At 37.9% G+C, this 140,770-nt stretch overlaps 2 protein-coding genes and 1 long non-coding RNA gene across 3 annotated transcripts; 2 read left to right on the top strand and 1 right to left on the bottom strand.

Annotated features, from left to right (window-relative positions):
- Positions 1 to 38,142: 38,142 nt before the first annotated feature.
- LOC105440679 lies at positions 38,143 to 96,112 on the top strand. The gene is made up of 18 exons (XM_030994024.1): positions 38,143 to 38,171; positions 41,347 to 42,938; positions 43,762 to 44,303; positions 49,907 to 50,329; positions 54,313 to 54,352; positions 54,619 to 55,130; positions 55,650 to 55,689; positions 56,544 to 57,085; positions 61,153 to 61,192; positions 61,460 to 61,971; positions 63,357 to 63,396; positions 63,675 to 64,186; positions 64,936 to 64,984; positions 72,370 to 72,878; positions 73,623 to 73,671; positions 80,696 to 81,198; positions 87,217 to 87,313; positions 95,848 to 96,112. The coding sequence occupies exons 2-18, from the start codon at positions 41,442 to 41,444 to the stop codon at positions 95,890 to 95,892; spliced, it is 5,952 nt and encodes a 1,983-aa protein (XP_030849884.1). The 5' UTR covers positions 38,143 to 38,171; positions 41,347 to 41,441; the 3' UTR covers positions 95,893 to 96,112.
- On the top strand, positions 82,613 to 85,822 carry LOC105436482. The gene is made up of 3 exons (XR_971073.2): positions 82,613 to 83,350; positions 84,118 to 84,215; positions 84,622 to 85,822. It is a non-coding gene; the product is annotated as an uncharacterized LOC105436482 (long non-coding RNA).
- A 20,218-nt stretch (positions 96,113 to 116,330) lies between the features above and the next one.
- LOC584387 (transmembrane emp24 domain-containing protein 1) lies at positions 116,331 to 127,436 on the bottom strand. The gene is made up of 5 exons (XM_030993540.1): positions 127,206 to 127,436; positions 126,235 to 126,332; positions 124,142 to 124,211; positions 122,021 to 122,140; positions 116,331 to 119,781 (listed from the first exon to the last, which is right to left on the bottom strand). Exons 1-5 carry the CDS (start codon positions 127,410 to 127,412, stop codon positions 119,563 to 119,565), a joined length of 714 nt encoding a protein of 237 aa, XP_030849400.1. The 5' UTR covers positions 127,413 to 127,436; the 3' UTR covers positions 116,331 to 119,562.
- Between the last annotated feature and the right edge of the window lie 13,334 nt (positions 127,437 to 140,770).

Here is a 140,770-nt window from a genome sequence, read left to right as displayed (position 1 = left end):
AAGCAATGGCCTCGTAACTGAGAGGCCCAAAGGATCCAAACCGTGTAGATGTTCTATATTAGTGCCCTTTTGTGGGGCATTAATCCTCATTACTGTCATTTATGACTTAAGGGCGTAGGTCCCCTAGTTGATAAGCATAGTAGCATACACATGCTTTAGCAGTCACGCAAAACACACATTGTCAAATTAATATTCAATAACATCCAAGAAATTGTTTACTATTATCTAGATCTATAATTTTTAAATTATTTTAAAAACAATTCCATAAATTGGGGTAAAACAAAAATATTCAAACTTTATGAGCGACATGTTATTTATATGTATAAATGTATATACATACAAACATTGTATATTTATTATTTCGACATCTACACCTTGGATCGTTACTACTATTTTTTGTATTGTTAATAGGTTTTTGTGACGAAAGAATAAACGAAGCTCATACAAAAGATGCATATATATTCGAAGATTAAATAATTGCGTGTAATAGTAATTGCTTTTGTAAGTGATAATTGTGTGAATCTTTACAGCTGCATACGAAACTCAAGTAACCTTATTACTTTTCATTATTTCATTCTTTATTGATATGCATTTTACACGAAATATGTGGTTGATATTATTAGGAGTGTATACGAGTTGTTTCTATCATTAATTTATGATGGCACCTGTATCATGTATGGGCATTGCCCTATAGATGAAGTAGAATGCTTCACTTGTTATTCACACAAATACAGTACACATCTTACTCATTTAATGATTTGAATATTATATGAAGTTAATTTGTTTGCGGCGTAACAACAATACAAAGAGCGGAAGAAAAAAAGGTAAGACTGGAAACAAATAGTTCTTTAATAGTGGTGGTTTAAGGAAAAATTGTTATAAATACAAATGTGTATGTGTTCTTAAAAAAAAGGAAATAGAAAACAAAATAGCAATGGCATAAAGATAGAATGCAAATAGTAAAAATTGGTTTTATTACAACTCTGCGACAAAATTGGTATACTATGTAAATTAAGTTATGTCCGACCGAGCATTGTATTTATGCTATATAATTCTCTTATTTTGCCATTTATCTCGTATTGTATTATGCTCTGGGCAAGTTCAAAGAGTAATGTCGATAGTATTTTATTATTGTGAAAGAAAGCAGTACGTCTTTGTACCAATTCTTCTTATCGTGAAATTGAAAATCCGTTAGGTACCTCACTTAAGAAATCCAGCCATCTGATTGGTCGAAATTACAGTCATGGTTTTAACCATTCCCGTAAATAAACGAAAAATGCCACGCCCATGTAATAGTTCGAGGGTAAAATCCAAGTTACCGGGAATAGTTCAGTCTTGCTTAAAAACTGGTTTGAGCGATCGCGGATACCATACATTGTGTGTTTGCGAAGAATACACAATTTTTACGGTTACATCAGTGCGCATACGCAGACATGGTCGCCATTTTAATTGGCGAGTAAACAAAGCCAATGACCTAGAGGTCATTTGGTTTGTGCGTAAATTAAGATTGCGCCCATGCAAATTATGATGTGAGCGCACAGCGCAGCGCGCAGGCAGTGATGTTATCATAATTTACATGGTCGCAATCTTAATTACGCACAAACCACTGACCTCTAGAGGTCATTGGATTTGTTTACTCGTCAATTAAAATGGCGCACACAACCGTAAACTGGTGTATTGGTCGCTAGACAGGAAGAACACCAAAAGGGTAGGCCCTACGTTTTATTATTAGCCGTAGATCTAGGTCTAGATATAGATTGTGAATTTATTGCATGCGATAACGGTGATAAAGGTTTTGAAGATTGTGTAATGCAGGTGTTTGAATTCATTTGGTGGATGAAAAGTTGAATTCTACGCCGTTTTGTGCGTCATTGCAGCGCTGAATTTGGTGTGTTTGTCGCTAATTTCTGACAAAAAATAGATAGCTTTCCTGATGGTATTTCATGCAAAATGTATGTTATATTGATAAGCACTGATTCTTGTCCTTACCTTTGACTTGTTTCTTGTCTGTTATAGTCATTTAATATATGAATTACTTGACTTCTGAGCACATTTCAGTAACACAAAAAATCCAGCCCGTTCATAGTCCCACACACGTATTTGTATGTACCTTGTGCCCTTACACTGTCTGCTGTCTCGATAGCGTACCCAAATTTGATTACCATGATTGAAAAAGTCGCACATGTATTATACGACCCTTTTCGGTATATACATTTTAATTTTCGAAACATAGTTGTTTTTATACGCTCTCGGGAAGGTTACAATCGAGCTATTGCCATTAATACTATACTATTTTTTTAAACTGAAAAAAGTTGATAATATTTATATCCTGCAAACCGCACTTGTTATGTTCCGCTTACAAAACGAGCAACTTCCCTTCTACCCCCCCCCCCCATTATTTGATATGAATAAACATGTACACTCGTATCCCACAGGACAAGCTCACAAATTCCATATACAAAAACAGTTTCTAATCCATTCGACATGCTGGTCCACTTGGAATTCACTCCCTGCTGAAATTCGAAATCTGAAGTCGACATACTCTTTCAAATTAGCTGTAAAGACTATGTGCTCCTAACCCATTACCAATGATGTGTGCTTGTATCTTCATTTTATGTTATTCATTCAACAACTATTGTCCATGACCTGGCGTCATAAACATGACTTCTAATGTCAACGGGTGTCTGGTATTTTGGTATTCTACAGTCTTAATTCTATCTCTCTATCTTTTCTCTCTCTATTGCAAGTCATTCTCTCTCTTCATTTATGTTTCATATGTACAATAAGGCTGTTAGTTTATTTTGGATTAGCTTAGTTTAGTTCAAATAATAATAGTTTAGTTTAATCGAGGGCTGCAAGCATTTCAAGCTTCATGCTTAATACGCTGTATCCCTCCTATATCATGTAAATTGTAAAAATGAGTACCGGTAATGTTCTCCTATGAATTGTCTATGTTCTATACAGTATGAGTGTCATGCATTGTACTTTGAAACGTAAATTATATCACACTGATGGACATTATGTATGTTTAAATATGATATATAAATCAATAAATCAAATCAAATGACGGAAAACTTACATACACACTTGTAACTAGTGCATTTCTTCTTAAGGTATCACAGCTATAACATTTTGAGAGTTGTAATCATTACACTTCAGAGAAATTCAAATTGGCCACACCGGTAATTTCACTGTGATGAAGTGGTGATACATTTTCTCATTTGTACCAACAACAAAAAAATACGATTTTTTTTTTAAATGGATGACTCCGAGGAATCTTTTATTTTCAGAGAACTTGTAATAATAGGCTACGATGCATTTTTAGTAGTGGCCCAAGGGAGAGGACATATGGAAGAAAAATAGAAGAGATAAACATTGTGTACACGACAAACGGGACAGCTGTTGTCCTTAGCTACGTCACAATCCACTGGCAAAAATGCCGACTTGAGAAACGCATATATCATATTACAAATTTCATAAATCTTTCATTATGGGTTAGATTTATTTCAAACTTTTGCCATTCAGATTGGCTTATTTTTCTCATACAAATGAGGAATGGATCCCCCCCCCCCTCCCCTTGCCCATATTGGAGGAATGACATAATATTTACAGTGTATCCAGTGTGATGGGGGAATTTGCATTTGCAATCTGTAGATACTATCTGCGCATGGGTAGAAAATGTTTTTAGTACCAAACGTGTAGAGATGACAACTGATATGTGGTCATGAAAGTTATGTAATCATTATTCATTGAGGTCAGGAGTAGATATAGAACAATACATATATTGGGCGGGGGGGGGGGGGGGAGTGAAGAAACCGATTGTTCGAAAAATGCACACAAAGGGAGACTAATCCATGTTTAAAGATATTTTGAAAGGATGAAAAACATCCATACACAGAGTTTGGCCAATTTGGTTTTAGTAAGTCACGACATGGCGTATATTCTTGTATTTTGTGCTAGCCCAACAAAACAGTATTCATCGTATTCGGCCCAACTCAATCCGGGTCGGCTAAACTGTCCTACAGTCAAGGGCACTAACAAGGGATCGTTGTCGAGCGCCCTCTTGCTATGTTCCCCGCTATAGAAAGATTAGGCTACGATTAGGTTTTCGAAAAGAAAAGACATTTGACCAGGCACCACATGACCCTGAAAATAACACATGGTAAGATTTTAAGCTAGAGCTCATTAAAGATATTTGTTGTGAGCATGTATACTCTGTTAATGTAAAGGAGATGCTCAAGTTTCAGTTTTGGGCTCTTCTTGAAACGGTATACTTTTAATCTGACAGCTAAGAAAGCATATGTGTTCTTGCACGTACACAACCAGGGGATCGACAGGGGATCTCAGACGGACTTGTCAAGTAAAGAGGATTAATGCTTACCATTGGGGACTAGCGCGTGGACTTGGATTTGAACCTTAGACCTCCTGGTTACTAGACCACTGCTTTACTATAGCATTGTTAACACCGGGCTTTTACTAAACAGTCGGGAGAACAAGAACTCGGAAAGGAACATTGTGTGTGAGATGTAAAATTGACATCCTTCCAATTCGACGCAACTTTATATTTGAGGAACTTCAGAAGGGAAAGTTTATCCCGATATGATTTTTCTCAAGCGTTCCCGTGATGGAATAACATATTTGTAGACACCATACAAAAACACGCGCATATTTCGGTCAATGAACTCTACACTACGCAGTGCGTAATGTTCAGTGATTTCGGCTCACGAGATCCGAACTTAAAGGAAACCTCACCCCAAGAAATATTCAGAGAGATTCATTGCATTATTATCCTTTAATCTACAATTTCCCCCACCAAAGTGTATGAGAGAGATATAAAGCAAGGTATTCTTATTCCTAGTGAACAGTTAACCAACACGACATGGGCATTGCCATTTTCTTGATTACGTGACGTACTAATACGAACTCGTTTAATAAGTAAATGTATTGACATTTATGGATGTTTCTTTCCTGTGTGTGTGGCGATGTAGCATTTCATTAACCTGTTATTATCTTTTGAACTAAAATTGTACAAATTGCATAAATACATTGATGCTCTTCTTCGGTAAATATTTCGCATAAATAAAATAGATTTGTCAAGTGCTATAATTAATTTTTTGAATTAATTATTCCCCTGTTATTTAAGCCATGATTTGTCCTTATTGAAAAGTAAATGGTTTGCAATTGAATTGAAAAGTCTTTCCCATTAGAGCCTGGTACAAGTTCGCCCGTTATGTTACATTATCAAGAATATGGCTGCGCCCAAGTTTTTTGGTGCTATTTTGAACCCCGGTAATAAATGATGTTTTCCTGGCATGTATATGTACTAACACAATAAAGACTATAACAAGCAGTGCATGATAACTTATTTTTAAATCAAGTAACAGTTTAATACACAGTTATCATTGTGTTTGGTTAAGTTAAGGGGGGAGGGGGTTCGACCCACTGACGATACGAATACTATGTGGATCTGGACACATGATGGCGTTTTTCTATGCACATCACATTTTCACTTGGCCTACCCCCACCCCCCCCCCCCCCCCCCCCCCCCCCCCCCCCCCACCCCCGTAGATCCGCCACTGCAATGTTTCTTGAAATACACCATCTTATTGTCAAAGTGTCGGGTGCAAGTTACCATTAATTTCTATTAAAAAAAAGCTACAGCAAATCTACAAAAACTCGCGTCTCGACACGACAATTTCTAATACGGGATACATATCACAAGAGTTCGTAAAGAGGCCAGCGATCGACACTTCCTTATTGTCTGATTGTGTGGATGGGCATGTTTTCACAAATATACGTGCAACCTTTGAGAGAGAGAGAGAGAGAGAGAGAGAGAGTGCGTGTGAATGTGAGGCATGTTTTTACTCAACATCGTGTAACCTTTGAGAGACAGAGACAGAGACAGAGAGAGAGAGAGAGAGAGAAAGAGAAATAGTGCGTGTGAGAGACAGGTCTGATTTCCTACGAAATAAAGCCATATGGGTAGTGCACAATTTAAGGGATGAATTCGAGGTTATATCACTCAAGACAGCTATTTTGACAATTATGAATTGCTAAAATGCGGGGGTTCCGATCCTGGACCCTTACAGTGTAACATTGAAACCCGTCCGGAATACATATCTATTCACATTTAATCCATACGAGCGAGGCATTGTTGAATTATTTTAATATTTTGTCCTCAAGTTGATCGCATTTAAATATACTTGTCGACGCTGTAGGTTATTACTTCTTCGTAGGATGGTGGCTGTAGGTCTCTTCGGAACAAGGAATCGAATTTTGAGAACTTTAATTCTTTCTTACCTCAAGCGAGTTACAAGGCATTCGGCGAATAAGGATATTTAAATGCAAGCGAAATCCGGACACACCAGAACAAGGCTGGAATTGTGATTCGATATACTCTTGTTTCAGTTCTCTTTATTCTCACAGTTTACACAAGCGGGAATTTAGTACACGGAATATTATTATGGACAGCATCCTAACCAGTCGTTCATTTATTACTCAAGTATCTTTACATTGAACAAGTCATCGTGCACCTAAATTAAAGGCGGTGAATGACGTCATTAACCTACACTTAAAGGCCTACTGATTGATTAGTTCAGTGAGTAGTGAGTAGTTCATACTGTTTTATATTATATTGTTTTAGGTATGAGAGGTGCCGCTTTTCACCTCTGATATAACTGCCTCTTATATTTTGACAATAAAAAAATTGCCCCGTTTCCTTTGTAATAAATGCCCGTTTCCCCTTCTTATTAGATATGCCCTTTTCGCACTAAACGTTTGCCTCTTGAAACTACGATCACAGTCACCTGCTAATCTTGCAACATCTCATCCTGTTAACCCCATTTCATAGAGTACCAAGGTAACCAATTGCCCTTCGTTCATGAATATATAGATTTGAAAAATATGAAGGGTTTTTAAACTCAAGGCATCTGCATTGACATTACCAATGTAATTCATGTTAAAACGAGACATAATTTGATCGAAAGGTTTTCTGCACTGTGTTTAATCGTCAGACAATCCCAAACATCTGCAAAGTATGGTGCTCAAACAATAAAGAACAAATGTTGAAGGTCATCCTTGATACAAGGCAGGGGTTGTACACAAATGTCTAACGCTTGTTTTCGTTCCGCTTCACGGTTACCCTTTGTAGGTGCTCCCTTCTCTTTGCACTCGGTGCCCTTTCTCTTTTAAAGACTCCGACGCCCCTGCCGTGCAACATTGAAACCAGTCAAGAATGCACATATCTATAATGTTAATCCATGTGAGTAAGGCATTTTTACATTTATTTTGTTGTTATTTTGATCACGTTCAACTAGACTTGCTGACGCTATGTGCTATTACTTCGGATGCGGCACTTCGAGGGGGGGGGGGGGGTACTAAAAAAGGTACCGCAAAGGGCATACATTTGTGCATATGAAAAGTGTCCCTTTTCCCTTGTAATATATGCACGTTCCACATTTGTATAAATGCCACTTACCATCTCTGATAAGTGCCGTTTTTACCTCTGATAATTGCCTCTATTCAATTCTCAAGGTTTCCCCTTTTATTTGTAAGAAGTACACCATCCTCTACTATTACGTGCCCCTTTTTACCTCTGAAAAGTGCCCCTTTTATGTTGACAAGTACCCTCTTTTTCCATTGATAAGCGCCCTAATTTTTTTCTAAATAAGGTCCCTTTCCCCTTCTCATAAATGCCCCTTTTCACCTCCGATAAAATAATGCCCTCATTGAAATCTGATAGGTGCTCCTTTTCTTTCACCAAGTGTCACCTTTCTTTCATAATAAGTACCCCTTTCCCATTCCGATAAGTGCCCCTTTTCACGTTGACACGCACCCATTTTCCTTTATTATGGCCCGGTCACACTATGACGTTTTAAAAAAACTTATAGCTAGCGTATGAACAATCATGAAATAATGTCAAAACGTCGGTATACGCCCCAAAAATATCGACAATTGTGCAGCATGAATAATTTGGGCGTTGGCAAAGCGTATTGAAAAGGTATACATATCGTATGTCTTAAGGCCCGGTCCCACTGCAATTACGGATGCAAAGAGGATGTAAAACGTAAACAAATCTTGCCATCCGTTGTGTATTCATTGCATACGTGTTTCATACGCTCTATCCATCGAGCATCCGTCCACTGTGATTTCATCCGCGCAAAAAGTTTTGAGCTGCACAAAACTTTTAGAACGGATGAACTTCCGCCGTGTACGATGTAAATCCGCGACAAATACGAGTAACAAACGTTCTATGTCCGTTATCATCCGTTAAACGTCCGCTGTATCCTCTCTGCATCCTCTGGGCATCCTCGCAACTCACATCCGCTGCAGCTGAAGACGGAAAGAGGGAGGAAAGATAAGGTACATGAAACGTCTATACATCGTTAGTAGCCCGGAAATAGAAAGGATGTAAGCGTATGCATCTCGTATATAATGTATTCAAAGCTGTCATCCACTTCCATCCGCTTTCACCCGCTAGGCTTCCGAGGAACATCCGTTTAACATCCCCGCTACATACTACCCACGTCCGTTATTTTCCGTTCTGTTTTCGCAAACTTTCGCAAATTTTGTCCATTTCTGGAGCGGATGAAAACGGATGGAGCCACCCCCGAAATTTCGCTCGTCCGCTGCGTCCTTTATGCATACGTTGTGTGTCCATTGGCCAGTGGGACCGGGCCATATCAATAGTAACCTATCACTAACTTTTGACAGCGTATGACAGCGAATCTCAGCGTATGGCCAGCGCATGTCCAGCGTTCTCGACCTATGCCCAACGTATGAGTAGCTTATGAGAAAACTATGCTCAGCGCGCTCGGCGTGTTGCCGAAGATCACGTGACGTTACTTCTAAATAACTTCAATATTACTTTGCATGCTTACAACTTAAAAAAAAACACAACTATACTACGCCAGTTGTACGGTAGAAACACGTTCAATAAGTTACCCCGTCGTCAGACATACGTTGAATACGTCTGAATATGTCTATATGCGTTGCAGATACGTCAGATATAGGTTAGATATAGGCTAGAAGTAAATTACTCATAGGTTATCAATAAGTTAGCTGTACGGTATACCTTCACGCCAACGTATTTTGACGTATGAGTTACCTACCTCTAACGTATTTAACGTGTGTCTAGCTTATGTGTAACGTATGTTTAACGTATGCCTAACCTGTGGAGAGGACGTCGGCAAACGCCCAACATTTTTGAGCATGCACACAAATAATTTCGGCCTCTGCGTACAACAACGTATGCCAGCTTATACCAGCGTGCTTTTAACGTATACAATTTATACCAAACCTACCCCTAATCATGTCAACGTGCACTAGCGTGTTGGTAAATATTCACATACGTCGGCATACGTTACTGCTATACGTCCCCTTCTTAATAATAGCTCAACCCCTTTCACTTTAATATCCTTTTACACCTCTGATAAGAGGTCCTTTCTTTTTGCAACATGCCCCATTTATATTTCTAATATAATTATACCCTTTTGCCTTCTGACAAGTGCCATTTCTATAAATGCCTCCTTTCAGCCCTGCTAAATGCCCCTATCACAATCTGATAAGTGCTCCCTTTTTTTAAAAAAATGCCCTCTTTTCATTATCATAACTTCCCTTTTTGCATCGTTGATGTACTATATGTAATCATAGAATAATAATTATTGACGTTTAATAGCGCAATTAGTAATACCAGCTATAATTACAACTACGACTCCGTAGAATCGCCTTTTTTCTGGTAGGTGAATTCTTGTGGCATGCACTTGATCAAAGGAAAGCAAATCACAACAACAAGAATCTGGTCTATTTGTTATAGGTTATGTAAAATCGAATTCTTGTTTCTCGTCCGTTTTTTGGTCGAAAATGAGGCGTGGGTGTTTGCATATTTTGTTCATAGTTGATATTTTGATGGTATTAGGCATTGCTCCATATTAACTTGTGCAATATAGAAGTCTACGGCAAAGTATTTGGGGTAAAAACAATAAATAAGAAAACCAAAGTTTATTGAATATTTGTTCAATTAAGTAGATCTATATAGCGTACAAACAAATAATTGATTTTTTAAATAACATATCTAGTCGAGTAGTTCATAGATAGTCTTTAAAATTTTACAAAAAGTACACAAATCATAATAACAACACCACAATGGAGTATTTGTATAAAAGAGTAGCTATGATAGATAAATCAATCTTATTAGTAGTACATTGTTATTATTAATTATTTTGAGTGTATGTTTGTACATTTGGTTTAGGGAGGCAGTTACGTTTTAATGAATCAAGGCCTCCTCGAAGTTTAGTCTGTAATGCCGTAAGATTTGTAATATTCTACCACTTTTTAATAATAATTATAGAGGAAATTTAGGCTAATTAGATCCACATACCTAGTTTGTATAATTTGTTTGTTTTAGATAATGACACTCTAGATGACCCCCAGGCCGAATAACTATATAATAATGATAATCATGGACACGGTTCAGTATGGAAAGTATAGTGATTTCAGGAGATCTACTTGACACTACACCATTTGACACAGATGGGACTGACCTACTTGACACTACACCATTTGAAACAGATGGGACTGATCTACCTGACACTACACCATTTTAAACGGATGGAACTGATCTACTTGACACTACACCATTTGACACAGAATGGACTGATCTACTTGACACTACACCATTGGACACAGATGGGACTGATCTACTTGATACTACACCATTAGACACAGATGGGACTGATCTACTTGACACTACACCATTTAACACAGATGGGACTGATCTACTTGACACTACACCATTTGACACAGATGGGACTGATCTTCTTGACACTACATCATACGACTCAGATGGGACTGATCTACCTGACACTACACCATTCGACTCAGATGGGACTGATCTACCTGACACTACACCATTCGACACAGATGGGACTGATCTACCTGACACTACACCATTTGACACAGATTGAACTGATCTACTTGACACTAAACCATTTGACACAGATGGCACTGATCTACTTGACACTACACCATTTGACACGGATGGGACTGATCTACTTCACACTACACCATTTGACACGGATGGGACTGATCTACCTCACACTACACCATTTGACCCAGATGGGACTGATCTACTTCACACTACACCATTTGACACAGATGGGACTGATCTACTTGACATTTCACCATTTGATACAGATGGGACTGATCTACTTGACACTACACCATTTGATACAGATTGGACTGATCTACTTGACACTACACCATTTGACACGGATCGAACTGATCTACTTGACACTACACCATTTGACACAGATGGGACTGATCACTCATGATACCCTGATAAACTTTCATGCATATTGTGAGACCTTAATGAAGTTCCCCTTTAACTACAAATGTACTTTAGATCTACATCTAAGATATCACCGAATTAAATTCGTATCTGAAGCTACAAATATCACATAACCAGAGAAAAGACCAAAAAAGGAGGCGGGCGCCAAAAGAATGCTTGCGGGAAAGAGAAACTAGGAATCATTTTTACTTGGCCTTAGTGTGGAAGAATACAAAAGCAGCAATGTCCCCTGAAAAGAATATCTCTTTGAATGGTTCACGCATAATGGATTCCTTGTTTAGTGTAGAGAGGTACTGATACAATCTTTATATTGAAACTCGTTTTCATAACTATTCCAGACATGACATATTGCAATTTATACAACACCTACGTGGATCCTTGTCATTTGATTGGAGGATTATTGGTCACATGATATTCAATAGATGTTATTTTGCACGGGCGTGCATTTTTGGTTATGTGCGCCGTGCATTTTTGGTTATATGCAGACTACGTACTTCTCTGCCTGCGTGTATCTGACGCGAAGGTAATCTGAATGTAATCGAGAAGGCTTGACTCCAACTTTAGTTTACCTTTAATATAAGGAGTAAAGCATAATTTGTTGATTGACGTTCTATTAGATCTTCTTCGATGTTGCTTAAAACAAATAATGAATGTTTTTTTATTAGAACTCATAACCATTCATTTTGTGTATAAAATTTCGCTTTTGGCATACAGAATAACTGGTACCCAATGACAATTATCCTATCTCTCTCTCCCTTCTTCAGCCATCCAATCAGATTTGTTGTTTTTTCTCTCTCTCTCTCTCTCTGTCTCCCACTCCCAGTCGTTCCCTCTCTCTATCTCTCACCCCCTCCTTCAGCCAGCCAATCAGTCATGTTTCTCTCTCTCTCTCTCTCTCTCTTTTTTTGTCTCCTACTCCCAGCCCTTCTCTCTCTCTACTTCTCTCTCTCCCTCCTTCAGCCATCCAATCAGTCATGTTTCTCTCTCTCTCTCTTTCTCCCGACCCTTCTCTCTCTCTCTCTCTCTCTACCTCTCTTTTCTTCTCCTCTAGCCATCCAATCAGTCGTGCTTCTCTCTCTCTCTCTCTCTCTACCTCTCTCTCCCTCCTTCAGCCATCCAATCAGTCATGTTTTTTTTTTCTCTCTCTCTCTCTCTCTCTACCTCTCTCTCCCTCCTTCAGCCATCCAATCAGTCATGTTTTTTTTCTCTCTCTCTCTCTCTACCTCTCTCTCCCTCCTTCAGCCATCCAATCAGTCATGTTTTTCTCTCTGTCTGTGTCTCCCGACCTTCCTCTCCCTCCTTCAGCCATCCAACCAGTCATGTTTTTCTCTCTGTCTGTTTCATTGCCTTTGTCTCTCTTTCTCTCTCTCTCTCTCTCTCTACCTCTCTCTCCCTCCTTAAGCCATCCAATCAGTCATGTTTTTTCTCATTGTCTGTCTCCTTGCCCTTGTCTCTCTTTCTCTCTCACTTAATATTTCAATTTCCCTCTTAGTATCTCCCCCCCCCCTCCCCTCCTCTTACATTCTTTGAAATACTATATCACGTAAAATCACTCTCTCGCTCTCACCCACTGACTTTTTTTTCGCTCTCCCATTCCCTCATTATTTTTTTTCTTCACTCTCTGTCTCTCAATTTATCTCTGCTGTTATTTATACCCAATAATTGAGAGGACAACAAATAACTCCCGGTTTGTTCTCTCTTTCTCCTTCTTTCTCCCTCTGTCTCTTTTCTATTGACTCACACACTCAGTTAATCTCCCTCTCCTTTCGCCCCTATCGAGCTTATCGTGCGTGGTGCTGGTGTATTACCCACGATGTGTTATTATTCGTATTTGTTCATCGTCATTTCAATGCTATTTGAAATATTTTGATGACAATAAACGCCATTGTGGTGCTATTTTTACGTACCGTCCCATGGCAGTCGCATGACGGATAAATTTATACCATACCCTTTCTCTCCCTCCTCTCCCTCCCCCTCTCCCTCTCTCTCTATCTCTCTCTCTCTCTCTCTCTCCCTCTCTCTCTCTCTCTCTGGCAATACGATTGAAGAAATGCACGTGCACCCCCTTTGGAACTACATTTGTACGCCACTGACTTCCAATTTTATCTAGTTTATTCCAGAAAATGGGTCTTACCATTATAAAATAAATAAACTAGAAACAAGAATGATTAGGTAATTACTTTCATGGCTACTTTTTTCTCAGGTTTGTGATTGCAAGGGCGAAGTGCATGATTTATAAGAGCCATGATTAAAAAAGATATTTTCAATATGGATGTTTTTATCGTTCGTTTGCATATTGACAAAGAAACAATGTTAGGTTTACACTCTAAAAACTGAAATGTTAAATCCCAACTTAAAAGGGCCGAGGGGTGCCCACTCTTTCAAAATGTCAGATTGTAACTTTTAAAATGCTGGATTCAACTTTTATAGTGTATTTTTCTCTATATTTCCCACTGTCACTTACAAAACGTGTGCTTTGGAGCTCATATATACAAAGAGCCATATCTAGTTTCAAAGAATTGGAGTAGCTTTGTGTGGTAAAATGTACTCTTTTTCTACAGCCACGAAGATAGCCAAGGAGGCAGAAGGCACAACGCCCTTAAAGTACGAACTGAGCCCGTTTGTATAATATAATCGTGCTCGTCTTCAACACTATCAAATTTCATTTCTCTGTTTAAGTCGTTTTCTTATAAGAGGTGTGTCTTGTTTACATTAAATATTTACCCTTTAAATTTAAACTACGTTGAGCGTATCCGAGCACCTACACCCGGACAACTACCCCTAGACATATACCCCCTAAGATAGTTGTCCGAGGGTAGTTGTCCTAAAGGATGGTTGTCAAAGCGGGTAGTTACCTGCGGGTAGTTGTTCTGGGGTAGTTGTCCTAGAGGGTCGTTGTCCTAAGGGTCGTTGTCTGGGGGGTGGTTGTCCGGAAGGTACACTAAAAAAAAAAAGTGCTAAATTTAGCACTTAAAGATTCAATTTTAGCACTTTTTAGGAGCTCGCATAGTGACTGCACTCGAAGTGCTGAGTTAGCACTTGCACCGGGGCTACTTTGCTAGCACCCAAAGGAGCTGACTGTTGTGCTAAATTTAGCACTTAAAGATTCAATTTTAGCACTTTTTAGGAGCTCGCATAGTGACTGCACTCGAAGTGCTGAGTTAGCACTTGCACCCGGGCTACTTTGCTAGCACCCAAAGGAGCTGACTGTTGTGCACTTAAAGTGCCAAGTTTTGCTCTCTTTCGGGTGCTAGCAGAATAGCCCTTGTGCAAGTGCTAACTCATGCGTTGTTTGACATGCCCCATCTACATTTGGTACGTGGTCAAGGTGGATGTCCTTCGTCATTTACCACATTCAACTCTTACAGGAAACATTTGTTAAACCAACATCCACAAGAAGAACCTGAACCTGAAGTTGTACAGGGTATGGAGGGTCTAGTTGATGCTGATTTGGGTGTTGCTGTTGGTGAAGTGCATAATCCTGCAGCAGATGATGCATTTGATGATGATGATGATGATGATAGGATAGGCCTACTACAAGAACAAGATGGAGCAAGGCATAATGACAGTACAAGATCCAGCTGCATTTTTCATTGGTTCTCTTTTATCAAACACCAACATGACCCATGCTATGACAAACAGAGTGTTATCTGCTGCAACAGCTTTGAATACTGATGTTGTTGACAGTTTAAGGAGCAAAGTTATTCAGACTTTTGAGGCCTTGGGTATTGACCTGGAGAATGAAGAATGTAAGAATCTCTTAGCTGAATTTGATTCAAAAACAAATATTCACAAGGTAACAGCTATTATACTAACCGACCAATCAGATCAGGTTATGCAGTCAGCACTCGATGTTAAGTGCTGCATATTGTTATAGCACTCGTTTTCTGCACTCAAATATTCAGCACGTTTCGGTTTCCTTGTTAAAGTTAACCCGTCAAGTGCTGATTTTGGCACTTCAAGTGCAGAATCTCACTCAGCACCCAACATTTGGCACCTCAGTTTTGTTCGTGTAGTTTTCCTGGAGGGTGGTTGACCTAGGGTGTAGTCGACCTAGACGGTGGTTATCCTAGGGGCGGTTATCCGGAGGGTGGTTGTCCATGGGGTAGGTGTCCTAGAACCTACGTTGAGATATGTTGAGGTTACCATTTGTAGGTTCCCTCTTTTTTTTTAAGTGCTCTTTTGTTGGTGCACCCATAATCTGAAAGACTCTCCGCCACCCCTGCAGTGCAACATCGAAACCCGATACGAATAATTATCTTTATAATGTTTATTCATTCGAGCGAGGTATTGTCAAAATTGATATTTATTTTCCTCAACCTGATCGCATTCCACTAGACTTGTTGACGCTGTATGTTAGTACTTCCTCGTGGGCTGCTTTATGTCGGTCTCTTCGAAACAGGGAGTCGACTTTTGATAACTGTCATACTTACTTAACTAAAGCAGGTTACATCGCATTTGGAATGAAGAGATTTTAATGCAATCGAAATCGTGCACTTCAACATTTGGCTTTAATTGTGATTCGAAAGACTCTTGCCTAAGTTCTCTTCGTTTTCATATACGTGCACTTCTTCGAGCCGTAAAAAAAACGTCGTACGCGTTGGGCGGGGTTTCAGTACATGGATTATTACCACGGACATCACCCTTAGAAGTCCTAACCAATTGTGTATAGTTCATTTATTACTCAACTAACTTTACATCTCATCCTGTACCTAAAGTAGGCAGTGAATGACGTCATTGACCTGCACTTAAAGGCCTACTGATTGATTATACAAATAGAGTGAGTATTTCAAACTGTTTTTAATGTGATATATTTTGGGGTAAAAGAAGTGCCCTTTTTCACCTCAATTTAGAGGGATTTGTTATTGTTAGTCAATGTGTGTGTGTTGCGAGTGTTGGTTTGTACATGTGGTTTGGGGTAGGCGGTTGTGTTTTAATGAATGTCAGAAAACCAAAACTGAGGTGCTAAATGTTGGGTGCTGAGTGAGATTCTGCACTTGAAGTGCCAAAATCAGCACTTGACGGGTTAACTTTAACAAGGAAACCGAAACGTGCTGAATATTTGAGTGCAGAAAACGAGTGCTATAACAATATGCAGCACTTAACATCGAGTGCTGACTGCATAACCTGATCTGATTGGTCGGTTAGTATAATAGCTGTTACCTTGTGAATATTTGTTTTTGAATCAAATTCAGCTAAGAGATTCTTACATTCTTCATTCTCCAGGTCAATACCCAAGGCCTCAAAAGTCTGAATAACTTTGCTCCTTAAACTGTCAACAACATCAGTATTCAAAGCTGTTGCAGCAGATAACACTCTGTTTGTCATAGCATGGGTCATGTTGGTGTTTGATAAAAGAGAACCAATGAAAAATGCAGCTGGTCTCACTATGAACATGACAGACAATGAAAGCGGACAAAATATACAGTTCCTCAGGTAGACAAAGGAACATCCCTTGACTGCTATTATGTAAAATGTGTAGAACAGGTGAATATGCATGTGACACCTGTTCTACACATTTTTACATAATAGCAGTGAAGGGATGTTCCTTTGTCTACCTAAGGAACTGTATATTTTGTCCGCTTTCATTGTCTGTCATATTCATAGTGTCTTGTACTGTCATTATGCATTGCTCCATCTTGTTCTTGTAGTAGGCCTATCCTATCATCATCATCATCAAATGCATCATCTGCTGCAGGATTATGCACTTCACCAACAGCAACACCCAAATCAGCATCAACTAGACCCTCCATACCCTGTACAACTTCAGGTTCAGGTTCTTCTTGTGGATGTTGGTTTAATAAATGTTTCCTGTAAGAGTTGAAAGTGGTAAATGACGAAGGACATCCACCTTGACCACATACCAAATGTAGATGGGGCATGTCAAACAACGCATGAGTTAGCACATGCACAAGGGCTATTCTGCTAGCACCCAAAAGAGAGCAAAACTTGGCACTTTAAGTGCACAACAGTCAGCTCCTTTGGGTGCTAGCAAAGTAGCCCGGGTGCAAGTGCTAACTCAGCACTTCGAGTGCAGTCACTATGCGAGCTCCTAAAAAGTGCTAAAATTGAATCTTTAAGTGCTAAATTTAGCACTTTTTTTTTTGGAGTGTACATGTAAAGTGGTCAAGTTTTATATGTTTGGTGGAGTTATTGTTGCAATTCATGCTGTCTGAACATATTTATCTGCGAAAAAGTAACAAATTATCTTGACTAAATATGCACTCTATACCATTCGGCGCCTAACGGTAGGCCTACATATGCAGTAACTCTTCACATTTAATAGCACTTGCCATATAGTTTCTATACCCTCACAAAAAAGCACTTGACTTGAAAAAGGAGAACTACCCCAAATTTGCATCTCAACTTGAACTTTTAATTGTCAGTTATCTCACCCCCAAAAAATGTTATGATGAGTTCATAACCATGTATTAAATGTAGTACGCCCCGAAAATATGAAAAAAATAAGTTGTTAATTATTACGATTGGTTTGTCAGATTCACACATAATGAAGATGCATCGTGTTCAGAATGCCTCTGCAAGACTTGTGTCCTTTGCATTTCTTGAAAATGTTCCCAGATTACACCCGTTTCCATTAAGTTACATTTAGAGGCGGCGATGCCCTACTTTTGTTTAAGTACCCGGAAATTGCCCCTTAAACTTTGTAAGAAGTGCCCCTATTAATTTGTAAAGGTGCGCCTTCCCCCTTTTCACCTCTGATAAGTGCCCCTTTTCATACCTGCTCATAGCCACTTTTCAGGTGAGATATTTGCCCCTTTTTACTTCTGATAATTCCCTTTTAACAATGATACATGCCCCTTTTCCTTTCGAATAAGAGACCTATCCCCTTTTGATAAGTGCCCCTTTTCACCTCTTATAAATGCCCCTATCAAAATTTGATGGGGCCCCCTTTTCCGTAGACAAATGCCATTTCCTATTCTCATAAGTGACTTTTTTAATCCCTGGTGAGCGCCTCTTTTTGAAGGTGGAAGAAGTGCCCAATTTTCACCTCTGATATATATATTTATATATACATATATTTTTTTACTTTGACACGTGCTCCTTTTCTTTTCTGATAAGTGTCCCCTTTTCCTCTCATCAGTAAATGCGCCCCTAACTTCAAGCGACTAAGAGCAATTTCCCCCAAAAGCTCGATCGCTACGCTCCCTCGCATTTATAGATGATATAATTATGTTACTTATCAAAGATCTTTTCAGTCTTCTTTTTATGAGAATATGCGTACAACCCAATCAGGATTGGGTTATTCCTCTTTATAAGATGGAATTTTTCACACTGCGACCTCACAAATATTTCTTCAGACCATTCCACTCGACTGCAAAGTGTGGTGCTTAAGCAATATCTTGTATGGTGTATGAAGTGAAACACATATTGAAATCATCCCTGATGATGTTATCACCATGTAGGGGTATACACCAATGTCTAAACAAATTGTTAATTTTCGCTTTAATAGAGATTTCCCTTTGTAGGTGCCCTTTTTTTCTCCAGAAATTGGCCTTTTTTTCTTGGTGCTCCCCTCCCCCACTTTGTAAGTCACTAGGCCACCCCCGGTTACATTGGTTGCCCGTAAAGCATGATATTGTTTTTAGAAAAGTTTTGCTCGTTTAGTTAGTTGTCTGAAATGTTATCTAAATAAACACATTCATATTGAAATAACTTATGACGTGCGCTTCTCAAGCTATACCTCGGAACAAGTTAACTGTTGGATAATGCGCTTTCAGTTGTGCTGCCCCAAAGCTTCGGAACCACCTAAAACATGATATAATAAAAACCTCATCTAAAGCCGTCTTAACAACTTTGTTGATAACCCAACTTGTTTAGAAGCTTTTGAGCAATATATAATTATAGGTCCGTAAATGGCAAAATTATCGATATTATACGTTTTTTCTTAAATTGTTTTACATCTAATCCTACAATATCACAGAATTAATTTGTTACCAAATAACAATACAAAAAAAGGAGGTGGGCGCCCAAAAAATGCTTGCGGGGGCGAGAAACAAGGAGTTATACGAATACGAAAGCTGAAATGTCCCCTGAAAAGAATAGCTCTTCAAAATTGTCACGCATAATTGATTTCCTTGTTCAGTGTAGTGAGGTTAGCGACAATATCGTTATATTGACACTAATTTCATAACTATTCGAGACATGACATATGTAGATTTTTTTCGCTTTTGGCATACAAAAAATGGAACCCAATGACAGTTTAACTATCTCTTTATCCCTCCTTCAGCCATCCAATCATTCATTATTTGTCTTTCTGTCTGTCTCTCTCTCTCTCTCTCCCTCTCTTTCAGTTAATATTTTTAATTTCCCTCATAGTAACTAACTCTCTTTCTCCCCCTCTCTCTAACTCACATTCGCTCAAAAACTTATATCACTTAATCACTCTTTCGCTCTCACCCACTCTTTTATTCATTTTATTTTTGCTCTCCCACTCGCTCATGTAATTTATATCTCACTCTAGTATTATCTCTCTGTTTCAATTGATCTCTTACTTATATTGATACCTACTAATTCGACAAACTTGCTCCCGTTTTGGATGCAGCAGAAAAGATCTATGGAAAATGACGTCATGGCAGTGGTTGAGAATATCAGTTTTTGTCGGTTAGTTTTTAAAACTAGCTTTATGTATAATGGTGCATTTTAGGGGAAAGCATTAGTAACATTTGTTGCTGAATTTAAGCAGCTATTGTTAGCCATTTGATACAACAATCAACCATGACGTGGCAATTTCCTGTTTGAAGTATGACTCACAATTCGTTTTACAGCTGATTCCGCTTGGTTGACTCCACTGTTCAGAGGATGTAGCAGAGAGGGGGGATAGAGGTGAATGACGATGTGTTATTTCTTGTTTTTGTTCATCGTCTCTTTAATGCTATTTGAATACTTTGATGACAATAAACATGGCGGTACTATTTATATGGAACGGTCACCTGGCAGATAAATTAATAAGTACCTGGCTTGATAATATGAAAGAAAATTGAATTTGAACTCCAGGTCAAACACCCCCCCCCCCTCCTCTCTCTATCTATCTATCTCTCCTTCTCCCTCTCTTTTTCTCTCGCAGTACGATCGGAGAAATGGACTTGCCCTCTTAATTCTCCCCCTAAAGCTACGCCAGTAATTTACAACATAATCTAGCTTATTCCAGACAGTAAGTCTTACAATAAACAAAATAATAATACAAAACCCTGGATACAATGATAAAGAAGGAAACGCTATTTATATATATATCTAATAATAATAGCTCACATTTATAATGCGCCTAATACTTTGTTTCTAGGCGCGGCACATATATGAAGCGAATGTATAATTATATTGATTACTTGGGGCAGAATATAGAGCAAACTCTATTTTGGTAACCAATAACTGCAGTTAAAACTAGATCCTAAGTTTTGCTACTTGATTTAAAAAAGGATTGTAGTCACGATAACCTTCCGGTGTAATTCATTAAAGATAGTGCGATTTCACATTCACTTGTAAATATATCTAACTGGTCATTAGAAACAAGGCAAGGTTGCTGAATATTAGCAACAGTCGGTCACAATCGCTACTCTTTAATACAACCATGATGTGGCAATTTACTCTTTTAGCTATGACTCACAGTGATTCGGGTCACAGTTGATTCTACTCTGTTGATTCTACTGTTCGGGTGATTTAGCAGAGAGGGAGAGAGATGGAAGAATATTGTGACGATTACCCACGATGTATTATTATCCTTATTTGTTTATCGTCATTTCAATGCTATTTGAAAATATTTTGATGACAATAACCGACATTGGGGAACTATTTGTACGTACCGTCACATAGCAATCACATGACGAATAAGTTCATCAGAACCAGGTTGAATAATTTGAAAGAAAATAGAATATGAACCCCGGGCCAACCCGTCCATTCCTCCTCCTCCTATCTCTCTCTCTCTCTCTCTCTCTCTCTCACTACAATTGGAGAAATAATCGTGCCCTTTACCATCTCTCCCTTTATCTAGTTTATTCCAGAAAGTAGGTCTTACAATACCAAAAATGGAACCAAGAATGATGAAGTACAATGTAAATACCTTTTACTGCTACCTTTTCCAAGGTGTGTAATTGGCCGGACGTTTGAAGTGAATGATTTACCCCTGGCCAGTCAAGATGAAAATGAGATATTTCTAATAGGGATGTTTGTATCATTAGTTTGCATAATGATGATGATATAAAGTTCGATTTACACGCGATGGGGTCAACATTATTAACGTTGTTTTCTCCGTGAGGGCGCCCTGCAATCCTATTAGTCCTGGCATTATTTGATATGACCTCCCACAAATTGCAACAGAACGTCTGTCAACTGTTATATACACAAAAATATGTCCTCAAAACTCTTAAAGATTAAGACCAGTTATGGTCATGCGATTGCATTGTGAAAGAAACGTGGAATCGATCAGAAAAGGTTGATCATCTAGCATATAAGTATTGATGTGTACTGCAAGATTCTGGAATCATCAAAATGATAACAAAATTGCCCAGTCTTGGTAAAGTTTCAATTTACCAAATATATCAATTAGTAGGCGGTTTATCGGCAAAATTTGTACACCCACGTATTAGTCAAAACATATTCTTTCACATGATTAGTAATAAGAACTTCCACTTCATTTTTTGAGAGGGGGGCGTTTCCAAAACTGGTATTTACCTTTAAAGGTAATATGTCCCTTTTGCAGCCAACCTCAAATTCTGTAGAACTTTGCAGGAATTATGAATATTTCATGTATGTCCAATCTGAGAAATTTAAACGTTAGCAGTGTCCTCATATTCAAATTATGCAAGGAAACCCGTTTACTTGCTAGACTTCACTGTCAGACACTATTGAGTGACTGACTGGCTTGTTTTCTTCTTTGGTAATAACATACATGAAAAGAGTTGTAAAGAGTACATAAGCATTTGTCTACATCAATAACCCACTTCTTGTGATGGGCAAGATTAAACTGATTGAATCTTTGCGCAGCATAAAACGTATGACCATTCGGTACAATTGTCTGAAAATCAAGACTATTACTTTTGGGCTCTATAGCCCTAAAGTCGATCTGACAACTAATAGTCGTTATTTTCCCACTTGAAGACATTTTCAAGCCCCACCTTTTTCAGGGAAGTTCTAAATTAGTATTATCTTTCAAATGCAGTTGGAATTTAACTTTTTCATTTGTTTGGCCTGCAAATGGGACATAGTACCTTTAAGGAATCATGGTGGGAGAAAGTTCTATGGCGACCATTTTTCAAATTTTTCCCTATGTATCTGCTTTTAAAGAACATAGAGCTATGATTTTAAGTGCTAAACATACATTCTAGGGACAAGGTATCTAATGGAAAATAATTCAAGAAGCTAAGCCTAGCCAAAAAGCCGAAGTAGCAGCCATTTTCCAAAATGGCTGCCATTAACCTGATATTTCTCAAAATCTTTACTTTTAAATGACTTAGGGGTTTCATTTTCACTGCTAAGTATACATTTACGGAGCCAGGAATAAAATGAAACCATTATTAAAGCTAAACCTGACCAAAAAGCCTAAATGGCAGCCATTTTCAAAAAATATCTGCCATTAACCTGATATTTCCCAATATTTCCTCTTCTTGATGACGAAGGGCTGAGTTTAATTAAGCGCTAAACACAAATTTCTGTTCAGTCAAAAATACTATGGCATACTTTATGCCTGATGGACGACGTACATGTCGACGCTCTACAGTTGCCACATGCAGCTGAACATTCTTTGTCGTGCTTCTAAAGGCCCGGTCACACAGAGGGGACGCATGGGGAACGCACGGCCAGCGCATTAGAAATTTGCATGCTCAAAAAATCCTGACGCACACAGCGAATGACGACGAATGCATAGCGTGGTTCCAGCGCGCTCGACGAACGAGTAACGAATGATGACGCACGCCTAGCGAACGACAACGCACTGGCCTAAATTGCAAATTTCCAATGCGCTGGCCGTGCGTCCTCCATGCGTCCCCTCTGTGTGACCGGGCCTTTACATGTTAAATATGAGATGCAGGGCCCTACGTGTCATCAGTGACATTGAAATATTTTAATATTGAAGCCATACAAAAAAATGAGCTTAAAATGATCATAAAGTGCCTCATAAAAGTAAACAAATCTGTTTAAGCGACCGGTTTTACCATAATCGTTTTGCCAAATGTACTGTAGTGTTAGGAAAACCGTTAGGAAAACCCGACATTTGATTTTGATTTCCAATAATAAATATATTGATTCAGACATGAGATCGGCTTGTAATAGTCATGGGTTTCCTGACTGACCTAAATGTTTATAATAATCATTGCACCATGAACTAAATCCAGAATCTGAGACAAAGTTACCCAATCTTTTAACAATATTTTATGAAGTATTGTCTTCAAGTATACCCTAATTTGCATCTTTCCAAAAATGTATTTGGTTATTTGGTACAGAATGAATAACATGTACAAATCAAATGTTTACATTAAGGTAAAGCAATCTCAGCAACATTCCTTGCTGAATTTTAGCAGCAATCGTTCACTATTTAACACAACCATGACGTGGCAATTTATTCTTTCAAGTATGACTCATAATAATTCATTTAACAGTTGATCCTGCTTGATTGATTACACTGCTCGGAGTGAACAACGATGTATTGTTATTCATATTTGTTCATCGTCTCTATACAAGGCAATTTGAATATTCTGAAGACAATAAACATTTCGGTGCTATTCAAAATAAACCGTCCCTTGGTTGTCACATAGCAGATAAAATCACCAGTACAAGGTTTAATAATATGACAGATAGCTGAATCTTAACCGCGGGCCATACCCCCCCCCCCCCCACACCCCTTTCCCTCCCTTCTCTCTCTCTCTCTCTCTCTCGCAATAAATTCAAATTCGTCTGGTTTGAGCTAGAATGGCGCCATTCATTGCTGATCTGTTGGTACCAATGAGAGCTTTACAAAAATTAATTGTAGGGATTCGGGGTAAAGTATTTTGTGGCATTTTTCAAATTCTTTCGTATCATTTATCAAGTATTCGACCGCCAAAATTTCAGAAATATAAAGAAGAATTGGTTTTATACAGTTATCAAAAAGTATGGTATTAAGGATATCGTTAGCTAAATATGGCCTGTTTTGCTTTGTTGATTAGGTCGTTTATAGCGTGTGTAAATGTGTCTGATTCTTTGAAGATAATTCCTAAATATTTGTTTTCCTTACCGGTTTCTTTGCTGGTGTTGTCAAATAAAAACAATTTTTTATTCAACATTCTTCCTGCCTTAATAAACATAATTCTATTTGTTTATCCACTTTGTAATGTATTTAATATTTAAAGTGGTTTAATGCTGTTTAAAGTCCAAACTCCGTTTCAGATACAAAATACATTAACTTTTTTCACCCGGATTTAATGTTACTGGGTGACAATTATCTCCAAATGAATCTATAATTTCATTTAATTATAAAGAAAAAAGTGTTGGGCTTAATACACAACTTTTTTTTACGCTTACAGAAGTGGGGAAAGATTGGGTTATTTTTTTTTGCAGTTAAACAGAAAATTTTACATCTGCGTACATATTTTTGATGATAACGTAGAATGGACTGGTTATATTGTTTTTTTTTATTCGAAGAGAAGAGCGTTTCTGTGAAAAAAATCAAACGCTTTGCAGAAGTGCACAAAGCATGCGTACAAATATTTCTTATTTTTATACATTTATCTACCATTTTTTTTAGAGTGAATATATGTTCACTATAGTCCTGCAACCTTTTTTAAAACTTATCTGATTAGCGGTCATTATGTTGTTTTCGTCAAAGTATGTTTGAAGTATATTGTAGAGTATTCTTGAACATAGTTTTGCAAGAGAGCTTGTAAGGGCTATCCCTCAATAATTGGAGGGGTCCTTATTGTCTCCTTCTTTGGATATTGGTTTTATGAGATTAATTATCAATAGAGCCCGATTTCCTTCTTCTGAAAGTATTAATCGCATGTAAGACTTTTTTTTACTGTGATATTAGAATTAAGTTGTTGTGTATCCAAGGTCGTTTGTTTAGAGTCTTTTTCAGTATCAAATTCAAGTTTGTAATCTTTGTTCATTAGTTTTTTGAGATGAACGTACCATTATTTCGCTGTAATATCAATGGACGCATTATCTGTGTATTTTTCTTTCATTCTGTCCACACGTTCCCAAAAAGATGGAGAGTCTCTTTGTATTCGTGCACCTGCACTCTGAAAGCTATTTCGCCGCTACTGTCCAATACCTAAAATATACTGCTTTGTCGGTCGTTTTATTCGGGAGTTTTTCCAGAGAGGTTAACATGCAATTTGATCAATAACAAGTTCAACCAAAAGGGACCAAGCAAAAAGAACCTCCTTCCAAATAGGCGCCAAGATTGCCAAATCTTATAGGTAAACAAAATCCATATACAACTGACAAGAATAAGTCTGGCAAAAGAATGAATGAAACGTGTGCCACATGTAACTTTGAACCTTGGAATTTTCTAATCCAGTATATCTTAAAGGAAACCGACCCCCAAGTAATAACTTTACTTATTCTGAGAGATTTATTATATTATTGCCCATCAATCTACAAGATTCCTCACCAACGTGTATGAGAGCGGTATCAAGCAAAACAAAAAGGTACAGTTTCTCAGCACGACATGGGCATCGCCATTTTCTTGATAATGTAACGTACTATGCGAAGTCGTTTATCAAGTAAATGTATTCAAATTTATGGATGCTTCTTTCCCAGACGTGTGTGGTAATGAAGCATTTCATTCACCTGCTATTATCCTTTTTACTATAACTGCCAGAACTCAAATTGCATAAATAAGTCCTCTTCTGGGGTGAAGGTTTCTCATAAATGAAATAGATTTGTCAACTGCTATAGTGTAGTATTTATAAATGAATTTTGTTACAATAGTGCCCCTATCATTTATTTTTCACCTAATATAATTTGTTATCATCTCAGTTATTATTATTTTTTATTGAAAAGTAAAGGTTTCGTTATTGTTTTAAAAATTCTTTCCAACTAAAGCTTGGTGCATGATACATGTACAACTTCAACAGGTACATCACATTTAAAAAAAAATGGCTGCGCCCATATCATGCTGAAAGGCATCACATCATGCCAGGAATATCTTCATTTATATATATCTTATACATTTTCGTAAGGAATATTGTACATCAAAGGGCAGGAATACATCTCATTTTTCAGAATACCTACACTTATTCTTTGGGTTTAGGTTTCATTTAAGGATTATGCATGCATTTTGTTATTAAATCATTTAAACCCCGCCTTTATTTTATAGTTGACACATTTGTTCTCTACAGATTTTGTCAGATTTGCTACCCCATACAAATGCATAAAAAAAAGGTATGTGTTTCATAATTTGCGAGTTTGGTTCTAGAAGTGAAAACAATAAATAACTAGACATATAATACTTGTTTGGAACAAGTATAGGTGGGCTGGTCAACTAAAATTTGAGACAAAATAGAGCAAAAATAAGCGAGATACTGCTTAAAAATGCTAACAAAACAATATGTAGATTCATGACGTGAACGAAATTTACCTTCTATAGGCATAACACGCAAATTATGAAATTTCCGATATGTGCCCTTTAATCGTAATTTTCACTATGATGACGTCATTAAAACGAAAAAAAATTGTTACTGAGCTTGTAGCGAATTGTCTTAGCTACAACATATCAACATTTGGAGGAAAATCGATCAATATTTACAGAGATACAATCAATTTTACATAAATATGCTGACTTTATAATATGCAAATTCGTATTTTGAGTTCCAAGGCCATTATGATGATGTCACGATACACTTAATGGCCAAATGAGACATGAAAACATATCTCCGTATCGTACTCTATCTAAATATGAAAACAAATTGAAGGTCCCGGTTCATTCCAAAGAGCTATAATCGATGTTGTATACGCATGTTTTTGCCTTATATGCTATGTATTAAAAGAGCTCGCGCGCACAGACATTTATCTCGAATTGACGCTAATCTTTTTATTAATTGTCATAAAGAGATAAACATGGTATAAAATTGTTTTAAAAAAATATGAGAAATATCATGAAAGAAAAAAAAATGGCGATTCTATGTTGTGTAATGGTGTAACACGCGAAAACGCGCGCGCATGCGCGTGTGCGCGATTTTTTTATAAAATGCTTAAAATGACCTGAAACGTATGTAAAATAGATTTGAGACGATTTTGAGCATTTTTAAAATTTTGCGCGCGCACTGACGCGCGGACGTACGCACACGCGCGCGTTTTTTGACCTGAAATTGTCCGGACTGATATTGTCCTTGATCATGATAAATATGAAGGAGAAATACCTTTCGGTTATGAAGATATGATCATGAGTTTATTTTCAGAAAATTTTACAAAATGGCGCCTAGATGACGTCATCAGTCAAGGTTGAAAACCCTTCTTTGTTTTGTCCATATGGCTATACATATGTGTGCTAAATATCAAATCATTTGATTTAGCCATTTTCTTGCTAACAAAAAAGTGGGTCGAAATAAGAAAAATAAACTAGATTTGTAATACTTGTTTGGAACAAGTATAGGTGGGCTGGTCCAACTAAAACTTAAGACAAAATGAATGGCACATTTGAGATAGCTAATTGTCTCAGCTACAACATACTCGAAGTTCAGCGTAAACGAAGCTAAAACGACGGAGATATTGCTCGCAAAAGACGGAAATGTAGAATCAAGTTTTGAGAAAAACTCATGTCCCATAGAGAATACACGCAAAATGTGAAAAATTGACATTCCTCCTTTAATCGCAAAATTACGCCATGATGCTTTTGCCAAAATTAAAAATTGTGAACAGTGCATTTGTAGAACATTGTCTCAGCTAGAACATATCAAAATTTTGAAGACAATCGATCAAATTTTACAAAGATACAATCAATTTTCCAAAAATATGCGGACGTCGTAATATGCAAATTGAAATTTTGAGTTCGGAGGCCATTATGATGACGTCATGAGTTAATTGAGGGTCAAATGAGACATGAAATCATATCTCCGATTCATATTCAATCAAAATATGAAAAAAAATTGGGGTCACCTTGCATCCTAAAGAGCTACAATGGATTTTGCATAGGCATACAATGGATTTTGTATAGGCATGATTTTTCCAAATATGCTATGTATTACAAGAGCTCGCACGCACGGAAATTCTTGTTAAACGGTCGATCATTCCGTTTAATAGTCATAAAGAAACATTAATGGTACAATTTGTTTGTAAAATTATGTGGAATATTATGAAAGAAAAAAAATGGCGATTCTATGTTGCGTAAAAGTTTTACGCGCGAAAACGCACGCGCATGCGCGTGTGCGCGATTTTTTATAAAATGCTTAGAATGGCCTAAAACGTATGCAAAATGATTTTGAGACGATTTTGAGCATTTTAAAATGTTACGCGCGCATCGACGCGCGGACATACGTGCACGCGCGCGTTTTTTGACCTGAAATTGACCGGACGGATATTGACCTCGATCATGATAAATATGAATGAGAAATAGCTTTTGGTTATGAAAATATGATCATGAGTTGATTTTTACAAAATGGCGCCTAGATGACGTCATCAGTGAAGGTCAATGTTGAAAACGTTATTGTGCTTTGTACATATGCCTATACATATGTGTGCCAAATTTCAAGGCATTTAATCGAGCCATTTTCAAGTTATCTTGCTAACAAAAAAGTGGTTAGAAATAAGAAAAATATTTAATAAATAATAAATAATAAACTAGATTTGTAATACTTGTTTGGAACAAGTATAGGTGGGCTGATCCAACAAAAAATTGAGACAAAATAAAGGGTACATTTGAAATAGCTTTTTGTCTCAGCTACAACATATTCGGAGTTCAGCGTAAATGAAGCTAACACGACGTAGATATTGCTCGCGAAAGACGGGAATGTAGAATCAAGTTTTGAGAAAAAGTCATGTCCCATAGAGAATACACGCAAAATGTGAAAAAATTGGCATGCCTCCTTTAATCGCAAAAATACGCCATGATGCCTTTGTCAAAATGAAAAATTGTGACTATTGAATTTGTAGAGAATTGTCTCAGCTAGAACATATCAAAATTTTGAAGAAAATTAATCAATTTTTAGAAAGATACAATCAATTTTCCAAAAAAATGCTGACGTCATAATAGGCAAATTGAAATTTTGAGTTCGGAGGCCATTATGATGACGTCATGAGTTAATTGAGGGTCAAATGAGACATGAAATCATATCTCTGATTTATACTCGCTCAAAATATGAAAAAAAATTGGGGTCACCTTGCATCCTAAAGAGCTATAATGGATTTTGCATAGGCATGTTTTTGCCCATATATGCTATGTATTACAAGAGCTCGCGCGCATTGAAATTTATGTTAAACGGTCGATTATTCAATTATTTATAGTCATAAAGAGACAAACATGGTATCAATTTGTTTGTAAGAATATGTGGAATATTATGAAAGAAAAAAAATGGCGATTCTATGTTGCGTAAAAGTTTTACGCGCGAAAACGCACGCGCATGCGCGTGTGCGCGATTTTTTATAAAATGCTTAGAATGGCCTAAAACGTATGCAAAATGATTTTGAGACGATTTTGAGCATTTTAAAATGTTACGCGCGCATCGACGCGCGGACATACGTGCACGCGCGCGTTTTTTGACCTGAAATTGACCGGACGGATATTGACCTCGATCATGATAAATATGAATGAGAAATAGCTTTTGGTTATGAAAATATGATCATGAGTTGATTTTTACAAAATGGCGCCTAGATGACGTCATCAGTGAAGGTCAATGTTGAAAACGTTATTGTGCTTTGTACATATGCCTATACATATGTGTGCCAAATTTCAAGGCATTTAATCGAGCCATTTTCAAGTTATCTTGCTAACAAAAAAGTGGTTAGAAATAAGAAAAATATTTAATAAATAATAAATAATAAACTAGATTTGTAATACTTGTTTGGAACAAGTATAGGTGGGCTGATCCAACAAAAAATTGAGACAAAATAAAGGGTACATTTGAAATAGCTTTTTGTCTCAGCTACAACATATTCGGAGTTCAGCGTAAATGAAGCTAACACGACGTAGATATTGCTCGCGAAAGACGGGAATGTAGAATCAAGTTTTGAGAAAAAGTCATGTCCCATAGAGAATACACGCAAAATGTGAAAAAATTGGCATGCCTCCTTTAATCGCAAAAATACGCCATGATGCCTTTGTCAAAATGAAAAATTGTGACTATTGAATTTGTAGAGAATTGTCTCAGCTAGAACATATCAAAATTTTGAAGAAAATTAATCAATTTTTAGAAAGATACAATCAATTTTCCAAAAAAATGCTGACGTCATAATAGGCAAATTGAAATTTTGAGTTCGGAGGCCATTATGATGACGTCATGAGTTAATTGAGGGTCAAATGAGACATGAAATCATATCTCTGATTTATACTCGCTCAAAATATGAAAAAAAATTGGGGTCACCTTGCATCCTAAAGAGCTATAATGGATTTTGCATAGGCATGTTTTTGCCCATATATGCTATGTATTACAAGAGCTCGCGCGCATTGAAATTTATGTTAAACGGTCGATTATTCAATTATTTATAGTCATAAAGAGACAAACATGGTATCAATTTGTTTGTAAGAATATGTGGAATATTATGAAAGAAAAAAAATGTCGATTCTATGGTGTCTAATAGTTTTACGCGCGAAAACGCGCGCGCATGCGCGTGTGCGCGATTTTTTAAAAAATGCTTAGAATGGCCTAAAACGTATGCAAAATGATTTTCAGACGATTTTGAGCATTTCAAAATTTTGCGCGCGCATTGACGCGCGGACGTACGCGCACGCGCGCGTTATTTGACCTGAAATTGACCGGACGGATATTGACCTCGATCATTATAAATATGAATGAGAAATACCTTTTGGTTATGAAGATATGATCATGAGTTGATTTTCCTAAAATTTTACAAAATGGCGCCTAGATGACGTCATCAGTGAAGGACAATGTTGAAAACGTTATTGTGCTTTGTACATATGCCTTTACATATGTGTGCCAAATTTCAAGGCATTTGATTGAGCCATTTTCAAGTTATCTTGCTAACAAAAAAGTGGTTAGAAATAAGAAAAATATTTAATAATAATAAACTAGATTTGTAATACTTGTTTGGAACAAGTATAGGTGGGCTGATCCAACAAAAAATTGAGACAAAATAAAGGGTACATTTGAAATAGCTTTTTGTCTCAGCTACAACATATTCGGAGTTCAGCGTAAATGAAGCTAAAACGACGTAGATATTGCTCGCGAAAGACGGGAATGTAGAATCAAGTTTTGAGAAAAAGTCATGTCCCATAGAGAATACACGCAAAATGTGAAAAAATTAGCTTGCCTCCTTTAATCGCAAAAATACGCCATGATGCCTTTGTCAAAATGAAAAATTGTGACAACTGGATTTGTAGAGAATTGTCTCAGCTAAAACATATCAAAATTTTAAAGAAAATTAATCAATTTTTAGAAAGATACAATCAATTTTCCAAAAAAATGCTGACGTCATAATAGGCAAATTAAAATTTTGAGTTCGGAGGCCATTATGATGACGTCATGAGTTAATTGAGGGTCAAATGAGACATGAAATCATATCTCTGATTCATACTTGCTCAAAATATGAAAACAAAATTGGGGTCACCTTGCATCCTAAAGAGCTATAATGGATTTTGCATAGGCATGTTTTTGCCCATATATGCTATGTATTACAAGAGCTCGCGCGCATTGAAATTTATGTTAAACGGTCGATTATTCAATTATTTATAGTCATAAAGAGACAAACATGGTATAAATTTGTTTGTAAGAATATGTGGAATATTATGAAAGAAAAAAAATGGCGATTCTATGGTGTCTAATAGTTTTACGCGCGAAAACGCGCGCATGCGCGTGTGCGCGATTTTTAAAAAAAATGCTTAGAATGGCCTAAAACGTATGCAAAATGATTTTGAGACGATTTTGAGCATTTCAAAATTTTGCGCGCGCATTGACGCGCGGACGTACGCGCACGCGCGCGTTATTTGACCTGAAATTGACCGGACGGATATTGACCCTGATCATGATAAATATGAATCAGAAATACCGTTTGGTTATGAAGATATGATCAGGAGTTGATTTTCGTAAAATTTTACAAAATGGCGCCTAGATGACGTCATCAGTGAAGATCAATGTTGAAAACGTTATTGTGCTTTGTACATATGCCTATACATATGTGTGCCAAATTTCAAATTATTTGATTGAGCCATTTCCAAGTTATCTTGCCAACAAAAAAGTGGTTAGAAATAAGAAAAATATATAAATAACTAGACATAATACTTGTTTGGAACAAGTATAGGTGGGCTGGTCAACTTAAATTTGAAAACAAAATAGAGCAAAATTAAGCGAGATACTGCTTGAAAATTCTTAAAAAACACTATCATGTAGATTCATTATGTGAACGAAATTCACCTTCTATAGTCATAACACGCAAATTATGAATTTTCTGACATGAGGCCTTTAATCAAAATTTTCACTCTGATGACGTCATCAAAATGAAAAGGGTTATTATTGAACTTGTAGAGAATTATCTTAGCTACAACATATTGAAATTTTGAAGAAAATCAATCAATATATACAGAGATACAATCAATTTTCCATAAATATGCTGACGTCATAATATGCAAATTCGTATTTTGAGTTCCAAGGCCATTAAGATGATGTCACGATACACTTAATGGCCAAATGAGACATGAAATCATATTTCTAACTCATACTCTTTTCAAATATTGAAACAGAATTGGGGTCCAGGTGCATCCCAAAGAGCTATAATGGATTGTGTATAGGCATTTTTTTGCCCATGTATGTTATGTATTACAAGAGCTCGCGCGCACTGACATTTATCTTGAATTTACGCTCATCTTGTAAATAATGGTCATAAAGAGATAAACATGGTATCAAATTCCTTTAAAAAATATGAGAAATATCATGAAAGAAAAAAAAATGGCGATTCTATGTTTTGTAATGGTGTTACGCGCGAAAACGCGCGCGCATGCTCGTACGCGCGATTTTTTATAAAATGCTTAATATGACCTGAAACGTATGCAAAATAAATTTTAGACGATTTTGAGCATTTAAAAATTTTGCGCGCGCACTGACGCGCGGACGTACGGGCACGCGCGTGTTTTTTGACCTGAAATTAACCGGACTGATATTGACCTTGATCATGATAAATATGAATGAGAAATACCTTTTGGTTATGAAGATATGATCAAAAAATTATTTTCAGAAAATTTCACAAAATGGCGCCTAGATGACTTCATCAGTCAAGGTCAAGGTTGAAACCCTTACCGTGTCTTGTCCATATGCCTATACATATGTGTGCCAAATATCAAAGCATTTGATTGAACCATTTTCAAGTTATCTTGTTAACAAAAAAGTGGTTAGAAATAAAATAAATAAATAATAATAAAGGCAATTTTAACAAAATTATAAGGTGGTCTGTATAGATACAGCCCACCTGATAAATAATAAATAATAAATAAATAAAGGCAATTCTAACGAAATTATAAGGTGGTCTGTACGTTATACAGCCCACCTAATAATAAATAAATAAAGGCAATTCTAACGAAATTATAAGGTGGTCTGTACGTTATACAGCCCACCTGACTAGATTTGTAATACTTGTTTGGAACAAATATAGGTTGGCTGGTCGAACTAAAATTTGAGACAAAATAAAGGGCACATTTGAGATATCTTGTCTCAGGTACAACATACTCGAAGTTCAGCGTTAACGAAGCTAAAACGACAAAGATATTGCTCGCGAATGACGGGAATGTAGAATCCATATTTTTGAGAAAAAATCATGTCCCATAGAGAATACACGCAACATGTGCAAAATTGACATGCCTCCTTTAATCGCAAATATACGCCATGATGCCTTTGTCAAAATGAAAAATAATAGCTACTGATTTGTAGAAAATTGTCTCAGCTAGAACATATCAAAATTTGGAAGAAAATTGACCGATATTTACAGAGATACAATCAATTTTCCAAAAATATGATGACGTCATAATATGCAAATTGAAATTTTGAGTTCGGAGGCCATTATGATGACGTCATGAGTTAATTGAGGATCAAATGAGACATGAAATCATATCTCTGATTCATACTCAATCAAAATATGAAAAAAAATTGGGGTCACCTTGCATCCTAAAGAGCTACAATGGATTTTGCATAGGCATGTTTTTGCCCATATATGCTATGTATTCCAAGAGCTCGCGCGCACTGAAATTTATGTTAAACGGTCGATTATTCGGTTATTAATAGTCATAAAGAGATAAACATGGTATCAATTTGTTTGTTAATATATGTGGAATATTATGAAGGAAAAAAAAGGCAATTCTATGTTGTGCAATAGTTTTACGCGCGAAAACGCGCGCGCATGCGCGTGTGCGCGATTTTTTATAAAATGCTTAGAATGGCCTAAAACGTATGCAAAATGATTTTGAGACGATTTTGAACATTTCAAAATTTTGCGCGCGCATTGACGCGCGGAAGTACGCGCACGCGCATGTTATTTGACCTGAAATTGACCGGACGGACATTGACCTTGATCATGATAAATATGAATGAGAAATACTATTTGGTTATGAAGATATGATCATGAGTTGATTTTCGTAAAATTTTACAAAATGGCGCCTAGATGACGTCATCAGTGAAGGTCAATGTTGAAAACGGTATTGTGCTTTGTACATATGCCTATACATATGTGTGCCAAATTTCAAGTTATTTGATTGAGCCATTTCCAAGTTATCTTGCCAACAAAAAAGTGGTTAGAAATAAGAAAAATATATAATAAATAAATAAATAAATAAAGGCAATTCTAACGAAATTATAAGGTGGTCTGTACGTCATACAGCCCACCTGATAAATAGATAATAAAGGCAATTTTAACAAAAATATAAGGTGGTCTGTATTAGATACAGCCCACCTGATAAATAATAAATAATAATAAAGGCAATTTTAACAAAATTATAAGGTGGTCTGTATTAGATACAGCCCACCTAATAAATAATAAATAATAAAGGCAATTTTAACAAAATTATAATGTGGTCTGTATTAGATACAGCCCACCTGATTAAGTGTAGGTACCAACACATTTTTTTTTTTTACTGCAGCCATTCTCCCTGGAACAGTTGACACTCTTTACACCATGACAACATTTGGCGTTTTATGTCTTTTTTACATTAATTATGATCGACCATTTCTTGTCAATTCAACCGAAAAATCTATTCCTAAGCATCTCGGTTAACCTTTGGATAACTATTTTAAGAAAACTATCCATGTAGTTTATCTCAACCCTGTGAAATATTTAACTTCCTTGAAATAGTTATGATTATACAACGCCTACTAGATTCTTGCAACCTCATTGGTCAATTATTGATCACATGACATGCGCTAAAAGTACCATTGAACGGCATCATTCTCCAGCCGTACAATTCCGTTTGATCCTTTCGCACCATTGCACTCTGACGTCACTAACTATCTACAAAGTATATTGTGAGCTAAGTGACGTCAGAATGCAATGGTGCGAAAGGATCAAACGAAATTGCACCCCGCGTCACATTAAACGTAAAGGTTGGTACGCGCGGCGCAGTGACAATGACAATGACAATGACAATTTATTCTCATGTCACCCACATTGGGGTATTGGAGAAGTTTACAAACAATTTGAATTTGTCAATTTAACACTGTGAAATATACAATACAAATAGAATTAATGTTAATCCATACATAATAACACTATCGATAATAGTGAGAAAAATTATGATGATAATGATAATAACAATATTGATGATAATAATAATAATAATAATAATAATCAAAAACAAAACGATAATATTTATTAAAACGATAATTAATGACGAAATTAATGGAAGCAATTGAAAAAGAGATTTACTGGCACCAGTAAATTGATATCTGAATTAATGAATTACTGAAAATATTCTTGACATCAATTTAATAAATTGATAAGACAAAAAAGACAAAAATAAAGTTAATATTGAACTCATAACATGTTTTTTGCACATACTTACATTAATGAAAACGAAGCATTATTTTTCGACAGAATTTTACAAAGTTTAAACGTGTTTGTACATTATTGGAGTTAAAAAGCTGATCCATTTTCAGTGTATTTGGTCTTTCAATAAAATATTTATCGATGAACAATTTTCTGTCTGAACGAAAGGTAGGGCATACAAACAAGTAATGAAATTCATCCCCAATTGCACAGTGTACATAGCCTCATTTCCCTTGGAGTATTTGAATATCTACCAGCTACAATCGGCAGATAATGATTGCCACATCGAAAACGACTTAATATTGTCCGATCTCTTTTAATGAGATCGATTAAGTATCTTTCTAAACATAAAGAATGTTTGAAGATTCGATAGTTAACACAATGCGAATTATCGTACATACAAGCAGACCAATACTGAGCATGAGAATCTCTTAATCGACGTTCCACAGTTTGTTTGACCCACTCACAGCTAGTATTTTCACAAATTTCCCATAAACTAGACATCCCCATATTGTCCAGAGTCAGCTTGATTTTTGTTAACCAAGGTGCCTGATATATATTCTTCTCAAAGAGTAATTTTAAGATGAGATACACCTTACCAGAAAATTTATCCTGTCCACTATGTACAATCCTACACCAGAAGTTTATCATTCTGCTTTCGATATATTTCTCAAGTTTAAGCCTCCCCAATTTACCAAGTACCATACAATTTGCAGTTGTTTTGTTGACACGCGCGTGTTTGGCTGCCTGCTTAATAGTGCGCGCTCACTATCGGCATTTTCATCAATTGAAAACAAACAAAAAACGCTGAGATGTAGGCCTAGGAAAACTGTTTTAAGCCCGTTAACGTCCGAGGTGTTGTATAAAACAAATAGTGAATGGTCTTTATTCGTGCAATGGAACAATATTTTGCATTCAGTGATTCAACTCGGCGTCTCTTATCTTTCACCTCGTGCAAAATCTTGTATCATTGCACTCATGGCCATTCACTATTTGTATACTTTTGGATAATTACCTGTTTAACACTTGATCGTCTATAACAACTCCTTGGTTTGATTTATTCTGCATGATGACCCGTGTAATGCATTTTGTTTATTTCCTTCGCAGAACAATGGAGCCTTTACCATATTTACAGGAAGTCGAGATAATTCATCTTTCCAGAGACATACCTCATACTAGTTACTCAGAACTGTGCATCGCCCTGGGGTACTCCCATAATTGGATTCAAACAATTCTCGCAAATCATCGAGGTAACTACAATGAGGCTTTGCAGGATATCCTGATCAAGTGGAATACTAAACAAGCAGATACAAGTCAATCACGATCGATCCTGGCAAGGAAGCTTCATGATGTGGAGCTTGGTGGATTGGGACAGAAATTGGCCGAAGGTAAAAAGTAATCTAGATGTAACTGAATGAACTATATCTATAATTATTGTATGATTGTTTATGATATTCAAAGTAAATGTGATCAGTCTAGCAGTCTTGCTGTATTCAGGTGTATTGTTTGATTTCTGAAATTAAAACTTTATTCGTTTCTAAATCAAAAGAATATGTTTTAATGTTCGATTCTCTCGAGCCATGGATGTATAAATAACATCAGAAAATGACTCTGTATACATTTCCTGTAGGTGAATATCTCTCAAAGCAGCAGGACCCACATGAAAAAGTCATAGAGGCGACTCCACTGCACAGTAGCTCAGGTATGATTGCATTACAACATTGATTCTTCTTCGTGGAAAGGGGGGGGGGCTAATACAACGACATGCCATCCAGACTATATATTAGGCATAGCTCCTAGGTTATTTAGAAGAGAAAGGAATATTGATATTTCAATGTTCAGTTCGAATGACAAAATTGCCGATTGGAGATTCACACATTAAGCCTACAGTAGTGATCTCAGTTTGCGAAGGTTCAAACAACTTCCGATTTCTGTCAGACACCTGATAAAGAGTTTCGCTGTTTCTACTTTCATGCAATAAAACATGTTGGAAAAAGAAAAAGAAAAAAAGGAGACAACATTTTAAAGAATGATATTGAAAACAAATACAAATAATCATCGAGAACCAAAAAAAAAACACCTAAGATTACCCCACATATAAATAGATACAAGCTATAAAAACAAAACAAACAAAAAGATAATATAATTGCTGATAAGGCTTCCCTGATAATTATGTTGTTATAATGTCCATTATTAGTATTATTATCATCATTGGAGGGGAGGGGGAGGGGTAGGGTTGGATAAAATTGCTGCCGTTTAATCAGATTTGACTCTTGGAAAATACTAGTCTACTTTCAATTCATAGTTTACGTAATTGTTTAATTGATTCGGATCGTCGGTTTATCTTTCTATAAATTTCACGCAGAACTGATAATCAGATTGACGAACTGAATCCCAAAATGTGAAAAATTGGCGAGAAGGGCACCCGGCTTCTAGTTAAAAAATAAAAATAATAGAAAAATAAACCCGTCAACCAAGTCCGTGAAAAGCAACGACTTAAATGTGAAAAAGTTTGATTTTTTGTTTAACCCTTCTTAACTTTCCATATCGATTTGGAGAGAATTTTTTTCCGACTGAGCTACTGTCTAATCGAAAATAACACTAGCTTTACAGGGTAATCCAATCTTTGTAATGAGTGCATTAGTGTGAAGAAAAAAAACAAAGAGGAGAAACCGAATTGCGAAAGTTTGAAATAAATTGAGAAAATAATTAGAAAATGATGAAGCTTTCAGACGTGTCATCACTATATCTTATATATATATTTATTATGTGAATCTCAAGTTGGCAAATAGGTCACTGGATTGTGACATAGTCCCGGGCAACTCTTCCGTTTGTAATGTAGACAAATTATATTAATTCTGTTTTTTTCCATACGTGCCTTCTCCAGTTAGGCACTAGACAACAATTATATATGGATAACATAATTATTATAATTCCTCTTCACTGTTAAAACAAGTATTAAAAAACTGCGGGTTAAAGAATTGTTGATTAAAAAACGTTATAAATGTGATGTTGATTAAAATTTACTTTTAATCTTGCGTTGGTTAAAAACAGTGTTGATCAAAACTATTCCTTTTAAACTGTATTGGTTATGTCCAAGTCGTTGGCAAACATTGTAACCCGGCATGGATTAAAAACAAAAATCCCACAGTAATGATCGCCCCCTCCCGGTTAAAGTTTAATCAAAGTTAATAAAGTACTGGTCACGTGACCCAACGGAACGATCGAAGCGCGTAGCTAGCCCTTAACCTTGCGATCGCCCGACATATGCTAATACACATGCAACATACATATACGTGTGCAACAAAATATTTAAACACAAAACAATGGAGGGTGTCGCGAGGACGCTGGGGGAATGGAGGTTTGGACGGTCTTATCCCCATGTTTTCAGGAAAGAAATTATTTTAATATTATCATCATTAATTCTAAGATTGTAAGGAAGAATTGAAATAAGGTTCTTGTTCAAATTAAAAACGGTTTGTGTCCCGTAGGCTGTACGTAGCTCGACCAGAAGTAACTATTTACTTTATACACCATAATTATGTGAGCATCGCACCATGCACCTGGCTCTCGTAAGCACACCCACACACACACACACACACACACATATTTATCAGTCTGCAAGAACCTTCAACTGTGAAGGAGGCAGACCCAAAGAAGGAGAAGTGTATAACGGATCACCTACCCAAATTGCATGCATGAATAAAGACGTTTCTCTTTATGATGACTACCTTATTTGTTTTCTAATTGTATATAATTGTTTAAACCAATTAGAAACAAAATAAGATAGTCATCATAAAGTGAAACGTCTTTAATATGCATGCAATTTGGCTAGGTCATCCGTTACACTTACTGGTTGAGCTACAGCCTACGAGACTCTAAATGTTTTTAATGTGAGCAAGAAACATATTTCACTTCTTCCTTACAATCTTAGAATTGATGATAATAATATTTAAATAATTTCTTACCTGCAAACACGGGGAAAAGACCTCCAAACCCCGGTACGTTTAACCAACAGTGGTTATAACTGCAACCAACACATTTAACCAACATCGTGTGAATCAAAACAGAATTAACCTACAATGGTTACGATTTTAACCAACGACCCATGTAAGTTTAACCAACATTGAGTGAATCAGCCCGTAAAAAAAGCATAAATAACCAACACATGGTTAACGTTTAATCTACTCCACTTAAACCAACATTGAGCAAATACATTTAACCAATAAACGATTAAAAAATGTAATCAACCACAGTTTAAATTTTAATCAACAGGCCGTTAGTTAAAGTTTAACCCACAATTGAGTGATTCATATAGTAATTTGTAGTTGATTAAAGTTGTAACCAACTTGATTAAAAATGTTAATACTTGTTCTAACAGTGCAAAAAGGAACTATCCTCCTTAGTAACACATTTGGTCGTTGTTGTTGACATTTTAAGTGATTTTTGTGTGTATTGGAACAGATGGGAGAGTTGTCCGCCACTACATCATAGTAACACTACAGATTCGGCCAATACACAAATTCCCTTACGTATATTGATTGCAACATTTACAAAGTTATAACGCTCTTGTTATGAACTTTAACGATTTCATTCAAAATAAGCTCACCTGTCTGCTTCTCTCATGTTTCTGCTTTCTGTCAGAGCAATCTGCTATCAAGGTTGGGGTTTTCTTTTCGTGTGTTTCCCGGCTTATACTTCAGGTGGAAGAGGAAAAACGTCGAAACAATGAATATTGATAAAGAAATAAATAAAAGATACATGTGTTTCATCAAGAAGAACAAAACTTAACGAACCCTACTGGGTCGGAGTGTGAAGGGGCTGAGATTGTGGGAGTGCAATATAAATTGTTGTCTTATATGCTTGCATCATTCCAGATATCTACAGTAAGAAGATCTCGCCATCATTGACTGTTCAGCGATGTCGCGAAAAGTTGGAGAATAAGTACCGAAATCAATTGTGCAAAATTCAAATGAAACCGTGGGATAAAAGTGATTATGCTGAGTTCAAAGATATGCACACGGTTGTCACAATGGTGCAGAAGGACGCTCGTGGAAAAGACACGAAAATGAAGGAAATACTCCAGGGTTCTGTTGCTGAAATATTTTCAACGAAAGTAAACGGAGAACTGCCAGCTCGAATCCTCATTTCGGCCCCAGCTGGACGAGGAAAAACCACGGCTGTCGCTAAGATGGCTTATGACTGGCTTCACAGAGAAAAGGGGTCAGCATTAGAACTACTGCCACTTCTGTTTGTTGTGAAATTCCGAAACACAAGTCAACTTACATCGATCGGAGAAGCCATCAAATCCCAGCTTTTGAGTGATGTTGATGATCTCACACCAGAGGGTCTGGAGAGTTTCATTAGAGAGAATCAGGGAATCTGCCACATCATACTAGACGGACTAGATGAGTATGCCGGTATTTCTTCTTCAAACCGAAGCTCAGAGAGCAATATGGTCAGTGTCATCCTCTGGGAGGAATTTCCAGAGTGTCGGGTCCTTGTAACAACACGCCCTCACCTAGAGAGCTTCTTCAATCAAGATGATCTTCCAAGGGTATACACAAAGATGTGGATCGAAGGATTCTCGCAAGAGAGTTCACGAGAGTACATCGACAAGTTCTTTGCTTCGACTTCGAAACCTTGTCGTGGACATGGTCTGAAAGTTTACCTTGATGACCAACCACTGATTAATGAACTTGTTAAAACGCCTTTATTTTGTCTCATGGTCTGTCACTTGTGGAGCAAAGAGCGTTTGAACACTGAAACTGAAACGCAAACAGAATTATTAGACAGCGTGAATGTTTTTCTGATGCACCATGCCAATGCCCGAGCAAAATCAAAAGACGAAATAACAAAAGAAGAACTAATCGAAATCATTCGTAACCTGGGTAAGGTTGCACTAGCTGGCCTAATCGACGACTCTAAAAAACTAGTCTTCACGCCCCATGATTTCCGAAGAGTTCCCGCTATCCTTGATAGGGCATGTGAGCTTGGGATCTTATCTAAGGCGACGATTCCAACGACATTAATGCTCCCACTATCCCACAATACCACATCCACGACCATTGAGTTTTATCATAAACTCGTTCAGGAACACTCGGCTGGGAAATACCTTGCTGCTAAAACGAAGAAATATATGTTACGACTGAAGATTTCTAAGTTAGACAGACTGCTGCGAAACATAACAGCAAACATCGGTGACTATGAGAATCTCATTCGATTTGCTGCTGGCGCGGATAACAGCCTTTGCATCCGAATAATGGAGGCGCTCCTTTCGAACCGCTATTTGGATGAGAGCGAGCGATATCGCATTCTCCTTGACTGCTCATCAGAGACCAGGGGTACTGAAGGAAATGTGTCTTCGTTGGTTCAAAGATGTGTAACTGCACAGAGTATTGTTCTAAAGTCACCGACTGTCTACACCGTCGTTGGGATGCAATATCTTCCAAAGCAACTTAAACTTCAGGTATGCACGTTTTCATTTGAAAAAATAACAATAATAATTTCATAAAGATTGATTAAATTTCCATCCCTCCGCAATAACTATAAGTCAAAGGTGTAAGATTGTTTTAATAGATTATTGATTAATTGACGGCATCTTCATTAATAATAATGCAAGATAAAATGATCAAGACGTATAATTCATTATCATAATTTTTCCATCTTTGCCCAATTACGGCCTTGATCTTGATCAAGGTACTGCATTCCAGAAACGAGAAAAATAATGCAAACAAATAATGCTAGGCCCTAGGGCTTATTCATATAGGGAAAATGATGAGACTCATTCAACAAAGGATCTCTATATTAAACATGGAAGAAAATACATATTTGACTTATGAACGTAAAGAAGTAAAGAAGGGAACTTCCATCACTTTAGCGAATACATTTCTGAGATAAGATTAGGTCGTAGGCTCGTTTGCTTTAATGATTAGCACCAAAACAAGACATTAGATATTTCAGAATTTGGCCGATTTAATTGAAGATAATCTCCACCATCGCGACCTTCTTCTACGTGCTGCAAGCCGAAGATGACGTGATATTTGGACTTCTACGCCCGGCGGAAAGGCAGGGTGTACTTGTTCATTGACACCGCCATCTTGGGCGGCTCGAAGTAAGTGCAGAGAATATTATAGATATTAATTATAAGAACCGGCCAGATTATGGACTAGAGCTGAAATAGAAATCTTCATCAACTTATCGATGTTCTGACTATTAAAGTTTGTCTCTATCTCTTTTTCTCTTTACCCCCACCTTATCTCTCTCTCTCTCTCTGTGTGTATGAACACCAGGTAAGGACAGTAAAGCTCGAGGGGTCTACTCTAACTACGGACGTGACGACTGGACTATGGACCTGCCTCAAAGCCTTTTGGATGTTAGATACTCTCATCATCTCAGACTCGTCTCTCAGTTTCCCTCCATCTCCTCCGGAGCTTCCATACGTTACAAAGCTATCAGCTAAGAGAGTGACGTCACAAAGCTACAAAGGAGTTCTTTCATCGATACCTGGAGTGAGAGATATCGATGTCTCTATCGACGTTGCAGAGACAAGCAATACTTTTCAGATCACCACCGCATCCAGGCCTATGAATCAGACTAAGGCTATCATCATGGATGAACAGTTCTTTGTTCATATCAGACTACACGCCTTGACAGCACCCACCACAGACAAGAACATTGAATCAGAAGAGACAATTGGAGGACTTAGTCTTCTTTTTGAAGACCAAACCAAAAAAACACAGCGGCTGCATGTGTCCGGGGTGAGGGGCAGAGACGAAGAAGCCTTGGTGGACCTGTTTGTCAAGACTAAACAACTAACGTACTTGAATTCAGGGTAGGTAGCCTAGTGCCTACTACTACTAGACCTAGTACTACTAGATCTAGGTCTACTACATCTAGGTCTACTAGGTAGATCTCGATCTAGATCTAGTCTAGGTCTAGATCTGTATTCATGTATGGTGGTCTGACCATAGTTCACTATCTCAACAAATCGGTAAGACTTCGAAAGTCTGATATCACTAATGGAAAGAGAAACCTAAAATTACCGAGAAACGAAATTTGTTATGGAATTGGAGGTGAAATGAGTAAATATGAACTTGTCTACATGGGTCTGTAAATCTTTATTTTGAGAGCAAATGTCATCAAAATTGTTAATTAAAAGTGGTACCAACCAGGGGCGGTGATTTATTTTCATAACGGGGGCGACAAAGTGAGAGGGTCGAGGAAGCATAGATCTAGACTAATAGTTACTAGACCTAGTCAACAAGCTAGAGGGGCGAAGGTAACGGTAGTGAGTAGTAGGCCTAGATCTAGGCCTACCCCCTTACACTTTCACATGTTTTCGAAGTTTTGTTGTATTACAACATTACATTCCTTAGCAAAACTGTATTAGACCTATACAAACAAGCAAGATGCTTTTTTTCACACTTCACTTTTACATTGCCGGTAATTAGTGTGCAGTCCGAAGGGTTGTAGTAGGTTTAGTAAAACGAGCGTTGAGGGGATCTATCTAATTTCAGGGTAATGATTATTAATGTACCGGTAAACATACACCAATTTCTCACTCTAATCAATCTTTAAACATTCACAAGAAATTTAGAAAGCTGCATTTATCACCTCTCAATCTCAAGTTATACTAATTAAGTCAAGTTCAACCATACAAGATAGTCTTTCATTAAACTACAAAATAATACAAAAATGTAAGGTTTCACTGAAATTTATAGCTGATATTTAATCAATAGACACAAAATCTGTGTACTAAAACATCAACTTGAAAATAACAGGACACACTTCCTGTAGGTCTGTGGTATAAAATCAACGACAATCAAACAACTTGTCGCTAAAATGGAAGAAACCAAATATTCTCTTTACCTAAAAGTAAAAAGCTAAAACTGTCCTTTAAAATATGGCTGTATATAAATACAATAGTCAGTGACCACTATTACCTTGATGCTGCACTTTCTTAATGCTAGAAAATATTAATGGTATCAGGTTGGTAAAAGAAAAGATACAAACATACAAAGTATACTGTCTAGGACAATGCTAATGTATTATTACACACAATTAGTGCTTGAAAGTACTTAAATAACAAAATCGACCTTGGTTGAGTCTGATACCAGCCTATAATAATGGCCGAATGTTAATGCTTTAAAATGAATTAATGGACACAAACGAATTGTGAACTAGGTCTATACTAGATCTAGAAAGAATCAAGACCTATAGTTGTCATGCCAAGATTCACACAGTGAACGTACAATTACAAGGGTACGAGATAAGTTCTTCTTGACACGAATGATGGCGATTATTACATAAAATGATCTAGATGTTCTAAACTTGAATTCAACGTGATTGTTGGTATAAAAACATGCACAAAAACAAAATCAATGGTAGTCTATAGAAAATAGACCCAGGTTAGATTAGCAGTTGTCAACTTCAATGCTTCACTGTGTAACCATGGTAACTACTTCACATGTAGCTGTAGATCTGGTAAGAGTCTGTGAATCACTCAATGTTATGTGTTCGAATACTAACCAGCAAACTGTGGTCGAAGACGAAGAAACCTGGCTGGCAATTGATTGTTCTCGCTAAGTAGAATACTTTAAAGACGTGTCGATCGCGTGTAGTACCACGAGTTGCTGCTAGCGTAGTGGACGTGTAATAGACCGCTAGGCCTACTACTACTAGTCTATCATTCAAGCTCTCTGGGCGAACGCTACACTGGAAGAAAATCCGATGAAGAAAATCCGATATAGAAAGACACTAATTCATCTTTACTCGGGTCGTTGAAAGTGGAGGTTCCATGAAGTTCACGTAGATCTAGCTGCAAACTGCACAAACTAATTGTTGAATGGGAAACTTCCCAGGATGAAGTTCACGTATGTAGCTACAATGCAGTCTACACAAAAAGTGACTGTTGAACGGGAACCACCTCACATAGAACTGATGATCCTAGCTATGCGAAGGCGAGGTCAGATCTTGGTTGAAATCGTTATGACGAAAAATTGCGTTGTAAACATGAAGATCAAATGTCCAACTTAATAAATCTCGTATCAGGCCCAAGCAAGAGTTGCTATGTACCTCACTGAAGTAGTAAACTGAAATTTGGGCACTGAAAAGTTGAAAAAGTCATAAAAAGTAGTCAATTATGACCAAGAGCACAACACATTAGGGCTCTCAACTTTAGGCGAGAGATGGACGGTGTGCCAAAAACATGCACAAAAACGCATTGAATCTAAAAACGTGGTTTATTGTTTACATTCTATACGCACTATCAATACTAATTAGAAAATAAACAAGAACATAAATCAAATACTCATTAATGCCTTAACATAGGATATTCTAATAAAAGGTGATTCAGAGTATAATTTTGTTGATAATACTCTGTATCAAAAATGTATACATGTAAACAGAAATATTATATTTAAACAAATATTAGCACCTCTTAATCAAAACATGAATATTCATTAAAAATGACGTCAGTAAAGGGCAGTGCTACATAGGTAAATCTTTAGTAAACTTTAATTAGTCATGTATGACGTAATGAAAGACCTTGAGTTTGACTTAATAATACTATTTTTTAGAAAGATGTACACCATTCCCTTTAGGAAGTTAGGCGACAATATTTATATAACCAGGCTGGTAGGGACTCCTTAAAACTTAATAAAAAGAGCGAGCGGAATATTCATTTTTTAACACTGATCTATTTCTATACCTCTTAATCTTGAAAACATACAGTGTACACTGTGCTTACGTGATACCAACGAAATACAGATTTTATACAATATTTACTTGTATATTTTGAAGGATATTATGCGAGGTAGTGTAGAGACCGAGCTAGAAGCTGTTCGCATTTGTATTAGTCTAAAAGCTGCACTCTTGGGCCCTTCAGAGCCTAACAGTATTAAACAAAGAAAGAGTGTTGCAGTCTTTATTCAGTAGAATATTTGCTATACATTTGTGTGTGTGCACTTTTTCAAATTATCCGGGGAGGGGGGGGGGATCTCCCCCTAAACATCGCCGCCCTTGGTAGTAACTGATTGTATGATATTTTCCTTCCAAAATATCCAATTATCTTACATTTGATCGATTGCATTTTTCGATAAATCAGATGTAAACCTCCGTGCACGAAGTAAGGTCTCGTTGTTTTTATGACTTTTTCGTGAGTTGCAGCGCGCACGCCAATCCGACATCGAATTTTAGATCGCGATATCTCCGGAATCCTTTGACCATAATTGTTTGTAGTTAGGATCTACACCAATTTGTAGTTAAAAACTCTGCCGTCCGGCATTTGCTAATAATTGAAATTAAAAAAATTGTGTAGAATATGAGAAATCATGGATCGAATATCACATTTTCTAATATTGTCAAAAATCTCCGCGAACTTTGGTCACTACAGATTTTTGTTTTTATGTCGTTTTTTAATTTTAAGATGGCATGAACACCAAATAATGTATTTAAATGGTATTTAATGGATTTTCTCATTATTACTGATATCATTATCACGATTTTATTTGTGATTATTATTACCATTATTATAATATGGTTAACATCATTATTGTTATTGTTAGTAATGTTGCTTTCATTCACCTTTGTAAAGAGGGGATGCACAATTTACTTGCATTCTTTAATATCGTTTCCTTGAATCACGTTCTTTCCCTCATTGCTTTTCAAATATTCTTTATAGGAGTGGAGGTGGTTCTCTAAACAAAAAGAACACCGTCCAGGTGAGTGAATTTTGCTATACGGGTGCATGCATTTCGTATGAAAATATTTAACAAAGGGTAGTCCTCTGAATTGTACTATTAAAGGGAATTGCAAAACAATTGCATTTTTTTGTTGTTGAAAGAACTCAATTCATATGAATTAGTTTTGCTCGATTTGGACAGTTAACGCGACGAAGAAAATACCAGCACTTAACGCTGTGTGGAGTCAAACGCAGATTTTAATGATACGCGCTGTATACGCGTCGCACAGGAGCGTAGCTGAACAAACGTACAGTGGACGTGTCCATTATAGCAAATGGGGGTGTATGATGTTAGGCTCATATAAGCCTAGCTGTGTACAGTGGAAATTGGGACTCGGACCGTCAGAAAAAGAAAAAAAAATTGTTAAAATTAGAGTGCATGATATCACTGTTTTGATCACATGGGTCTCCTGAACGTGTATTATATGGTACAGATAAAGAGAACGTTGTATGTATTCGATCTGCTGTGGCACACACACACACAGGCCCTATATACACTCCAACGCATCACACACACAGTAGGCCTACACAGAGATACCCTTGGCAACACACACGGCGTATTAAGCGCATACAATACAGTGCGCGTAGTATATACGGCCGTGTACACAGTCATGTACACACGCGTATACCCTGCATGTAGAATGGATACCCTCCGGGGAAGCCTGTTACACAACAAAATCTCTTAATCATGGCTATACATACCTATAAATAAATCTTAATTTCACTAATTTTGAAAACGTATTGTTATTTATGATATGAAAAGATTTGTTCCTATATAATTATGTAATAGTTTGGTTACATTCATTTAACTAATATATATAAATAAGTGGCATTATGTTACCATTAAACGTCATGCTCAATTAGACATCGGCGTTGTAAGAGCGAGCAATACATAGCTATTGCACACGTCGCATCGACTCAAGAAAGCCACTTCAGGTTGTATTTTCTTACAGACATAACAATTTGTCAAGTCATTTTGACGGACCTATTTTTCAATCAATCATAATATTTTCTAATATATTACGAAAGCTGAGGAGATGAGCTGTGTTCTCGACATGGTATATAATTTTTAGCCTATACCGTTCGCGCGTAAGTCTAATGGAAAAGTCACACAGGGGGCGTGAACAAGCACATTTCTTCTAAATTACGCTTAAATCGCTTCCAAATTCTACCCATAAGTGTTTTGAAATCATAAAAATGACGGAGTTATTTATTTTCGAAAATTATTGAAAGTTAAATGATTAAAAAGAGGAAATAGCAGGCATTTTATAGATGTTGGTATCTATTCTGGACAGCCTCCACAACTAATGCTAAACCTATCAAACCCGGCCAAAGTATGATTTTTCTGATTCCTTCCCATGCCTTTATAACGGGCGCTGAAAATCTCTATCAGTAGTGCGAACGGGTGAACGCTTAACTGTCCCATGAAATTGATATGAATTCTCGGAATATGAAATTAATACTTGTATTTTCAACATCACTGACGTGGAATTCTATATGTCCACACGTTTATTCTCAATATTTGAATCGATGTATATAAAAGTGACAAGTTTGTCTGTTTGCATTTAATTGCAGAATACTAGCCTTCATATAGAGCAATGCCAGCTATCTACTGAGATGACAGAAAAGTTGTTGTCCTGCTTCAAATCCTTCACCTCACTAAACCATCTCACCATCTCAGACTCCTCTCTCAGTTTCCCTCCATCTCCTCCTGAGCTTCCATCCGTTACAAAGCTATCAGCTAAGAGAGTGACGTCACAAAGCTACAAAGAAGTGCTCTCGTCGATATCTGGAGTGAGAGATATCGATGTCTCTATCGATGTTACAGAGACGAGCAACACTTTTCAGATCACCACCGCATCCAGGCCTATGAATCAGACTAAGGCTATCATCATGGATGAACAGTTCTTTGTTCATATCAGACTACACGCCTTGCCAGCACTTACCGCAGACAGGAAGATTGAATCAGGAGAGACAATTGGAGGACTTAGTCTTCTATTTGAAGACCAAACCCAAAAAACACAGCGGCTGCATGTGTCCGGGGTGAGGGGCAGAGACGAAGAAGCCTTGGTGGACCTGTTTGTCAAGACTAAACAACTAACGTACTTGAATTCGGGGTAGGTAGCCTATAGTGCCTACTACTACTAGACCTAGTACTACTAGATCTAGGTCTAATACATCTAGGTCTACTAGGTAGATCTCGATCTCGATCTAGTCTAGGTCTAGATCTTTATTCATGTATGGTGGTGTGACCATACTAGTTCACTATCTCAACAAATCGGTAAGATTTCGAAAGTCTGATATCACTAGATCTAATGGAAAGAGAAACCTAAAATTACCGAGAGACGAAATTTGTTATGGAATTGGAGGTGAAATGAGTAAATATGAACTTGCCTACGAGGGTCTGTAAATCTTTATTTTGAGAGCAAATGTCATTAAAATTGTAAATAAAAAGTGGTACCAAGGGGCGGTAATTTCTTTTCATAACCGGGGCGACAAAGTGAGAGGGTCGAGGAAGCATAGATCTAGACTAATGGGCCCGAATTCACAAAGGAGGTTTGTCGACAAACCTTGTGTTTCGTACGTCATTTGACGCGTTTTACGCGTTTTTTACAAACCTGGTTTGTAAAGAACAAAAGGAGGTTTGGCGAAACAAAAGGGGGTTTGAGCTCAAACCTTGGTCTGAGCTCAGACCCTGCTTTGTGAATTCGGGCCTTAGAGTCTAGTCAACAAGCTAGAGGGGCGAAGGTAACGGTAGTGACTACTAGTACTAGTAGGCCTAGATCTAGGCCTAGATCTACCCCCTTAGTCCTTACACTTTCACATGTTTTTGAAGTTTTGTTGTATTACAACATTACATTCATGCTAAATATATTACTCATTGCGGATATAGTATCGAAAATAATATCGCTAGTGATATTCGTTTGTCTCGCAATGTGGTCAATAAGGAATCTAAAAGATCACGACGTTTCGTATGCTACTGCGATACTTCGTCAGGTGTTAACAATTTTTTTTTTTTTTTTTTTTGGATTGGGTTTTAAGGCAATTCAAAATTGACTATTTATGCCTCTCGCGCTGTGCTTGGATTTTGTAAAAAAAATACTTATTCATATACCTATTTATATAAAGATATACTCATATAAAGACACACATACAGATAAGTGTTTACCTATTTAACTAAATATACATACACTTTTGTACTGTCTAGTTTGTTTCATTAATTAATTTCATTATAAAAAAATAAATAAAAAATAAAAAATAAATAAAAAAAAAAAATCTTTTTTTTTTTTCTTTCTTCCCTTTCCTTTCTTGTATTGACTTGTTTATTTTTAAATACTACTAATATGTATTTGATACACAATTTTTTTTTCTTGAATTCCAATCGTCTATTTCCCTTACTCGTAAACTATCTTTTAATAGAAATCTAAAAAAAGTGGCGTAAACATGGAGGAAATTAATATGAAGGCACTCATGCGTTCTATGGGCACACAGGAAAGAATATGAACATGATATAATGTAATATGCTCTATACTGTTAAGGTCTGGTTTTGTAATATTTTGTTTTACATCATTGTAAATCTTGTTTAGAGAGCTCGGCAGCGGCGAGCCTGCCAGTCCGGGTCACTCCTCCGCCAAGATCCAAGACACCCATGGCCGCTTAATCTTGCGGGAAGCCGCGAAGAGGGAAACCGCTGCACCCTGTGTAGACGTTAAGTCTCACACTCGGAGAACGACGGAGGCTCCCTCAACCGTTGACCGGCGAGGTTGCTAATGCCAACCACCCCCGGCCCCAGCTACCAGGCCACCGTGCTTGTCATCTAACAACTTTTTTTTTTTTTTTTTTGGATTGGGTTTTAAGGCAATTCAGTCAAAATTGACTATTTATGCCTCTCGCGCTGTGCTTGGATTTTGAAGAAAAAAAAAATACTTATTCATATACCTATTTATATAAAGATATACTCATATAAAGACACACATACAGTTAAGTGTTTACCTATTTAACTAAATATACATACACTTTTGTACTGTCTAGTTTGTTTCATTAATTAATTTCATTATAAAAAAAAAATTCTTCTTTTTTTTCCTTTCTTGTATTGACTTGTTTATTTTTAAATACTGCTAATATGTATTTGATACACAAAAAGTTTTTCTTGAATTCCAATCGTCTATTTCCCTCTACTCGTAAACTATCTTTTAATAGAAATCTAAAAAAAGTGGCGTAAACATGGAGGAAATTAATATGAAGGCACTCATGCGTTCTATGGGCACACAGGAAAGAATATGAACATGATATAATGTGATATGCTCTATACTGTTAAGGTCTGGTTTTGTAATGTTTTGTTTTACATCATTGTAAAACTTGTTTAGAGAGCTCGGCAGCGGCGAGCCTGCCAGTCCGGGTCACTCCTCCGCCAAGATCCAAGACACCCATGGCCGCTTAATCTTGCGGGAAGCCGCGAAGAGGGAAACCGCTGCACCCTGTGTAGACGTTAAGTCTCACACTCGGAGAACGACGGAGGCTCCCTCAACTACTGTAAGCAAGGGTCTTTTATACTCTACGGGAGGACCGTGCGGAGCGGTCCATAATTCGATCGATAATTGGAACAATAACGAACAATGCCTATTGGTCGACGCACACGGTGATCGACCAATCACCAGGCCGCTGGTTCGGCTAATGCACCAGGCCTATTGGCCGACGCATACGGTACTCAGCCAATCAACGGGCCGCTGGATCGGACCGTCTGCTGAATGGAATCGACCGTTGTTGGCTGGCAGGACGGCGAGTGTCATGGCGGCGTATCGTCCGCATCCAAAATTCGGGGATATCGATCCCGTTGTCTCTGTTGAAATTATTAGGATTGAGACGGATATTGATAGCTTCTTTCACCCTCCGTGTATACCAATGCCTTTCCTTGGAAAGGCACTGAACCCCAGCCCAGTCTGGTTGATGCTGTTTATCCCAAGCATGTTCGGCTACGGCTGAGTTGTCAGTTCGACGGAGTCTGACATCCCTCTTAGGCTCAGTGATTCTTTCTTTTATCGGACGGGCAGTTTCACCGATGTAGGATCTATCACATCCTTTACAAGGGATGTTGTACACAATGCCGTCCCGTCTATGTGGAGGAATTGGATCCTTGGGGCGTGTAAGTTGTTGACGTAGGGTGGTATCTGATCTGAAAACCGTTCGAATGCCATGGCTGAATTTTTCGATAAATCAGATGTAAACCTCCGTGCACGATTTAAGGTCACGTTGTTTTTATGACTTTTTCGTGAGTTACAGCGCGCACGCCAATCCGACATCGAATTTTAGATCGCGATATCTCTGGAATCCTTTGACCATAATTGTTTGTAGTTAGGATCTACACCACTTTGTAATTAAAAACTTTGCCATCCGGCATTTGCTAATAATTGAAATAAATACATTTGTGTAGAATATGAGAAATCATGGATCGAATATCACATTTTCTAATATTTTAAAAAATCTCCGCGAACTTTGGTCACTACAGATTTTTGTGTTCATGTTGTTTTTTTAATTTTAAGATAGCATGAACACCAAATAATGTATTTAAATGGTATTTAATGGATTTTCTCATTGTTATTGATATCATTATCATGATTGTATTTGTGATTATTATTACCATTATTATAATATGGTTAACATCATTATTGTTATTGTTAGTAATGTTGCTTTCATTCACCTTTGTAAAGAGGGGATGCACAATAGGCCATTTTCGTAATGTAACCAAAATTAATGCATACGTCTTTGTGAAGTGCCTCAATACAAATAATTGCATTCACCTGATAAGAATAATAGTATTTCAATAGACATAATTCAAACTGCATACATTAGTTGTTGTCAGGTTGGACAAGCATTATGGCTTGACCTACCTAGCAACACTTAATATATGCTGTTGCATTCTGACTATTGAAATACTATTATTCCTATCAGGTAAATGAAATACTTTGTATTGAGGCACTTCACAAACACTTATGCATTAAATTTGGTTACATTACGAAAATGGCCTATTTACTTGCATTCTTTAATATCGTTTCCTTGAATCACGTTCTTTTCCTCATTGCTTTTTAAATATTCTTTATAGGAGTGGAGGTGGTTCTCTAAACAGAAAGAACACCGTCCAGGTGAGTGAATTTAGCTATACAGGTGCATGCATTTCGCATTGAAATATTTAACAAAGGGTAGTCCTCTGAATTTTACTATTAAAGGGAATTGCAAAACAATTGCATTATTGTTGTTGAAAGAACTCAATTAATTCTCGAAATATGAAATTAATACTTGTATTTTCAGCATCACTGACGTGGAATTTTATATGTCCACACGTTTATTCTCAATATTTGAATCGATGTATATAAAAGAGACAAGTTTGTCTGTTTGCATTCAATTGCAGAATACTAGGCTTCAGATAGAGCAATGCCAGCTATCTACTGAGATGACAGAAAAGTTGTTGTCCTGCTTCAAATCCTTCACCTCACTGAACCATCTCACCATCTCAGACTCCTCTCTCAGTTTCCCTCCTTCTCCTCCTGAGCTTCCATCCGTCACAAAGCTATCAGCCGACAGAGTGACGTCACAAAGCTATGAAGGTCTGCTCTCATCGCTTCATGGCTTGGAAGAGATCGATATCACTATCGGAGATACAAGGACAGAAGACATATCTCAGATCCAGACTAGTCTACGTCGACATCAGGCAGGACAGGATCTCACACGCATCGATCTTTCTTCTCTCCAATCAGAGGAGAATGTATCAAGCATGTCGAGAATGAGGATGAGAGGACTTGGTCTTCTTATCACAGAATGTCAGGCGATATTGTCCGGAGTTGTTTTCGGACTCCAGGATGCAGTGATCGATCTTGTCCAGTCTTCAACGCGTTTAATGTCAGCTAGTCTGTATTTTGAACAGTGAGTAACTATTATGTCAAGTAAAATTGATTGAAAGCTTGTTTACCCCCCCCCCCCCCCCTTTTTTTTTTTTACCCCTCATTCGGCATTGAAATGGGCCTTTAATTTCTTTGGCTAGGCTGATGTGTTACACCAGTCAATTAATTACCAAAGTATCCACCTGAAGCCGATTTAACTTGGATAACGAGTCATTGAGTACCAAAGATGATAGTTACTGGTGTTATGTTAAGACAAAGGTCATGAAAGGTTTTGATTTTGTTTTATTTATTTCAATACGAGGATAAAAAGAACCTGCTTTCAGTCGCAAGGCTGAACAAAACATCATCATTAATAAATACACATTTTTCTCAACATTTTTAAGAAGATGTCAAAGCAGATAATATTAAAAAAAAGCCCTATAAAAAAATTGTTTGACTTTTGAAATATGTAAATCGGCTCAATTATGTAACTTGTTATTCACAATTGTTTAAACTGGCTCTTTCTTTCTCCCCACTTCTTCATCTCTTTGAAATAAAATAGGTTTTCTGGGTCGCTAAACTCCGCTAAACATGTATCAAATGTAAGTATGCTCTAATTGTACGTGTCCATATATGCGCCTTATTCGTTTCTTAATATTTAAGAAAGCATTTCACACTTTCTACCAAATAGGGAGTTGGATTATCGGAAATAATATTCTTTAAAACAATGAATTTACTTCAGTTTGGTATGTATTCATATATCACACTAAACATTATACGTTGTCAGATGTGTTCATGCTAGAAATATAAATATATTGACAGTACACAGGTATTCGCAATAAACACAAGTACATCAAATGTATTAAATGACTTTGGTTTGCTTGTAGTTATTTGTTAATTAATAACTAATTCAAATTTGAAAATGGGGATATTAAGGAGCCTAAGGTAAAAGCATAGCTTGTTGGCTATAGCCCCGTAGTATATTACAATTATAATTCCAACAAACTTGTGGGAAGGAACTAAATACAGTTGAACATTTATACAGTAGGTATCGTTTCCTTTTTATATTGTACATTTTTCTATTGAAAATTAAAAATTAATGAAATAAGCCAAACGATTAGATAGAAAATTATAGCTAAGAAATGAATTAAGATAGGAAATTTATTCTAGTTCTGAGCGCGTGTCGATCGATGAGTTCAATGATTTGTAAGATTCTAGGAATTTGGTGTTAATGCTGTTTCTTTTTTTCTCCTTTCCTCTCAAAACCATCAATATCTTTCTTTAATGAAATGTATTACTATTTGTAGTTTGACATGAAGTTTCAAAAGAACTCGATAATAAGAAGTAATGATAGGTTTAACGGATAAATTTGACCTCTGTCTCTGAAATTACATGTGGCTCTCTAATGTAATGATGTAACAATGACTATACTTGTTCTTTCTGTATGTCATCATAGATTGACATGTTGACTATAAAGGACTGCCAGCTACCTACTGAGATGACAGAAAAGTTGTTGTCCTGCTTCAAATCCTTCACCTCACTGAACCATCTCACCATCTCAGACTCCTCTCTCAGTTTCCCTCCATCTCCTCCTGAGCTTCCATCCGTTACAAAGCTATCAGCTAAGAGAGTGACGTCACAAAGCTACAAAGAAGTGCTCTCATCGATATCTGGAGTGAGAGATATCGATGTCTCTATCGATGTTACAGAGACGAGCAACACTTTTCAGATCACCACCGCATCCAGGCCTATGAATCAGACTAAGGCTATCATCATGGATGAACAGTTCTTTGTTCATATCAGACTACACGCCTTGCCAGCACTTACCGCAGACAGGAAGATTGAATCAGGAGAGACAATTGGAGGACTTAGTCTTCTATTTGAAGACCAAACCCAAAAAACACAGCGGCTGCATGTGTCCGGGGTGAGGGGCAGAGACGAAGAAGCCTTGGTGGACCTGTTTGTCAAGACTAAACAACTAACGTACTTGAATTCGGGGTAGGTAGCCTATAGTGCCTACTACTACTAGACCTAGTACTACTAGATCTAGGTCTAATACATCTAGGTCTACTAGGTAGATCTCGATCTAGATCTAGTCTAGGTCTAGATCTTTATTCATGTATGGTGGTGTGACCATGGTTCACTATCTCAACAAATCAGTAAGATTTCGAAAGTCTGATATCACTAATGGAAAGAGAAACCTAAAATTACCGAGAGACGAAATTTGTTATGGAATATATTGGAGGTGAAATGAGTAAATATGAACTTGCCTACGAGGGTCTGTAAATCTTTATTTTGAGAGCAAATGTCATTAAAATTGTAAATAAAAAGTGGTACCAACCAGGGGCGGTAATTTCTTTTCATAACCGGGGCGACAAAGTGAGAGGGTCGAGGAAGCATAGATCTAGACTAATAGGCCCGAATTCACAAAGGAGGTTTGTCGACAAACCTTGTGTTTCGTACGTCATTTGACGCGTTTTACGCGTTTTTTACAAACCTGGTTTGTAAAGAACAAAAGGAGGTTTGGCGAAACAAAAGGGGGTTTGAGCTCAAACCTTGGTCTGAGCTCAGACCTTGCTTTGTGAATTCGGGCCGTAGAGTCTAGTCAACAAGCTAGAGGGGCGAAGGTAACGGTAGTGACTACTAGTACTAGTAGGCCTAGATCTAGGCCTAGATCTACCCCCTTACACTTTCACATGTTTTTGAAGTTTAGTTGTATAACAACATTACATTCCTTAGCAAAACTATTTTAGACCTATATACAAACAAGCAAGATGTTTTTTCACACTTCACTTTTACATTGCCGGTAATTAGTGTGCAGTCCGAAGGGTTGTAAATATTTAGTAGATCTAGGTGAATCTTTAGGAAACTTTAATTAGTCATGTATGACGTAATGAAGGACCTTGAGTTTGACTTAATAATACTATTTTTAGAAAGCTGTAGACCATTTCCCTTTAGGAAGTTAGGCGACAATATTTGTATAACCAGGCTGGAAGAGACTCCTTAAAAATTAATATAAAGAGCGAGCGGAATATTCATTTTTTTAACACTGATCTATTTCTATACCTCTTAATCTTGTAAACATACAGTGTAAACTGTGCTTACGTGATACCAACGAAATACAGATTTGATACAATATTTACTTGTACATTTTGAAGGATATTATCCGAGGGAGTGTAGAGACCGAGCTAGAAGATGTTCGCACTCTTGGGCCCTCCAGAGCCTAACATTATTAAACAAAGAAAGAGTGTTGCAGTCTTTATTCAGTAGAATATTTGCTATACATGTGTGTGTGTGCACTTGTTCAAATTATCCGGGGAGGGGGGGGGGGGGGCTGGGGGATTTCCCCCTAAACATCGCCGCCCCTGGTATACTGATTGTATGATATTTTCCTTCCAAAATATCCAATTATCTTACATTTGATCGATTGAATTTTTCGATAAATCAGATGTAAACCTCCGTGCACGATTTAAGGTCTCGTGGTTTTTATGACTTTTTCGTGAGTTGCAGCGCGCACGCCAATCCGACATCGAAGTTTAGATTGCGATATCTCCGGCATCCTTTGACCATAATTGTTTGTAGTTAGGATCTACACCACTTTGTAATTAAAAACTTTGCCGTCCGGCATTTGCTAATAATTGAAATAAATAAATTTGTGTAGAATATGAGAAATCATGGATCGAATATCACATTTTCTAATATTTTAAAAAATCTCCGCGAACTTTGGTCACTACAGATTTTTGTGTTCATGTCGTTTTTTTAATTTTAAGATAGCATGAACACCAAATAATGTATTTAAATGGTATTTAATGGATTTTCTCATTATTATTGATATCATTATCATTATTTTATTTGTGATTAGTATTACTGTCAAGATATACAAAATAGCCAGACACTCTCATAAATGAGTTCTACAGACTGTTTATTGACAACTACATCAACATCTAAATTCATAGAAATCTGCTGTTACGCAAATATTACATATACGTACGGTCATTTAACTACTCCATTACCCACGAGTGTAGTCCCGTACAAGTTAATTTCCCAATTCATATATATCTGCTGTTACACAAATATTACAAATACGTACAATCATTTAATTATTCCAATACCCATGAGTGTAATTCGTACAAGTTAACTTCCCAGTTTTAAAATGTCCGAAATTAAGACAATTGTCCGAAATAAGGTGAAAGCCTTTTGCTTGGTATTTGCTATATCAAAAGATCAAATACCGACATGGTTCCTACGACGATTCGATGCTTGGAGACTTGTGAAGGTTGATGTCCCGTAATCGCTTGTTACGGCAATCGGTCACGTGCTTCAAGATCCCGGATATACTGACTCGGCGATTCTCGGATGCTAATTCGACGATTCGATGCTTGGATGCTTGGATGCTAATTCGACGATTCGATGCTTGGATGCTAATTCGACGACACTCAGCGTGCTACTAGATAGTAGTGAAGAACGTTCTTGTCCGCTCTTACGGCTATAAATGAAATTATCAATATATCCTTCAAAATACATGATATTTAGTTTCTACGGTTTCAACACTTATTTCTAATACTCATTTTCGAATAAAGCAAACGATGAAATAATAAAGGTTATTTCACCAGACTTTCTTTATCCGGTTATAACAAAACCAACATGGTTTCCTCCCACTACACTTTCATTTCATTATTAACTAGGGTCACCAATCTAACTGACCCGGGCAAAAATAAGATTTAATTGCTATATCAGAAGATCCAAAACCGACATGGTTTCTACGAGGAATAGATCCCTGGAGACTTGTGTCGGAAGGATGATGACCCACAAACTTAATCAATCATTATAAGAATTTCGTTATGTCAATAAAAATTCGTTAGAGAAATTCTAGCACAATAATTTCAATAATAACTTGTTTCTCAACATTACTACTAGGTTGTACTGCGTTAATTCATTAACACAAAATAAAATGTTCTTTTACATATAATTTCAAAATGTATGCATGAAGCGTTGAAGCATTTATATCAATAAACGTATATAATTATCCCTATCGAACGACGCTCAGGAGAACGATAGTTCATGAACGGCTCTTTCGTCATGTGTTCGTGAATAATTACTTTTGATACACATACGAGCTAATTTGCTCTAACGTGGTGCTTCTTGCACACTTTGAACATGTAAATTATCTGAATCTCATTATCACACGTAGGTTATGTATAGAAAGCTACTTACAGTTATGTTGACAAAACTGTGCCAATGGCAGGAAAATCGAGGTTCTGGGCTACATGGAGGATACCTCTCGTACCGGTGTCGCCTGAGGAAAAGGACTGCTTGCGCCGAATACAAAATCAAGGCTCTGGTAGCAACTTCCACAACACACATAAGGGTACATGTTCAAGACCTCTCACACGTCCAGCTACAACCTCGTCTTCTAGTCAACTGCACTGATTTAAGTCCACACGTACACACCTTTAAGCATTCTCGGCACCACACCCTAATTTGCATATATTCAGACAAGCGACATATTTTCTATCACTAACGCCCTCTAATGTCTAGATGACCTTGAAAAAAGAAAAACAAATACAATAAGAACAAATTTCCCATTTTACTCTGACAATTACCATTATTATAATATGGTTAACATCATTATTGTTATTGTTAGTAATGTTGCTTTCATTCACCTTTGTAAAGAGGGGATGCACAATAGGCCATTTTCGTAATGTAACCAAAATTAATGCATACGTCTTTGTGAAGTGCCTCAATACAAATAATTGCATTCACCTGATAAGAATAATAGTATTTCAATAGACATAATCCAAACTGCATACATTAGTTGTTGTCAGGTTGGACAAGCATTATGGCTTAACCTACCTAGCAACACTTAATATATGCTGTTGCATTCTGACTATTGAAATACTATTATTCCTATCAGGTGAATGAAATACTTTGTATTGAGGCACTTCACAAACACTTATGCATTAAATTTGGTTACATTACGAAAATGGCCTATTTACTTGCATTCTTTAATATCGTTTCCTTGAATCACGTTCTTTCCCTCATTGCTTTTTAAATATTCTTTATAGGAGTGGAGGTGGTTCTCTAAACAGAAAGAACACCGTCCAGGTGAGTGAATTTTGCTATACAGGTGCATGCATTTCGCATTGAAATATTTAACAAAGGGTAGTCCTCTGAATTTTTACTATTAAAGGGAATTGCAAAACAATTGCAATTTTGTTGTTGAAAGAATTCAATTAATTCTCGAAATATGAAATTAATACTTGTATTTTCAGCATCACTGACGTGGAATTTTATATGTCCACACGTTTATTCTCAATATTTGAATCGATGTATATAAAAGAGACAAGTTTGTCTGTTTGCATTTAATTGCAGAATACTAGGCTTCAGATAGAGCAATGCCAGCTATCTACTGAGATGACAGAAAAGTTGTTGTCCTGCTTCAAATCCTTCACCTCACTGAACCATCTCACCATCTCAGACTCCTCTCTCAGTTTCCCTCCATCTCCTCCTGAGCTTCCATCCGTCACAAAGCTATCAGCCGAGAGAGTGACATCACAAAGCTATGAAGGTCTGCTCTCATCGCTTCATGGCTTGGAAGAGATCGATATCACTATCGGAGATGCAAGGACAGAAGACATATCTCAGATCCAGACTAGTCTACGTCGACATCTGGCAGGACAGGATCTCACACGCATTGATCTTTCTTCTCTCCAATCAGAGGAGAATGTATCAAGCATGTCGAGAATGAGGATGAGAGGACTGGGTCTTCTTGTCACAGAATGTCAGGCGATATTGTCCGGAGTTGTTTTCGGACTCGAGGATGCAGTGATCAATCTTGTCCAGTCTTCAACGCGTTTAATGTCAGCTAGTCTGTATGTTGAAGAGTGAGTAACTGTTATGTCCAGTAAAAATGTAGCTAAGCATTGTCTCTGCATGTTAGACGGTGCCGTCCCTCAATCAATGCCGCGTTAAAGCATCGAGTCAAACAAACTCTCTCGGGTCTTTTTTCAGAGAGTTCTATTCTTTGCTGGTGCTATGAAAGAAGGATAAAGTATCAATTTATTGGATTTTGTTGTCTACATAAAAAATGCTGTGGATATATTTATTTCATATATTTGAAATTTGGAAGGATGTTTGCATGACTTATCCTTCATGGATTTTGAAGATGAACCACAGTATTATTTTACAAATGATCTATATTTTTTTTTTTTTTTTTTTTTTTTTTTTGGGGGGGGGGGAGATTTTATTTCTGCATTTGTTCCATAAAATATAACTGAATAACAAAGAACATATAAATGTAAGGTATAATACAACATAAACAAACAATAATTTCTTCATGTCAAAATATTATTTTACATAATATATGTACATATAATAACCAAACCTAACATTTCCATAACATATAATCATAAATTTAAAGTATTATCCGAATTATTATGTTAGAAAAGTTCAGGAGACCACAATCATAAGCCTCGACACTAGGTTGACTTCAAAAATTGTTATCATGCTTTTTGTACACAATGCCTAGCACTGAAAGTTGAGGGCCTTATATTCACTGAGCGGTATTCGTTGATTTCCAAGTAATCGCCTGTACTTGGTTTTCCGAAGCTCTTGCTGACTGTTTGTTATTGAAGTTGGCATCGATAGATCTTTTATTTCACTTGCTCGGCTCACGTGCTAAACCAGTCCATTAATACCTGAAGTCGATTTAACTTGGATAAAAGAGTCATTGAGTACCAAAGATGATAATTATTGAAGTTAAGTTAAGGCAAAATAAATGTAAGGTAATTTTCCCAACGTTTTGAAGAAGATGTCAAAACAGGAAATATATTTTGTTGCAATGCTCTAGAACAAGAACACGTTAATCATCTGATCATTACTGAATTTAGACTTCGAGAAAAATTGGTAGAATTTGTATTACAAAAAACATCAGTTATGTAAGCTCATATTTCCGTGGTAATTACTCAAACAATCTTATGAAAATATGATATCAAACTTCCAACTTTAGGACTACTCTCTACGAATGGATATAATCTTAAGGAAGAATAAATGGCTTTCACATCCTTATTTGTCAGATCGAAATATTTCAAACTTTTTACGAAATAATATTAGTATCGTACAAGATTCGGTGTAAAAGGATTTAAGGTGAAATACGACTAGATTTGTCATTATTCGGAAACATTTTGGTCGTAATGTGTTTTTCTCAAATGTTTAAAGTGGCTATATGTGTTTTCCCTTTACTCCTTGATCTCTCTTTGAAATTATATAGGTTTTCTGGGTCGCTAAAGTCCAATGAACATGCATTGAATGTAAGTATGATCGAATTGTACATGTCCATATATACGACTTATTTTTCTCAAGAAAGCAATTCCCACCTCCTGCCGAACAGGAAAAAAAGTATCATACACATAAAAATGATATCTACATCAGGTTTTGTTGATGTTGTTTCTTATTCTCCTTTCCTCTCAAAACCATCGATATATATTTATCTTAAGATATATATTCCTACTTGTAGTTTTTACTCTAAAAAAAAAATTGTTTAAATGTTGTAAAAATGACGACTTTTCCTTTCTGTATGTCATCATAGATTGAAAATATGACAATCAAGGACTGCCAACTATCTACTGAGTTGTGCTCCTGCCTCAGATCTTTCACCTCACTGAACCATCTCATCATCTCAGACTCCTCTCTCAGTTTCCCTCCATCTCCTCCTGAGCTTCCATCCGTCACAAAGCTATCAGCCAAGAAAGTGACGTCACAAAGCTATGAAGGTCTGCTCTCATCGCTTCCTGGCTTGAAAGATATCGATATCACTATCGATGATGCAGAGAGAGACATACCTCAGATCACAGCTTGTCTTCGTCGGACCGGAGGACAGCAGCTCACACGCATCGACCTTACATCACCATCATCACTCCCAACAGAGAAGAGCAGTGTATCGAGAGAGACGATGAGAGGACTGGGTCTTCTCATCAGAGAACAAACCAAGGACCTGCAGCGGCTTTGTCTGTCCGGGATAAAGTGCTTGGACGAAGAAGACTTGGTTGAACTTGTCGAGTCGTCAACATATTTGAAAGCATTGGATAGTCTGCATTTACAGTGAGTTCGAGTAGATGTTCATATATTATCAATGAAATTAAAGAAGACAAAATTAAACAGAAAGTCTAACTTACTGTAAACTATAAAAGTCGAATAATAGGTTTGTTTGTATGTGCTTTTGTTTCATCAAATGTTAAATAGTGAGTTAATATTTCAGCGCTTTTGAACGTATTACGAACTATCAATTCAAGATAAGTAAAAATAAACACACTACACAAACTGTTGGAAATTACAAATACATTTGAAATTGGTTAGATGAAAGGAGGGGGCATGGAAATACTATCAAAAATTAAATGCGATAATTTCCCATGGGAATCCTCTAATCCGCCCCAGCCAGCTCAATTAGTGCTTCTCGCGGTGTTGGGGGTGTTGTGGGGGGGGGGGTATTGGGGTATTACTATCATCTTTTTCGTATATCTTTACTTATTTTCTTCCCATACTGACAATACCAACATTTACACATTTTTAGGCAGTAATTTTCTTTCAACTCGCATTCCCCACGATACTACTCACATCGTCTACCATTGTTTTTCATGCTTTATTTGTTGAAAGTCTTGATGATCTCTTAATGATATATATATATATATATATATATTCAACTCACTAGGACACTCTGTATTTTAGTATCATACGGCACAGGCCGTGTCCAGTATCAATGTTATGTCATGAATCACCCCAAACAATTCCAATTGTTTTTGTGTTATTTTTGTGTTTTTTTCGCTTTCAACTCTCTATATCAAATACTATAGGTCTCTTGATGGTGGATGTTTCGAATACGGTAGAGAATCGAGTGTCCAGGTAAGCAGATATCTTAAAGTAATACTATACGACTACTAACATTTAGGAAAGCAATTTATTATTTGCGCCTGAAGGGAAACGCAAATAAAGGTTCTTTTTCAAGTAATAAAATCAAAGATAGCTCTTACATATACAAAGGTGTGATTGGGCCACAGCTTGTCACGTGATTTTGATGGTGAGAATTGTAATTAGCATATTTATCTTCCGGTCTCTTGTTAATTGTTATATTGAACTGTTTGAATATGCATAGCGGTCAATTTATTAGCGTATCTTTGCGTCGTACCCTAACCAAACAACCCTACGCGTACCCATTGTTTGCAATGTCATAGCAGCGCCCATGTATATACTAAGACTGGACGGCTCGAGAAAAAAAACACAAGGCATGAGATGACCATTACCATTAATTTCTGTTAACGAAGTGCAATCGAGGCTATATTAGGGACTTTTAGATTTGCACGTCGACAGCTTTGACTGCAACGTGTGACGTCATTTTAAGGCACTGCGCATGCGTTACGTCGTCTCAGTCGGCGATCGAGAATGCGTCAACCTTGAATTTCCTAAATCTAGTACATACATACATATTGGTATTTATATAGCGCCTTTACATGCTCAAGGTACTAGTATGCCGCGTGCGCTTAAAATATACAATTCCTCAGGTAGACAAAGGAACATCCCTTCCCTGCTATTATGTAAAAATGTGTAGAACAGGTGTCACACCTGTTCTACACATGTTTGCATATTAATTTGTTCTGAAAGTGCTGTGCAGCGCCTTGCGGTCGCTCTCACAGGCTCTCACATTTTCTCTTTTTTCGCTTGAAATTGTTAATTTTGTTGCATAAGTTTTATACCCATGGATTCGTAATGTTTCATGGACCAACACTGTGCACATGAGAAACATGGAGAATTCGAGATTTGTCTCCATTTCTTGGTTGATTTACTTGACAATTTTGTGTCAGATTTCTGCAGCTTCTTATGTGGATACTACACATAGCTATTCAGTCTGTTCACTAGCTAAGAGGACCTTTCAAGCTGTGCGGTCAAGCAATGCTCTCTCTGGAACTGAGAAGGGGCATGCTATTGTGTTTGAGCTAAAACCCTTTCTCTCAAATCACAATACTATGACTTTGGGGTTCAATGTCATTCAGTATTCCGCTGTTCTTCTACACGACCTGTGCCCATACCACTGTGCAGATGAATGTGAACTCGACACTGAAGTCTGTCTCAGAATTCAGTCACTCGGTGTGTGTCGCAAACCATGTTCTGTACATGTATATCTGCAGGCCTCACAGCAACAGCTATGTTCCCGCCATTGGAAGTACGGGAAGAGGAAGCGATGGAGAAAGCGTGGGAAAAGAGGTGGCAGAAGATCCACCGTTTACCATCACATCCCTGCCATCATCTCTCAGACCAGGAAGTCTGTACAACATCTCCCGGCTCGCAGAGGTAAGCTTATAAAGCTTCCAGCCCAAAGTTCTACCAAGTCCTATCAACGTGCATCCCAAAGTTCCAGCAAGGATCATCAGGGTCGATATCCGCATGTTAAGATAGGCCATTGGAATGCACGATCGATGAACAATAAAACGATTGCGATTTGTGACCTAATTCTCGATAGTGACCTTGATATGTTGATTGTGACCGAGTCATGGCTCAGAGGAGATTTTCGCGACAATCATATCATAGCTGATATATCCACCACATTACCAAACTACCAAGTCCTACATGTCCATCGGCAGTCGCGTGGTGGTGGGATATGTGTCATTTACCGCACAGGTCTGAAGATCACTACGAATGATGCTCATGATTTCGTAACATTTGAACTCATGGACCTCTCAATTCGAACCTCTCCATCAGTAGTATTCAGAATGTGTGCTATCTATCGACCACCCCCGTCTGCAAAAAACAAATATACCTTTGAAGGGTTTGTCCGTGACTTTCGTTCGTTGCTTGAATCAGTGACAGTCGACTGCCATCATCTTTTATTGATCGGAGATTTTAACATCCAAGTTGACAATGCTTTTCTGATGTATTATACTCGGTAGGACTTGCTCAACATGTCACTGCACCCACTCATCAGGCAGGGCATACGCTAGACCTTGTCATTACACGTAAGGATAAACATCCACTTCTTGACACATCCTGCATTTCCGGACTACCGTCAGATCACAATGCAATAGTCTGCACCCTGAACTTTACTCGCCCCCCTTCAACCAAGAAATTGATAAAGTGTCGCAAGCTGAAGGACATAGATGTAGAACACCTCATCGCTGATGTCAGAAGTTCCCTTAGTGAACTTCCTGATGTTACTTGCCCATCTGATCTTGCTGAGCAGTACAATCACGTTATGGAACATCTTTTGGACAACCATGCCCCGGAAAAGACTGTACTCATTTCAATTCGACCAAACGCCCCATGGTACAACGAAGATGTCCGGGAGGCGAAACGCGAAAAACGTCGAGCTGAGCGTCGTTTGTCAAGAAACGAGAACTCAATCAACAGGGAAATCTATCGTGAAAAGTGTCGGTTATATAATGATATTCTTTCCGACTCCAAGTCCAGTTACCTGCGGGAGGAGATTGAGAAACTTGACAACAAGGGACTCTTTCAGTGGATGCAAAAGTTAACATCTCCCCCATCATATGAACGAAGTCTGCCGAGCCACGAATCGGATAAACAGTTGGCCAACGACTTCGGATCTTTCTTCCAGAACAAGATCCTAACAATAGCTGATGAGTTAGACGGCCGTCAAACTGTACATGAGGCTATGCAACAAGGGACTATTCATCCTACTTTCTCTGAATTTCACCCGATATCCGAGGATGATGTTCTCAATGTTATCAAGGAAAGCCCATCTAAATCATGTCGACTAGATCCTGCCCCCACCTGGCTCATCAAGAAATGTATTGATGTTCTTATCCCGTTCTTCACTAAACTTGTGAACCTTTCACTTTCTTCTGGGATTGTTCCTTCCTCATTCAAGACTTCACATGTCATCCCAATCTTGAAAAAACCTAAGTTAGATGTAGAAAACATGGCAAACTATCGGCTAATTGCCAACCTGATGTTCCTTTCAAAAGTCTTAGAACGGATTGTTGCCAATCAACTAAGGGCTTACCTTCAGGAGTTTCAGCTCTTTCCTCCTATGCAGTCGGCATATCGTGAGGGTCATTCCACAGAAACTGCTCTCCTTAGGGTTTACAATGACATCTTGCTAGCGTTAGATAAAGGACAGGAGGCCATTCTGGTGCTGCTTGATTATTCAGCAGCCTTTGATACCATCAACCATGACATGCTGATTCAACGCTTCAGTCACACATACGGCATAGAAGGTTCTGCTCTAAAGTGGCTCAAGTCATACCTCGAAAACCGGAAACAACTTGTAATCGTAAACGGAGCCAAATCAGATGAATTCCCTCTAACTTGGGGGGTACCGCAGGGCTCAGTAATAGGACCTTTGGAATTTGTTCTATATACTGGTCCTGTGAGTGACGTCATCGCAGCCCACAAAGGTATAAGCCACATGTTGTATGCTGATGACACCCAGTTGTACATCGTTATGCAACGCAATGACCTGACTGATGGCATCTCGTCTTTGGAAGACTGCGTGACAGATGTGAAGTCTTGGGCTAGTAACAATAACATGATGCTCAATGCAAACAAGACTGAGCTCATCCACATTACATCACAATTTAGGAAACGGAACGAGTCTGTCAGCCTTCACATAGACGGAGCTGTTATCACTGCGACCAATTCTGCAAGAGATCTGGGTGTTATCGTTGATAACTCGTTAGACCTAAGAGAGCACATCCGAAAGGTGTGTCGGGCAGCTAGCTTCGGTGTTTATAGGATTGGGAAAATCCGGAAATACCTTGATCGCAGCTCTACTGAACGACTAGTTAATGCATTGGTTACTTCCCATTTAGACTATTGTAATTCATTATTAATCAACTTACCTGCTTCTCATCTGGCCCCACTTCAACACATACAAAACACCGCTGCACGTCTCATCACTCGCACTAGAAAGCACGACCACATCACTCCAGTCATCCGCACCCTACATTGGCTCTTAATTCCCCAACGTATCCAATTCAAGATCCTTCTCCTCACGTTCAACATCATCCATCATCGCGCACCATCATACCTGATTGAACTGATCTCACCCAAACAGACTACCGGCATGAACCTTCGATCATCATCCAGACCCCAGCTCGCACTTGGTCCTCGCACCCACAACCGCTATGGTGACATGGCCTTCTCAGTCTGTGCCCCCACTCTTTGGAACACTCTCCCCGCCAATATCCAGCACTCACCCACCATTGACATTTTCAAAAAGAATCTAAAAACTCATCTTTTCCAAAAGCAACCCAAATAACTCTAAAATAAGTTCGAATAAATATTACCATGCCTTTATTATGTCTTTTTAAATTATTGCTATTACTGATAAAATGTTAATTTCCAAGGAATTTACATGTTTTGTTAATTTCTTTAGTAATGTTGGTAATGTTTAATCTTCTTGGTAATTTAAGTAATGTTAAGTTGTTAAGTTATGTTAGAAATATTTGATATTTTTGTTAATTTAGGTAATGATAATTTGTTAAGTTATGTTAGTAATATTTTGTTTATTGGTAGTTTGAGTAATGTTAATTCCATTAGTAATATTGATTTTTGTTTTAAGTAATTTTGATTTGTGTACATGTACAGCGCTTTGAAACTGTTGTCACAAGCGCTATATAAATTTGTCATATTATTATTTATTATTAATAGCAGTGAAGGGATGTTCTTTTGTTGAGGGTAGAATGAGGAACTGTATATTTTGCTCTCTTTCTTTGTCCGTGATGTTCATAGTGTTACTTCCTGCATGTATATCGTCGAGTGCAATCTAAAATGTCTAATTGTAGTCAACATGGGCAGTTAATTACATTGACACGCATGATCAGTCGGCGTTCGTCGTGTTCTCGTCCACTTAATCTAAAAGTCCCTATTATCAAGTAACATATACTAACTGGATTAAATGAATACGCTTTTGTTATCGCAATTGAGTTGTATTTTCCTTCGTTATCATTGTCCTGATAGCGCCCTAGAAGTCAATATAAGTATGTATGCTGTGATTTTCAGTATTCATTTATTGTCCACCGTTAAGCTTTAATCCAAGATGGCGGGGTCTCATTATGTACCCGGTTTCCCATATAAACACCATTAACGTGTAATGCTAGGAGTCCACTGGGCCAGCGCCAGTTGGTGCCAGTTTGCGCCAATGCAATTTACTGTGGCGCCTAGTGTCGCCAATAAGGTGCCTAGTGGCGTGTAGTGGCTCAAACTGCCTTCCAACTGGCTCGTGGTGGCCCGTAACGGCACCAAATTTGAATGTGGCGGCAAGTAAATTTCAAAATGTTTGAAATTTTCGTCGCGCCACTTGCATCGAACAATCAGCGCCAAGTGTCCGCCAAGTGGCACCAAATGGCGCGAACATATCGCCCTTTGGCGCAAATAATCCGCCTATTGGAATCCACTGGAATGTAATGGCGCGCGCCAAGTTGCGCCAATGAGATTTCGCGCCACATGGCGCCACTTGGCGTCAAGTGGCACCTTGTTTGCGCCACTACGCGAGCCAAACGGCACCCGATTGGTGACTACTTGGCGCCAAATGCCACCTGGTTGCCCGCCATTCGGCGCCACTTGCCGCCTTTAAAAGCAGGGCGGCATCGCAGGACTTTCTCACTGTGATGGCGGCAGTTCTCCAAGCTCCAGGGATGAGGTTGTGCTGGGCATCCTCCTGGTCCAACATGCGGACGTCCAGTGCCTGATAGCGCTTCCTGATGAGGTTGTGCAGCATGACGGCAGCTTCAACGAGCAGGCGGACTGTGCCTGGTTCCTGTCTCATCTGGCCAAGGAAGCACTGGAACCACAGAGCCAGAATACCAAAGGCATTTTCAACCACACGCCTTGCCCTGGACAGCCTGTAGTTGAAGACCTTCTGCTGTTGGTCCATGTTACGACGGCCATAGGGCTTCATCATGTACGTCCTCATGGCGAAGGCATCGTCTCCCACGAAGAAGTACGGCATAGGGTGCTCTTCATCATCATGGGGAAGAGGAGCTGGATCTGGGATGCCTAAAGTTCCAGCTTCAATGCACTCTTTCAGTTCACTGTTGTTGTAGATCTGGGCATCAGACTGATGGCCAACCCTACCCACATCGATCCACAGGAACTGGTACTTTGAATCTACCAGAGCCATCAGGACAACCGAGAAGAACTGCTTGTAGTTGAAATAAAGGCTGCCTGATTTGTTGGGCTTCTTGAGACGGATGTGCTTTCCATCATAGGCTCCCAGACAGTGAGGAAGATTCCATCTGGCTTCAAAATCACCTGCAACCTCAAGCCAGCCTTCATTGGTTGTGGGGAGGGAGATGACTTCTGCAGCATACTCAACCACTATCGCTCTGGCTACATCAGGGACAAACTTCTGGATGGTTTCCTTGCCCACTCGGAAGTTGTAAGACAGCTCGGCATAGGTGGCCCCAGTGGCGAGATGGCGCAGGAAGACGGACAACTTGAGACCAGGGGGAATGGCCTTCCTGAAGATGGTGTCCTTCTTCTGCAAGTGGGGTGTAAGCCTGACCAACAGGTCATCAAACATCTCTGGGGACACCCTGGTGTATTTCTTGAACTTCCTTCTGTCATTCTCCCTCAGCTCTTCCATCAAATTGTGGTACTGTCCACGTTCGGCCTTCAACTGTGGGTGGAGCATGGGTCTAAACCACCAGTTGTGCTTCATTTTCTTCTTAGGAGGCTCTTCTTCAAGATTGGCCAGCATAAGTTGATAGGCAGTGGCCACCTCAGCATCTCTCATCATCTTCTGATGGAGCAGCATCATAACTCCAACATTATCAAAAGCCTCAGACATATCAAAATTGTAAATATTTAGTAGAGATGTTGTTCATACAGCAGCTGAGGAGGGTCTGAACCAGGTAGCCGATGGCCGGTATTTATATAGTCGGCAAGTAGCGCCAAGCGGCGGCAAGTTCAAACCAATTTGGTGACCTTTGGCACAAACTAATCACCAAGTGGCGCAAAGTAGCAGTCTATTGGCGCGAATGGCGCCAACAGGGTGAATTTTGGAATCAAATGGCCGTGTAATGGCGCGAACTGGCTCAAACTGGCGCAACATTTTGGAGCAAGCCGGGTGGCATTTGGCGCACGCCATATGGCATCCAGTTTATTCCACTTGGCGACACATGCCGAGCGGACATTAATTCGGCGCCAAAGCGAGCCACTACGCGCCAATCACATAATCTTTGGCGCGAACTGGCACCAACTGGCGCAGGCCCAGTGGACTCCTAGCATTAGTAACAATCTAGTCTCTCTGTATTTCGTTATCCGTCCTGCAGGTAACGAGATGTCGACTATCTACTGAAATAACTGCCAGAATGTGGTCCTGCCTCAGATCTTTCACCTCACTGAACCATCTCATCATCTCAGACTCCTCTCTCAGTTTCCCTCCATCTCCTCCTGAGCTTCCATCCGTCACAAAGCTATCAGCCAAGAAAGTGACGTCACAAAGCTATGAAGGTCTGCTCTCATCGCTTCCTGGCTTGAAAGATATCGATATCACTATCGATGATGCAGAGAGAGACATACCTCAGATCACAGCTTGTCTTCGTCGGACCGGAGGACAGCAGCTCACACGCATCGACCTTACATCACCATCATCACTCCCAACAGAGAAGAGCAGTGTATCGAGAGAGACGATGAGAGGACTGGGTCTTCTCATCAGAGAACAAACCAAGGACCTGCAGCGGCTTTGTCTGTCCGGGATAAAGTGCTTGGACGAAGAAGACTTGGTTGAACTTGTCGAGTCGTCAACATATTTGAAAGCATTGGATAGTCTGCATTTACAGTGAGTTCGAGTAGATGTTCATATATTGTCAATGAAATTAAAGAAGACAAAATTAAACAGAAAGTCTAACTTACTGTAAACTATAAAAGTCGAATAATAGGTTTGTTTGTATGTGCTTTTGTTTCATCAAATGTTAAATAGTGAGTTAATATTTCAGCGCTTTTGAACGTATTACGAACTATCAATTCAAGATAAGTAAAAATAAACACACTACACAAACTGTTGGAAATTACAAATACATTTGAAATTGGTTAGATGAAAGGAGGGGCCATGGAAATACTATCAAAAATTAAATGCGATAATTTCCCATGGGAATCCTCTAATCCGCCCCAGCCAGCTCAATTAGTGCTTCTCGCGGTGTTGGGGGTGTTGTGGGGGGGGGGGGTATTGGGGTATTACTATCATCTTTTTCGTATATCTTTACTTATTTTCTTCCCATACTGACAATATCAACATTTACACATTTTTAGGCAGTAATTTTCTTTCAACTCGCATTCCCCACGATACTACTCACATCGTCAACCATTGTTTTTCATGCTATATTTGTTGAAAGTCTTGATGATCTCTTAATGATATATATATATATATATTCAACTCACTAGGACACTCTGTATTTTAGTATCATACGGCACAGGCCGTGTCCAGTATCAATGTTATGTCATGAATCACCCCAAACAATTCCAATTGTTTTTGTGTTATTTTTGTGTTTTTTTCGCTTTCAACTCTCTATATCAAATACTATAGGTCTCTTGATGGTGGATGTTTCGAATACGGTAGCAAATCGAGTGTCCAGGTAAGCAGATATCTTAAAGTAATACTATACGACTACTAACATTTAGGAAAGCAATTTATTATTTGCGCCTGAAGGGAAACGCAAATAAAGGTTCTTTTTCAAGTAATAAAATCAAAGATAGCTCTTACATATACAAAGGTGTGATTGGGCCACAGCTTGTCACGTGATTTTGATGGTGAGAATTGTAATTAGCATATTTATCTTCCGGTCTCTTGTTAATTGTTATATTGAACTGTTTGAATATGCATAGCGGTCAATTTATTAGCGTATCTTTGCGTCGTACCCTAACCAAACAACCCTACGCGTACCCATTGTTTGCAATGTCATAGCAGCGCCCATGTATATACTAAGACTGGACGGCTCGAGAAAAAAAACACAAGGCATGAGATGACCATTACCATTAATTTCTGTTAACGAAGTGCAATCGAGGCTATATTAGGGACTTTTAGATTTGCACGTCGACAGCTTTGACTGCAACGTGTGACGTCATTTTAAGGCACTGCGCATGCGTTACGTCGTCTCAGTCGGCGATCGAAAATGCGTCAACCTTGAATTTCCTAAATCTAGTACATACATATTGGTATTTATATAGCGCCTTTACATGCTCAAGGTACTAGTATGCCGCGTGCGCTTAAAATATACAATTCCTCAGGTAGACAAAGGAACATCCCTTCCCTGCTATTATGTAAAAATGTGTAGAACAGGTGTCACACCTGTTCTACACATGTTTTCATATTAATAGCAGTGAAGGGATGTTCTTTTGTTGAGGGTAGAATGAGGAACTGTATATTTTGCTCTCTTTCTTTGTCCGTGATGTTCATAGTGTTACTTCCTGCATGTATATCGTCGAGTGCAATCTAAAATGTCTAATTGTAGTCAACATGGGCAGTTAATTACATTGACACGCATGATCAGTCGGCGTTCGTCGTGTGTTACGAGTGGTTTCCTCTACCCGTTGTCCCCAGGTCCTTTGTTCCACAACAACAGAATACACAACACAAAGTGGTTAGATTTCAGAGGCTGATCTTCATTATTGAGCTTCGTTCTTCAACTCCAAATATTAGACTAACTCGTCCTGAGGACGGTCCGTACAATGTATCTAGATTCGGTAGATACACCCATCACACTCCCCCTCATAAATTAGCACTTATACCAGTAGGAGAAGTGCTATAAAAACATTTCTTTTTCAATGTTGTTTCAGCAACTGCTGTAAGAATACAAAAACCTGAAAGTATTTATAAGTATGAGGTCTTTGTAGATTTAGAAATCTGATAAACAAGTCAGCTTGTAAAACTATACAGTACCAGCATGCAAATGGTATCACAGCGTTGTCTAGTGGTTTCCGTTCATACAATAAAATTGAGTATGAACAGCTATAAGTAAAAACATTAACCATTCTTTTATCATCCTGCTCTATCATCTTCATCGCTGACTTTTGCATATATCAGAAGTCATTTGTACTTAACATAAAACAAAATACAATTCAAATCGCAGAGAAGTTCACCTTAAATGACCTATCAATATTAATATGTCTTCATGCTTCTTCGCAAGTTTGAATCTAAACATATTTCTTTGCATAAAAATAATACTAAACAAACTCCAGCAACATTAAACCTGTCTGAAAGATAATATAATATAGCCTTCACGTCAGTTGTAAAAAAATGTTACTATTAATCTGAAGTTTTGCATTGTAGTGTAAAACCATATCATCTGTGTTGGTTGAGTATTAAATATTTTCAAGAATAACTTTGATTACTTTATATCCAGAACCAAAAATATGGTAAGCCACCAAAATACTTTTTGTTCCAAAGTTCCTTCTTTTAATATATTTATCCTGCCTTGGATAAAACATATAAATCAATTTACTGTTTCTATTTTCATATATAAACATGCACAGACAAAATGATGACTCACTAGGCTTTCTAGTTCCTTGTGTTTGTACCAAAAGGGTTTTAACACAATAATATTATCATGCATGTTCAAATTCGTCAACGAATACGATAAGCATATCACATACATATATACACTGGTTTACAGACATCTGGAAAGCAAACATAAGAAAAATACATTTTTCTGTGAGTCCAATAAACAGTTTCAATGAGTCAGTCTATGTTCACAATGCTTTGTGATTATTAAAGAAACCATCAAAGTTAAAAGTTCTGGTTTCCTTTCTCACATAGAATTCCAATGAATTCACCAATGTTCAACTGTTCAAGAATGATGCTTTACTGTAAGTGTTCAACTGTCCAAGAAATATGGTTCACACAAGGGTTGTTTACTTTTCCATGTGAATATATCAATTAGTTGCTCACTTCTGTCCAAATATCACACACGAGATAAAGCGTCCGCAATAACATTGTCCTATCCTGGCACATGTAGAATGTCCAATTTGTATTCTTGGAGCAGCAAACTCCATAGCGTCAGTCTTTGGTTTTTGTTTTTCATTCTGTTGAGGAATGTCAGGGGATTATGATCAGTTAATACCCTCACTGGATGTTGAGATCCACTGACATACACGTCGAAACGTTCAAGTGCAAGTATCAAAGTCAATGTTTCTTTTTCCACAGTTTCTTTGAGAAGAATGATATGGGTCTGTCGATACCTTCAGCGTCTGCTTGAGTAAGAACTGCACCAGCACCCACATCGCTCGCGTCCACCATCATGCTGAACGGCTGGTTGAAATCCAGAGCCATCAGTACCGGATTGGTAGATAAGAGGGCTTTCGCCTGGTTGAAAGCACTCTCGCAGTCGATTTCCTTTTCAAGATTTTTCAGTTTTGTTGGGTTTGCACGATATGGTGCCTGTTTGATTGGGGTCATATCTCCCACACCTACATCATGCTTAACAACATCAGTTCGAGAGGGAACATCAGCAAATAACTGTGGATATGCACTCAACAGCTCTTTCACGTCGCTCCTCTCCTTCACAGATAAGTGTGTTAGTTTGTTATTGATATGTGCTAGAACCTCTGAATTTTTCAATTTCACACATGGGTTCTCTCTCTCAATCTTGCACACTTCTTTCTCAACTTCACACTTTGAGTCACATTCAACAGCACTCAACACTGGTTGTGCTTTACTCTCGTCATCTCTTCGGATATATGGCTTAAGCATATTCACATGACACACACGTCTCTTCTTCTGCCTATCTGGAGTATTGACAACGTAGTCGACATCACCAACTCTCTTAGCAATAGTGTACGGCCCAGAAAATCTAGCCTGCAGAGAATGACCAACTATCGGCAGTAAGACCAAGACTTCATCTCCTACCTCGAAATTCCTCTCTTTGGATTTCCTGTCATACCATGACTTCATCTTCTCCTGAGAATCTGACAAATTCTGTCTGGCAACCTCCCACGCCTTATGCATTCTCTCACGGAAAGTACTCACATACTCCAACACATTTGCTTGTGAATCATCACACAACAGTCTCTCTTTTAGCAACTTCAATGGTCCACGTACTGAGTGACCGTATACCAACTCAAAAGAACTGAAACCAAGCGACTCTTGTACAGCATCCCGCACAGCAAACAATAACAAGGGAACTCCCTCATCCCATTGTTTCTCTGACTCCATACAATAAGTTTTCAACATATTCTTCAAAGTCTGGTGGAATCTCTCCAGTGCTCCCTGGGACTCTGGGTGGTATGCACTCAAAACTACATGTTTTACGCCCAGTTCCGTCAACACCTGATTGAACACCCTAGACATGAAATTTGACCCTTGATCAGATTGTACAGTTTTTGGTAGCCCTACAGTAGTGAAAAATTTCACTAACGCCTTTGTCACATTATTCGCTGTAATGCGCCGCAGTGGTATCGCTTCGGTATATCTCGGCGCAGGGCAAATTATCGTCAATAAGTATTAATTACCTGCCTTAGTCTTTGGCAGAGGACCTACACAATCTACTATGATCCTAGAAAATGGCTCATCGAACGCCGGTATTGGCTTCAATGGTGCTGCTGGTATTTTCTGATTCGATTTACCTACAACTTGACATGCGTGGCAACTTCTGCAAAAATTTGCAACATCTTTTTGCACACCTGGCCAAAAGAAATGAGAAAGAATTTTCTCCTGGGTTTTAAGTGAAGCTTCATGAGCAAGGCTAATTATGTCCTGCCTGTATGTAGAAGGGACTACAATTTGGTGGACTTCTTTCAACACCTCATCTGCAGGGATATCTGCTGGCCTCCACTTTCTCATTAGCACACCTGCTTTCTTGTAATAACAAACAGGCACAGTCAATGCCTCCTCCTCAGAAACAGCTCTCTCATTCAAAGAAATCAACTGAGGATCTGTCTGTTGCTCCTTTAGCAACTTACTCTTTTTCAAAGATAGTGGTTCAGATTTTTCACCATTTCCTACGCTATGAACCTTTCTCGCACTCTCATTCACATTGGAATCAGACTCATCCTCAACCAAACGACAAAAGAAAGAATCATTTAAGTCAACATCTATTTCATTAGACTTCTTCTCTGACTCAACTTTCTTAGCCTTTGAACGAGTTACAGCACATGCTGGGAACGCTACAGGAAATTCTGCAACCAACTCATCTGTCTCAGAACTTTCACAAGGACTCGAACTTACTACTGGACATGACACGACTCTATCACCAGCGAGATCATTACCTAATATGATGGATACCCCTTCCACAGGAAGTGATGGTCTAACTGCCATCTTCACCATACCAGAAACAAGGTCTGACTTCAAGTCTACCACATAAAGGGGTGCCTCCACAAAGCCGTCTCCAATGCCTTTGAGCAAAACACTAGCACCAACAGAAGAACTATCACAAAAGGGCAACGCACTTTCCAAAATCAAGGACTGAGAAGCACCAGTATCCCGCAAAACTTTCACTTTTCTTGCTACATCGCTCTCTGCTACAGATACATAACCTACAGACACAAACGGTTCATACTCTTTCTGAATTTTTTCCATGTTCGCTGGAATAATTCCACTTTGTGAGTTTGACACAGTTTGTACGAATGCATTAGGATGTGCACTAGATTCCTGTTTCTTAGCCTGAAGTGAAGGACACTTTGACTTTATGTGCCCATACTGTTTGCAAGCATAGCACATTCTTTCCTCTGTTACCTGTCCTTGCTGGGACTGCGGTTTTATTTCATCCTTTTCTTGTGATGAACTAGTTTTCTGGCTTTTGCTCCAGTTTCCTTTTTTCTTAGGTTCTACGCTCACTTTGTTTGAGATTTTGTGTGTGAGCACATAATCATCAGCAATTCTTGCTGCTTCATCCAGCGAATCGACGCGCTGCTTCTGGAGATGTATACGAACATCCAGTCGAACGCTGCGCTTGAATTCCTCAAGCAGAAGAATTTCACGCAGTTTATCATAATCATGATCTACATGGAGAGACGAGCTCCATCTGTCAAACAATTGCTCTTTTTGTTTTGAAAACTCCATATGAGTTTGCGATTCCTCCTTTCGCGCTTTGCGAAATCGCTGCCTGTACGCTTCGGGTACAAGTTCATAAGCTTTTAGCACGCTCGATTTTACTTTATCGTAATCCGACACGTCGGCCATCGACATTGCTAAGTAGGCATTCCTAGCCTTACCGCTAAACTTACTCTGAATCAGGTGAGCCCACATTTCCCTAGGCCACCCCATGCTTTGAGCTAATTTCTCAAAGTGTGGAAAGTACTTTTCCACCCCTTCCTCTTCGAATGGAGGGACCATTCTGACATGCTTCGCAACGTCAAAATGCCTATCAGCATTTCTGCTTTCTTTTCTGTTTAGGGCAACAAGTTTCTCCCTCTCCAACTCTACTCTCGCCCTCTCTAATTCCAACTCCTTTATCCTCACTTCATCCGAAACTGAAGACCTAGCCTGGGAATTTAATTCAGGAGACCGAGACCTAGACCCTGGAGGAGTCACACTGATACCGTCCGCCGCCTCTGAAGACAAAACCTCTTCAGAAACCAGAAACTCGACAATCCTGTTCAAAATGTCCGACTTCAGCATGTAACGTTTAATGCCAACAACCTCATAATGAGCTGCTACATCTAATAATTCAACTTTAGTCAACGAGCTTAATCGCTCCGCAGACGGATCCCTAACAAACTCTCCCAACGAGAACTCGCTAGCCATCATGCAAAAAACCTAGTCTCCTAAATTACCTAGGAAGAACTAGAGCCTGGCTGTTATAATCCCCAGCCAACCTTACAACACCTAGATTCTACAATATCCGAGAAATCTAGACAACCTGACTGTTATAACCCTCAGTCAAACCCTGCAAATCCATGCAGAAACATGAGAAGACAACAATGTTTTTCTCACCACACACACCACGAATGCTCGAACCTGAAACGGCTACCCCAGCGGTGCCCGACGATATCATCTTAACGAACCGACATCGACAACACACACACACAGTACACACCGAACAGTCCGCTTACAAGTAACGTGTATGAAACTCGTCGCACGCAATGTAATGCAACATCCCAGCGCTAATATGATCACAAAAATCACCTGAAAATCATACTTTCCACTTTATATACCTGGCCGAGCCCCCATTTGTTACGTGAGGTTTCCTCTACCCGTTGTCCCTGGGTCCTTTGTTCCACAACAACAGATTACACAACACAAAGTGGTTAGATTTCAGAGGCTGATCTTCATTATTGAGCTTCGTTCTTCAACTCCAAATATTAGACTAACTCGACCTGAGGACGGTCCGTACAATGTATCTAGATTCGGTAGATACACCCATCACATCGTGTTCTCGTCCACTTAATCTAAAAGTCCCTATTATCAAGTAACATATACTAACTGGATTAAATGAATACGCTTTTGTTATCGCAATTGAGTTGTATTTTCCTTCGTTATCATTGTCCTGATAGCGCCCTACAAGTCAAAATAAGTATGTATGCTGTGATTTTCAGTATTCATTTATTGTCCACCGTTAAGCTTTAATCCAAGATGGTGGGGTCTCATTATGTACCCGGTTTCCCATATAAACACCATTAACGTGTACAATCTAGTCTCTCTGTATTTCGTTATCCGTCCTGCAGGTAACGAGATGTCGACTATCTACTGAAATAACTGCCAGAATGTGGTCTTGTCTCGGATCCCTCACCTCACTGAACCATCTCACCATCTCAGACTCCTCTCTCAGTTTCCCTCCATCTCCTCCTGAGCTTCCATCTGTCACAAAGCTATCAGCCGAGAGAGTGACGTCACAAAGCTATGAAGGTCTGCTCTCATCGCTTCCTGGCTTGAGAGATATCGGTATCACTATCGATGATGCAGAGAGAGACATAGCTCAGATCACGGCTGGTCTTCGTCGGACCGGAGGACAGCAGCTCACACGCATCGACCTTACAACACCGGACACACTCCCATCAGAGAAGAGCAGTGTATCGAGAGAGACGATGAGAGGACTGGGTCTTCTGATCAGAGAACAAACCAAGAACCTACAGTGGCTAGGTCTGTATCGAGTGATTTGCACAGACGAGGAAGACTTGGTTTACCTCATCGAGTGCTGCAGACATGTGAAGAAGATGTCAGAGTTGAGGTAGGTTCTTGTTCAAATTGTGTATAAAATAGATTAAAATCCTACTAGACGATCCTGTTTAGTTAATCTGCCGTGAGGAAGCATAATGATACGAATGCGTGAAAGGATGCAAAGGTTAAAACGGGGGTTTAACATCCAAGTTAGGATGGGCTTGGGTTTATTATTGCTCTCAATTGTTATTTTAGAATTTTCAATGTACAGTCGCAATAAATAGAATTTGAATACCTGTATTGAAAATCAAAAATGTTAATATACAGTTGCATGTATTATTATGAAACGTCGACAGGTAAGATATGGTAAGTCCATTTTTACTTTAAACAAAATCATATCCAGATAAAATGAATTATCATTATCACAAATTTTCATTATTATTATTATTAATATTATTGTTATTTTGCCACTACTATCATCATTATCATCATTTATTATTATTGCGTTTACTACTGTTAATATCATCATCATGCTATTATTGTCACTATCTTATTAATTATCATCAGTATCAATATTTCTGGTTGCAAGTAGGCCCTACTTGTTTTATTTTTAGGCAGAATGGCGAATCACCGAATACCGACAGCGAATAAAAAGTGTTGTACTCTAGCTGCAATGAACCGTTAAAGGCAAACTGTCCTCTCTAACATTATTCTACATCGTTTTTTCGGATACATCGTCTAAAAAACATCAAGTTTACATGAGTTAGCATGTATCCCCCCCCCCCGGCCATCGTCAGCTATTACTCTTCGACTCATAATTTGTGAATTTTTGAAGCTTAAGCAATGCCTAACTCCCCCCCCCCCCCCCTCCCCCTGGATGGTGTTTCATCAACTAAAATTAATTTCGATTTTAAAAATCAATTTTTAAGGCTGAATCACTTTTGGCTTAAAACTGATGCTCGTGGGCTGTTTCATCGAATCAAATTTAAACTAGAATTGCTTTTGATAAATTTTAGTTTAAATTTAAAAGGGCTCTGTAATCAAGGCTAGTCGGTGTTGGGTCAATCAAGCACAACATTGCGTCGCTAAACTACTGCGAGAAAGGATTTCAAAAAGTAAGTAAATTCCGTTCTGTTGATACAAAAATTGTTATTTTGGTAGAAGGAAAGTATTCCTCTCATTTTTAACCGAACGATATTTGAAATAGATATAAACTAAAAGCATTCCCCAACTGAGCTAAACTTAAGTTAACCCTTCGAATTGCACCGGTTCATGCATTTCCGTCCCATTCATAATCATATAGGCCTAGCCTACATTCATGCATGTTTAACTGTAGATCTACTTGTCTAATTAAATGATGTTGAATATTTGGTTAGGACATGTAAGAAATATAGTTTATTCTTGCATTTGATAACAAAATATTAAAGTTTACAACGGCTTTAGGAATCATCGCGTTGTATGGTTTCGTCGATAAGTCTAGTGCTCAAAATTTAGATTTAGTCTAGGCTTAGATTCAAAATCTAGGCCTAGATCCAGGCTAGACTACTTTGTTTTGTTGCCGGTAGGCAGTGCGGTAGCCATTGTTTTGTGTTAATAATAACAATCAACGAGATCATTGCTTTAACTTCAACATTTTATGCTAGAAAATACGACTCTAAGGTGTCAGACCGAAGACCAGGTTAGATCTTGATTAAGATCTTGATGTATCATTTAGTCTACATGATACCAGATCTAGGGTAGATGTAGACCTAGTCTTCACACTGCACCCTTTGTGCAGGACTAACTTAGATAAGTTAGGATTTAGAGTTGGTCCCTGAGTCATAGATGTAGTTGACTACTTGTATTTTTGTGACATCTAAATTAACATGAGTTAGATCTAGTCTACGTCTAACAGTAAAAAGTTAGATTTTAGATGTAGAATGTTATGTAGGTCTAGTATTAGTGGACTCGTGTATCAAGCTCTCCTTTTTTTTTTTCTTTCGGAGTCAGAGATGAAGTGGACCTGGACATTTGAGTCATATCCAAGAAATAGACCTCTAGTCTAAAACTTCTCTCTCACCGTGTCTTCAACGTCTTGGACTAACTTCTCATCCTACCTTGGCCCGAGGAAAGGGTTTGGATCTGCATAATGTAATCCAATTCAAGGTACTGCATATTTTACTGTGCTAAGTGGCCTTTTGATGTGATTTTCTTAGCAAAGTTTGAACACCGACATTAAAACGGTGAGTTTTTTTTTTTTTCTTCTTCTTCTAGACCTACATAGATATGAATTACTAACTTGTTGTTGAGTTTATAGTCTTGATATTCATTTATGATAAAGGGTTAAGATACCGGATATTGGATTTTACAATAACAAACTGAAAATGATGTGTTCTTAATTTAAGAAGAAGCCAACCATGACAGGTAAAAAGAAATATAGATAAATTACTAGATCAGCCAGATTTTGATCAATAGTGTACATAGGATAGGGCAGCAATTAAAGTATAAGATGTGGTTGAACAAACTCTATGCATGATGTAAGTTTCAACCTGTTTGTTATATACCAGTTTAGGTATTTCTTTCTCTTCTATTCACCAGAGGGTATTTTTTATCAATTCTTTGTACAATATGGTTTGGTTCAAGATCAGATTATCTAAGATTAAGATTAGACTGTTGTAGAGTCCGATTACAAATGAAAGCTAAAGTTTAAGATTAACACATTCAAGTTCAATATTTTAAAGAAATGTTTGGGATCAAAATCAAAATCAAGATGAATCCAAAATGTGTATTATTTTAAAAAAAGTTCCACGTACCAAATATCACATTTTCAAAAACTTTAAATGTGGTTAGTTACGTGACATAGTAGTTTGACCCAAATACATTTAAATTACAATTGATCAGTGATGAAAATGTACTTTTGTTCAGTTGAACACATTAAAGTGACAACTATTTTTCTGTGAAATATATTTGCTCTCTTTTGGTATATGTATATCTCTGTTTTAAATCTTAGGTTGCAAAGTAAAGATCTGTGGTATCTACATGAACTGCAAACTTATGGCATCTGGACTTTCATACCTAAGGTGTTTTCCATCTCTTCAAGTTGAAAAGGTAAGCGGTATCAGTTAAAATAATTGATCTTATCAGTATGTTTTGTGCCTGTCATCATGGCCCCTACAGCAATCAATAAGAAAGAATTTTTTTAAGCAAGTACAGTTATCATAGTCCTTGTTAGAGGTCTAATTACGATTTTACCCAAACTATTGTATACAACATACGCAAAAAGATTATTTTTTGTTTCCACGCCTTAAATAAATTAATTATTATCTTTTCTAACTAAAACTGCTTTTGTATCAATATTTAAACAAAAATGTTCATTATCCTTCTTCTTGATGTATTTTCCAATAAAAGAAATTGACATGACTAGAAATACAAAATTTGTATAGTCTATAGATTGAAAAATTACACTAGTATTTATTAATACTTGTACTACATAACTTTCAATTTCAAATTCTAGACTGCAGAGCTTGAATCCCCTGCAACATTATGCTTCATATGGAACATCAGCCAGCCTACAGATACAAGCTCCCTTTTCCAGCTCTAAGCAAGAGGGACCACAATGCTAAACAGATCGTGGAATAGTCGCTTTCTCATTAATTACGACTTCCAGTGAAACAGATTTTCAAATGAATTCATCTGAAGATATTAAAAGTGCTCCAGTCTGTGTACTACAATTTGCCATCGAGTATGAGATTATTGGTTTGACAATATTTCATCAAGTAATTTTTTAAAGGAAGTAAACAAATTAATGATACTTCCAACAATTCTATTCTTTTAAATAGAATCGTAGAATCTTGGAAAAGAAAGAAGAAAACAACTAATTACAGTTGAAAGATAAAACTAAAGTAATAATCCATATTAAGTTTAATAGCTCTGCAATTTAAGCCTGCACTTTCGAGAAATATCTCGCTAAGTGTTGTTGCTGATCTAAAAAGCTATGATTCTTTCATGGAAGCTGTTGTTTCTAAACTTACATTACCTAGATAAATCCGTTCATGGTGATAAATCTTAAAATATCAAATTGGAAATTTTAAAGTAGGAATTCATCTGAGCAGCAGTGGGCCAATTTGAAGGCCTATTTGGAACTCTTAGTAGAGTTTCTGTTGGCAAGAATTTGTGTCAATAATTACCTGTTGATACCTGAATTGGATATTCTTAGCAATTGCACAAGAACAAATACAAAAGAAATAACCGAACATTGTAATTGCAGTGAAAACAGATTTGTCCGGCAGGAAATAATATACCAACTCGGATTCAGGTTGTCCTTAAACAATTCTCAAAGCTGATAGAAAAAAAAGATAATTAACTTTATATAGACAAACTGTTGTATCAAGAAAAACCCATTTTCATCAACTGCATGACCTTACATGGCAATGTGTATTACCCTTATATTAACAACCATATTTGTTATAGCAATTATTACGACAAATCTTACTCTTTTAATCTCCACTAATGTACCTCGACTAGACAGTTGCAGATATTAGCTGCAATAGTTTTAACAACCAGTTGTCACTTAAAGAGCAGTACTTTCATTTGTGTCATTGGAAATGTTCTTATTGTATCCCTTGAAATGAATTGCTATTGCTCATCATTTATAAAATGTAGATTTTCATGGATTAAAGCATAAGAATAGCTATAAGACTTTAAAGCTTGAAAAATGTATGTAAATGTTATTTTGTATTTGAGTAATGTATTGTTTGTCATGTAATACGAAAAAAAGGGTTATGCAAAAAATGAATGGATGAGATTGTGCGATAACGCATAACTAGTAATTATGAAATGATGATAAAGGGCAATGATATATGATACAATGATGGTGTGTTTGTTTGAGTGATCAGATAACCTAGCAATATTTTTGTTAGAAGCCAGTGGTTATTATTTGTATTTTTTACTTTATTTATTTATTATTATTATTATTATAACAGTTTTGTTGTTGGGGGGGGGGGATGTGAAAGAACAAAACCATCACTTTGAAAGGGACAGAAATCAAACAGTTATGATAGCATCATAGCAGTGTGGTTGTGTGTTAATGAGAGAGAGAGAGAGAGAGTATGTGAATGGAATAAGGGCACACATTTATAAACATATAGATAATTAATGGCCTAAAACTCTGGATTCTCCGATACATATGAAAATTGTTAGCTTTCATTTACGCCTTTCAAGCAAATCAATGCTTGAACATATCGGATTAATAATGGTATGGTTTTTGTTTTAATTCGTTTTATTTAAAGAGGTTTCTCTCTCAGTATCAAAACTGTTTCCTGGGAAACCCTGTACAAATACAATGAAAGGAAATTGAACAAAGTTTAAATACATATCACATATGATATCATGGATTCTTTTGTCATGTTTTTGTTTTGAAAATTAAGATATTTGACCAGTTTATACAATTTAGTAGACTTCCTTTCAAATCGAAAATTACAGCAGGAAAGCTGAAATACTCGTTTTTTGTTTTACTACCGAAATGAACAGTTTCTGGGATTTAAAATAAACGATAAAAATTGATCTTAAAATGTACATGGATCACTTTCATAAGTTGAAATTATTAATACTTTTTTTCTGGGGGGGGGGGGGGGGGGGGGGGGAGGGATGAAACGGCCTAAAATAGAAATCAATTTTAGGCCCTTAAAATGTATCTCATCACTTTTAATATCAACTGTAAGGCTTGATGAAACATCCCCATTATCATCCCCCTTCCCGGAATTTGTAAATTTTGTCGCTAATCAAATTAAATGAGGCCTACATAATCAAATCATTTATGAGAAGAAAAAAATCTGATATATAAATCTGAACAGGAAAAATACTAAAAGTATCATATTGTACGCATTCTCTGTCTGTTTCTCTTTCTTAATTTCTCTGTTCTTTTTTAGTCTCTCTAATATATATTCTTCTCTCTCTCTCTCTCTATGTATACATATATATATATATATATATATATATATATATATATATGAACCCTCCCTCCTTTATCTCTCTCTCTCTCTCCGCTTTTTTTTCGTTAGTCTAACATCCAACGCACCCTTACCTCCATCTCTCTGTTTTCTAAACATAGGTTATACTACGGTGGAACTAGAGAGGGCGGCAGACTGGAATCTCATCTCAAAGGTCTTCACGCATCTGGCGGGGACCTCTCTGTGTGGGTTATACATGTAGGTACCGCTCCACGTTATGTGCACTGTACACTTTCACTATTTCTTATTTTCATCCGTATAATGACCGCTATGATGCTAATATTGTTTTGTATATTGTTTTTAATATTCAATTTCTAAATTTTCTTTCCATTTTTGGCCCATTTTCTTTGTTAACGTTTCCTTAGTGTTATTTTTTTGTGTAAAATCATCCCCTTCTGCTTCGGAAGTTTTTCAAACTGTTTTATATTTTGAGTTCTCGTAACAGACTCTTTTGTCTCTGTCCCGGGTCTCTGTCTTTATTGTTGTTGATGATTGTTATCCCATTTCGTACACATCAAATGTTCAACAGAATAACGAAACGTTGCTAAATGACATAATTTATATTTCTTCTTTACCATTTGTTCCTATTACGTTTTTACACGTTCTTCACTTTGTTTCCTCTGTCTGGATTTGCACTTCAACATTCAATCAAAGATTTCATCAAATATTATCCTTGTTTTCGGTGTTGTTTCGATTCTACGATTTTTAGTATGATTTATTATTTTTGTGCCTTGCATGAAATTGAGAAGTTTTTTTTGAATTGGGAAGAAAGTGATGAAAATATGCATGTTTGCTATTGTTGGAATGCTGATGACATAAGGAATACAATATATTGATTGACAGAAATTTGCATGTGTTGTTAAATTATTATTAGACTTAGAAAGATCAGTTAGTGTAAGCAGAGGAACCCGGAAGCGGTGATATTCTCGTTCGTGACGTAGTGTATGTGACGTATCTCCGTGGACTGTTCCTAAACCCGGAAGTACAACGTATTAGTTCAATGTAAATACGTACACAAACATGGGTCATTTGTTTAGTAGATTTTGCAATTTTTGTGATATTTAATGAAGTGTTTTATCGAATATACAATAAAGGAATAAACATTCTTTCAATTATATAAGCATTGGTTACTTCCCGATGTTTGGTTTCCTTGAAATATTGACGTTTGGTACTGTAAAATTGATCGTCTTGCAGATCCTGACACACCGGCTTCGCCTATGTTTTGTTTTAATAATTAGTGTAACTTGAATCTCGTGGCACGGGGAAAACTCGCGATAGCTCAGCTCAGCCGTTCGTAGTGCAGTGTTCACTGTGTTTCGGTATATTGCAGCGTGACATTTTTGGGAGATAGTAGTTGTTTTTCTCGGGTTATACTTAGCTGAAACGTCTGTCAATCAAACAAATTAAGCAAGGAGACCGCGATTAGAATGCAGGTGAGCTAAAACAGTTGTATTCCTCGGCTTGTAATTACCTCGTGTCTAGTTGAAAAGAGACGGCGCGGTAGTGCGGTACTTTCTCTTCGCCGTGCATGCTGAATCGACGATACAACAGGGAAGAATCGTTGGGGTAGAACGAAGAATCACTCCCATTTTCCCCATCGAAGACTTCTTCAAATTATAATTTCAAGTGGCCATCCAGATGCTCAGAGAAGTCGAGCAACCTAGAAGCCAAAATTGTAATTACTCCCTTTGCATATTTTGATATAATGTCGCCCAACCCGCTGTTTGAATGTTTCCCTATGCACCCGCTGAAGCTCCGACGCCTTTGGCGTAGGCGTCGTCTCGGAGCTTCCTAGGGTAGCTGCAGCTGCAACTCACGCATCACGATTCGATCAGCGTTTACATTCTTGTCGTCTTTACATTCGCCCAATTGCACCATCATTTTCACTTTCTTTACCATCATCACTGCTACTAACTTCTTCTTCATCATACTCTATTCATTTCTAGTTCATCTGAGCTGTCTTCTGTCATTTTTACTGATGATTATCATCCCGATATAACATCTATACTTTCACTCTGATTATGTACCCTGCAGTGCTATCTGATTGCGAATAGAATGCGCGCGGTGACCGTGTTGTGAATAGTCCACGGAATGACGTCACACGCCCAAACCTCCTAATGGTATCGTAGACGAAATTCTCTCAGAAAAACTTGATTCTCGTAACTTCATTCCATTATATCTCCTTCCCCTTATGTTTATTGACAATGAACCTAAAAACAAAAATGAAGAACTGAAAATAACCTTTCTAACGATACCTGATTCAATATGAATGGAATTCACCTTTAATCACTTCATTGCTGGCTCTTTTTTTTTGGGGGGGGTGCTACTATCGTTATAACATGAGGTCATTCACTTGATCCTTATTTTGCTGTGTTTTGTTTGGTTCATTTTACTTTTCATGTTTTTTCCATTAAATTGTTATATTCAGTTGTGCTACCACCCTTAAACCATTTCTTAATTGTACCAGTGATTATTTCTGTGTTTAACGTTGTATGGTTTTTAATACTGCCCCCCCCCCCCACATGTTGCTCCCCGGTTGTATCTTTCTCTATATTTGGGGCGTTCTTTATCTGCATCAGAGTCGGCGCTCACGGGGAGGGGGGCACAATGCCCCCTCTTTTTTTCTTCAAGTACACACGAAGCGCTTCCTTTTACGGAAGAAAAGTGTTCATTTTTATTGTGCCGTTGTTCTTTTTCAATAAGTTTCCCTTCCTATATCTCCCCCTCATGAAATTTGCAAGGTGCCTTTTACTTTGACAAATTAACCTTTTCCTTTCTTATGAATTCCCTCTTCCCCGTTTTTTATAACTGCCCATTTTCATTTCTGGTGAATGACTTGTTTACAACTGAAGGATTGACTGATAGGTTTATTGAGAACATTCCATTATCTTAATCATACAACAAAATTGATATGACTAACAATAACAATCATGCACGTGTTTAAAACAAAATATATGCAAATTGTCAAAAAAAGATATATATATAGACCATGTCAATTTTTCAATATTAATGAGAAAGAGAAGAAGCGAAAGGCATAGGAGAGAAGAGATTAGTAGAAGAGTAGAGAACAAAGTTAAGCAGACCGACCGAGGAAGAAAAAAGGTTGGAGAGCCAGAGAGGTAGATAGGCCAAGAGCATTAGTTTTAACATGGACATTTTTGGTAACAAGTTGATTTTTTTCAGGATAGGTCCAGGAATATGTCTAAATTAACATACTAAAAGTCCTCATAAATCCTCCTTGAGCATTTTCCGCAATCCAAGATGGCGTCCAAAATGGCCGCCATGTCCTGAATTTCTTATAGCTTTGCAACTAGATAACCCAAATACAACATTTAAATGTCTAAATATATGTTTTGTAGCATAAGGAACTCAACCAAATACTTATTAACAAATTTTGAAACACACAAGTAGCTATAAACCACTTGAGCCCTTTTCGAAATCCAAAATGGCGCCCAAAATTGCCGCCATTTCCTGTATTTCTTATAACTTTGCAACTAGATAACCCAAATACCAAATTTAAATGTCTAAATATATGTTTTGTAGCATAAGGAACTCAACCAAATACTTATTAACAAATTTAGAAACACACAAGTAGCTATAAACCACTTGAGCCCTTTCCAAAATCCCAAATGGCACCCCAAATGGCCACCATTTCCAATTTGATCTCATTGTACTAAAGTAGATACGTTATGAATACAATCAAATGTCTAGACTAGAAAAGCACCTTTGAAATACATATCAGTACAACAATCTTTTAATTAAAAAATACTTCTTATGCATAAAGTACACCCCCCCCCCCACATACACATATGGCTGCTTCCATCATCCTCAACGATATCAGACTGACAGTGTGCAACCGTGAAGAGTACTCAACATGAGATGGAACTGAAAATGTAGACACATTAGTACCAAGGTCGCTAAAGCTTTTTATACACAAATGACTGTAAGATAGGTGCGGTATGGATGTTGCTTTGCTGCAGCACTAGTTGGAGGTAGACTTTCTAACTATAAGGATGAACTCAGAGAACTGCGACTAATTGCCCGTTTAATTGTATGCAGTGTGACGGTAGTCATCAAGAGATTCAAAACTGCTGGCCCCATGAAGGCTTTCCCGGCTCTTTTTTACCACGTCATGGGTGCTTCCACTGCGAATGTATTAAGCAAGTCATAATCAAGTTTCTTGTGGACCATATTGAAAGTTTTACGACTGCCCTGACGGTAGATTGCAGAGACCGTATCACACCCTGTCAAAGCATAAAGAAACATCAGGCAATTTCTAGTGTCCCCTATGGCATGCTGAATTTCATGAATGTTGAAGATCGTGACAGGATTACTGCGGCATAGCATGTGCATATCTGTGGAAGTAGTTGCCGGAGCAACTAGCATGACCAGTAAGGCTGTGTTCTTACCAACGGCAACAAGGGCACCTGTTCTGACTCTGCTACTGCTTGTGCTGTATAGACAATCAGGGTAGTGGCATCCGCTTCTGCCTGCTTGATACGTATTTTGTCACGTAGAGTTTGTATAAGTCTCATCTTATTGTTGCTGTTGGCAAGGAAAGCTGTTTTGGGTTGTGCTTGTTGGCATATAATATATTATCATCAAATAAAGAGGTACATCTTTGAGCTATTCGTCTCTGCTCAGCTACCTTTGTCGAAGTTGCACTTCCATATCCATCGAACACCACCGTCAAATGAGCTCCATAATGCTTAAGGGTGCAGTAGGCGACCACCATCTTAAACAAAGAGACCATTTCTGGCAGGTTGGATTGCTTGGAGAACGAATTCAGCAGAAGACCCAGAGAACTCTTTGTTGGCTTCAGCATTACCCCAACTTTGAAAGGGAAAGTGCCTTGGAATAAGTTCATAAGCAAAGAACGATTCTATCTCATTGTTGTTATTCAGGACACATGTTATTCTGTTGAACAGTAGCGTTGGGTTGACTTATGTGCTTTGTCCCCTGATTTTCACTCTCTTACTCTTGGCATCAATGGTCTTCACCTTGTCCTTACGATGTAGGTAGCTTGATATATCTGTAAAATTCCTACCATGCATTCGTTTTGGATGCCGCTACTAGGCCGATTTGTACAGGTTAATCACAATTAACAGATGAGCCAGCGACGATGCCAGTTGACAAGGAGACCAGGCAATTAGTTTCGTATCCAGCAAATGGTGATGTGCCTGCAGCCATCCAACAAAGATACATCTTTTTTATTGTCTCTTGACCTGGTACTTTGCTGTATGTATGCTGTTCCAGTTCATCACAGGTAGGAACACAGTGAGGAAGTGCATGAACCCACTTAGCCAATGTACTGTCTGTGATTCCACGTCCACGAGTCATTTCTCTAGATGTTTTCAGCTGCCGCATCAGGAACTTTTCAATGGTCTGATCAGAGAAGTTTCCACCCCAGAATGTATCCCTTTTCTGCGAATTGTGTATATTCATTTCCTGGCATGGTTTGCTCTAGAGCTTCCATCTGTTGTGAAAACAACCTGTCATATTTGAACTAGGGAAGATGTCCTGCAGCATGGAAATGTTGTATCATTTCCCTCGCACAGCTGAGATGAAGCTTCCAGTCCCCTGTCCATTCAGCTGGAATCAAACATTGCAGAAGAGACACATAAATGTCGGATATACTGCAACCAAAGTTTCCCTGTCCTACTGTGTCCTGCTGCCTGGTCAATGAGTTGTGAAATGATCTGACTTTAACTATTTGACACACTCTTCTCAGGTACAGCAGTCACCTTCTTATCCTGGTTGAGGAGTGCACCATACAGATTCGTAAAATGGTCCTTATCTATGCTGTCTAAGACGCCAGGTTTACCCATCAACACGTCAATAAGGGCAGATGAAGTAAGAATGTGAGCACGAAGAGAAGGGGGAAATGCATGACCAGATTGCATATGTATGACAGACCCTTTGGCGTACACTGTCTCCCATAGCTCTGCAAGCATACTTCCGCCCATGACATGGACTATATGCTGCCGAGATATGACATGAGGAGGTGAAATCCACCAAAATGGACGATTACTTTTCCTGGGTCTTGAGAAGAAGCTACAATCTCTGCTGCCTTGATGTACGAGGGCTGGTCAAATGTTACTGCACATATTCTTAAGTTATGTTTTTCACATTGTGACTGTGCAAAGTATAGTGCCGTGAAGATGGTACTCGGATTGGAGGGGTCTAAATTTATGAAGGGCAGAGTTTCAATTCTCCTACTGGTCACTCTGCATGGCCATTTTCATGAAACCACTCCATGAAGGACAAAGCTCATGTTGCTCAGCTCAAGATGTCTATCTGTTCACGTGAGCCACACTTCCGGTGTTTATACGCAGCTATTCCAACAATATTGGCGACATAAATGACCTGGTCTACTAGCAGAGATGACATGGCATGTGCTATTGAGGTGCATTTCCTGTTTGAAACCTTGTGACTTTTGCCTTTGCGACATTAATTGGTACAAATGTGTCTCCATTTTCAGTTCCATCTCACGTTGAGTACTCTTCACGGTTGCACACTGTCAGTCTGATAGAAGCAGCCATATGTGTGCATGTGTGTGTGGGTGGGTGGGTGGGTGTGTATACTTTATGTATAAAAAGTATTTAATTATTTAATGAAAGGTTTATTTGTACTGATATGTATTACAATGGTGCTTTTCTAGTATAGAAATTTGATTGTATTCATAACGTATCTACTTTAATACAATGAGATCAAATTGGAAATGGTGACCATGTGGGGTGCCATTTTGGATTTTGGAAAGGGCTCAAGTAGTTTGACTGCTACTTGTGTGCTGAAAAATGTATTAATAAGTATTTGGTTGAGTTCCTTATGCTGAACATATATTTAGACATTTCAATTTTGTATTTGGGTTATCTAGTTGCAAAGCTATAAGAAATTCAACAGATGGCGGCCATTTTGGACGCCATCTTGGATTACGGAAAACGCTCAAGGAGGATATACGAGGACTTTTAGTATGTTATTCTAGACATATTCCTCGAGCTATCCTGAAAAAATCAGCTTGTTACCAAAAATGTCCAGGTTTAAGCCTATTTTGACCTAATGCTCTTGGCCTAAGAAGAGGGTTGATAGGAGAGGGGAGGTACACCATAGGTTTATACACTGGCCAAAGCTCTTATAAATCACATATCTGTCTTTATTTACACGGAATTAGATTTACATGTATATAGCAGGTGTGGTACTGCGACTCTTCTTAAATAGTAAATAGGAATGAAATTAACATAATAGGGTGAAGTAAGAACGGGTATGATAGAAGCGGAAAGAGGGAAACTGGCAAAGGAATAGGATGAGACCAAGAAGAAAGCGACGAGGGAGACAACTCTAGAGAGAGAGAGAGAGAGAGAGAAGCTGAAGGTATTAAGACGTATTAGCATATCATAGGAATAAATAGTTCGCTATGTTATTAATTATTTATATTTTTTTTAACTTCTTGGCAAGTAATATAAGAGTATAGTCTAATAGAGGTAACTAAGTCTTGTTCTGACGTATATAGGCCATTAATCCCCTGCGAGGGAATGCTACGTTTTGCGTTGACTTGTTTATTTTGCGACCATGACGGTAAATACGGATCATCGAAGTTCACGAATCTTCCATGCAGAGAGAGAGAGGTAGAGAGACGAGAGGTGTAGCGATCTAGTGTATACGGCAACGGACTTTGGATCACATGGTTCGCGGTTCGAGTCCCGCAGTAATCTTCATTTGTCACTCTTCACCTATGTGTTAAATAATTTACCCGGGCAAGCCCGTATACAGCGAATGTGAATGTAGTTTAAGCTTGTGTGAGCTTGTAAAATGGCGCCTGAGCTGGAATTCTCCCCATGGGCCCATGGAGCGGAGCGTGTGCACTTTCATGGTCGGATTAGCAATTGAATACAATGGCGGGCAAATAATAATTACAGTGTAAATTATTATTCCCTCGCCGACGAAGTCGAAGGGACTTGAAATAGTAAATTAGCTATTTTGTTGATGTAATGATGTCTAGGAATTGCTTTCTTTCTTTTCGGAATGATGTTACTAATGTTTATTAGTTAAGCTTCACGTTGTATGCTGATAACAAAATTAGGGTTCCACATAACTAATAATTCATTTTCTGCTTTCTGGAACATGACTCCTACTATCGGCCCATTATGACTCAAGTCTAGCAAATGAAAAAAAATCAGGATAACCTGGAAAGGAGGTTACTCATTACACTCTTTTCCGTTTCATCTTTATTCAACAGTCCCCATCTAGAGGATAATTGAATTCGATAATTATACATCTTTTCCTAGACACGAATAGGAAACATAATCAGGAATTCTTTAATAAAACTGAAATGTATCAAGGTGGTCAGTGGAACAACCATCGGTATAAAGACAATTAAACGTTTGGTCTTATCATAACCCTGAGTTAAAACGAGTGTTTCATCGTTTAAATGTAAAATCCATTGAATATGTAAACAATACACTTCTATCGAAAATAATATCGCTAGTGATATTCGTTTGTCTCGCAATGTGGTCAATAAGGAATCTAAAAGATCACGACGTTTCGTATGCTACTGCGATACTTCGTTAGGTGATAAAAACTATTGTAAGCAAGGGTCTTTTATACTTTACGAATATCACTAGCGATATTATTTTCGATACTATATCCGCAATGAGTAATATATTTAGCAATACACTTCTATGTCGTTAAATATTATTAATCTTATCGTAATTCCATTATGTTTTCTCGTTAAGAATTATGGTACGTTTCCGGAGTACTACAGTACCCACACTGATTGAGCCACAGTACAGCTGCAGCTGGCATAGTGCATTGCCTTGTACCTGGCATCATTATTTTTCTCACATTGGATGAGTTCCAGTGATGACTACACACTACCGGTCAAGTTGCCATGCTGCATTGTCTCATACCTGATATATACCTGATCTACTTCCTGGTATTTATTAACCCATTTCCTACTGGAACCGGGTCATTTTTGTATTAAAGCTATGGGAAATAATATTAAAAATAATACAAATAATAATATTCAGCTTTTATGTAGCGCGAATCACAATTAAGTCTCTAAGCGCTTCCAAACTGGGATATTATTGGAAATATGTTAAATCAGTAGTCAACATGTTAACTTCCAGGAGAAATGAAGTTCGATTTATTTCATCTTCATGTTTAGATAATATAGGCTCCTGCTAACCAGCTTTATGCATTGTCATTGGTAATTATGTTATTGAATGTAACTCTTGTCTCATTTCCATCATCGTACTTGGAATAATTTCACTTCTTACTACAGTTTTTGTCTCGCCTGCGTAGCAAAAAGCGAGACATAGGCGCCGCTTTTCCGGTGACGGCGACGGCGGCGGCGTCAACATCAAAAACTTAACCTAGGGTTAAGTTTTTGAATTGTTAGCATATTTTCAAAATTGTTTGTTCAAATTCCATGAAACTTGCACCCAAGGGTTATCAAGTATCACAAATCATATGACACAAATTCCAGGTCACAAGGTCAAAGGTCATTTCAGGTCAGTAGACTTGAATTATGTTTTCACATCTTAATATGAGAATAAATAAATCTTTTTTTTTTTAATTAAGTTGTTCATATTTCATTCAAGTTATCGATCCTGGTACAATTAATAGTAAATATTCTTCTGATGATTCTTGGTCAATATTCTCTTCAAAATGCTGATTATATTCAGAGGATTTCTTTTTTGGGGTCTGCTAATGGGCCATCCTGTCTATAAATAATGTTCAAACCTCAATTTTTCATCATATCGAATTGCGTAATGCAGGCGAGACCGCCGAGAGCGTTTCCCTTGTTTCAAATTATCTAAGCAGCAGGTTGTTTTACATTTAGATATAGAAACACTTCTGTAAAAATCATGTGTTGTTTGCACTTTTAATGAATTAAGTGTAATGATGATCGACAATGTAGATTCATAAAAAACCCAGCTGTTTTGGAAATGTTTGGAAACATACGAATTTGGGTTTTAGGTATACTTTTTATTAATTACCTTTAAAACAAAATTATTTTGCCTCTTCCATTTTGGGGGAAAGCTATTTGATTTGTGAAAATAACTTAAATCTGCAAAGGTACTATTTCCCTAATCTTTGTACAAACATAATACTTGTATATGGGATTATTTTGATGGCGAAATACTGCAGAAAATGCATGGTTACAGGCTTACAGCTATTTTAAACATATGTTATTTTACACGCCCTCAACGCTGAGTACCCCCACACCCCCATTCGATTGGGGGAGAGATGAAGGAAAAGGAAACGGAACGTGTAATAATACAATGTAGTATATTTTAGGGCAACAGGTCTTCCCGGTTTTGTCTCATTTTACTCGGTTTTGTTCGATTAGGATAATATCATAATACAACGATCTATTTGTTAATGGCCTTGTATTACGTTTGGTATTATTCATTATATTCTCGGAACATTTATATCAAAATAATGCAAATTATGTCAGTAATTCACATCACCATTTAAATGTGAGACATATACCCAATGAGTCACAAGGAATGCATGTAGCTAATTAATGTACTTGTTGTGAAAATGTACATTTCTTTATTATGAACCAACTTTTGTTTTACATGTTATTTATATGTATAAATGTATATACAAACACACATTATATTATATATTATATTGACATCTACACCTTAGATTGCTACTAGAATAGCACTATTTATTGTAAATAGGTTTGTGTGAAGAAAGAATTCACGAAGCTCATACAAAAGATGCATATATGTGTTGGAAGATTAAGTAATTGCGTGTAACAGTAATTGCTTTTGTAAGTGATAATTCCATTATGTACATCTTTACAGGTGCATACGAAACTCAAGTAACATTATTACTTTTCATTATTTTATTTTGTATTGATATGCATTTTACACAAATATGTGGTTGATCATTGTTGGAGTGTATACGAGTTGTTTCTATCATATATTTATGATGGCACTTGTATCATGTATGGGGATTGCCCTATAGATGACGTAGAATGCTTCATTTGTTATTCACACAGATACAGTACACATCTTTTACTCATTTAATGATTTAAATATGATATGAAGTTGATTTTTATGCGGCGTAACAATGATACAAAAAAGGAAGACAAAAGATTGAGGCTGGAGAGAAATGGTTCTTTAAGGGGAAATTGTTATAAATACAATTGTGTATGTGTTCTATGAAAAGAAAAGTGAAACAATGGCCAAGACATAAAGATAAAGGCAAATAGTAAACATTGGTTTTATTACAACAGTTAAAACTTACATGTATGATATCTGTACAAGAAGATGTATATAAACATTGAGTTATCAGGTTGTGGCAAGTGATCAATCTGGACCTTGATTCCCCAAATTGTGGTAAAAGCAAACATGAATGTTATCACAGATGTCCGAACAATAATATTGATGACTCTTTCATTATGAAGGGATGTGTTTAAATATTCTAGCGCCACCTTGTGACTGCTTTAGTAATAAACCACATGAGAAACTGTGCAGTCGATACCCAGGAGACAACGTGTAACTAGTGCATTTCTTATTGTCCCTAAGGTATCACAGCTATTACATTTTGAGAGTTGTAATCACTACACTTTAGGGAAATTCAAATTGGCCACACCGGTAATGTCACTGTGATGTAGTGGTGAACTATTTTCCCATTTGATCCAACAATAAAAAAAATATGAAGATTACATTTATTTTTTAAATGGATGACTCGAAGGAATCGTTTGTACTTTTAATAATAGACTATCTACGATGTATTTTTAGGAGTGCCTCAAGAGAGAGAGCATATGGGAGAAAAATAGAAGAACTAATATGTTGTACACGACACACGGAATAGGTGTCCTTAACTACGTCACAATCCACTGGCAAAAGTGCCGACTTGAGAAACGCATATATTATATTTCAAACTTCCATAACTCTTTCATCAAGATTAGATTTATTTCAAACTTTCGCCATTCATAGTGGTTTATTTTTCTACTGTCATAGAAATTGCCCCCCATCCCCCTCATCCTTTGCCCATATTGGAGGGATGACGTAATATATACAGTTTATCTAGAGTATGATGGGGGGGGGGCACTTCCAGTCCGTAGATATAATCTGCGCATGGATAGAAAATGTTATTAGTACCAAACGCGTAGAGATGACAATTAACTGATATGCTGTCATGAAAGTTATGTAATCATTATTCATAGAGGTCAGGAGTGGATCTAGAAGAATACATAATATTGGGAAGGGGCGGAGGCGGGGGGGGGGGAGGTTGAAGAAACTGATTATTCGGAAGTACACAAAGGGGGTGTTCTCAATGCTTAAAAAATCTTTTGAAAGGATCAAAACCATCTATACACAGAGTTTGACCAACTTGGTTTTAGTAGGTCACGACATGGCGTGTATTCTTTTATTTTGTGCTAGCCCAACAAAACAATATTCGTCATATTCGGCCCAACTCAATTCGGGATGGCCAAACTGTCCTATTAGGCCAAGAGCATTAGGTCAAAATAGGCCTCAACCTGGACATTTTCCATAACAAGCTGATTTTTTCAGGATAGCTCCGGGAATATGTCTAAAATAACATACTAAAAGTCCTCATGAATCCTCCTTGAGCGTTTTCCGCAATCCAAGATGGCGTCCAAAATGGCCGCCATTTCCTGAATTTCTTATAGCTTTGCAACTTGATAACCCAAATACAAAATTTAAATGTCTAAATATATGTTTTCTAGCATAAGGAACTCATTAAAATACATATTGATAAATTTTGAAACACACAAGTAGCTTTAAACCACTTTAGCCCATCCCGAAATCCAAAATGGCGCCCAAAATTGCCGCCATTTCCTGTATTTCTTATAACTGTGCAACTAGATAACCCAAATACCAAATTTTATTGTCTAAATATATGTTTTTCAGCATAAGGAACTCAACCAAATACTTATTAACACAATTTAAAACACACAAGTAGCAGTAAAACCACTTGAGCCCTTACTGAAATCTAAATTGGCACCCCAAATGGCCACCATTTCCAATTTTATCTCATTGTATTAAAGTAGATAAGTTATGAATGCAATCAAATGTCTATACTAGAAAAGCACCATTGTAATACATATCAGTACAAATAAACCTTTCATTAAATAACTAAATACTTCAATTATACATAAAGTATACACACACCCACCCACACACACACACACACACACATGCACGCATATGGCTGCTTCCATCATCCTCAACGACATCAGACTGACAGTGTGCAACCGTGAAGAGTACTCAACGTCAGATGCCCGGGTTAGATGGAACTGAAAATGGAGACACATTAGTACCAATGTCGCAAAGGCAAAAGTCACACGGTATCAAACAGGAAATGCACCTCAATAGCACATGCCGTATCATCACTGCTAGTAGACCGGGTCATTTCTGTCGCCAATATTGTTGGAATAGCTGTGTATAAACACCGGAAGTGTGGCTCACGTGAACAGATAGACATCTTGAGCAACATGAGCTTTGTCCTTCATGGAGTGGTTTCATGAAAGTGGCCATGCAGAGTGACTAGTACGAGAATTGAAACTCTGCCCTTCATAAATTTAGAACCCTTTTATCCGAGTACCATCTACACGGCACTATACTTTGCACATTCACAATGTGAAAAACATAACTTAAGAATATGTGCAGTAACATTTGACTAGCCCTCATACATCAAGGCAGGGGAGATTGTAGCTTCTTCTCAAGACCTAGGAAAAGTAATTGTCCGTCTTGGTGGATTTCACCTCCTCATGTCACATCTCGGCAGCATATAGGCCACGTCATGGGCGGAAGTATGCTTGCAGAGCTATGGGAGACAGTGTACGCCAAAGGGTCTGTCATACATATGCAATCTGGTCATGCATTTTCCCCTTCTCTTCGTGCTCACATTCTTACTTCAGCTGCCCTCATTGGCGTGTTGATGGGTAAACCTGGCATCTTAGACAGCATAGATAAGGACCACTTAGCAAATATGTATGGTGCACTCCTCAACCAGGGCACGAAGGTGACTGATGTACCTGAGAAGGAGTGTGTCAAACAGTTAAAGTCAGATCATTTCACAACTCATTGCCGGGCAGCAGGACAAAGTAGGATAGGATAACTTTGGTTGCAGTATATCCGACAATTATGTGTCTCTTCTGCAATGTTTCATTCCAGCTGAAAGGACAGGGGACCATCTCAGCTGTGTGAGGGAAATGATACATTTCCATGCTGCAGGACATCTTCCCTATGTCAAATCTGCCAGGTTGTATTTACAACACATGGAAGCTCTAGAGCAAACCATGCCAGGAAATGAATATACACAAGTCGCAGAAAAGTGATAATTCACCATCAGCCATGTGGATTCATTCTGGGGTGGAAACTCCTCTGATCAGACCATTGAAAAGTTCCTGATGCGGAAGCTGAAAACATCTAGAGAAATGACTCGTGGACGTGGAATCACAGACAGTACATTGGCTAAGTGGGTTAATGCACTTCCTCGCTGTGTTCCTACCTGTGATGAACTGGAACAGTTCACCGGAGTACACACTGGTACATCAGAGCAGCATAAAGACATACAGCAAAGTACCAGGTCAAGAGACAATAAAGATAGATGTATCTTTGTTTGATGGTTGCAGGCACATCACCATTTGCTGGATTTGATACTAATTGCCTGGTCTCCTTGTCAACTGGCATCGTCTCTGGCTCATCTGATAATTGTCATTAACCTGTACGAATCGGCCTAGTAGCGGCATCCGAAACGAATGCATGGTAGGAAGTTTACAGATATCAAGCTACGTACATCCTAAGGACAAGGTAAAGACCATTGGTGCCAAGAGTAAGATAGAGAAAATCAGGGGACAAAGCACATATTAAAAAGTCAACCCAACACTACTGTTCAACAGAATCACATGTTTCCTGAATAACAACACTGAGATGGATTCGTTCTTTGCACACAGGCACTTTCCCTTTCAGAGGTGGGGGTGATGCGAAAGCCAACAAAGAGTTCTCTAGGTCTCCTGCTGAATTCGTTCACCAAGCAATCCAACCTGCCAGAAATGGTCTCTTTGTTTAAGATGGTGGTCGCTTGCTGCAATCAGTTGTTTGGCCACAACTGTCAACCTATGAAGGAGGCGAGTTGACTCAGTCGGTAAAGCGTCCGTCTGTCGAACCAAAGATCCCGGGTTCGACTCCCACCCAGGCGGATGACTGAAGCCTGCATTGTGTCTTAAGGTGCCCCTTCCCTTGTTCATAGACGTAGGTTATGTCATTAGAAATCGCCTGATGTGTCTTTATGCTGTGACAGGGTGTAATACGGTTTCGGCAATATGGTCCACAAGAAAATTGACTATGACTTGCTTGATACATTCGCAGTGGAAGCACCATGACGAGGTTAAAAAAAGAGCTGGGGAAGCCTTTATGCGGCCAGCAGTTTGAATATCTTGATGACTACCGTCACACTGCATACAAACGGGCAATTGGTCGCAGTTCTCTGAGTTCATCCTTTCAGTTAGAAAGTCTACATCCAACTAGTGCTGCAGCAAAGCAACATCCATACCGCACCTATCTACAGTCATTATGTATAAAACGCTTTAGCGACCTTGGTACTAATGTGTCTCCATTTTCAATTCCATCTAATGTTGAATACTCTTCATGATTGCACACTGTCAGTCTGATATTAGGGACTTTTAAATCTGCACGTCAACAGCTTTGACTGCAACGTGTGATGTCATTTTAAGGCACTGCGCATGCGTTACGTCGTCTCAGTCGATGATCGAGAATGCGTCAACCTTGATTTTCCTAAATCTAGTACATATTGATATTTATATAGCGCCTTTACATGCTCAAGGTACTAGCTATGCCGCGTGCGCATAACATATACAGTTCCACAGGTAGACAAAGGAACATCCCTTCCCTGCTATTATGTAAAAAATGTGTAGAACAGGTGTCACATGCATAATCACCTGTTCTACACATTTTTACATAATATCAGTGAAGGGATGTTCTTTTGTTTAGGGTAGAATGAGGAACTGTAGATTTTGTCCTCTTTCTTTGTCTGTGATGTTCATAGTGTTACTTCCTGCATGCATGTATATCGTTGAGTGCAATCTAAAAGATTTCTAATTGTAGTCAATTAACATGGGCAGTTAAGTACGTTGACACGCATGATCAGTTGGCGTTCGTCGTGTTCTCGTCCACTCAATCTAAAAGTCCCTATTGTTGAGGATGGTGGAAGCAGCCATATGTGTATGTGGGTGTGTGTGTGTGTGTACTTTATGCATAAGAAGTATTTATTTAACGAAAGGTTTATTTGTACTGATATGTATTACAATGGTGCTTTTCTAGTATAGGCATTTGATTGCATTCATAACGTATATACTTTAGTACCATGAGATAAAAATTGGAAATAATGGCCATTTTGGGTGCAATTTTGGATTTCGGGAAGGGCTCAAGTGGTTTTTATGCTACTTGTGTGTTTTAAAATTTGTTAATAAATATTTGGTTGAGTTCCTCATGCTTAAAAACATATATTTAGACAATTAAATTTGGTATTTCGGTTATCTAGTTGCACAGTTATAAGAAATACAGGTAATGGCGACAATTTTGGGCGCCATTTTGGATTTCGGGATGGGCTAAAGTGGTTTAAAGCTACTTGTGTGTTTCAAAATTTATCAACATGTATTTTAATGAGTTCCTTATGCTAAAAAACATATATTTAGACATTTAAATTTTGTATTTGGGTTATCTAGTTGCAAAGCTATAAGAAATTCAGGAAATGGCGGCCATTTTGGACGCCATCTTGGATTGCGGAAAACGCTCAAGGAGGATTCATGAGGACTTTTAGTATGTTATTATAGACATATTCCTGGACCTATCCTGAAAAAATCAGCTTGTTATGGAAAATGTCCATGTTAAAACTAATGCTCTTGGCCTATATAATCAACGGCACTAAAAAGGGATCGTTGTCGAGCGCCCTCTTACTTTGTTCCCCCCTTTGAAAGATTGGGCTACGATTAGGTTTTCGAAAAGAAAAGACATGTTACCAGGCACTACACAATCACGAAAATGACACATGGTGAGATTTTAAGCTAGAACTCATTAAAGATATGTGTTGTTTATAGCGTGGTCAAGTTTCAGTTTGTAGCTTTCCCTAAAACAATATACTTTCTTGTATATAATTTTACAATTTTGAAGCTGCATACACCTAAAATGGTGCTCTGTAGGCTATGTTTGTCTGATCTTGGATTTGTAATACTAGTTTTAATTTATTTATGACCCTGCCTACTACTTTCATTTTGATATCCTATAGATGCACTGGCGTACTGTGGGGGGGGGGGAGGCTTTGGGGTGCTAGCTCCCCCCCCCCCAAAAAAAAAAAAAATAATAATAATAATTAAAAAAAAAAAAATAATAATAATAATAATAATAATATATAAATAATATAACAAATAAAATAAAAAAATTAAAAAAAATTAAATCATGACTTATTTTCAATTCCATACAAGTGATTTAAAAATGTTCGTGATATCACATGATTTTCAACAAAATGCGCGTTTCTCCATTTCTGTTGCAAACTGAAACATTCCCAAATAGCCAGGAAGCACTGGCGTACTGATGGGGGGTTTGGGGGGGGGGGGCAGTTGACCCCTCAAATAAAATTCAAACGGGGTTTATTACTAATTCGATACTAATAATATGATTGCAGGGCCCTCAGGGAGAACAGTATGAATACTGATGAGGCTACCCTGGGTAAACAAGACATATTATTATTATTATTATTATTATTACAAATGTTGCTGAAAGGCAGGCGCGGATCTACGTGGCGATTTCCCCCCCCCCCCCCCCTAGGGCCCCAAAACGGTAAAAAATAGGATAATAACGTAAATTTAACCCTTTTAAAACAAAAACAAAGCATGTCCCCCCCCCCCTGAAAAAAAGACCCCAAAAATATTTTCGCCCCTCCCCCCCCCCCCTTAAATAAAAAATAAAAAATAGTTGTTCTTCTCTCTATCACTCCCGCTTATTCACCGGCTTGATGAATCGCTGCAAAATATTTTCTCACGAATTGGGAAAAAAAAAATAAGTGCTCTTACCCGATCGGGGAGGGGGGGGGGCAAAATTGTCTTGCTCCCCCCCCCCCCCCCCCTGGCAAAAAAAAGAAGAGAAGGAAGGAAAGGAAAAGAGGAGATAAAGGGAAAGAAATAAAGAGGAAAAAGAAAAGAAAAAAAGGGGTTATCAGTAACGATTTTCCCGCCAGCAAGTTGTGGATCGGGGGTCAAAGGCCCTTGCCTCTCCCCCCCCCCCCCCTCCCAAGAAAAATGGGGAAAGGGAAATGGGAATAGGAGTGCTAAAAGGGAAGAAAAAGAGGAAGAAGAAAAGAAAAGGTTGAAAAGAAGGGGAGATCAGTTGCGATTAATTCGGCCAACAACGTGTGGATCAGGGGACCGGAAGGCCCTTGCCCCCCCCCCCCCCCTCCAGCAAAATTGAAAGAGACAGAAGGAAGGGAAGGGAAAAAAGGAGGAAGAAGAAAGGACGGAGACATCAGATGAGATTTTCCCCACCAACAGGGTGTGGATCGTGGAAGGGGGGCGAAAGGCCCTTCCCTTAACCCCCCCCCCCAAAAAAAAGGTAAAAGAAATAGGATAATAACGTAAATTTAACCTTGTTTAAACAAAAAACAAAACAAACGTTTTCGCCCCCCCCCCCCCAAAAAAAATAGAGGTTCTTCTCTCAATCACTCCCTCTTTTCACCGGCCTGATGAATCGCTGCTAAATATTTTCTCACGAATTGGGAAAAAAAGTGCTCTTATCCGATCGGGGCGGGGGGGGGGGCCGAAAGAGTCTTGCCTCCCCCATCCCCCCCCCCATCCCCCCCCCCCCCCCCCTCTGAGCACAAAAGAAGAGAAGGAAGGAAAGGGAAAGAACAAAGAAAAAGAGGAGATAAATGGAAGGAAATAAGGAGGAAGAAGAAAAGAAAGGGGAGATCAGTTGCGATTTTCCCCGCCAACAGGGTGTGGATCGGGGGGGGGGGGGGGGGGGAGGGGGGGCTAAAGGCCCTTGCCTTCCCCCGCCCCCCCCCCCCCCCCCCCCGCCAAGAAAAAAGGGGGAAGGGAAAGGGGAAGAGGAGAGCTAAAAGGGAACAAAAAAGAGGAAGAAGACAAGAAGAGGTTGAAAAGAATAGTGTGCAATTATGCTTTCGGAACTTTTTTGTGTATTTGTATGAAAGAAAGCGTTTGGAACTTACAATGCGCATGATGCAATTTCAGGTGCAATATACTTCAGTTGTCCCAAAATAGGATTTAAGCATGGTTTTTTACTAATAGGATACTAGTGATTTACAAATTTGCAGAAAATGACATAATTTTCCGGGATTTTTCCTCACTTATTAGTAAATTATACTTTTTATGCGTTTATTGGAAAATGACAAATACCCAAAATTACAGTCAGACAAGCTTATATAGAGGCCTACGTGTCAGGGCCCGCGGAACGGCGGGGCTCGGGGGCTCGAGCCTCCCCCCCCCCCTTTTTTTTGGAAAAAGTATATTAAAGAGTAATGGAAAGAAAGAGAGAAGAAAAAAGAATGGTGACCTGCCAGTGTCACAAAATAATGAGGTATCAAAATATGCTCATCTGACCGTGATTTTAATACCTCAAACCCCTGAGCTTCCTCATAGGGCCCTAAGACGGTCCCTTGCATGCTAATCTGACCATAATTGAATGCTTAAAACCCCTGAACTTCTGGGGCTATGCCCCCTCGACCCCACCTAGGGCCCTAACGCGGGCCCCTGGATTCTAATCTGACAGTAATGTAATGCATAAAACACCTGAGAGCCAATAAGTGACCTTCCAGTGTCTCAAACATGGTATCAAATTATGCTCATCTGACCGTTATTAAATGCCTAAACCCCTGAGCTTCCGTGGGCTCTGCCCCCTGGACCTCACCTAGGGCCCTAACACGGTCCCTTGCATGTTAATCAGACAGTAATTTAATGCTTAAAACCCCTGAGCTTCCGGGGGCTCTGCCCCCTGGACCCCACGCCAATAAGTGACTTGCCAGTGTCACAAAAAAGGTATCAAATTATGCTCATCTGACCGTAATTAAATGCCTAAAACCCCTGAGCTTCCGGGGGGCTCTGCCCCCTCGACCACACCTAGGCCCCTAACGTGGGCCCCTAGATGTTCATCTGACGTTAATTCAATGCATAAAACTCCTGAGCTTCTTGGGGCTCTGCCTTCTGGACCCCACACCAATTAGTGTCCTGCCAGTGTCTCAAACAAGGTATCAAATTATGCTCATCTGACTGTAATTAAATGCCTAAAACCTCTGAGCTTCCGGGGGCTCTGCCCCCTCGACGCCACCTAGGCCCCTAACGCGGGCCCCTAGATGTTCATCTGACGGTAATTCAATGCCTAAAACTCCTGAGCTTCTTGGGGCTCTGCCTTCTGGACCCCACACCAATTAGTGTAATGCCAGTGTCTCAAACAAGATATCAAATTATGCTCATCAAATTATGCCCATCTTTTTGGAAAAAGTATATCAAGGAGAAATGGAAAGAAAGAGAGAAGAAAAAAGAATGGTAACCTGCCAGTGTCACAAAATAATGAGGTATCAAAATATGCTCATCTGACCGTGATTTTAATAACTCAAACCCCTGAGCTACCTCATAGGGCCCTAAGACGGTCCCTTGCATGCTAATCTGACCGTAATTGAATGCTTAAAACCCCTGAGCTTCTGGGGCTATGCCCCCTCGACCCCACCTAGGGCCCTAACGCGGGCCCCTGGATTCTAATCTGACAGTGATGTAATGCATAAAACACCTGAGAGCCAATAAGTGACCTTCCAGTGTCTCAAACAAGGTATCAAATTATGCTCATCTGACCGTTATTAAATGCCTAAACCCCTGAGCTTCCGGGGGCTCTGCCCCCTTGACCTCACCTAGGGCCCTAACAAGGTCCCTTGCATGTTCATCAGACCGTAATTTAATGCTTAAAACCCCTGAGCTTCCGGGGGCTCTGCCCCCTGGACCCCACGCCAATGAGTGACTTACCAATGTCACAAAAAAGGTATCAAATTGTGCTCATCTGACCGTAATTAAATGCCTAAAACCCCTGAGCTTCCGAGGGCTCTGCCCCCTCGACCCCACCTAGGGCCCTAACGCGGGCCCCTGGATTCTAATCTGACAGTAATGTTATGCATAAAAAAACCTGAGAGCCAATAAGTGACCTTCCAGTGTCTCAAACAAGGTATCAAATTATGCTCATCTGACCGTTATTAAATGCCTTAACCCCTGAGCTTCCAGGGGCTCTGCCCCCTTGACCCCACCTAGGGCCTTAACACGGTCCCTTGCATGTTAATAAGACCGTACTTTAATGCTTAAAACCCCTAAGCTTCGGGGGGCTCTGCCCCCTGGACCCCTAGCCAATAAGTGACTTGCCAGTGTCACAAAAAGGGTATCAAATTATGCTCATCTGACCGTAATTAAATGCCTAAAATCCATGAGCTTCCGGGGGCTTTGCCCCCTCGACCTCACCTAGGCCCCTAACGTGGGCCCCTAGATGTTCATCTGACGTTAATTCAATGCCTAAAACTTCTGAGCTTCTTCGGGCTCTGCCTTCTGGACCCCACACCAATTAGTGTCCTGCCAGTGTCTCAAACAAGGTATCAAATTATGCTCATCTGACTGTAATTAAATGCCTAAAACCCCTGAGCTTCCGGGGGCTCTGCCCCCTCGACCCCACCTAGGCCCCTAACGCGGGCCCTAGATGTTCATCTGACGGTAATTCAATGCCTAAAACTCCTGAGCTTCTTGGGGCTCTGCCTTCTGGACCCCACACCAATAAGTGTCCTGTCAGTTGTTCAAACAAGGTATCAAATTATGCTCATCTTACCGTAATTAAATGCCTAAACCCCCTGAGCTTCCGGGGGCTCTGCCCCCTCGAACCCACCTAGGCCCCTAACGCGGGCCCCTAGATGTTCATCTGACCGTAATTAATGCTTAAAACCCTTGAGCTTTGGGGGCTCTGCCCCCTGGACCCCACGCCAATAAGTGACTTGCCAGTGTCACAAAAAAGGTATCAAATTATGCTCATCTGACGGTAATTCAATGCCTAAAACTCCTGAGCTTCTTGGGGCTCTGTCTTCTGGACCCCACACCAATTAGTGTCCTGCCAGTGTCTCAAACAAGGTATCAAATTATGCTCATCTGACTGTAATTAAATGCCTAAAACCCTAACGCGGGCCCCTAGATGTTCATCTGACGGTAATTCAATGCCTAAAACTCCTGAGCTTCTTGGGGCTCTGCCTTCTGGACCCCACACCAAGTGTCCTGCCAGTGTCGCAAATAAGGTATCAAAATATGCTCATCTGACCGTAATTAAATGCCTAAAACCTCTGAGCTTCCAGGGCCTCCGCCCCTCAGGCACGTAGCCAGAGTTTGATATTTGGGGGGGGGGCACATACATGTAATCGATCGAGGTAAAAAAAAGGGGTCTACAAAATTTCAACCGATCCTGGAAATTTTAGGGGGGGGCACGTGCCCCCCGCCGGGGCTTTACCCCTAGACCACACGCCGATTACGCTACGCTCTACCTGATCGTAAATACTGTAGCCCCTCCCCCCTCCCCCCCCCCCCCCCCCCACCCACTTTGAAAAACGTTCAGCAGGGCCTGCATGTAAGAGTGGTGTTGATGCGTATTTTTTCCGGGCCCCCCCCCCCCCCCCCAAAAAAAAAAAAAAAAAAACATTTTGCTCATTACGCCACTGTATAGATGTACAACAGAGTATTAGCTGTACGTTACGTTGATAGCTAATTATGCTTAATAATAAAAAGCAGGATGTGTTTTATTCCCGAGCCAGGTTTGAGCATAATTTGAAAAAACCCCTTTATAAAAAATTAATGTTTGCAGTGTTATAATCCCCCTTCCTCTCACCTTGAAGCTCAGGGGTTTTAGGCATTTAATTACGGTCAGATGAGCATCCAGGGCCCTCCTTAGGGCCTTAGGTTGGGTCCGGGGGCAGATCCACCGGAAGCTCAGGGTTTTAGGTATTTAATTACGGTGAGATGAGCATCCAGAGGCCTACAATAATTATGTAGACCTACTGTTAATAACAACAAAAAGAGAGAAAAGAAAAAAGAAAATTGTCTCCTTATATAGTTGACGACGTCACTATATCATTAAAAATTACTTTAAAGCATGTCTGTACTAGTTCGGCCAAAGGGGATTAGACCTCCATGCAAGGTCACTGACAGGTGGTTATCTCATCAAATCAGCTCTCAATTAACATGAGAAAAAAGGGGATCTTGGGGACCAACAGGCACCGATTAGGCATTGTTTGCTATATAGAGGGCGCAAGTAGCTGCACGTAGTGCAGTGGGGCTTTAACATGCAAATGATGAAGCTCGATTCATCTACAGGCTAATACTAATATCAAATATAATCATACGATACTCTTAACAGCCAAGAAATCTACACTCGTGATAACGATCTTCACAATTGGAAATTAGCCCACCCTCTTTCATGGACCCCCTAAACATCGCCATAGAGTTAGTCCAAAAGAATACATTTTCATTTTAATTCTTCCTCCCCGTTTCTCTCTCCCTCTCTTTGTCCTCTCTCTCCCTCTCTCTCTCTTCTCTGTGACCTTCCCTATTCCTCCATCCAATGAGAGGGACCGCGGCAGGTGCCCATGCACTGACAGTTTGAAATTATTGCTTCTCTTTGGGGGGAGATAAAATATAGTTAACGAGCTCTACTACATATTTACTTTGTCTTTCAAGTTGTCTTTTAATAAGAATATGAACATTTCTAAACCTTTTCACAACTCTTAACTTTGCTGATACCAGCCAGAAGAATTACATTTTCCTGTCAAGTGTGGATTTTGCAGCATTTTTTTTTTTTTTTTTTTTTTTTTTGTCGGTTCATGCGTGTTTTATTCCTCCAAATAAACAGAACAAAAAACATCAATAACAATTTCGTGAAAACAACTATGCATCATATACAGGGATGTTCCATTACAGAAAGGAAGGAAATTACATAACCGTAACAATTTACATCACATTATTGTGAACTACGTACGAATAATGAAAACTGGTTTTTAAGCTAAAATAAAAAAGAAATAAAAAAAAGATAAGAAGAAGGATGGCAATGGCGAGATCCACAGTACAGAATATGTCTCACATCTGTAAGAGCCGAGGCCTATCTCTCAGTCTGAAGGTTCGTCTGCTTCAAGCAACTTCTTTCTCTATTGCGACTTACGGAAGTGAGTCCTGGGCCATGACAAAGAATGACAGAAAGAGAGTTGATGCCTTTGAAATGTGGTGCTACAGGAGGCTGTTGCAGGTGTCATGGAAAGATAAAAAGACAAATGTGTGGGTCCTGGAAAAGATTGGAACAGACTTGACCATCAGAAGGGGAATCATGGAAAGAAAACTAAACTATTTTGGGCACATTGTTAGAAGATCTGAAAGTGTTGAGAAGCAAATACTGCAAGGAGCAGTCGAAGGAAAACGGGTAGAGGTTGTCCACCAATATCTTGGACTGATGATATCAAGAAAGTGTCTGGACAAGGAATGAAAGGTGCAACACAAATAGCAGGTAAAAGAATTACATGGCGTGCTCTCGTGAAGGCCACAGCAGCGCTTTACACCGCCACCTGAAGTTGATGATGATGAAAAAGAAAAAACAAAACAAAACAATACAAACACCCTCTACCAACACCCGGCCATCACCCCACCACCTAAAAAAAAAAGGAAAAAAAACACCCTCTATCCCCCACCCCCCCCCCCCTTAGAATATATTTCCAAATAATGAGGTGGAATCTTCAACATAAAATTCATCTTTTTCATTTCATAGTCACATACAGAAAATTAGCCTTCCTCCCACTGAACTTAAGCAATAATTAAAAAAATAACTTCCATCCCAAAATCACTTTCTATATAAAAGTCTTTTAACCACTAACTTTTTTTAATTCTTCAAATATATATTGCAGACTTCTTATTGAGTCTATGTCTTTCAAAAAAAAAAACATATCATCTGCATACAATACTTGTCTTATTTCATGTTGCCCAAAATGTATCCCTTTGATTAGTTTGTCCCTCCTTACTTCATGTGCCGATAATCCTATTGCAGTCAAAAACAAAAAGGGCGACAATGGATCACTTTGTCCAATCCCTCTTTCTATATTAAAATAACCAGTTGAATACCCCCATTCTTCTTCTTCTTCTTCCTTTTGAGTACAGACCTCTTTACAGGGTATTATCGTACTATACTGGGGGTGTGTGCAGGTGGACTACTACACCGGGGTTTCCCCCTTCTCTTATACGAATAGTGCAGTGAGTTCTTAACGTGCAAAGGTAGTGACTCTTCTCTACACGGGGCCTCCATTTAACGTCCTATCCGAGGGACGGAGTGTTTTCCACTTGAAACAACCTGCGTCTATGAACAAGGGAAGGGGCACGTTAACACACAACGCAGGCTTCAGTCATCCGCCTGAGTGGGAGTCGAACCCCGGGATCTTTGGTTCTACAGACGGACGCTTTACAGACTGAGCCAACTCGCCTCCTTCATACAACTAGTTATACCATTAAATAATATCTTCACCCAAGAACAAAACGAATCACCCAAACCGAACAATTTTAACACTTTCAATAAATATTGAAGGGATACACAATCAAAAGCTTTTTCAAAATCTACCAGAATAAAAACAAACCTGTCCTTGCTCCAAGGAATGGCTAGAATAAAATAACATATCCTCTTTCAATCGAACCGCTTCCCCAATATTCTTGTCTTTTATATATCCCACCTGATCATAATGAATTATTTCATTTAAAACCTTCATAATCCTAGTTGCTAAAACCAAGAATCTACATTTAACAGCGTAATGGGTCTATAACTTTTTTTTATGTAACGCATCATTCCCTCTTTCTCTATTAATGCAATAGTCCCTTGTTTTTGAGATACCGTTCATTCCCCCTTACATAATGTTTCATTCAGTACTTCTACAACAAATCCCCTAATATTGACCAAAATGTATAATACAATTCCAATGTAAAGCCATCATTTCTAGGGGATTTATTCAATTTCATTTCTTTAAAATCCCTAAAACATTCATCTTTTGTTATTTTACCTTCACATAATTATATATTCTGTTCATAAACTATTATGTTGACCTCTATAATTCCTCAAAGCAGGCGCGGGTCCAGGGGGGGGGAGCGGCCCTTGCCCCCCCCCCCCCCCCCCCCCCACCGCTAAAAAAGAGAGAGAGAGAGAGAGAGAGAGAGAGAGAAGGAAAAGAAGGGAAAGAGGAGAGAAAGGGAAAAAAAGAAGAGGAAGAAGAAAAGGAAAAAAGGGGAAAAAGGAGATCGGGGGGGGGGCGAAAGGGCATTGCCTCCCCCAACCCCATCAACAAATGAGAGAGAAGGAAGGAAAGGGAAAGAAAAAAGGAAAAGAGGAAATAAAGGGAAGGAAAAAAAGAGAAAGAAGAACAATAAAGAAGGGGGATATCAGTTGCAATTTTCCCGCCAACGAGTAGTGGATCGGGGAAGGGGGGGGGCAATTTTTAAATTATGAAAGCCAAATATTGGTACGTTATGGTGACCAGCAGTAGCGTAAAGAGGAAAAATGTATGGGGGGGCAGAAAAAAAATCCGCATCACGCCACTCTCACATGCAGGCTCCGCTTAACTTTTTTCTAAAGTATTTACGATCAGGTAGAGCGTAGCATAAATTGGCGTGGGGTCTAGGGGAAAAGCCCCGGCGGGGGTCAAGGGGTATGGGCATTTAATTACGGTCATATGAGCAAATTTTAATGCGTTATTCATGACACTGACAGGTCACTAATTGGCGTGGGGTCCAAAGGACGGGCATGTAGCCAGAGTTTGATGTTTAGTCGAGGTAAAAAAAGGGGTCTAAAAAAGTTCAGCCGATCTTGGATTTTTTTATTTATTTATTTATTTTTTTTTTTTTGGGGGGGGGACACGTGATGTTCATTTGACCGTAATTAAACGCCTAAAACTCCTGGGCTTCTGGGGTTACTGCCCCGTGGACCCCGCGCAATATAGTGTCCTCCCAGTGTCACAAATTAAGTTATGAAGAAATGCTCATCTGACCGTAATTAATTAACGCCTGAAACCACTGAGCTTGCGGGGTTTCTGCCCCCTGGACCCAACGCCAATTAGTGACAGACCACTGTCACAAATAAGGTATCAAAATATGCCTATTTGACCGTAATTAAATGCCTAAAACCCCTGAGCTTCCGGGGGTTCTGCCCCCTGGACCCCGCGCAAAATAGTGTCCTGCCAGTGTCACAAATTAAGGTATAAAACAATGCTCATCTGACCGTAATTAAACATCTAAAACCCCTGGGCTTCTGGGGGCTCTGCCCCCTGGACCCTAACAAGGAAGACGGGCCCCTGGATACTAATCTGACCGAAATGTAATGCCTCAAACCAATGGGCTTCCGGGGATTCCGCCCCCTGGACCCAAAGCCAATTAGTGACCTGCCACTGTCACTTATAAGGTATCAGAATATGCCTATTTGACCGTAATTAAATGCCTAAAACCCCTGAGCTTTCGGGGGCTCCGCTCCATGGACCCCACGCCAAATTAGTGTCCTGCCAGTGTCACAATAAGGTATCAAAAAAATGTTCATCTGACCGTAATTAAACGCCTAAAACCCCTGGGCTTCCGGGGTTTCTGCCTACTGGACCCAACCAAGGGCCCTAAGATGGGCCCTTAGATACTATTTTGACCGTTATTTAATGCCTAAAACCCTTGAGCTTCCGGGGGCTCTGCCCTCTTGACCTCACGCCAATTAGTGTCCCTCCAGTGTCACAAATATGGTATCAAAATATATTCATCTGTTCGAAATTTTACGCCTAAAATCCCTGAGCTTCCGGGGGCTCTGCCCCCTGGAGCCAACAAGGGCACTAAGGCGGAACCCTGGATACTCATTTGACCGTAATTAAATGCCTTAAACCCGTGAACCTCCGGTGGCTCTGCCCCGTGGACCCCACCTAAGGCCTTAAGGCGGACCCCTGAATGCTAATCTGCCTAAGTGTCCCTCCAGTGTCACAATTAAGGTATCAAAATATGTTCATCTGACCGTAATTAAATGCCTAAAACCCCTGAGTTTTCAGAGGCTCCGCCCCCTGAACCCCCCAGGGAACCTAAGACGGGCCCCTGAATGCTTATCTGACGGTTATAAAATGGCTCAAATATCTGAGTTTGAGGGGGCTCAACCCCCTGGACCCCACGCCAATTAATGACCTGTCAGTGTCATAAATAAGGTATGATAATGTTCATCTGACCGTAATTAAATAGCCTAAATCCCCTGAGCTATGCCCCCTGGACCCCACCTAGGGCCCTAAGATGGGGTTCCTAAACGCGCATTTGACGGTAATTTAATGCCTAAAACCCCTAAGCTGCCAGTGTCACAATAAGGTATCAAAATATGCTTTATTGACCGTAATTAAATGCCTAAAACCCCTGACCATTATAAAATGCCTCAATTCAATCCCTGAGTTTGAGGGGGCTCAACCCTTTGACAGGCACGTAGCCATGGGGGGGGGGGGGGTCACGTGCCCCCCCCCCTACAAAAAAAACAATCCAAGATCGGCTGAACTTTTTTTGACCCCTTTTTTTGACCTCGACCAAACATCAAACTCTGGATACGTGCCCGCCCTTTGGACCCCACGCCAATGAGTGACCTGTCAGTGTCATGAATAACGTATTAAAATTTGCTCATATGACCGTAATTAAATGCCCATACCCCTTGACCCCCGTCGGGGCTTTTCCCCTAGACCCCACGCCAATTTATGCTACGCTCTACTTGATCGTAAATACTTTAGAAAAAGTTCTGCGGGGCCTGCATGTGAGAGTGGCGTGATGCGGATTTTTTTTCTGCCCCCCCCCATACATTTCTCCTCATTACGCTACTGCTGGTTACCATTACGTACCAATATTTGGCTTTCATAATTTCAAATTTCCCCCCCCCCCCCTCCCCCCCCCCCTCCCCCCCCCCCCCAATTCGTTAAGAAAACGATGAATGTCCACCCGTAATAGGTCCATGTTCAAACCAAGCTGCTCTAAAATGGACTAATGCATTACACACACACACACACACCCACACACGCATATCGTCTGGTTTAATTTTCCAAGTTCTTAGTGGTTTTTGGCTATCCATGAAATAACAAATTACTCAACACTAATTACACAAAGAAGATATCAAACTATTATAGCTTAAGATATATTTAATCTTAGGAAAAGCAAAGTACATATGAATATCAACACTTTGTGCAGATATTCTCTTCTTTTGTTGCTACAAATACATAAATCCAAAGCTGAAATTCCCGTACTCATACACTATCTATGGGCAATTCCACATAGGCTATTCCACATAGGCAATTCCACATAGGCAAAAGGGACGTTTTAAAAACGTGTTCTAGGCGATCAACTATACAAAATAATTGATGAGAATTGTTTTGAGGAAAATACGAAGTACAATGAAACCTGCTTCATAAGCTTTTATTTTCTTCATTTTTGATGACAGAATTTTTGTTTTCCATACAGGGTTGTACAGTAAAAAAACTGTGTTATAATTAAATTTTAGGGCGCATATATGACCAACAAAATTCTTGAAGGGAAATTCGAATTTCTTTTCAACTATGTGAATAAAACCTTGTTCTGCAATTATGATTTCATAAGTAAGATACACAATTCATTAAATTACTGTAACGATCGACAAACGATGTTCTTATTCAGTAATAAATACACACAAACTCACTTTTCCCTGACCGCTGTATCAAAATGGAATAGAAAAATAACCAACAGAGTAAGAAAAGTGAAATAAATTAGCCAAACCACCATCTACATGTATATAAGCTGAAAAAATCATAGCCCAAACAATTTTTAAGAAAAATAAAAACAACTCCCACTACCCCCTGAGTACTCAGCTAATTGTCAATTAACAATTTACACCACATCATTTACGGATATGCTATTATTTGGCTTCTATGCCTACTACAATTTTATGAGTGAACAGAGGCCCCCAAAACTAACAAATTATAATTAAAAATTATTTGGCAACCGGTAAAAGGAAGCACTAAATTAAAAAGAAAAAACAATGTCTAATCAGATGCATTCATCCACATTATTACAGTTAACAGTAGGTAAGCTGGAAGCTTGAGTTATTGTAAATTTGACAACATTTTGACAAAATTGAACAAAATTTGACAAATTATTGTATATTTGACAACAATTTGACAAAAGTGAACAAATTATTGTAAATTTGACAAAATAGTTGTGCCATAAGTCATCATCTTTGAAAAAAGGAAACTGATACAATGTATCTGCACATAACATTCTGATAGTATAACAACAAAGAGTACATTAATTTATATATATATTTAAGGTTCGTTCAAATATGATGCAGGTATTAACCATCAATTTGTTTCTTCTCGTAATGATGTTTAGAGTTAAGCATTCCAGTTTAACAATCCTGTATCTTTTAACACAAAGATAGTGTATATACAGTGGAACCTCATTATAAAGAGCTCTGTTATAACAAGGTGATTTTGCTGGTCCCAGCTCTTTATATTCTGTTTTTTAACCCTGATATAACAAATTAATTTCCTCGGTCCCAAGAACCATGTTATAATCAAATCAATTTTTACTATATACGCTTAAGACCTTAGTTGCATGAAGAGAATTGTTTCATTCCTACTTGCCGTTCACCTATGCGTAATAGAAAATACCCCAAAACATTTTTTGTTTAATTATTTGCAGTTACCTGCATCAAGTGTAAAGTAAACAAACCTTTCCAAGGCACTGATTGGTTTTACATGTATAACAAAGAATTTACATAAATCTCTTAAAGCAGTACAATCCATAGAAATAATCAAAACGTTATTCAAAACGTCACAACGATATACAGACATACATGGGACTGACTATTTTGTTTGGTCTTCAGCGTCATGTTGAGGTTCCTTTCATAAACTATTTCAAATAGTAGTATATCAAATTATATTTGAAAATTCATATTTGGTATACATTCCGTAAGAAGATACTGTATATATACAAATTATATATGTACTAAATTATTCTCACTCTAAGAGTTCATGGTGAGTAAACCAGTCAATAAAATTTGGTATATTTTAATAAAATAATGTAGTATTAGTAGTGGTGGTTATTTTACCTGACTGCTAAGAAAGCATAAATGCTTGTTAGAAAGCAACCAGAGGACAGACGGCTTTAGGTCCTCTCTGAGGGACCTGGTAATGAGGATTAATGCCTTACCAAAGGGCACTAGTGAGACCATTGCTCTACAAACTGAGCCATCACGCCCCCTCAAATGTTGAATAAGTTCTGGGGTAATAATTTTTTCTTCCAAGGAAAAAACTGCAAGAATCAAATTAAGTATTTACCAATATTAAGTACTCATTAAGTGTCATTATCGTATAACATTGTTTCTTGCTACCAGAGCCCTGTTTCATAAAACTTGTGATCAATAACAAGTTACAGGCTACTGTTATAAGCTACTAAAATCAAGGCATCTGATTGGCTGAGAGTAAATTTATCATAGAAATTTAGCATTTGTTATAGATAAAAGGTTTTGTGAAACAGGGCCTAGGTGGATGCTAAGGAAATTCATTTTGGAACATTTTAAATCGTCTACTGAGAGCCAGAGAGGCGTTAACTCCAGAGACCCGTTTCACAAAGCCTTTATCCAATGAAACAAATCAGTGAAAAACTTGCCGATAACCGATCAGAAGCAAGGATTTCATTAGCTTTCAACAAAAGCTGTCACTGATGCAAGTTTAGTGAAACAGGGTCCTGTCCTTATAAATACAGTTACTGCCCTTCTGGCTCTGACGAAACAAGTCTCCAGTAATTTATATCATGGGCAAGGAAACGCTCAAATAATTGAAAGTAAACATTACTGGTAACCAATTGCTTATTGCTCAGGAGTCACCATGTATGAACATGACCTATACTGTACATATGATTTAACCCATTGTCATCCCATCATGTTCACACATGCATTAGTCATCAAGACGAACCTGGGGGCAGCATGGGCGTGGAAATACATCCCATGTAAATAAAAATCTGCTCATAAGGCCTAAAAAAAAGAGAGATGTTGTATTGCCCTTCAGGTGCCTAAACATGGGTTGGTCGATTGAAAATCTTTTTCTTTTTTTGTCCCTCTTTTGGCTGATATTTCTCAGTTTTGAATGCTTAAAATTTTCATTTTCTCTAAAAAGCGGTAATTTGTTTCTGTTTGTAAAAAGCCGACCATAGATTTCAATATTTTGGGGTTGGTCGCAAAGGGCAATACAACATCTTTTTTTTGTAGGCCTAATCTCCCATGTAAATAAAAATCTGCTCTTAATCCTAACTAATCGCTAAATAAACCAAGTATGAACAAGGCTTATATTATCAACTCATTTTGAATGTAAGACGGTGATCACGTTCTCACTTTGGTTGTATTACCAAACAGGCTCCGGATCATGATGACCTGTATGAGTAGGGTGACCAGCATGACGATGGTGTTGACGAGGGACCAGAAGTTAACGCGCTCAAAGTTGCGCTCGGAGAGATAGCGGTCGCGGAACTCAATGTTGCGCCACTGTCGCTGGTGGGTCTGGGACTTGCGCATGTTGTCACTGACGATGTCCAGCGAGGTCTGTGCAGAGGGAGGGAAAGAAGTATTGGAATATGATGTCATATTCTCAATAAAATAGTTCTTATTATAATAATAATATTAATAAGAAAATTTATATAGCGCTTATGACATACAAGTTTCAAAGCGCTGTACACAAATCAAGATTACTTCAAGAAAAATCAATATAACTAATGAAATTAACATTACTTAAATTACCAAGAAATAAAATATTACTAACATAACTGAACAAATTAACATTACTTGAATTACCAAGAAGGTTATTAAAGAGAAGGTTGAGTTCTGGGAAGAGGTGAAAAATAGTTTGTGAGCATTATCGTTGTATTAAGTGTGGAAGAACATCAGATAACAAATGTTCCCTGAAAAGCATGGCTCTTCAAATGCCTTAATGTTCTAAATATGGCATGTAACATCACAAAAATCGGGAGGGATTTTTATGCCATATGTTCGTGTAGTCCCATATACATCTTTCTGTGTACAGTGCTTGTACGTTTACCAAGACTGGGCCAAATTTCATGGAAACATGTGGTGAAGAAAGAAATCAGTATGGTTGGTCTAAATGAAGAGGATGCTTGAGACACAAAGGAGTGGATGGAGGGAGTGTCATCGTGGCGCGAAAGTCAGTAACCTCTTATACGAGGGTAAGTGCTGACTTTACTAAATGATTATGATGGTGGTCATACTTGAAACAAGGGTTCTTGCTAGTATAAAGCATGCTGGGTGTTCAAACAAAAATGTGGGCCAAATTCACAGAGAGATAAGCACTATGAACATGACTGACAAAGAAAGCGGACAAAATATACAGTTCCTCAGGTAGACAAAGGAACATCCCTTCACTGCTATTATGTAAAGATGTGTAGAACAGGTGTCACATGCATATTCACCTTTTTACATAATAGCAGTGAAGGGATGTTCCTTTGTCTACATGAGGAACTGTATATTTTGTCCGCTTTCTTTGTCTGTCATGTTCATAGTGAAGGATAGAGACAGAAAGAAAGAGAGTAAGAGGCATACATGTACTGTACATGTATAGAGACAGACAGACACATACAGAGAGAAACAGAGAGAAAGAGAGAGAGAGAAAGAAACAGAGAGAAAGAGAGAGAAAGAAACAGAAAGAAAGAGAGAGAAAGAAACAGAGAGAAAGAGAGAGAAAGAAACAGAGAGAAAGGGAGAGAAAGAAACTTTAACAGAGAAAAGGAAAGATAACGAGGGAGGGGACATCGGGAGGGAGGGGACATCGGGAGGGAGGGGACATCGGGAGAGAGAAGGGATCATTTTGAATAAATGTGTAAACTGTACAAAACACAAAGGCATATACATGTACAGGTGTAAGATCAGTAGAATCAGGAGGCTACTTGACCGACCCACAACTTCAAAATTAGTCCATGCTTTTGTCTCGACCCATATCGATTACTGTAATTCTTCTCTTTCTGGCCTCCCTCAGTCACATCTAGTCCCACTTCAAAGGGTACAGAATAGCGCTGCTCGGCTTGTGACTCTCTCGCGTAAATCAGAGCACATAACTCCAATATTGAACTCACTACATTGGCTTAAAATTCACCACCGCATATCCTTCAAAATTCTTCTCCTGTGCTACAAAGCTATCAATGGCTTAGCCCCCTCTTACCTTTCCGATCTCATATCCTTACGTTCCCGTACGTCGTCACGAACACTTCGTTCATCTTCCACATTACTGTTAACACCTGGACCCCGCACTAACACCCGGTATGGTGACCGCGCCTTTTCAGTTATTGCCCCCGCTCTCTGGAACAAACTGCCCGCCTTTATTCACTGCGCCCCCTCTGTATCTCAATTCAAATCTCTACTCAAAACCTATCTTTTCAAATTGTAAATTGCAGTTGTGCGTCGGTCAATGGAGGTGCGCACCATATTTGTCTTTATTTAGTTGATTGCCACTGTTTTTCTTACCTTATCTATGTTACTTTTGTATTTTTGCTTTTTCTTCTAATTTAATTCTACGGGTTATAGTCTTCTCTTAATCAGAACACTGTGCGCTTAGAAACATCAGTATTAAGCGCCTAATAAATGTTATGTATTATTATTATTATTATTATTATTATATGCATAAATTTGGTTGCATTACGAAAATGGCCTATTGGAATTTAACCCGTTGACTACTGAATTGTATAGATCCTATATGCTTAACACAGGGACCACCAGGTTCCCGTAAGCAAAGGGTTAAATGAAGACATCACTGAAATCCTGCATGAAAGCTTACTTGTATTTCCTCCATGGTTATTTCCACCTCTTCGTTTCTATTGGCGACCGCATCCATCCATTTTGGAACGTCCGACTCTCCATCGTCTTCGTAGTCTAAGGCCAAGTCAAAATATACAATCTGAAATGAAGAAGAAGAAGAAAACAAAATCAAGGACAACAATGATAAAATTTGAAATAATGATAGTGATAATATCAGGGTACTGTAGCTCGGCTAATCAAGACGGGGTAATAATACTACAAGGCATAAATGTATTAGCAATAAGCAGTAATAAAATCTCTTACTATCATCATTTTCATCACCATCATCATTTTGTTATAGTTAATAATAATATACAAATATAATAGCCACATTTGTACATTTTTGTAGCGTACAATGTGTCTACAAATGTGACTGAAGCAGGACTAATAACGAAGTCTGGTATGGGAGGGGGTCACATTCCATCCTGTTCATGCTCCTATCTCCCTCTCCCTTCTTCGTCTCTTTCTTTTCTTTATGTTCTCTCTTAGTTCTTTTTCTTTTTAGGTTCATTGGAGGGGGAGGCACGCACCTCTTGTATCTATGCTACTATGTAATACCATGAGTTGCACACCATCTTATTCCTTGTATGTTTGATTTTGTTTTTATTGTTATTATTATATATGCCCGATTTATTTAATAAAGAACAGATTTATATTTTGTATGTTTATTATAGTTTTTGGTTGGTAATTTTAAGTCAGACAATGGTGCGCTTAGAAACACCCGTATTAAGCGCCTAATAAATGTTGGGTATTATTATTATTATGAGTTATTGAAATGTCCTAGAATGATCACAGTATGTAAATCGTACACACACTGTATTGTTCACAGCTCATTTACTTGACTTTTTTTTTCTTACAGTGTACATCATTTGGAAAAATTTCTTTTATATTGAATGTTACATTGAATACAGTTTGACTTCATTATAAAATAATGACAATAGCTAAATTTATATTGCACCTGTATCCATCCCAGCAGGCGCTCAAGACGCCTACAAAAAAAATATTATTACCCCGGCTTTAGCCCAGTTGCCCTAATTCATTTTAAAGCATTCAAGGAAACCCTACCAGGTACCCATTTACTACACCTGGGTCGAGAGTGGCAAATGGAGATCAATGTAAGGCCAATGGACATGACATGAGTGCCGCGGCGGGACCAGAACCATGAAGAACCATGTGATCCTTGTCAGAATTAATTTCCCAGCTTCACCAGAACTCAAGTAGCTTTAACTAGATGCCACGTGTGAAGTGAACAGCTGATGGCTCTCTATCAACACGCTGTTTGTTATCAATCCATAAGGCATACATGACATGCACAGATTTGTCAATATTTACACTGCACAGCAGCCAATCATGCAGTACATGCATACAGATGAATTGGTTTCCAGCCCATTCATCTATTATCCAATTAGTCAATTGCCATTATGGTCTACACCCAGCCTGTTAACTATCCACATTGTCTAATGATCAGTTTGTATGATAATACTTTATTTAATAGAGATTTGAATTATTCATTAAAGAGAGAAATGACTCACAGACTAAAAATAAATGAACATTTGAAAGTACAAAATAGGAAATGTCCTGCAAATTTGCTTAGTTATATATCTTGAAAAATGTTACTGTATGTGTATTATTGTTGATGTTCCATTGTTTTGCTAAATTGTCTGCGGAATTATGTTACTTATGAATATTGAAAAAACACCTCATTAGAGGCACAGAGAGAAAAAAAAGATGTAAAATCTTCCTCATTGAAAATTCTGTTAATGATTCTTTCTATTCCATTTCAATTATCATGAATATTATTGTTTCTTGTATTGTATAGTTATCTACTTTTGTATTTCATTGTTTTATGAATTCTGCAATTTAAGGCTTCATCTAACATATAAAATATGCACAAATGTGAAATCATGCATCCATGACCTCCAATGACCTCAAGTTTACTACCACTTGAAGGAAACAGCCAACGACATCTGAAACAATAAACAAAATAAGATACATAATAACATGTGATTTTCTGAATGAAATGGTTATCATAACACAAGCACATGAAACTAGAAATTAATTGAACAACCTTGGATTTTGAATGAAATCTGATAAAACAAACCTTTTCTGAGATTCTGCTGAAGGAGTTATCAAAACACATGAGGTAGTCCCCTGTTTCTTGTAAATTGAAACTGGAAGGAAAAAAAATAGAAGGGGGAAAAACAATGATAAAAAATTGTGGTACTAATTAACTGAAAGAGGAACGATTATAATTGTTCATAAAATAATAAATGAATAAATACCATTACTAGCTTCTTACATAGTTCTCAATCACATCAACTCTTTCCTTACAACAGGACCGTCATGGGAGGGGGTAAAAAGTACCAGATACAAATTACACATTTCTTGTTTATCATTTTTTTTGTTCGGGGGGGGGGGGGGGGGGGGGGGGGGGGGGGGGGTGAAGAGGTAGGCTAAGATGTTTGTTTGAATGCTGAGGGTTTTTTTTTTTTTTTTATTCTTTTTCTTTTCTTCACTTTTTTCCCCCACTTTTTTAAAGAACATATCGTTGACCGGCTGGCAAAAGGGCATTAGCGCGCAGCGCGCGAGCGACTCATTAGTTGCATTTAAAGATTTGTTTTATATTTAAACTGCTTTCCCTCCCGAAAATTGGTTTAAAACTTAAAAGACTAATTTGAAATGTAATAGTACAACTCAGCCACAATTTTTTTCTCGGAAATAAGTCTGTTACAAGTTTGAGGCGATTTAGTACTAACGTCCTTATGCTTAGCGCTTCATTTTTTTTACCTGAAATTCGAGCTAACGCCCTTCTGCCATCCCGGCGAGGATATATTCAGAGACAGCAAAAAAAATCAACGGGAGTGATGAGCGATTTAGCTACACTAAAAGGAGTTATATACCTCACTTAAGAAATCCAGCCATCTGATTGGTTGAAATTGCATTCATAAACTTTAACTATTTCTGTAAAATTCCCAGTAACCATGGTTAAGACAGTTCTAAAATCCCAGTAACCACGGTTAGCGGGAAAATAGTTCAGTCTCCATGGTTACCCCATAGGTTTACATGTTAAAAAATGGTTTGAGCGATCGAGGATACCGTACGTGTGCGAAGAATTGGTCGGTATTTTCATACAAGACAAGACGATTCCAAACAAGACAAAAATGGCTAAGAAACTGTCCCAAGATTTCAACTTATCAAATGCAAGACTCACTGATAGCAAGAACAACAAAAAGGGTACGTGAAATTATCCATAAACATGTTCGTTTGAAAATGGAGTACCAGCATAGACGTAGGCCTAGACAAAAATAGATCTAGTTGTCAGGGTGTCTGATCGCGCATCCGATGTTGTGTGCTACATTCTTCCCATAGAGATTACACGCAATGCAGTCTCTATGCAGTCTATGTGCATTGTGCGACCATGCAAAAAAAGTCAAGTTTTTTTTTTCAATTCGAGATTCAAACCTTTATCTGTTGTGATCCTGAAGGTGGTACTCAAAAAGTGAGGTGTCATATGAAAGCGCAGGTTCTTCTCTCTATTCCCCACAGGGCCGGCCCACCCCCAAAATTGTAAAAATATCTTGCTTAGACTAGAATCTAGATCTAGTCTACTCTCAAAGATACACTCATAAAAAACAACTGTGCAGATAAACTAGAGAAAGGCCAAGGTGGTGTCATTAGTTGACTCTTTTGTTTTCGGCATATAAAAGTAAAAATGACTGCTTTAATATTTGAGAAATAGTTGTTTTTATACGCTCTCGGGAAGGTTACAATTGGGCTATTGCCCTCGGCACGCCTCGGGGCAATAGCACAATTCTAACCTTCCCTTGAGCGTATAAAAACAACTATTTCTCTCAAAGCAGTCATTAATACTATATTATCGCACTTGAAATTCCCGCAAACAGAAAAGTATTTTTACACTGTTTGAAGATGAAGAAGGAGAAAAGAAGAAGAGAAAAAGAAGAAGAAAAGAGAAAAAGAAGAAGAAGGAGAAGAAGTTTATGATGATAATGATGATAATGGTGATGATAATGATGATGGTAATGATAATGATGATGGTAATGATAATGATGATGCTGATTATGAATAACGACAACAACAAACATTGGACTATTAAATATTATATCACAATTCCATCGATCTAAAAGTTTTTTTTCTTTTCTTTTCATCTCTAAACATTATATAAGGAACACTTACGAATAGATGCCATCTTGTTTTCTTGCCTCCGTTGCCAGGGCTTTATTGGTTGGTGAGCGTAAAATAAAGTTGATATCTAAATCTCCTCCTTCCAATACCTGAATAAGGAACCACAAATTGGGTCATAAGTGTCAACTCTTTACTTGAAGTGAGACATAAGGAGAGTGTACTACAGAAGTACAGTAGTACTAGTAGGCTACAGACTACACCCAAAATTCATCCTAGTCTATTCCAACAGTTAAATGAGAGAGAATGACATCAATTTAAATTATTTGATGAAAATTGCATGAAGATGAGTGAAAGATTTCTTATTGCGACAGCCACCTAAAATTTACAGCTTCCCTGTTAGGGTTAGTGATACTGATAGTGATAGGGTTATAATAAATAATAATGAACAAATCTACAGTATTATTCATTATAACCCTATCACTAACCCTAACGCTTAGCATGTGAGCGCAGGTACAGCTAGGTTAAGCGCTCACATGCTGGAAATTTTAGGTGGCTGTCGCAAAAGGAAATCTTTCCAAGATGAGATCTAGAATTAGAAAAACAAAATTGTATTTTCAATTTCAAGGAGACAGGAGATAAAGCTCAGCCTCAGCCTCAAGCTCTCAGTGTATTATGTAAAAAAAAAGACTAATAAGTATTTCAAATTCTGTTTTTTCATTTGATATTTTTTCTTTTTTTTTCTTTTCTTTTTTTACGATGAAAAATTCAAATCAAATGTCTCACTCTCAAATAAAATTACGTTATTAAACTTAAGTTTTACTTTTAGCAATTTCTTTTAACAATTCAAAACATTACGTTAAAATCTGACAAAAGTAACATTTAATTATTTTTTGTTCCATAAAGTCGGACAAAACTAGGTTGGAGGAGAAAACACTTAGCCTACTGACATGCACCGTGTTGTAAAGTCCAACAATTAAACAAGCAACATATGCAGTACATGGGACTGTAGATGAGGAACTTGCCTGAAATTCGAATTCCAAGTTAAAACCGGTCTTCATTGTTTGATGGAAACACTCTCTTCTTCCAGGAGGAACTATGACAGTTAGATCATGCATGATGCCTGAGGAAAGTTCCGCCACGATCAAAAATATGAAATATCCCAGAATTAATCGTAAATTCTCCATTTTGAGTAAGATTTTAGGCAGGAAACTGTCGGCCAATGGTCGCATTACACGATTTGTTTTTTAGTCTTGAATTCAGCCGTCCGGCAGTACATAAATAGATCGCCCTCGGTATCCTTACGTTTGTTATCACATTACATCTGGGTGAAATTGATAGCAATTCAAAAAACTGAACTTCATTGAATTTGAACTCATTGGTATGGTATCCTATACATTTCATTTGATTTCCTGCAAGACCGCTAGCCGAAATTCAAAAAAATATACAAATGAGCCTTGAGTATGTTTTAGCCTTTTTATTTTGTTTGAAAAATAAAATATGACAAAATGGGGGGGGGGGGGGGTGGTAGCTTATTGGTAATTTTGCCTCAATACCCTTTTTAGTAGTTCTTGGACAGTGGTAATTACAACAATTATATTCCGTATTCGTGAATAGGCCTAAATAGATATGAAATAAGAAATTAATTCATAAATGAATAATAATTATAGTATTATACAATTAATAATAATAGGCTAATATTAATAGTAATAATAATGATAACAATAATAATACATGTATGCCTATAGTAATAATAACACTAATAATAATCGTGAAAATAATTATAATGAAAAATAACAATTAGGAGATGAAGAAGAAACATCTGAGGAAGAGGTAGAAGAACACAACGAAGAAGAAGAACACAACGAAGAAGAAGAAGAAGAAGAAGAAGAAGAAGAAGAAGAAGAAGAAGAAGAAGAGGAAGAAGAAGAAGATAAAGATGAAAGAAGAAGAAGAAGAAGAAGAAAGAAGAAGAAGAAGAAGAAGAAGAAGATAAAGATGAAAGAAGAAGAAGAAGAAGAAGAAGAAAGAAGAAGAAGGAAAAAAAGATGAAGAAGATAAAGATGAAGAAGAAGATGAAGAAGATAAAGATGAAAGAAGAAGAAGAAGAAGAAGGAAAAAAAGAAGAAGAAGGAGAAGATGATGAAGTAGAAAAAAAAGCAGAAGAAGAAGAAGAAGAAGAAGGAGAAGAAGGGAAAAAAAGGAAGAAAGAAGAAGAAGAAAGAAGAAGAAGAAGAAGATAAAGAAGAGGAGGACGATGAAGAAGAAGATAAAGATGAAAGAAGAAGATGAAGAAGAAGAAGATGAAGAAGATAAAGATGAAAGACGACGATGAAGAAGAAAGAAGAAGAAGGAAAAAAGAAGAAGAAGGAGAAGATGATGAAGGAGAAAAAAAAAAGAAGAAGAAGAAGAAGAAGAAGAAGAAGAAGAAGAAGAAGAAGAAGAAGATAAAGAAGAAAAAGATGAAGAAGTAGAAGAAGAAGAGGATCAAGGAGAAGCAAAAGGATCTTTTCCAAAAATACTCACGGAATTACATAGGCAGCATACAATATTGGTTAACCTTAATCACCCTCTGTCTGCGAGTTTCCAATAATAATTAGAGCGGGGGGCGTATACATTGTAGTATTTTGTTAATTGCTTATGGAATTTTAATTTTCCTTCCACTTTGTCGTTTAGTAAGGCCCCATAATTATATCGATCGGATGATTTATTAATATAGAAAATTACAAACCACAAAGGAATAAAATGCATCTCGAAATATGTCTCAACATCTGAAGACGGATTTCGTATATTATGTGTATTTACCAACAATCGGAATAATGGTAATAATAATATAAAACATACAACTAATGATAATAATAATATTAATAATAATAATAATAATAATAATAATAATAACAATAATTATAATAATAATGCTAACAATTCAATCATAATCATAATCATAATCATAATAATAATAATAATAATAATAACAATAATGAAAATAACAATAATAAGGAGATGTAGTAGAAAAATCTGAAGAAGTAGAAGAAGTATAGGCCCTTTAGATGAAGAATAAGAAGATGAGGAAGAAGAAGAAGAAGAAGAAGAAGAAGAAGAAGAAGAAGAAGAAGAAGAAGAAAGAAGAAGAAGAAGAAGAAGAAGAAGAAGAAGAAGAAAAGAAAAAGAAGATGAAGACGAAGACGAAGATGAAGAAGAAGAAAAAGAAGAAGAAAAAGAAAAAGAAAAAGAAGATGAAGATGAAAAAGAAGAAGAAGAAGAGGAAGATGAAGAAGAAGAAAAGAAAGAAGAAGACCAAAAGAAGAAGAAGAAAAAGAAGAAGAAGATGAAGTAGAAGATGAAGAAGTAGAAAAAGAAGAAGAAGAAGAAGAAGAAGAAGAAGAAGAAAAGAAGAAGAAGAAAAAAAAAGAAGAAGAAGGAGAACATGATGAAGAAGAAAAAAAGAAGAAGAAGAAGAAGAAGAAGAAGAAAGAAGAAGAAAAAAAGAAGAAGAAGAAGAAGAAGAAGAAGAAGAAAGAAGAAGAAGAAGAAGAAGAAGAAGAAGAGAGAAGAAGAAGAAAAAAAGAAGAAGAAGAAGGAGAACATGTTGAAGAAGGAGAAGATGATGAAGAAGAAAAAGAAGAAGAAGAAGAAGAAGAAATAGAAGAAATAGAAGAAGAGGAGGATCAAGGAGAAGCAAAAGGATCTTTTCCAAAAATACTCACGGAATTACAAAGGCAGCATACAATCATTGGTTAACCTTAATCATGATCACCCTCAGTCTGGCAAAGCGGCTTTACTGTATAAGCTGCTGAAAGTTTCCAATAATATCAAGAGTAGGGGACATACATGTACATTGTAGTTTTCTATTAATTGCTTTTTGAAAATCAATTTTCCTTCCACGTTACCAATCAATTAGGCCACATCATTTTTGTTTGTGTCGATCGGATAATTTATAAATATAGAAAATTACAAACCACAAACGCATTTCGAAAAGTGTCTCAACAATAATGAAGACGGATTTGTATGTATGTGTACCAACAATTATTGAATAATAGTAATAATAATATTAATAATTTAAATAATAATAATGATAAAAATAATAATAATGAAAACAACAAGGAGATGAAATAGAAAAAGAAGAAGAAGAAAACGAAGAAAGAAGAAGAAGAAGAAGAAGAAGAAAGAAGAAGAACGAAAAAAAGAAGAAGAAGGAGATGAAGAAGAAAAAGAAGAAGAAGATTAGAAGAAGAGGAAGAAGAAGAAGATTAGAAGAAGAGGACGAAGAAGAAGAAGCAAAAGGATCTTTTCCAAAAATACTCACGGAATTACAAAGGCAGCATACTGGTTAACCTTAATCACCCTCAGTCTGGCAATGCGGCTTTTCTGTATAAGTTGCTGAAAGTTTCAATAATATCAAGAGTAGGGGACGTGCATTGTAGCATTTTGTTAATTGCTTTTAGAAAATCAATTTTCCTTCAACTTTACCAATCAATTAGGCCACATTATATCGATCGGATAATTTTTAAATATAGAAAATTACAAACCACAAACGCATTTCGAAAAGTGTCTCAACATTTGAAGACGGATTTGTATATGTGAATGTATACCACTGACAATTGGAATAATGTCTTCCTCTTTTTAACTTATGTTTTGTGATTTTCTAGTTTCAATTGACAATAAAAAGTCAGTTTGCGATCGACTCATTTTATTGTCAAACCTTATTGGTTTTTCAGTACGGATGCACCGTTCTCCATTTGTAACGTACAGTCTATCTGATTTTGAATGGTAGCCTATTACGGCAATGTATTATGTGGTCATGATATTGTTATCTGTTACAATATTCCATATTTTATGTTTGTATGTAATTATTGTCGTGATAACGGAAATAAATGAATGTCAATTCAATTCGATTCAATTCAATGGGAATACGCAATTCGACTTTGTTCATATAGTACAGTGAAATTATTGTCATGTTGAATAACTATGTCGATACTGGAAAAGATGAAACCAGCGACGGGGAGAGGGGATGATAGATAGAGAGAGAGAGAGAGAGAGAGAGAGAGAGAGAGAGAGAGAGAATAATTCTTGTTATTTTGAATATGCATGTTGATAGTTTAGAAAGAGAGAGAGTGATAGGGAGTAGTGATAGAGAAACAGACATACTGACAAAGAGAGAGAGAGAGGGAAAGAGAGAGAAAGAGAGAGGGGGGAGAGAGAGAGAGGGGGGGGGGTGAGGTTAGGCTTGATCGAGAGTGACTCGGAGTTTAGAAAGTCAATATAATATATTTATATATCCGGTAATATCTGCCAATGTCGAAATATACACTAGATGTGATTTGTGCTGATGGATGGTAATTTCAAGTCGGAGTGATAATTTTTTTTAGAGCAGCTCAGATTCGAATGACACTGAGACTATATATAAAATCTTATTCATGGTATATTATTGCACAAATAATTATCATGATTATGCAATGTGTATAAGTAATAAACAACAATCGTGTAGGCCTACGAGAGAATAATTTAGATGGTCGTATTCATATTGAGTTTTTCCTTCTTCAAATTACACAAAGGCGTATAATAGACATTGCATATAAAAGACAGTAGTGTCTAAATGAATATGCACACATCTCTGTTTAAAGGATTTTAAAGATGGTTTTAAAGAAATGTTTGAATTTGGTGGTAATTCATTTAAATCAGAATAAAACATCTTCCATAACTAGCGAAGTTCTTGGCCCATTCATTTACTGGCGGGTGTGGATGGATTGGGTTGGTGAGGGGTACGCGACTAGACTCGCGATTGGAAAAAAAAGGCACAATATAACATGTTCCTACGATTTCGGGTCTGATATATTCTTAAATAAACTTATTTTACACAGAACTGGGCAAGGCTCCATGCAAGATAAGCAAATCTTGATATATTGTGAGCCTTGACAATTTAGTACAAGCAATTTAAAAAATGTAATATTTATTTAGGGGGTTCCTGGTGATGCAAAAGTACAGCAAATAGAAGAGAAGAATGATAGAATAGATACATTCTGAGAATATTACAGGCTCCTGGCCAATTACGACTATCTTAATCACGGCACTGTTTTTTGCATCCAGTTTAAGCGCTTCTCTAAGACGATTAAAATGCCGTTAGATGTATCTCCTATTGGTAATTACTCGCGGCATTGAAATCATCGATAGTTTATCCCACCACAAACGGTAACTCCGCGTCCAAAAATAGAATATCGTTGGATGTATGCGGCTTGGACGTTATATAGAGCAACCGGTACATATATATTAATTTGCATTAGGAAGAATGGCATCATAGGTTTCGAACCATTTTCGAAAGTTATGAAATGATCTTTATATAAATTTGGCAGGCGCCCCCCCCCCCCCCGTATTACACACGGATTCCTTTACACATTAGGCTGTTGGATTTGTGGATTTGTATCAATAAACTTGAATTTGAATTTGAATTTGAATATGAAATCATCAGCGGATTTAGAAGGGCTGGGGAGGGGGCATAACCGGATGGTATTCGGTTTTAATTTAAACTTTTATGACCCGAGGTATAGAGCTTTTTTAGAGCATATGCCCCCCCCCCCTCAAAAAACATAAACAAAAATCCTTTAGAGAAACATTGCCCTTCTAGACTGAAAACTACTCCCATTTGTGAGTTGACCTCATTCCAAATGAAGCTATTCAATAATAATGATAAATATAATTTCCAAATGATTGGATCTTAGTACTTTTCATGACCCTCGTCCACTTCACGCGTCCTGTTCTATTAAACTGTCTTGTTCTCAGTAACAAGTTCCGATAATTGTTATAAGCTACTGAAATTCTTGCATTTGATTGGCTGTTACCACATTTTGTCACACATCTGTGGCAATTGTTATTGATAGAAAGTTTATGAAACAGGGCCAAGCAGGTTTATCATTTACGTCAAATAATTATGTCAAAAGCAAGTGCCTATTTTCGTTGTTGTTGTTTTGTTTTTAGTCGTCAGAAAAAGAAGACTGCAGTCGGCGTACGTCCATACTGCATTTCCCGGAACACTGTTAATTGAAGTCAATCGTTTCATTATTTATTCAATAAGCAAGCTAGGGGAAACGGGGAAACTGAGTAAAAAGGGAAATTTGTCCAAATCTAAGTGGCATTTCCAAAACAAATATAAGTCAACGAAAGTATATTATTATTGCGTGACTGCACAAGAAGTAGGTGCAAACAGATCAAACCGAAAGTGAGAGTTAACTTTCAAAGCCTGGCCAATAATAATGAGTACTATGACGTCATCAATGGCCGGTATTGGAATTGCACCAGTAATAGAAACTCATGCATGGACGAGAAGGAATTTTACTATCGAAAACAAATGATTACGATTTCAAAGGAAATGGTCTATAAGGCAATTAACCTAATTATTATTCAGTAGATACAAAAGCCTCACACAGGTCCGGTTGGGGGGGGGGGGGACGGCTTCGCATCTTCCCGTATTAAAGAAAGCGTATTTTTATTTTGTTTGTTTGTACTTAGCCTTTCATACTACCATCAATAAACAGAGGCGTGTCACGGGTAACATACATCGTGTTGTATATGAGAGCGATATTCTATGTACTTTATCGACTCAATATTTTATTTTTGTTTTATTAATCGAGGATCCTATTTAAAGAACACATTTTCTTATATATTACAAACATTGTGCAATTAGTCCCTAGACTATTACTATGTATTTTTGAAAAACCATATTCAATTCAATTCAATTTAAATTAGATTTCATTCAATCTCGTCGAAAAGAGTCCAAAAACTAAAAATGCGACTTTACACCATTGCATACAATTATATTAAAAAAATATATAAAGAAAAACATAGAAAATGGGGAAATGTATGAAAGTAAATAAATGTTTACATCAAAACACATTGAATTGAATTGACAAAAATGAATCTATACAGATATCAGAACAACTCAAAATTGATATCGTGATGCAGGGCTTGTCCTTCCGTACACATTCACGTATTTGGTTCATGTTTCCCATATCTTGGTTTGTGTGAGAATGACAAAACCATCACATAGACCAATTACAGGACAAATTTAATGTATGTTTGGTCAAGTACCGTGTGATTAAAAAAAAAGTTTACACCTAGAAAATTGCTGACTATTTTAAATATCATCTATGAACAGTCAATTATTATACATTTACTGTTCATAGTTGTTTTTTTAAATAGTTTCTAGGTGTAAACTTTTTTTGACTCACACTGTATATCTCAAATTTCTATTGTAAATTGATATGTCCGTCTATGTAATATTTATTAGTGGGACGAATTCGCCTATACCTAAATGTTTGAAACTCCTTCTGAACATATTATGCAATCTACTATTCATTAAATGAAACATAAACATAAACATTGGTTTATCTTCTTTTAGAAATTACATAATGATGAGTATTTTTTTCACGATTGTTATTTTTATCACATCTTTCCATTAAGCTAACAGGACGAGTTTTGTTTTTAACGTAGGCCTACCTTTTTTCTTTTTTTTTCTTCACATGGGTCTCATAAACAAACAACGTGGGGGGAATGGGTGGACATTCCATTGTAAATATGTAACAGAAGTTTTCAATGAACATTAATTAAGAAATGAGTGCTTGTATCTATTTTGGGCCTGTGATACTAACTTGTAGCCGGAATGACACAAGTCTTGTGGTTAAGACGAATCAGATTTGTTGTTGTATATGGGAGGAAATTAGGGTCTTGTTTCTGCTAGTAATCATTAAATTCTTTTGTACAATATTCTCATTAATTATTGTGCCGTAATGCTCCCTGGTGTAAGCCGGAAGCGGCGGATCGGGGGGGGGGCACATTGCCCCACTTTTTCAAATACCCCTAAAGTGCCCTCTTTTACATAGGAAAGGTGCCCTTTTTACTTCAGGTAAGTGCCCCCTTTTATAAAAGTGCATTTTAACTCCTATGATAAGTGCCCCCTTCACCGATTGCACCTATTCAAATCTGAGAGATGCCCATTTTACTTGAACAAGTGCCCTTTTCTTACGTCCCCTTCTGATAAGTGCTCCTTTTTATCTTCGATTTTGACAAGTGCCCCTTTTTCCTTCTGATGATAAGTGCCCCGTTTCCTTCTGATAAATGCCTCCTTTTCTTTTTTGATAACAGCCACCTCCCTTTCACATAAATGCCCCTTCTCACATGTTTGGTAAATGCCTCTATTAAAATCTTATATGTGCCCCTGTTCTTTCGAAAAGTGCCCATTTTCCTTTGTAATAAGTGCCCCTTTTATTTTGACACGTCCCCTATTCTTTCTAATTAGTGCTAATTCCCTTCTAATAATTCCCCCTTTTTCTTAGTAATAAATTTTTCTTTTCCGTTCTCATAAGTGCCTATTTTCATATCTGGTGAGTGTCCCTCATCAAATGCGAGTAGTGCCCCATTTTCACCTCGGATGATTCTGATTTTTACTTTGACACGTGCTCCTTTTCTTTCTTAATAAGTGCCCTTTTAACGTTGTGCTCCATAAAATGTGCTCCTAATTCAAACGACTAAAAGCAACTTTTCTTCATGTCACCCAAACCGTTTCTTATTAAAGAATTTTTCAGTCTTTCATGATCAGGATTGTTTTTTGTACTCTTTACAGGATGCAATTTTTTTTAAACTGGGACCTCACATATCTTAAATGTTTTGCTCGCTCGCTGCTCGCACATGACTATTCAGACCATCACAAAGTATGATACTTTTAATTAGTAGTATCTTGGATCATGTAAAGAGAGGAAAACAGTGCCTAGCAATGTCTACAAATTGTTTATTTTCGCTTTGAGGTTTCCCTTTGTAGTTGCCCCTTTTTTATTTTACGGACAGTGCCCTTTTTGTAGGTGCCCCCCACTTTGAAAGATGCTCCGCCACCCCTGATGTAAGCTGTTTTTCAGATAACATATTTTGGATGGAAATAATAGTCAAGTACCAATCACCAAAACATGTTGTGCTCTTGATGTAAAAGATTCCATTTGTCTATAAAAATATGAGCTTCAAATATCACTTCTATACAAAGAGAAAAATGTATTTTAAATAAATACGTGTGTGTATAAATGTTCATGATCATCCCAACTAAGAATTCTAAACGCTGTAGAAATAAAAACAATCACATAAAACATGCATTGCAAGTACACGACATTCTTGAGCACTTAAAAGAGACGAACACGAATTTTTTTGACAAATTTGAATTTAAAAAAAGAGTTCATAACCATAAAACAAGTGACGTTCTGGAACCGCAGCGTTAAGCACGAACCCCCCCCCCCCCCCCCCACTCCCTACCTCCAACAGAAAAAACAACAAACTGATTTCCTGTCAAACGATAGGAAATCCTTGAGTGCCCTTTCCCTCAACAGAGTCGACCAAAAAACGACGCCCCTCGCATTCCCTTTTTGGATTGTTTGGTACCTTTTCTTTTCTTTATTATTTCATGGACATAAATAAACTTTATACTCCCACGGGTGAATAGCATTCATTCCGTTTTCAGTTTGTCCACGTTTTTTTTTCTTCACTATAAACACATTTTCTGAAAGGATTAACAGAAACCAATGGCGTAGCTGCTGTATCGGGTCACTAGGATAGCTGCCCTCCCAAAAAGATTGAATTAAGGGAGAGAAAGAACTGGGGTTAGAGATAGAGAGAGGGGGAAGGATTGAGAGAGAGGGGAGGAGTGAGAGAAAGAGAGGGAGAGAGAGAGAGAGAGAGAGAGAGAGAGAGAGAGAAGGGAAGGGATAAGGGTACTAGAGAGTAGAGAGGCATACGAGAGGTAGCCGTAATAAGAGAGAGGAGGAGGGGGAGGAGGGGAGAAGTGGAGAGGGAGCAAGAGGGACAGAGAGAGAGGCAGACAGGCAGCCATAGAATCGGAGAAATAAAATGGAGATTGGAAAGGATTTTGTGAAGAAGATTATATTTATACCACCTCGTTCACATGCACCAATGTTAATGCTTTAGTATCGGACGTTTTGCTCTCAGTAAGACCTGCTACCCCCCCTTTTTTTTTTCCCTTTCCTTTTACACATCCATGCTACTCCGCTGATGAGTTAGATAATAATAAGTATCCCATCGGTTTCGCTTTTTGTAATATAACTTCCCGTAGTGAATTAATTCGAACAAATATTACAACGCAATAAACCCTATCACCTCACTTTCGTTTGATAGAACGCGAAGACGGAAATGTATGTGAATGAAAACAAACCGACAAATGAATCCTAAAACAACATACAGGGGCGGGTCCTACGTAGATTTTAGAAAATGAAAGAAGTGGTGGCACAATAATTGTTTTCCAGTTTGCTGAAAAGAAGAAGCAAGAGCAAAAAAAGCAGAAGAAGTAGAAGAAGAAGAAGAAGAAGAGGAAGAAGAAAAGGAGGGGGAAAAGTAAGAAAAAAAGAAGAAAAAAAGAAGTACAATAATAATAAGAAGAATTTAAAAAAAAGAAGGATAAGAAGAAGAAGAAGAAGAAGAAGGAGAAAAGGAGGGGAAAAGAAAGAAAAAAGAAGAAAAAAAGAAGTACAATAATAATAATGAGAATTTTTAAAAAAAAGTAGAAGAAGAAGAAGAAGAAGAGGAAGAAGAAAAGGAGGGGGAAAAGAAAGAAAAAAGAAGAAAAAAAGGAGTACAATAATAATAAGAAGAATTTTAAAAAATAAGGATAAGAAGAAGAAGAAGAAGAAGAAGAAGAAGAAAAGGAGGGGGAAAAGGAGAGAAAAAAGAAGAAAAAGAAGAAGTACAATAATAAGGAGAAGAATTTAAAAAAAGAAGGATAAGAAGAAGAAGAAGAAGAAGAAGAAGAAGAAGAAGAAGAAGAAAAAGGGGAAAAGGAGAAGAAAAAAAGGAGAAAAAAAGAAGAAGTACAATAATAAGGAGAAGAATTTAAAAAAAAAGAAGGATAAGAAGAAGAAGAAGAAGAAGAAGAAGAAGAAAAAAGAAGAAGAAGAAGAAGAAGAAGAAGAAGAAGAAGAAGAAGAAGAAAAAGAAGAGAAAGAAGAAGCAGAAGTAGGAGAGGGAGAATAATAAGAAGAAGAAGTAGAAGAAGAAGAAGGATAAGAAGAAGAAGAAGAAGAAAAAGAGAAAGAAGAAGCAGACGTAGGAGAGGAAGAATAAGAAGAAGAAGAAGAAAAAGAAAAGAAGAAGAAGAAGAAAAGAAATTTTCCCAACCGCTTTTTCATGAAAATAAGACATAAGACAGGCTTTTAAAAATCTGTCTACACTTAAATGTCTGAAATGGTATAGAGAGCAAATTCAGTGCTTTGTGAAGATTTACATTCATCCAAAATGTAATATAATTGTTATAATATAGTTGGAAGAATTAAGGAATCGATCAGATCAGTTTTTCCAATTTGTTTATAATTAATAATGGTCTGTTTTCACTCAAACTTTCAGATTATCTTTGATTGTACATCTAGCATTGAAGTCACTACCTTAGCACCATTTTCTCTCATCTCAACAATGTTATCAAGTCCCTATGAGAACTTCGATGATGCAATACTTCTATTTTAATTGGATCAGTGTAGACGGAATCCAAAGTCACTTTTACAAATCAAACTTTCTATATCCGCGTTCATTTACGCTGTACCCGGATTTATTTTTAGATCTCCAAATGAAAAGCGCGCTTGGAAAACTTCATAGGTTCATTCCCCCCAATAAGTTAAGGAGTGGGGGAATTTGATCATCCTTTTTCCCTCCACGACAGGACCGTTTAATGGGATGCTTAATTAAAACCAGAAATTAATTGAGAGTGAGTTTGCTATAAAATTGAATACTGCCAGTTTTTGATTCATTATTCATTTTGACATCTACTTTGATTGATTGATTGCTTGCTCTGAGCTTTCAAACAAACCTAGGCGTTCTTGGAATATTTTTGTGTGATAATTTTGTTGGAAACTTCCATAAAAGGTCCTTCAAACGAGCACTAGTTTCTTCCTTTCTCTAAATAATTTACAGTAATTTACAACAGAAGAAAACATGCTTTCTTTTACAGGACTGGTGAGTTTCTTTGTTTTGTTTTTGTTTTTGTTTTCTTTTCTTCTTCAAAACATACCTATTGGAACCAATGGTATTTCTATCATTTAATTTACTTCAAAGCTATTAAAATTTTGTAATTGGTTTACTGCGCGTTTTTTTTTTTTACTTGCTCCGTGATCAATTAAAAATTAATTGAAAGATTTTTTTTAATTCTCTTTGGGAGCGCTATGACGCGTTTTAAATGAGCTTTACCTACAATGAGGCTTTTAGGAATATACCGGGCTAAATAAATATCAGCCTCTGGTATCTTCGTGTGATATTAAAATAACACGTTAATCATTATATCGGCTAATTATATCAGTAAAGATTGAGATTGACTAACGTCATTTGAAAAGCAAATGACTAGAATAAAGATAAATCTGACAAAAAAATGAAAATAAGATCAATTGGTTTAAATTTAAAAAAATAATAATCTGGATTTATAAAGCACTTAATACGGAATACCGTCTTTGAGCGCTTTAAAGATATTATTACCCCGGACATTGGAATCATTCACGCACAATTTGCACCATCTCCACTCCCTGGGGAGTATTCCTACCATAATGGTCAACGTGAGGGCATAGGCAGTTATTAACACAAATGCTTTTGTTATCTACCGAGTCCTCATTTCTCTCTTGGGTATTGAGTGGCAAATGTGGATTAATGCCTTGCCAAAGAACATTAGTGCCATGTCGGGGATAGAACCACGGCCTTTGAATTTCAGGTCAAGTGCTGAATAAAGATATCAAAGAAATTTGATATAAATCGGACAATTAAGAATAAGTTACAAATGTTTTAAATATTGCTCTTTTGATATGAGTTTGACATGTGGGTCATGATAAGATTTCTTATCTAGATTAAATCATCCATTCGTGTTATTAACAAATTGCAATCCAATGCCCTTTTTTTGATATCCCAATTAGTTTGATTGAGCAAATTAACTTTCACGGTCATGTGTGTAGATATATACCGTGTACATTTATATAATAAATAATATTATATTAAAACTGGTGATCTGTCTATTTCGGGATACCATTTCAATGTAAATTATATATTGTTATTATAAAATTCATGTATTATGTACATGTATTTTGTAAAGTATTAATATCTGCCACATGACATAAATCATAATCTATCTGCAAAATAACATTTCTTCTGTGAATGAATTCAATCTCATCCTCTTCTTGTTTTAAGTAAGAAATTGATATAACCTATTACTCAAATTCAAAATGATAAAATGAAGTATTAAGGAATAAAAAGAGGTACCATTGTTCATTTTCATTTATGTAGACAACAGTTTGTACCTGCAATTATTTCTTTGAGAAATCGGAATATATAAAGATTTTCTGTAACATTACAATACCCAACCTCCAGAAGAAAAGTGATGATAACACATTTTTCATTTTCGATTTTAATCTGAAGAACGCCGCCATCTTAGCGCTGATGGTGATCCTAGCTACACTGATGACGTCAAACCCTTCCGGGCATGTGATTGGCCGGAATAAAGCACCGCGGAAAGAAAGCGAGAATGTGTTGACTAGATTAAGAAACGGTGAGAATTTGAACGAATGTCTTAGTAAATAAC

This window comes from Strongylocentrotus purpuratus, unplaced genomic scaffold (genome assembly GCF_000002235.5).
Source record: "Strongylocentrotus purpuratus isolate Spur 01 unplaced genomic scaffold, Spur_5.0 spur5_scaffold_20, whole genome shotgun sequence".
Taxonomy (NCBI): Eukaryota; Metazoa; Echinodermata; class Echinoidea; order Camarodonta; family Strongylocentrotidae; genus Strongylocentrotus; species Strongylocentrotus purpuratus.
The sequence above is the reverse complement of the archived record's forward strand: the minus strand, read 5'-3'. Positions and strand labels throughout refer to the sequence as shown.

Excerpts from the sequence above, each read along its gene's own strand:
- LOC105440679 (XM_030994024.1), top strand. The coding sequence starts at position 41,442 with ATGAAACCGTGGGATAAAAGTGATTATGCTGAGTTCAAAGATATGCAC. Across the intron at positions 50,330-54,312 it reads CTAACGTACTTGAATTCGGG|GAGTGGAGGTGGTTCTCTAA; the intron begins GTAGGTAGCCTA and ends TATTCTTTATAG. Across the intron at positions 73,672-80,695 it reads GTAGCAAATCGAGTGTCCAG|GTAACGAGATGTCGACTATC; the intron begins GTAAGCAGATAT and ends TCCGTCCTGCAG.
- LOC584387 (XM_030993540.1), bottom strand. The coding sequence starts at position 127,412 with ATGCGACCATTGGCCGACAGTTTCCTGCCTAAAATCTTACTCAAAATG. Across the intron at positions 126,333-127,205 it reads ACTTGGAATTCGAATTTCAG|GTATTGGAAGGAGGAGATTT; the intron begins GCAAGTTCCTCA and ends TTCCTTATTCAG. Across the intron at positions 119,782-122,020 it reads TAACCATGGAGGAAATACAA|ACCTCGCTGGACATCGTCAG; the intron begins GTAAGCTTTCAT and ends CCCTCTGCACAG.